The sequence below is a fragment of the Gobius niger genome (assembly GCF_951799975.1).
Source record: "Gobius niger genome assembly, chromosome: 7".
Taxonomy (NCBI): Eukaryota; Metazoa; Chordata; class Actinopteri; order Gobiiformes; family Gobiidae; genus Gobius; species Gobius niger.
In genome coordinates, this window is record NC_136858.1 from 4181758 (window position 1) to 4324720 (window position 142963).

Genomic DNA, 142963 nt, shown 5'->3' on the forward strand with positions numbered 1-142963 from the left:
TATTTTTACTCCAGTAGAAGTAGCGGCCAAGGAGTAGTGACCCCAAAAAAGTAGAGAGAGAGGCTGCGTCTGAAACCATCAAATTGTAGCCTCTAAGCACTAACACTAGCAACTAACTCCTTAACCTTTCATGGGGTCGACTGTTAGATCTCTATGCAGTTAGTGAACTAGAGCTTCAGCAGCATTTGCACAATCCGTCCATCCTTAAACAGGGGAAAGGGAAGTGACATCACCAACAGCTGTTTTTCTTCTTCTTTAAAGTTACTGGTGGAGTGCAGGCCAAACAAAAGTGCATGTCGCCCCCTACTGTACAGTGTCCAACAACAACATAGTGTCCAAACAAAGACATTTAAGGAGAAAAATAAATCCAAATGATCCAAACATTTCCCTTTAGTGTTATTTTATTTCAACGGCTGTTTCTTAAAGCTACAGCAGCAAATGATCCATGTGGCTTAAGTTTCTACTAAATGAAACAAAAGCATTTAATCTGTTTCCTGAGTTTACTCTTTAACACTGACTGAACATGTGACTGAGCTGTGGGGACGACAACATGGATTTATCACTTTTATAAAGTTTGGCTTGTGCAGAATCTTAATTTTTAATTTTTAATTATTATTTTTATTATTAAATGTGCTCCTGTCAATCAACAGTGGTTGCGCATGTATCACTGGAGGGTGGGCGCGAGGGGGGTTGGGGGTTTGGCGCAGTGGCTTGTGGGATGGCACATAGCTCCTAATCACCGGTTAGTTAGTATCAGAGGTCCCTATGCTAAAGTGGCTATGATAGTTAGCATCAAGGCTCCTTTTCCTAACTACTTCCTAACTGACTTACCAATTCGGAAGCAACTTGCCATGGCGGACGCTGACGCACATCCGGTTTTGCGTAAGAGCTCTTAGCAATCTGATGGTTTCGGAAGGAGCCAGAGTGAGAGACAGAGACAGAGAGAGAAGGGGGAGAGAGAAAGAAACAAGAGAAAGTAAAAAGTAGAAGAGAAAAAGAAGGGGAGAAAGAGAGAGAAAGGGGAAGAGAAAAAAGAAAGAGGAGGGAGGGAGAGAGAGAGAAAGAAAGAAAAAAAAAGAAAGAGGAGGGGGAGAGAGAGAGAGAGAGGCAGAGAAAAAGAGAAAGAGGGAGAGAGTGACAGAAAAAGACAGAAAGAGAGAGGTATGAGGAAAGGTAACATTTTATACTTTTGAGAACATTTGGTAAGACATACTGTATCTGTATTAACTATATCTGTGTCTTTAAAGTACAACCTAATCTCGATGAATACTTTTAAAATCTTACTGGATACTTTTGTACATCTTAGCTGCGTTTTCAGAGGTTCACTGGATTTTATTTAATTTGTTTACTGCAGAGAGTCCCATACTAGGGCGGTTCCGGGATGGGATATATAATATTTCTGTATACTCAGATTAAGTACTTGGAGAAATGCTGCTGTTCTGTGGGTAGTGACAAGAGAACAGACACTAACTGTGGCCATAAAACTATAACAAAAGCTTAAGGACAACTTTTACAAGGCGATTTATTGACAAAATCATAAACTTTATTGACCGGGATGTTTAAATATCACAGCAAATATCCTCCATCACCAACTCAAATGATCTCTTCAAAATAAAAGCATCAATGCACAGGGAATATGAGTATATGGCCAGAACAGCTCAGTGTCACTGTTTGACATTTCAAAATAGCTTCATCTTTATTGGGACGCGATTCAGAGATAATGGAGCAGGAATCTTAAAGCCACAAACTGCAATATTTGTGATGTTTTGGCAAAAAAAAAAAAAAAAAAAGAACTTGTGGGTTCTTTTACATCGTGTAACGAAAAGTCTTCGATTAATAGACTTGTTTTAAGGAGAGACACTGCGGGTTTAGATGTATCTTTCATATTGAAGACACTTTGCTTATTAGTTTTTGGGCCCCAAATCTGTTTATAAATGCCTTTTTTAATGTCTAAATACTTTATTTTTAAAGTGAGTCTGTAAGTTTGCAAAGTGAGGGGATATGGAAGGAAATTGGAAAGTAAACAATCAAATTCCCCTCCCCTCTTTAACCCCAAAGTCATTCTTAGTTTGCAAAAGGTGGAGAGAAGGAAACAAATCTTCAAAAGTAAACAATCAAGCCCCCCCCCCCCCCTCCATTTAAAGGGACTTTACAGTGTTTAAAAATGTTTAAAGCAAGTATTTTCCTCCCCCTACATGTTGCAGCCATGTCCTAATGTGTAGAATGAGCTCAGACCTGTTCAACTGTCTCTAAAATCCTGCACTGTCACTCAGAAAGTTGTTACTTCGGGTGCACAAGCTTAATATAGAAGCTGCAGTTACTCCTAAGACCTGAGGTGGCAGTAGTGAGCATAAAATGACCAACTTGCATCTAGTCTCTTTCTCTTTAATATAAATATAAGGCGTTTAATGCATTAAAAAATGGCCAAATGGATAGAGCCAGATTCAAATGTATAGTTTTACATCGTTGAGCAAATTTTTTTTCAGAGCGGGTTTTGAATATCTCGTTTAGTTTTTGAATGAGCTAGTGAAAAAATCTGTAAAAATTCACATTTCTCCTCGCATTTTTGGGGGGGGGGGGTTCACAGTTCAATAAATCAGGCTGGGAATTAGATATTAAAAAATCCCTTTAAAAAATTGTTAAAGGGATATTTCATGATTTTTGACATAGGGCCTCATTTCCTAGTTATCCAGAGTGTTGCTGATTTCTGGAGATATTTTTTGTGTGTAATTCATGCAGTTCTTATGTTTGAAGAGTTTTGTGGCGCTAGGCTAATGCATGTCTATGGTATCAGCTAGCCTGCATTAAAAACAGTCTGACCCGCTCCACAGAGCACCTGAGGCAAATCACTTATAACACCAGACTAACCATATAAATGTCTGTGTGGATAGAATCATGTTTGGAAAATAACTGACCTTGCATCACATGAATGATCGCATTTTGAGGGACTATTTTCTAGCAGATCACTCCGCCACTGCGTAGCTTATACAAACACGAAGCTGATGCTGCTCAAATATAAGTTATTTTAAATGCAAAATGGCTAAAATTACTCTATGGACACAAACATTTATATGGTTAGTCTGGTGTTATAAGTGATTTGCCTCCGGTGCACTGTGGAGCGGGTCAGACTGTTTTTAATGCAGGCTAGCTGATACCATAGAAATGCGCTAGCCTAGCACTAGCCTAGCGCCACGAATCTCTTCAAATATAAAAACTACATGAATTACCAAAAAAATATCTCCAGAAATCAGCAACACTCTGGGTAACTAGGAAATGAGGCCCTATGTCAAAAATCCTGAAATATCCCTTTAAGAAGTTAAATATGAAGATTTCCTGGTCAAAGCGTCTGCAGTGTCTCCCCTTTAACACGTTCCCACAACCTTGTTTCCAAAAAAAATAATCCACACAGACCACGCTCTAACATCGAATCACGCCGCACCCGATACATGTTTCCAGATTAATACTGTACGGAAAGTTGTTCAATGACTTTGTAGCAGCAAAAAAAAATCACAATAAAATCCTCAAAAAACCAACAAACAAGGCCAAAATAAAAAATATGTAAATGATTTTCGATATTACTGAAGTTTAACCAGCATTTTGAGTTTAGGAAATTCCCTTAGACATAATGTTGCAATGAAATGAGAAAATATGGGGCGATTTGAGTTTGAGTTAGAAGCAAAGACGGTGGAAGAAAAACGGCCCGAGAAGTCAAAGGTTGAATCTGATAAAACGGTGGTTCTCGACGTCCAGATTTGAATCATTTCTACAGATCTATGGACGGAAACAAAAGCCTAATTTACGACTTTACAAATCAGTTTCTTCATGGACCAAAGCAGAGACTTTACAGGCCAGAATGTTTAAGCATCACGGCACCTCCTTCATCACTTACGCAAACGATCCTTTCAAAATAAAAGCATGAATTACAATAAGATTAAAGGTTTTTGCCGCTTTTACTCCTTGGTATTCACGTCTTTGGCTTTGTTTTACCAGTTTAGTCCGGGATTAGATCTGGTGGAACGTGGAAGTCGGTATATCGTCTACAAGATCACGATCATATCGAAATCGCTGTTTGGAAGATATGAAAATTTACAATATCGAACGTGTCTCTGAGGTCATGTGGGAAAGCAGGGGGGAAAAGGGGAACGGTTTTAGAAACAGGGGGGACAAAATTGGGAAAAATGAGGGGAAAATAATGTGGAAATATTTGGGGGGAAAATGGGGGTAAAAGGGGGATGAATTTGAGGGAATAAGTGGAAAAAGTAGAGGAAAAAAAAAAAAAAAATGGGGAAAATAGGGAGACGATATTGAGAAAAAGTGAGGGAAAAATATGGGAATATGGTGGGAAAACTGAAATAAAAAAGTAGAACAAATTGTAGGAAAAGGGGGAAAAGAGGAACAATTTTGGAAACACAGGGGAAAATTGAGAAAAAAAAAATTAGAGGTAAAAGTGAAAAAAATGTGGAACAATTTGGGGGGGGAAATGGGAGGTAAAAGGTGGATACATTTGAGGGGGAAATGAAGGGAATAAGCGGGGAAAAATGAGGGGAAAAAATTTATAAGAAATTGGGAAAATGGGGAAAAACTGTAAAAAAAAAAAAAAAGTGGAACAATTTCGTGAAAAAATGGGGGGTAAAAGGTGGAAATATTTGAGGTGAAAAGTTAAATTTTAATTTTTTTAAATTTGAAAAAAAAAGAGAAAAGTGAAAAAAATGGTGAAAAAATGAAAAAAAAAAATGTGAAAAAATTAGAAATGGGGAAATTTTGAGGCGAAAAGTGGAAAAAAAAAAGTTGAGAAAAATGTGAAAAAATGAGGGGAAAAAACGAAAAGAAAAAAAAGTGAAACAAATTGGAGAACAGTGGAAAAAATTGTTTAAAAAAATGGGGATTAAAAAAGTGGGAAATATTGTAAAACAAATTGGGAGGATAATTATGGAAAGTGTTATCCTTTTGAGCAACAAAGTGGCACATATCTCATATCTCATATTCCTCATGGTTTGCAAAAATATCGCTTCATCGTTATCGAGACATTCCCCTGAAATATTGAGATCTTCATAATTGTCGATACTAGTCCTACCTGGAAGGTTTGTTTATTTTGTTGGCAGACGGTGTGAACAGTGAGAACCACAGGCCTTTAGAAGAAGTGCAGTCTTTGCTTCGATAACCCAACGCAAGTGAGAAAAGGGGAACGATGCAACTTTGCTTATTTCTTTGGTGTTATTTGTTGATTTGTGGGGCCTGTATTTTAAATCTTTATTTCTTTCTCACCAGTCCATTTCCATCGTAGCAAGTTAAATCGTTCCCCTTCTTTAAAAAAACAAAAAAAACAAAAAACAGGATAAGGAAGGAATGGCTACTCAACAAAGTCAAAAATGGTACAAGAAATTACAAAAATAAGCTTCTGTCTGTACATGTCCCCCTCGCTCTCCGGTCCCGGGTGTTAGGATACGAAGGCGGGCGTCTCTGTGAAATGTCCGTGTCCGTTGGAGCAGGCGTCCGCTCGGTGCGCGGGTCTGTGAGGGGCCGGTTCTGACGGAGGCGCTTCACAGGAAAAACCCAGGATGGAGCTCACGGAACGCGGCAATTCCTGCGGGAGAAGGAGAGGACGTTTAGAAACAGCTTTTAACTTCGTATGATGAGGTAAAGGGGGCGCGGCTTGTTTTGATATCTCAGGACATCAGGCAAAACATTAAACGGGTCAGACTCAGGCTCCGGAGGAACCGTTTGCAGATCTGATGGGGCTGGGTGGTTTTTAGAAGGGGGACCGCTTCAGCATCGTTTTTGGGGCTAGTGCTTTTTCAGTTAGACCAGGAACACTTTGGTGACACGGTTACGTTGCAAGAGACCATAGATATAATATACAAGAGAGAGACAGCTGGTTATCGATTCAGCCCCATTCATAGCAATGATCCCGTGTGGCGTTGTGAAACTAACATAGCTGCTCAATCTCCTCCTACGAAGCCAGTTCCTTAAAAGGGCAAAAAGGCGGGAACCTGGACTGGCTACGAGCCTCCACAGAGCTCTAGAGCCGATCAATCATCGATTTAGGCTTCAAATGTTTATTACTGCTACACAAACACCAGCGCAGTTCAAAAATGATAAACAGCCCAGCGTTGTCACATGGGTCACAGCAATTCTTAGAAAAAAATTAACTATTTGGAGCCAGGTTTTAAACACATTGAGTGCCAAGAGAGGAGAGGAGGAGAGGGGAGGAGAGAGGAGGAGAGGGGAGGAAAGGGGAGGAGAGAGGAGGAGAGGGGAGGAGAGAGGAGGAGAGAGGAGGAGGGGGAGGAAAGGGGAGGAGAGAGGAGGAGAGGAGAGGAAAGGGGAGGAGAGAGGAGGAGAGGAGAGGAGAGGGGAGGAGAGAGGAGGAGAGAGGAGGAGGGGGAGGAAAGGGGAGGAGAGAGGAGGAGAGGAGAGGGGAGGAGAGGGGAGGAGAGGGGAGGAGAGAGGAGGAGAGAGGAGGAGAGGAGAGGAGAGGGGAGGAGAGAGGAGGAGAGAGGAGGAGGGGGAGGAAAGGGGAGGAGAGAGGAGGAGAGGGGAGGAGAGGGGAGGAGAGAGGAGAGAGGAGGAGAGGGGAGGAGAGAGGAGGAGAGAGGAGGAGAGAGGAGGAGGGGGAGGAAAGGGGAGGAGAGAGGAGGAGAGAGGAGGAGAGGGGAGGAAAGGGGAGGAGAGAGGAGGAGAGGAGAGGGGAGGAGAGAGGAGGAGAGAGGAGGAGGGGGAGGAAAGGGGAGGAGAGAGGAGGAGAGGAGAGGGGAGGAGAGAGGAGGAGAGGAGGAGGGGGAGGAAAGGGGAGGAGAGAGGAGGAGAGGAGAGGGGAGGAGAGAGGAGGAGAGAGGAGGAGAGGAGAGGGGAGGAGAGCGGAGGAGAGGGGAGGAGAGGGGAGGGGAGGAGAGGGGAGGAGAGGAGAGGGGAGGAGAGCGGAGGAGAGGGGAGGAGAGGGGAGGAGAGAGGAGGAGAGGAGGAGGGGGAGGAAAGGGGAGGAGAGAGGAGGAGAGGAGAGGGGAGGAGAGAGGAGGAGAGAGGAGGAGAGGAGAGGGGAGGAGAGCGGAGGAGAGGGGAGGAGAGGGGAGGAGAGGGGAGGAGAGGAGAGGGGAGGAGAGCGGAGGAGAGGGGAGGAGAGGGGAGGAGAGGAGAGGGGAGGAGAGGAGAGGGGAGGAGAGCGGAGGAGAGGGGAGGAGAGGGGAGGGGAGGAGAGGGGAGGAGAGAGGAGGAGAGAGGAGGAGAGGAGAGGGGAGGAGAGGGGAGGAGAGAGGAAAGGAGAGTGTTTCATAAAACACTCATTACTCATAGAATTAAACTGTTTTCACCTACGGAGAGCTTAGATTCTCGTCTTTCAAACAAAGCATAGCATGTGTCCATAGCTATAACATAGAATACACTGTGGTGCTACAAATATCATGAAACATGGTCTGGATTCTTGACACTCGACAGCTAAATCCCCAAAACAGCACAGCCTCAATGCGTTAAGCAGTGCTCGGGAGATCCAAAGCTACATAAGAATAATATTTCCAAAGTGTCCACCAGGGGGTGGTATTACAGCAAAGTCAGCTCACCACCATGAGGACCAAAGAGAAGCGCTTTCCTTGCCGATCGAAAGGGACGTATGTACCGCAAGGACATGTGCATCACTGCATTTGACAACTATCTGTAAATATTTTTTAAAAGCACAATCCGACCATTAATTTCAAGCCAGACTCACCTTTCGTCTTTGATATGGAGCTGCTCTTCTTCATGCGTCATGAACAGAAGCGATAAGACTCCATGAATCCTTGTTTTTCTGTAAAGTCTGTTCATTGCACACTGTACTTCTGGCTCAATTATGATTTTTTCCGTAATGAAAGGTGCAATCTGGACGCCAACACTTGGACTAACCAGACGTAGCCGCCTCTGCTGCTTTTTGTTACTCCATTAAAGTTTCTTTTTATGTCCAGTTACACATGACCCCACCTTTAACTCGAACCTCTATCTTTACTGACCTTGCAGTTCTTTATCTGCAGACAGATTCCTTCAGCTTTCTGCAGAATCTCCTCGATGTCCAGCTTCATCGATAGTTCATTGATGTGCTGCAAAGAAACGAAAAGATCAGATCCACTATTTTACTGCACATGACTTTCCCCTAAATAACCGCGGTACCTTGAGGATTTCGTTGAAGCCGTAGTTTTCCTCCATGATCTTCTGTTTCTCTGAGTCTAAAATGGCACAGCACACGAGGAGGTGGAAGTTCTCACAGGGCAGCTCTGTCCACATGACCTGCAAACGACACGTTTCATTTCTTTTACTCTGCATAACTAGTCATGATCTAACCCTGATTTAAGAATGATTTGGTGAAGGGCTGTGCGCACTTTACTGACGTGTTATTGTTATGTCCTGTGTCAATATGTCTGTTACTCCTGTCTCTTCATCACATTAACGTCAACGTTAAGTTTTTCCAACATAAACATTGCAGAGATCAAAAGTATAGTGTCTAAACCAGTGACTCATCCGTGTTTACTGTACTACTGTAATGCTGCCAGGAGCCAGGAAGTATGACCATATTAGTCCAGTGCTCCTGTTTCTGCACTGGCTTCTTGTCGCACAATCGATTAATCTATCGATGTGAATGGTGTAGGAAAATTGTATTTTTTAATTTTTTTTAATCACATAGCTAAACCGGCACGGTAGCGCAGCCTTTCTGTGTGTGCATGTTCTCCCCGTGTCCGCGTAGGTTTCCTCCGGGTACTCCGATTTCCCCTACCACTAAAAACATGTACAATAGGCGAATCCTCCAGCCAGGTGTTTCTGACCACGCTGGCAGCTCCTACAGGTCGCCCCAGAGGCATTGAGGATGGGTCAAATGCAGAGAATGAATTTCCCTACAGGGATTAATGAAGTCTACCTTAACCTTAACCTTAAAACCTGCTTGAGGATGTGTTGATGGAGTAAACTTAAAGTAAATGTTTGTAGGAGGCTTTTAGCGCTAATTCTGCTTCTGATTGGATGAGACACAAACAGATATTCATGAAATTTACAATGTACACAACACTACAGACCCTAACAAAACCAATGCATCAAAAATACTACATTTTCATGTCATTTTTGCTCTATTGGAGTCTGTGTGAACCAGAAAACGATTAATCGATTACTAAAACAGTTAAACTATTTCAATAATCGATAAGCGTCGATTAATCGATTAGTTGTTTCAGCCCTACTTTAAAACAGCTCTGCTTGTTACAAGTCTTTTCATGGTTGAGCACCAAAGAACATCTCAGACATGTTAGAAACATATGAACCATCTCGGGCTGTGAGAACCTCAGGAAGTGGTCTTGTGCTGGTCCCAGAGTCAGGACTAAACAGGCTGTGTTTCAGTTTAACACAGATAAAATCTAGAACAGTCTTCAATGTTCAAATCCAGGCTAAAAACTGTTATTTTTAACTGTGACTCTGAAAAAGCAAGTAGTTTGGCAGGCCAGGCAATGTCATAGATATATAGTCTGGGAGCAGCGTGATCTCAACAATTTCCCGGTGGGCGTGATTGACAGACGGCATCAACCAATCAGAACAACGCTAGATACGTCGCAGCAACAAGCGTCAGGAAGTCTTTCAAAAAACATCATTATTTACGAGCAACGCTTCGAACGCTGTTTCTTGCTCCAGTTTTAGGGATTACATTTTTTTTTAAATTATTTAAAACAGAGAAAAGAGCAGAAGGAAACGTGGTATCACTCGCCACACACGCCATCTCTATCGTTTTGGTAGAGTGTGGTGACGGCTTCCGTCTTTTGGGTTAATGAAGTCCCATCTCTCGGTGCGTGATTGGACCGATGTGGGTAAAATCTTGAAATGATCGGCTGCGAGGAGCTGTCCAGGTTCTTCTTTTGAACAGAAAGGAGGAGTGTCTGGCAGGCCAGGCAAACTCTGTCACTGAAAGTATTTTATCTGCACTAGAGGTGCTAGACCTGTTACTTTCGCCTCAAGCTGATAAAATAAGGAGACATCCGCCTTTTCCTTCTGGCCTTCTCAGTCTTCATTTTTTTATTTCCCTCGGCCAAGACAAAATTTGTGCTTCTACCTTTTCTCTTCTTCAATTCAAAGAGCAGCTTTCCTGTTTGTAGCGGAGATCAGACGGTCATGTGACCCATCCAGAGGCCAGTAGGATTTTTGAAGAGAGCAGCCCGCACAGAACAGCGGGAATGATTACATGAACCTTCTTGTAATTTGATCCAACTGTGAAGCACCTGGAATTGCCTTGTGTATGTGTTGTGCTCTACAAATAAACTCGCCTTTCCTGTTAAATGAACAAGTAAATAGATAAATCACAGTTTTACAAACACAGTCACCTCCCAAAGCCTCAGCACGTCCTGAAAGCTCAGCTCTCGCTTGAACCGGATGAGCAGCCACCGGAAACAGAAGTACAAATAACCAGAGTCCTGGGATTCTGTCGGAGAAGGCAGAGTTTTAACAATCTTCACCTCTGAATCATGAAATGTTTATTTCTCTTATCCATTAGTGTGTTTCGTACCGAGGTAGTTCCAAAAGGCCAAGTCGAGCAGCCGCAGCAAAGAACTGAGCTGCACCAGCTGCGTCTTCATCCCCTGCATCTGCTCCTCGAAGTTATGATGCTGAGGGAATATTATGAAGTGATACATTTGTACGAAAAAGATTTTACACCAACAAGCAAAAATCAAGCTCATCATTTTCAATTTAAACCTAAATATTACTCACCATTTGTTCCATGTAATAAACAAAGCACCAGAAAGCATCCACTTCATTCTCCATCACATACAGGATCGGAGACAGGAGGTCACTCATGCCCTGCACGTAACCTGGAGGAAAAAAAACAACATTAACATCCTCTGGGAATCATAGAACTGTAGTTACACACAGAAACTCGGTTTTCTCACCGAGGTCGAAGTCGAACATGCAGTAGGTCATGAGGATGTCGTTGAGCAGAACTAAACCTGGGTTATCGATGCCTTCATAAAAGCGGTTTGTTCTGTCAGTGCGGTTCACGTCCTTCTCTGGAAAACACAAGAGCAAAGAAATGAAGAACGGTGGCCACGAACACCTATGGATCAGAACTGGTGATAAATAGTTACCGATGAGACTGCGATAATCCCGGAGCCGCGAGTTTCTTCTCTCCTGCTCCTCACTCACAGACTTCCACTGCAGCTTCATCCGGAAATACTCATCCCTGGGAAAACCAATGTGGACAATAATAAAAAAAACAAAATCCCGATTACGAAAGGCTTTTACTTGTGTGGTTCTTACGTTTTACTCCTCTGCAGAGCCTTCCTCTCCTCCGCTGTGCTGTCCCAGGGGAAATAACCCAACAAGAACTTCCAGGCCTCTTTCCTCACAGCGTGACACAGACCCTGGATAATAAAAACAACAGTTAACCCTTTAAAACGATCAGAATTATACAGTTACACTAAGTGTGTCTTGTGTGTAGTACCCCTTTGAAGATGGCCTTTTTGAGCTGCGGCACTCGGACCACCCGCCCCTCTGGGTCCTGGTGTTTGGTCCACTCCTCCACAGACACCGGGTCGCCCCTGGACACGGCCGGACGAGAGCCCATGTCAATCTTAAGAAGGAAAATATGATTAGGCTTGGATTTATAAATATGGTAAATAGCATATATAGCGCTTTTCTACCTTCATTAGGCCCAAAGCGCTTTACAGCAAGCAACCAGTCACCCATTCACTCTCTCATTCATACACCAATGTACGTAGACATGGAGCGTCTTGCCCAAGGACACAATGAGAGTGGGCACCCTCAGCAGCTGAGATTCGAACCCGACCTTCCGATCATGAGACGACCCGCCCAACCAACTGTTCCAAATATGTTGTTAATACACAGCTGTGTGTTAAAGCAGTACTAAGTAACTCATGCCCCTAGAGGCCATAAGTGCCTGCAGGTGTCGTAGCGTGTTCCAAATTACTTATTAATTGTCCATGAGTGTAAATACTACGCTGACAGAAAGGACAAAGGGACAAAGGGATATTGTACAGTACACAATGAAAATCATTTTTTTCACTCAAACTTAGCTGTAAATACTGTTTAAGTGACGCTAGCCCGCAGTTAGCGTTGCCTGTTAGCCTACTAGATTCTTCTTCGTGATTCCATTAGTGTGTATTGGTGACTCCGACCCGGTGGCAGTCAAGTTGCAATTGTGGTTTTCTGGCCAGAGACACCGGGGGAGATGAAAGACCCTCCAATCATCTCATTAACACTTGTATTACCCCCACAGGGACTATGGAACGGATTTACAAAAGGTAAACAAGCTTCTTAGTATTGCTTTAACCATCCGATATCTTTTTGTATCTTTATATTTTTATAGAATATATGTTATATTCTTTGTAAGAATAATTAATACATTGTAGTAATACATTGCTACTAACCTGGCAAGAGCCATTAGTTTCACCAGTTGGCGACTATTACAGGCCTTTCCATAAACATGCCAAAAATTTTGGATTTAGCTTTAAATTTAGGATTAAGATTTAGGACTGCAGATTGACGGCCGTCTTTTTGGGGATCGGACACGGATACTCTCAAAATACTTAAATCGGCTAACAATACCAATTGTGAATATCTGATCTGGACATTGCTAATTTGAAGTTCTAATCATTTAGCATTCATCATGTAGAGTAAAAAGTACAGTTTCAGACTGAGGGACGAATTTGGACTCCGGGCTGCATCTAACAATGACTTGTGACCGTCACCACCACATGAGGCTGAAGACCTGTCAAGTAAAACACACCATCCCAATTGGCCAGACATCGACGATTTGATTGAAATTCACTGGCTCCAGCTCCGACCCGTCACTCACGCGGCACATTCACACGGACGAGGTGGGTGAAGTGTCTTGCCCAAGGACACAACAACAGTATGAACTACGCTCTTCTCTCACCCTGGTGATGACCTCAAAGCCCGGCTCCTCCTGTTGGTTGATGTCCAGTCCTGGGATCACCTGTCGAGAAGAAAGTCCCGGTTAAATAAAGGTCAGGAAAAAAAATACTCAAAATTGATAATAATTAACCTAAAACAAAAAGATTTGTGAAGTCGAGTCTGAGTACATCAAATCAGTCACATCACCTCTCCGAGCAGATCAGCCATTTCCTCCGGGGGGCGCTGTGCCTGCTCCTCTGACCCGCGCAGTGCATCGAACAGGTAGTTAGTGACTTTGGAGAAACCACCCAGAGTCGTCACGTACGGGTCCTTCTTCAACTTCTGCAAAGCACACATTATTTCAGTGCTTTTTGTTTTGGCTCTTGCTTTTACTCTATGGATAATTGTTCCATATTGCTAACAAAATGGCAGATTTCGCTACATTTGCAAAGAATGTAAAACCGGCTCTTTAAATTTGAATGGCATCTCTATAATCTACTCTGGGCCCGTGCTGGGACAGTGGCTTCCTGTCCATGAATGTCTTTGACTCGTTGGCGTATGGGAGTTTTGCAGCTTACGTTGACAAGGCTGTAGTTGTTGTCGTCCAGCAGGTTTTCAAACGACTGGGACAGGGCTTTGTTGGGCGTGCTCACCAGCAAACAGGACTCATCATCAGCACATCTGAAACAACAGCATTGTAAAGGATGTGTTCGACATTCTAGAGGTTGAGGGGATAATCTCAGATGGCGCACCGACCCACACTGTGCCATTCCTTTTAAAACAAGACCTCATAGTGACAAGATATTCATTTTTGCAGAGGACATCAGTGTTGTTACATTAACCGCAAATTCCCCGTCATTTATGGGATATTTTTTTGCTTTGACAGAAAATTTTGAAAGCCGTCCATCATAAAGCGCAGCGACATCACTGTGAACTGCTGCGTGGTTTCGATTTGTATTATACACGGCAACGAAACAGCCTTTTAATGCCGGGATTGGCCAACGGGACGCACGCTCAGAGCTCAGAGCACAAAGACTTGGATAAATAGGCGAAGGATTCCACGTGGCCCCTAGAGGCCACATGGAAACTACGCTGACAGAAAAGACAAAGGGAGAGATGGATATTGTCCATCCAATTACACAATGGAGATAATTACAAATAAATACTGTAAACACTGTTTAAAGAGGGGGTATTATGCTTTTTTCAATCACATAGCACCAGTCTATAGCACACTACAATGATGACCAAACCTTCTGTTGGTCTGTAAATGCAGTAAATTAGAATAACTGCCTTGTATAAAATTGCTCTCTCAAAATGGCTGTAGTGAATGTCTTGAAATAGGCCTCTGTCTCTTTAAGAACCACTGACCCTTTACGACACGCCCCCTCCACACACTGTCTGTGGCATCAGTGGGGAGGGGGTTCTGCTGAGGAGCAGTGGTTGGTTACTCGGCTGGTGACGAAAGCTCGGAGGCGTCTCCAGGAGGTGGGGACGTTCCTAGGAGGACTCAGGCAAACCTATCCCTAAAATGGCTGCCATCAGAGTTTTTACAGATTACTCAAAAATACGTGAATGTGCCAAGGCAATACTTGGCAACCAAGGCATGTTTTTAATGAGGGAATGACATAATAACATGATGTAAAGCTTGAAAAAGTCGATTTTGCATAATACCCCCTCTTTAAAGGAATAGGCCACCGTTTTTACATACTGAGATATGCTCTTATGATACGAGGAGTAAAACGTCCGCGCAGTAACTCCTAAAGGTTATTGACGGAAGTGAGGGGGGGAAGTCTTTAGGAGTTACTGCGCGGACGTTTTACTCCTCGTATCATTACGCCTCACAATATAGTCCCCCTTTTTATTTGCTTATAAAATCGACATGCTACATTTCTGTGTAAATATACTTCGCATGAAAACACTTCACGTAACTTTATTTAAATAGGGTACACGTGGAAGAGCTTGGTAGCTTCTATCGTGAGCTTTTTTGGAGCTATGTGACATGTGGGAGAGGCTGCGTATGTGCTCCGTTTGCCTGGCAGAGCGCACGGACAAAGACCAGACGGGGATATATTAACACGACTAAAGTGAAGTAAGAGCATATCTCAGTATGTAAAAACGGTGGCCTATTCCTTTAAGTGTCGCTAGCCTGAAATTAGCTTTGCCCGTTACCCTGCTAGCTTCTTCTTCTTGATTCCATTAGTGTGTATTGGTGACACCGACCCAGAGGCAGTCAAGTTGCAATTGTAGTTTTCTGGCCAGAGACACCAGGGGGAGATGAAAGACCCTCCAATCATCTCATTAACACTTGTATTACCCCCAGAGGGACTTATTAAGGTAAACAAGTTACTTAGTTCTGCTTTAATTCCCCAAGGAAACGAGTTCCAAGATTCTGATCAGAAATCATGTCTAGTTTAGCTCCATTTATCCTGCAATAATAGGTATATATCTCATTAAACACCTAAAAAGATGCATATAATGGGATGAATTAATGACTGATGAAAATAGCTCATGACGGATTTTTTACGACCTTGTATCCCGAGTGAAATCACTGGTCTAAATACTTGCCAAACCCTCTCCTACTAGATATATAGCTCCATTCATTCATTCATTGTACAATTTTAATTACCCCCCCCCACTGTAAAATCTCACCATGACTCATCACCTGTTCCCTGGAAACCGCGGAAAAAAGATATCGATTCAACCCAACGGCCCATTCATCTTTTTATCTTCACACACGCAGCCGTGAGGTGTAATAATAAATAAACAGTGCTCGGAGCCTGGACCCACGGACACTTACGAATACGCTTCTATTATTGAAACGGGCCAGATAAGAACTTTAATAAGAGCTACCGGCAAAAATAAAACGCCCTCAGAAGCAGCGGTGGCGGCGGCGGCGAGGCGCGGCCCTCCTGCTTCCAATGCATGTAAATAAATCACATTAGCATATAAATCACTTCTGGAAACCTCTGAACAGTGAACATTTTAATCTATGAAGACAAATGGTGTCATTGTTTGAACTTTTGAAATATGCAGATTCTCTCTTAGCGCTTTGTGTGTCAGCGTTTTTGAGGGAGAAGAGCAAAGGTGTTGGTTTACATGCAAATTTATAACAAATGTCAGCGAGAAGGAAGTAAAAAACACTCGGACTGACACTTCATTTTGGTAATTTGTCGCTGAATGTAGAGGAAGAAGCGGTCAAGGAAATTTAGTGCAGAAAATTAAATGGTTCTAATGCCACAAATGCAATAATAGAAAAAAATTGGGCAAAACGGGAATCTTTCTATCAAAATATTGATTAAAACTGACAAAACACTTGCATAAAGTTTCAGAAAAACCTGCAACCAAATGTGCTTGGACCATCTTTTTTGTATTTTTGATAAACTGCTGGTGTAAAAAAGTCACCATTTCCAAATAAATATATATTTAAGGTCTTCATTTTTAGTACAGTTCATTTAATAACTGTCAAAGCTTCTAGCAGATGCTCCGGAGTTGGTGAATAAGTACAATATAAAATATGTCCATCCATCCAAATACACATAAACACTACAAACATCCACTTTCCATGTTCAACATTGTAACCATGTTTCAATGTTGTTCTCTCTTCAACAACAGACCTGGAGTTGTGTTTCAAGCCAGCAGCGAGGTGGCCGCTCCAAAGATTGAGAGGAAGGAAATGCTTTCCTTCCTCTCGATCTTTGGCTAAGCGTAAAGGAATAGGCCACCGTATTTATATACTAAGATATGTTCTTACCTAACCTTAGTCGAGTTAATATATCCCCGTCTGGTCTTTGTCCGTGCGCTCTGTCACGCAAACGGAGCACATACGCAGCCTCTCCCACATGTCATATAGCTCCAAAAAAGCTCACGATAGAAGCTACCAAGCTCTTCCACGTGCTCCCTATTTAAATAATGTTACGGATGGGGATCTTCAGCCCCGGTGCACTCCCGTTATTTCTGTTTAGAATTTCCGTTTTGTTTAATATATGCGAAACCGCTTGGCGAGGCCCGCCGTATGACTGGTCCGCACCTGTTCCGCCGGCTCGCCACGGATTGGACAACCGACACCACGGCGGACCAATCCACAGACCAGGCTCGTCAACCGGCTCGCCAATCAGAATCAGCACCTGGAAGGCCACTCCCGTTAAAGCAATGGACTTTCGCCTTGTTCGAGGCGGCTGGGAGTTGAGCAACCCAGTTCGCCTTAGCGTCGTTATGTTCTGTCACTATGGCTAGCCGAAATTTGTTAGTGACTTGTTTGTTTCTGTTCAGACGCTTCGTTTAGTATTAGTTCCTTAAGTTGTGTTGTTTGTTTTTAGGAACTAATTTGCATATTCGTTTGAATCTTTGTTTGGTAAATTTTCTAAGTAGTTCTTGTTTTGTTCGTTTTCATCTTTTGGTTTTTGTTAGTGTTATTTTTGTTTTACCCGTTGGGCCTCCTTTTGTTCACTTATTACTTATTTTTGTAAGAATAAAATGCGCAGTTTTAGTTTTAAATCTACCATGTTTCGTCCTTTGTTCCCTAGACCATAGAGGGCGTAACAATAAAGTTACGTGTGTTTTCATGCGAAGTATATTTACACAGAAATGTAAGTATATAGTGTAGTAATGTTTCACAGATTTCCAACTCACCCCGGACGACGACACAGGACTCAGGACCTCTACCACGAGGTAGAAATGCGAGAGCACTTTCCGAAAATACATTTTCTGCTAGTTGTAAAAGGCTCTCTACAAGTCACGCAGCTTCTATTGACGGAAGTGAGCGGGGGACGTCTTTAGGAGTTACTGCGCAGACGTTTTGCTCCTCGTATCATTATGCCTAACAATATAGTACCCCTTTTTATCTGCTTATAAAATCGACATGTTACATTTCTGTGTAAATATACTTCGCATGAAAACGCTTCACGTAACTTTATTTAAATAGGGAACACCTGGAAGAGCTTGGTAGCTTCTATCGTGAGCTTTTTTGGAGCTATATGACATGTGGGAGAGGCTGCGTATGTGCTCCGTTCGCGTGACAGAGCGCACGGACAAAGACCAGACGGGTATATATTAACTCGGCTAAGGCTAGGTAAGAACATATCTTAGTATGTAAAAACGGTGGCCTATTCCTTTAAAGAGACTAGATGCGAGTTAGTCATTTTATACTCTCTACTGCCACCTCAGGTCTTACGCGTACTGCAGCTTCTATAATAAAGGGATATTTCAGGATTTTTGACATAGGGCCTCATTTCCTAGTTATCCAGAGTGTTGCTGATACCTGGAGATAATTTTTTTGTAATTCATGCAGTTCTTATGTTTGAAGAGTTTCGTGGCGCTAGGCTAATGCAAGGCTAGCGCATTTCTATGGTATCAGCTAGCCTGCATTAAAAACAGTCGGACCCGCTCCACAGTGCACCTGAGGCAAATCACTTATAACACCAGACTAACCATATAAATGTCTGTGTTGATAGAATAATTTTTGGAATATAACTGACCTTGCATCACATGAATGATCGCATTTTGAGGGACTATTTTCTAGCAGATCACTCCGCCGCTGCGTAGCTTATACAACCACGAAGCTGATGCTGCTCAAATATAAGTTCTTTTAAATGCAAAATGGTTAAAATGTTTCTATGGACACAGACATTTATATGGTTAGTCTGGTGTTATAAGCGATTTGCCTCAGGTGCTCTGTGGAGCGGGTCAGACTGTTTATAATGCAGGCTAGCTGATACCATAAAAAATGCGCTAGCTTTGCATTAGCCTAGCACCACGAAACTCTTCAAATATAAGAACTGCATGAATTACAAACAAAATATCTCCAGGTATCAGCAACACTCTGGATAACTAGGAAATGAGGCCCGATGTCAAAAATCCTGAAATATCCCTTTAAGCTTGTGCATGACGGCACTTCAGACCCGAAGTAACAACTTTCTGAGTGACAGTGCAGAATTTTCGAGGTTTCGACGAACAGGTCTGAGCTTGTTCTACACATTAGGACATGGCTGGAACATGTAGGTTTAAAGGAATAGCCCCTTTATTTCCACTTACAAAATCCACATGTTTAATTTTGTGTAACTAGACCTGGATCGTGTAAAGGCTCAGTAACTGTATTTAAATCGGGAAAACGTGGATCAGCTTGGTAGCTTATAACTCACCCCAGTTTGGAACTATACCTTTGCTGGGAGAGGAAAAATGCTACCAACATTTGCGTGACATCAATTCGTATAAGCTACGGTAAGAACATATCGCAAAATATGTGCAAAAAACGGTGGCCTATTCCTTTAATGCCTTCAATGCGAGGTAAAAACTCTTGCCATAGCTACACAGCCACACGGGCCACTCGCTCTAGCTTTTTTCTTTCTCTAGAAACAGCTGTGCAGCAAAGGGGAGTCAGAGGAGGCAATCAGGAGGGGCTTATGGTGAGATCACGTGAAAATCAGAAGGTGGAACTACTGGATATTTTGTTTCAGCTGTTCTAGAGAAATATTCCATTTTCTAAACAACAAAGTGTGAGATAGTGATAAAGATGTGTATGAGATCATGAACAAAAAGCACAATACCCCCTCTTTAAATGCCACACAGAAACTCTACGACAGATAAGAGCGACTCCCACTGATTGTTGTATTGTGCCACATAATGACGTCAGATCCTGGTCGTACTCACTCGCTGAGTAGAGCGTATCTCCTGACCGCGTCCAGGAACTGTTGGCTGCCGCCTTGATGGAAGTGGAGCGGGGGGAGAGCGGAGGACGAGTCTTTTAGTTTGAAAACCAGGAAGCACCATCCTTCCTCCTTTATCGTGACGGAGCGCAGGTCTCTGAGGCTGAAGCTGAAGGCCCAGCGGCTGCGTTCGTGACTGTGGTTCAACGAGCCTGAGGACGGACAAAAGGATACATTTATGCTGTTTACATTTTCTAAACAGTCCTACAGTCCTGGGAACATCATGACTTTCTGTGGTTTGTGATTTGGCAGAAGACTTAGTAATGATAAACCTGGCAAGAACATAATACTTTAAGAACTTTCTATTGCCATTTGTAATATTTTGAAGCTGAAAACCGATTATAATTATCCATAAAATGTCAGACATTTAAAAAAACAACTAATAAAAAACACAATCTGGCTGAAAAGACCTAACTCTGAGTTTATCTCGTCTAAAGCGAAGAATGTTGTGGTCCGTTGTCGGTTAAGTGCAGGAAACAAGATGTTCTCGCTGTGAAAAACTAATTAAAACGCTTGAAGGGCAGCACAGCCACACCAACTGGAGGATTTTTCCCAACATGTAATTGGGGCAGACCTGACCAGCCGGGCTTGATCCTTTTTGAAAACATAAGTAACTTTAACCTGTTGAACTGAGCACATTTTCTCCAGTTCAGCTTCACCCAAATCGAAAAGCTTCTTGAAAAAAAAAAAAAAAAAGTCAAAATGGCGCCAAAAACGGGAAGGAAAAGAGGAAACCGCAACCAAAAAGCTTGAATAAGTGACCTGAAAAAGTGATGAAAGTGCAGCGAAAAGTTAGAAAAACTAAACAAAAAGTGGCAATAAAAGGAAAAAGATCAGTTTAGATCAATTTGTAGGTCTTAGCTTTCAAATGAAGCGTTAGCCTGGTCTGTAGGCAGCAAGCTCCAGTGCAGACGCTTTTAGATTTGGGTAAAGCCGAATTGGAGAAACTGTGTTTGGTTCAGGTTAAGAAGGAGTGATCAGTAATCAGATTATCTTTATAGAGTAATCCTACCGACACTGGTTACGGCACTGGTAATCAAGTTTTATTAAGATAATAAAGATAATTACATAAGTAAGTAAGTGCTTTATTGTCATTGTACAACAGAATAGTCTTCAGGTGTCAGTCCTGAGCCGCGCTGCCACTGTGGGTGAACTTGACCCACATGACCTTGGCGATCGGGAAAAATGTTGCATCCGGAAAAATAAGTTGTCTGTAAGTGTCTGGCTGCCCTCTGTCTCCTCTGATCCTCTGAAACAGTGCAGCGGCTCCTGGGTTTGTCCCTGTTTCAGAGCGTGGTGTCCTGCACTGATCAGCTTCCCCACATCCTCCTTCCTCTTCCTGCAGCTCCCTCCGCTCCACAACTGTCTTTCACCATCTCCTCGTTTGTCCCTTTTTTGCTTCCTGTAGCTCCTCTTGTGACGCCTCCTCTGTGCTGCAGGTGTGGGGGCTCTTGGTGCCTCCACACCTGCAGCACATTTCAAGAAGACATTTAGAGGTCTCAAATGGGTTTAGCTGATAAGCTAGCTTTTGTTTACCTTTAAAAAGCTGCTTTCTTCAGTACCATTTTGGACTCTCAAAGTAAACAAATCATTAACCATTGATTGATTGATTAATTGATTAATTCAAGACATCCCCAAGAAAGTGTCACCAAGGACTGCACTAGAGGAGCTGCTTCTTGACAGCAAGATTTTATTTCCACACTTCCAACAGTTTTGCTCTATAAATGGTTCAGTGTTAATTAGCTTGAATGCTTTTGTTGTCACAGTTTTGGCAGATTAAGAATAGTCTTATTTTAGAATCAGAGAAGTGGACTGTGCTTCTTGTGAACTGTTCTTCCTCATATTTTCACAGAACACTCAGGGTTGAACTATGGTAATAATGAAAGTCATGGTGAAATTAGTCACACAGATGTAAACATTTCGACTTGTCGTTGAGTGTTCACGTCTCCGTGTCTTGTGCCTATGACATCCAGAACTGCAGTGCTCACTTCCCAAACTCTTACCCTCTCCTCCATTGGAGCCGTTGGAGCAGGGCCTCTTCCTGAAGCTGACCGCGTTGATCATGTCCCACTCGGTCTCATAGCTCTGCTGAGTCTCCAACACTCTCTCTCCTGGACACTGGCCCCACTCCACCACCGAACTCGAATCCTGCAACAACACAGCCACAACATCAGCGCCTCTAGAGTTGAATTTGCCGACGAAGAAGAGACATTTGTTCTCTGTATTTAACCTATCAGGCATAAGTTCTAGCCTTTAGCACCCAAACAGGCTCTTACAATCTAGATCAGGAGTGTCAAACATATGGCCGGTGGGCCGGAGATGATTTATTCTGGCCCCTGCCCTGTAGAGCATAAATTCCAGAGTATGCAAAGAAAAAAAGTCTCCAGCCCATTCCTGTGCGGAGTTATGATTGTTTCTAAAGAATAACCAGAATGCTCAGTCTAGCCACTAGGGGGCATTACATTTAAAAAAAGGAAACCAGCCCTCTGCTGGTTCCACACGTGTCCAGCAGAGGGCACTGACATAACAAGAGCTCAGGATATGAACAACACATTATATAGCCACGTGGTAAATGGACAGTCTGCCGCAGGGCGGCTGTGGCTTCAATAACAGCTTACCACCACCGAGGGTGGGGTAAATGAATAATGACTACTATGTAGCACTTTAAGGAACTTGTGACATAGGCTTGTAAAGTGCAATACAAGTGTACGCCGTTGTTATTTATGAAGCTACAGTTAAGTTGGGGCTTTGACCAAATCACAGCTTATTTTTATTCATTTGTTGGGAACATTTTCTCTATTATATGCGGCCCGCGACCCACCGTGGGAGCTTAATTTCGGCCCACGACCCAAAATGAGTTTGACACCCCTGGTCTAGATTATGTTTATAGACTTTAGTGGACATTACTTTCATGTTTTTCCTCAGAGTTGGAATGCATTCAGTACCTTCTCTGGCCCCAAATTACTTTAACCAGAAGCTAGACAGAGTTTCACAATAAAACACAATTCTGAATCTTGTAAATATCATAAATTAGTACTGTGAAAAAAAAAAGTATTATAAATAAATATCACTCTCACTTTAAACATTGACATACCTTCCCAGCACAGAGCATGTTGGAGGGGTCGACTGTATCTTCCAGAGGTTTGTACTCCACAAGGATTTCACCGTCCTGGAAAAATACAAAAGTTATAAACATCAACAACGGCTTTGGCTGCGTCTTTAGATAGGTCCACAGTAAAACCTCTGCTCCCCCCTCTTCTCTCACACCAACTAACGGTAATCAGCGCCCCCGGCCCTGGCAGGACGATAGCCTTTTATGCAGCACTAATCACCGATCGTTAAAACAACCGTCTTTACCAAACCCGTTACTAAATCCGATCCGTCCCTTGGGGAAACACTGGAGCGGACTCTTTGGTGAACTCATTCCTCATCCTATCCATTCTCATCATCATCCTCACACAGTCATTTGGTGAATAACACCCCCCTGCAGCTTTACCTTGTCCACGAGTCGAAGTGTACCAGAAACAAGCAGGTCCTGGTCCAGAACGTCTTCATCGCTGCTGGTGTGTATGAAGACTCCTTCGTGCTCGAATATCACCTGGAAAACACATCGAGTTAGTTTGCTTATGTGGTTCTCAAACTGTGGTGCCTACCAGTGCTGAACGATATTGCAATTATAATAATATCGCAATAACGATATTATTGCGATATATCATGAAACACGATACATTCTAGTTAAACTCAAATAGTAAGTAACTTGTTTAAAAACTCTTCTAAAAACCACTGAGTTGTGACACTGTTTTTTACGTCATAGTGTCAAACAGGAAGAGCCCGACGTTTGTAATGTAATGCCTTACGGTCTGATTTTAATTTATAAAACAGCTTTTTCATTATTTCTGTTGTACGAAAAAAAAAAGGAAGTGCCCGAGGCGTCCACGCTGCCCCTGCGGAAAAAACACCACCCGAGAGTCTGAACAGATGTCATGTTGCACTGAATGTTGTAAAGAAGGAGCTCTTTCTAACCTACTCTGGAAACCTTTTTTCTTACCTAACGATAATGTCATGGAGAAATGCGCGTTTAGCTATGGAAGAACCGACTTTTTTCAACCTTCCTAAAGAAGAGGCCACTCACCAGAAGTTGGAATTTCTCTCCGGGATTCGGCGACTATCACCAAAATAGTGTTTTTCTGTGACTGTCTCTGATGGATGTTTGGTGAACCTTCACCAGAATCAAAGTGAATTAACTTTTATAACCGATTTTATAACACCCGATGAAATGGCCAGGACAGAGCGGTGAGTCAATCAAAACATGTGTTTTTGAAGCTGTGCTGCAGATGTCAACTCCTGACACTGCATTGTGAAGTAACTTTACTTTTTGCTGCGATATTTATATTTCTACTACTGCAAAAGTTGCATCGGCTGCATAAACTCGGAGAGAGGGGGCGGAGTTAACTGAATCAAAGCGTTGTGTCTTCCGGGTTTGCAAAATACCCCCAGAAAAAAACTTACATTTCTCACAAAAAAATAGTGCTCCATAGTGGTGGTAGAGGTGAAATATATCATATGAAGGCCTATTTTTGCCTTTGGGATGGCAAAAATAGCACGATACAGATCCTTTAATACAAGCTTAGGCCAATTTAAGTATGATTTAAGTGTTGGTATAACCTGGTGGTACGTAGGAAGATAAATACTTAATAAATTACTGCTTGATGTGAGTCCATTTAGAATGAACCAGTGGCTTACTACAATGAAATGTAAGCAGCATTTCATTCTTTATTGGACAAGTTAAATCTATACACATGATCCAAGTCTAAGATAAATATGCTGATACAATTCTAACTTGTTCATCCCAAAAACTAGTCCACCATTCCTCAAGAAAAAGTCTAACTTAGCAGCTAAAACGTTTGATATCTGAAGTTAGCTCAGTAAAAGGTAGGGTGAAATTTAAAGTGAAAACGCTTTTATGCCATTTGAGCAGATGACAAAGCAATATGCATTTACTGAAACGTGAAATAGTTTAAAGATGGAGCATTCAGGACATGAGGAAAGAGCACACGGAACTTAAATAAGTTAAATAAGACAGATAAGTTTCCCACATAGTCATGATTAGCATCTAGCAGGTTTCTTTCTCTTTTCTCACTTTTTATGATAATCGATGACAATAAATACACACATTTGTTCGTGAAGTGGCTCTAACATGGCCCTTTATTACAGCAAGCGAAATGCAGAAGTGGATTATGGGGAAATAACACGTTGACAGGTGCATTTATCAAACAAAAAACTTGGTCGATGTCAAGGAGCGAATCCACACGGTACAGCCATCCCACATCCACAACACAGAGCTTAGCTAGAAGTAGATTTGTGTATTTCACGAAGAAATTAGCGCTGCGATCAAAACTGCTATTAGTTCAGCATAAGGTCAATGATCAGGCCAGAAGGAAGGCGTGTTTTACTCTCGGGTGACACCGTTGTAAAGCAGGTGACAGCGGCTAAGCTAACCAGTGCTAAACCAGAAAAAGAAGCCTGTAAGTTCAGTACGCCGCGGTCACAGCTGACAAAACCTACTCGCTGAAGTTCGACACAACGCGATGAAGCCGGTTCGAGAAGAATAAACGGGTAAATAGATTCCGATGGGTTGTTTTTGATGTTTTTACCTGGTGGAGAGAGTCCGACGCCATGTTGGCACCTCGCTCTGATGACGACGCGGCTCACGTGACGATGCAAAACAACAGCTCGGTCTCACTGCGCAGGCGCGGGACACGGCCACGAAAACAGTCATATATTTATATATTTTTACTCTTTCTGTCCCCAATGCTTTAATTTCTGAAAAAGGGAAAATACGTTTTGCACATCACAGAAATTATAATAAGAATATTCGTTATTTATTCCAGAAAGAGCTTATATTCATCGTGTTGTATCATATTTGTAGGAAATATTTTATGGAAAAAGATGTGGACTCTTCCCAACAAACAAAGTGAAAGAGGTATCGTATAAAATCACCCATAAATATTATCCTGCAAATCATTTTATGACAATATGCAAATTGATGTGAAATGTTGTGTTTTGTTTCTTCAGAAAACAAAGGAATGAAGACATTGACTTGTTATTAATTTACTCATCCTTTTGTCAAAACGTTATCTTCATAAATACAAATACTCCAAGCAGAAACCCAATTTTACACATTATTATAGTGATCTTCTCTCTTAGAGAATGAAGATTTTGGAAGGCTCTGATAACAAAAAGGCTTTGGAAAACTGTCAATATTTGTTCAAAATACAATATATTTGAAATGCTGACATAGTTCTGTCAAGACCACTAAATTTCAGTTGAGAAATAAATACTACTTGTAGCAGCCAGCGGCCCTATACCACTGTCTGCTAGGCTGGCAAAGTAAAAAGGTGTTTAGCACGCGAGAAAGAGCCCAGTACTCCTGTGTTAAGTGAAGAATCCTTTTTTTATTTCCATATTTCAACAGCTTAACATCACGGTCAAAAACTGTATGCCTTCACTCCGCAGCAATGAGGCCACTCCTTTCAGCCCTTAAATAGGCTCACCTGGACACAAACAGGAAGTGCAGTGCCACCTAGTGGCTGGTAGAAGTTAGAACAAATACATAAAAAAGGCCTCAAAAATGGCTCTTACACTACTAATGATACTTTATGCAATTTTTTTCTTTATGCATATACATTATCTGCCAATCTACACATTTACTTAATTTACTGTATGATATGATATTAATTTATTGGGTAAATTGATAGATTGATACATGTAAAAATATACAAATATAAATATTCACAGAGGGTAACACATAATGTATAAATCAGTTATGTCCAATGTGGTCCTCGAAAAGTAGTTCTTCCAGAGTGCTGCTGCTCGAATCCTGACCAGAACCCGGAAGCACGACCATATTAGTCCAGTGCTCCGGTCTCTGCACTGGCTTCCTGTCGCTTAGAGAATAGAATCTAAAATCGTGTCAGAAGTCTTTTCATGGTTTAGCATCAAAGTGCACCTCGGGCCCTGAGAACTTCAGGGAGGGGGTCTCCTGGTGGTTGCTAGAGTCAGGACTAAACACGGTGATGCTGCGTTTCAGTTTTATATTGCTAAAATCTGTAACAGTCTTCATGAGGATGTGAGACAGGCCTCAACTCTGACAATGTTCAAATCCAGGCTGAAAACAGTTCTTTTTACCCGTGAATATGACACTGAAAGTTAATGTAATTAATTAAGTGTTATGTTAATGTTTTATGAATTGATTTAATCTTGTAATTTTATGCACTTTGAATTGCCTCCTGTGCTCTACAAATAAACATGCCTTGCCCAGTTCTTCCACCAGGTGGCACCACAGGAGTACCAGGAGTATCACTAATTTGCTATGCTAATTTCAGCCTTTCGATCTCCACAAGTCACCGACACATAGACCGACCTGATGAACGCTGCAACAAGTGCAATCAGACCTGAACCTCGCCTCGAAAATAATCACGAAATGATAAACAACAAATTATAAAAGAAAAAAATTATAATAAAAAAAATCCCCTCCAAGTCTGGTTGTTTCAGCGTTTCAGCAGACGTGTGTTATCTCGCGAGAGAATGAAACGGTACGAGATCAGGTCACCATCAGATGTTAGCTGAGCGCTGTTAGCATTCCGCCGCTAGTCGTGTCAGCGCCTCATGAATGTATTTTTTTTGGACCTCACCATGAATTTACGGGGAAATATTCCGTGATTTCGCGAACGCCAGCCCTGTAGACAGATTTAGTGTGTCGTTTGTGTCAAAAACATGGATTTGAAAGCGTCAAACACCCAGCCGCCGTCGTCCGAAGCTGGGGAGGAGGAAGGGGAGCTCGAAGACGGGGAGATCTGCGATGATGAAACCGAGGAGAGTCCGCCGCTCGGCCGGGGGGATGGGAACCGACCTCGGAGGGCCACATCGGGCAACATACCAGGCAACATACCGCCACTCATGAACCGAGGTAGGCGCCCGAGCCACAAGCTCCCGATTTGACACGAGACCGGGAACGTGTTACCCAATACCACCAGCTTTATTTGGCACAAGCAAGGCAGATCCTATTCGAAAAGATGCGTGTTTCTGTCTACATGTCCAGTTAATTGTATAGAGATGTGATTATCAATATACAGAATATACTGTATACTTAATCTAATTTGGGGCAAGGTCATTTTGACAGTCGCTCATCTTTACACGTCATATTTCCTCATAAGACACAATAAAATGGTTGACAAGATCATTTGAGTTGACATCTTCAGACAACAGACATCACGATTGGCACTGTGTCACAGCCATTAACCTCTTAACCCCCACCTGAACCGATTACATTTTCTCCAGTTTGGCATTGGCTAAAAAAAAGAACACAAATGAGACTTTACAACGTGAACAAAAGCGTGACAGAAAAGCAACAATAATACAACATAAGACTTAGAGCAACAATAATCTGACACAACGTCGCGAAAACAGACAAAAAAGCAGCACAAAAAAAAAACAACGATGAAAAAGCAACAAAAACAACAGTTTTGTCGGCCTTAGGTTTCGTTTCACATGAGGCATTATACAGTTGCTCTCCAGTCTGTTTATTTGTTTATTTATTTGGATCCCCATTAACTGTCTCCAAATGGACAGCTACACTTCCTGGGGCCCGGTTCATGCAATTACAAATTAGTTTACTTTAGTTTATTAGTTTAATTGAACAGCAAACAAGGTACAGACAGCAGATGTTTTCACAGGAAAAAGGAGTAGGTCGAAGATCACAGAACTTATGTAAAACCTACCCCTGACTTATCATACATGAAGCAGCAGTTTGTGACATTTTCACTTTCCAAAAGTTGTTTACAGTTTAACTTTTGATAGGTACTGTTAAACTCTTGATAGACACCAGGTACAAATAGATGGAGGCATCTACATTTTACCACCTATTTTATCGTTTATGGTCGTTCACATAAATTCACATAATACAGTTAAATTGAAAAAACACACTCCTCCTCAGTAACACATATATGCACACATACATATAAAGAAATCTAAATATACACACATATATATGGTATATACATATAGACAAACACACACGCAAACAAACGTAGGTTTCCATCAGAAAATGTGTTTTCAATAGTCTTTTGAAAGAGAACTTTGTTTCAGCCTGTACAACAGCTGTTTGTTCCATAAAGTCACAGCTCTGTATAAGTCCAGAAGCTTTTTGATTTGGGTAGTTCCAAACTAGAGAAAATGCACTCAGTAAGATGTTAACGTGTGGACATATCAGAACGGAGCAGAGATTTTGTCCACATAATTATTTCCATTCGCAGTGTCATAAAACGACGCCAAAAAGATTTATTTATGTACTCAAAAAGTTATGCTCTTGCAAAGTTTTTGGTAGTCACAGTATATAAGATACCTCTATTTACTATTTAATTGTTTTCACATTTCCTGTCTATTCTGCACATCCTGAGTGTGTCTGAGAGCTGAACGTAACAAGTGAATTCCTCCATTGTGAGATCAATAAAGGCTCATCTTATCTTATATCTGTTAAACCATTCTCCTCCAGATTTCTGCTCGATGATGTCGTTCCCTCCGCACAGAGGGCCCTTCCCTCTGGGGCACAGGCAGCAGCAGAGCGGGCCGAGTGGACCGGACCGGCCCAACCCTTCCACCCCCGGCTCCCTCACACTACCTCTACCTCTACCTCTGCCTTTGCCAACACCACAGACGCCAGGCCACGGTGAGACATGAAGACAATGTAAATGTGGAATGTGCTCCTTCCTCCTTGCCTTTTAAAGTGGACACATCATGCATATGGGGCTTAAAGACAGACTTACAAACATTAATTATTGCTAGTACTACTCGAAATTAGCACATGCAATTTTATAGTGTGTTGATTTAGCATTAGAAAATATTATTAGTGGCCAGATATGTAAGGCCCAGTCCCATTTCTCTCACTTGCTCTGAGAACGCACATTGCTGTTTATTAGCTGACCCAATCTATGCACATGCACGTTTAATAAGAGGGATCCCAAGATTGACCCCTGGAGGACTCCACAGGCCAAAACCTTTCTCCGAAACCGATAAAAAGGCCGATATAGAAAGTGACTTTTAAAGTATATCTTAAAAGTCCATAGCATATACATCGAACTAACACATTCCAACACTCTAGGGTTTGAATTGGGACAGGGCCTAAATGAGTTGCACTTGCTTTGTGCATGTGTGAATACTTGGTAAATGTGTGCCTTTAGATCGCAGAGCGGCTCCGAAGCGATATACTGTTGGATTATGGGCATTAAAAATGTGGAGGTCATGTGGGGTTTTTACAATTGTATCCAGGAAGTACAAAACGAAGCACTGAAACTGTAGAAGAAGAAACTGCTTTATTAAACTGGATTACCTGTGAATTTCTCTCAATGTTAATGTAGTGAAATGCTACTCCAGGTATGTCTTTGACAAGGGAAAATTGTATCATGGTAAAGCAGTTTTGTTAGTGGTTTAGATTGAAGAGTGTCCCGATTGTGTTGTTTTTAATTGTTTCCCTGTGTCTCGCAGGCCTGGCTCACGGGGACACGCCGCAGCGCTCCAACTTCTGGGAGCGGAGCCACGGAGCATTGGGCCGATTCAGACATGGCAGAGGAGGCCGAGGGGGGGACTGGAAGCGCGGAGGCAACAACAGCAACAGGGGTCCCGGCGGGCGCTACGGCCCCAACGAGGTTCACGGGAACAAGAAGGAGTCCCCCTTGAGAAAACGTATCCTTGGTTTGTGACTGTTTGAAGCACCGATGCCAAAGACCTCAGGGACAGTGTGATTGAATTAAACAGCCCTTAAAGGAATAGGCCACCGTTTTTACACACCGAGATATGTTCTTACCTCACTTTAGCCGAGTTAATATAAAAAATATAAAAAGGGGTACGTTTTGCTCCTCGTATCATTACGCCTCACAATATAGTACCCCTTTTTATTTGCTTATAAAATCGACATGCTACATTTCTGTGTAAGTATACTTCGCATGAAAACACTTCACATAACTTTATTTAAATAGGGAACACGTGGAAGAGCTTGGTAGCTTCTATCGTGAGCTTTTTTGGAGCTATATGACATGTGGGAGAGGCTGCGTATGTGCTCCGTTTGCGTGACAGAGCGCACGGACAAAGACCAGACGGGGATATATTAACTCGGCTAAAGTGAGGTAAGAACATATCTCAGTATGTAAAAACGGTGGCCTATTCCTTTAAAGGGATGGAATACTCATACAATGCTCATACATGTGTTGGGTGTTTCCATAATAACTAATACTCCGGAATGTGGAGAGGCAAGGATTCATGTATATCTAGAGAACAATATACTCTTGACTCCTGAGTGCTTTGCAGTGTTCTGAAAAGGTTTGGTAATGACTCCGTACCAGATTATATTTTCATACAAACAATGAAAGAAGGAGCACATGATTGTTAGCTGACATCCAAACTGACTTTCAACAAAGGATGAGTCACATTTCACAACAAATTTCATTATTTTTCTACTTTAAGCTGCATTATGCAACTTTTTATGTGGAAAAAAAAAGTTGATTTTTGTGCGTGTTTAACCTTGTAGTGGCCCAGCGGCTGTACGAGGGGTCAGCATGGCGCCTTAATTTCCTTCACAGTGGTCTCTTGGACGCTCCAGGATCAATTGTTTGGAAGGTTTTCACTGCTGACGGACCGTCTCACCAGAAAACCTACAAAGCAATTGCACCTGGAGTGTTGTAGAGACCACTGTGATCGAAAGTAAAGGCACCAGGCATCACTCATACACCTGGTGGGTCACTACAAGGTCAATTACACGCACACTTTTTTTCGTACTGAAAGTTGCATAATGCATCTTTAAGTTTATCAGAATACGGACAAATACGGAAAGAAGAGAAACTTGTATAGTTTCTCTAGTCATTATTCATTCACACCATACTCGGTGGTCGTAAGCTACTATTTTATTTGTTTACATGAATCCCTATGGACTATTATAGCCACAGCTGCCCTTTGGGGTAAACTGACAGAAGCGAGGCTACCAATCTGTGCCATCAGCCCCTTACCACCACCAGCCACTCACTCACTACATTCATTCTGGTCCATTGTACATGTTTTTAGTGGTTGGGGAAGCCAGAGTATACAGAGAAAACCTACACAGACACGGGGAAAACATTCAATAAAAAATATAATTCCCTTCATACTGATATACTTCCCTTTCGGAGGAGTTGACGGGAGCAATGACTAAGCATTTGTGTTATTTATAGAATGCTGCTGTGGCCAGTATAATTTCATAATCTCAAACCAGGCCTCCATAAACCACTGCTGAAGGAAATTGTGTATCTAAGATGGAAGGATATAGTTTTCCTGTGAATTATTTGGCGTTATTTGTTAATTTTCTTATTCAGGTCATTAAAACTTTACCGAAAAGTAGCATATTTACTTGCAGTGAGGAAAGTTGCTCCATTCAAATAGAGAAAACTTCAGAGTATCAAGTTATAGCCAAGCCGCACAGAAGCAGCTGTTGACTTGGTTTTGCATGTGAGCCAGGTCCAGGATTGTGTTTACTCAATGTGTTTGACTCAGGTGGCTGAAGTGAATGCTTTTCCCAAACCATGTGGTGCTTCTGAGCAAAAATAGACAAAGTTAGGAAAGTTTTTAAGGTTACTATCGGTCCTAAAGTCGATTTTCTTTCCCTTTTTTCATTATTTCAGTTCATTTTCAGACAGGTTTTACTTTTATGATCAGGGTTCGAACTGTGAGTGCACTGGGCTGTATACTGTCTCCCATTTCACTGCAGTGCATGTTTCCCTGGAATGGAAAGTGAAAGAAGTAGAGCCAAAGCCTCTGATCCGACTATATCTCTCCAACCTCAGTCATTACAAAACCAGCAGATTAACAATAGAAATTTCATAGGGACTTTGTTTAGTCTGTGTGTTCTGGTGTCTGATGTCAGGTTGCCAAACTCAAAGCTGTCTCTTCTGTTTCTGTGCTCCATAAATACGCATTGTTTACTTTATTGAAGCAAACATTGTCGAGATATTAGATTTCCTGTAGCTATTGTCTGTATTTATGGCTCCTGTTGTCTGCTAACAGTATGTTCTTGATATGGAGCAGAGAGATAGTGCGGAAATGAAGGTCATGAATGAGGAGTTGTCTGAAGGAAAGGATGATCAAAATGATCTTAATTTAATTATTTAATATTATACATTTCAGTGATGGTTTCTCTAGATTAGTTGACTTCTAGGCAAAGTATTTCTTCATTGTTAAAGTGCTATTGGTATCTGCATAGTTGTGGTAAGACGCATTATTGCTATTTATTAGCTAACCCAATCTAAGCATGTACAGTTTGAATAATAGGGGCCCCAAGATTGACCCCTGGGGGACTCCAAAGGCCGATATCTCCGAAACCGAATAAAAGGCCGATATAGAAAGTGATAGAGACTTTTAAAATCAGCCCTTCCACAACTTCCTAGTTCTCAGGGGAGCAGAGAATCATTGCAGTGAAATTGGTCACAAGTTCGTACACCTATTTTCTGTATTTTATATTGTAGACTTTTGCGTATAATTTTGGAAGCATAAGAGATAGACTCACCCTTTTTTGTTTTGGAATCTATTAATTTTTGTCTTTCAAGCTCCCTCTGAAGAATCGACAAAGCATGAATATACAGAAAACCACATCAGCCGACCTCTATTAGATATCTTTGTATATATTTCTATGATTGACACCTGTAATACCCGATAACACATGCTCGTACTCATTAAGGAGGTCCCGATTGCAGAAACTGATACCTGTACACGTGCAGCACTCCTACGCACCTCTCCGCTGAGGAGAGAAAATAGCAACAAACTGGAGAATTCTTTGGTGGAAATCCAATATTCCACATAGAGCTGACTTTATTACACGACGACGCTCCCTAAATCAGAGTCTGTGCTGGATTTAACCAGAGCTAAATGTTGTTCGTGCTGCAGCGTGGAGTCTGCAGTGTTTACAAGATACAGGCTAATGTTGCTAACTCGCGGCTAACAGTTCTTACACCGTTTTTTGCCCAGGGGCTTGTTCATCGGAAAAAAACTTACCCAGCGACTAAAAAATGGTCTGAAAATCCAAAATAAAGAGATACAGCATGTCCATATTGAGCGAAAAAGAGCTGCAGCAAAACAATCACAATGCTGTAGCTACTCGTTAAGTTGCTATCAACACTTGAAAAAATCTACACGGAGCTGAAGTAAAGGCAAAAAGAGACCATTTAGCCGCAGTAATAAGTATCATCTCAATACTATTGTTAAATAAAACTACATAAATTAATAAGGCATAGGCATTGGGGAGCTTTTGGACATGACACACAGTGCAATAAAAAGAAAAAAATATATTGAAAGAAAAAAATAAAATAGCATCTGTTCAATTCTGATATAACTCATCTTAAAAGTGTTGCCTACTTTACTCAAGGAAATGTAAATGAGTAAATTGACTAATTACAAACCAATCTGCTGTGAAAAAGTCAGTCTATAAACCGTCTATTCACCTCAAAAAGTATGTTGAAGAAAATGCCTTGTACTCGTATTGGTATTTGGTATCGGCAAGTACTTAAAATCAAAGTACTCGTATCTGTTTTAGAAAAAGTATCGGTGCATCCCTAACTTAAAATATCAGCCTAAGATCCATCTCAGTCGGGCCGTACCTTGAATAAGTTGAAAAGATGCCCAACTCTGCACTGCTTTAGGAAATGTTTGCTTTTGATGAGGGAATGATGCAATAATGTGGTTGAATCTTTAAAAAAGAGGCGATTTGGCATGCTTGTCTTCTATTTTATCTATTTAAACTGATAAAATCATTCTTTTCTCCAGTTTCCCCTTAACCGTTCTACCACAGAGAAACAAATGGGACGAAACCAGCCCCGAAAGCCTCTTTATACGACAGCCAAACCAGAGACCAGTGTTGAGGAGACGTTTGAGGACCTATTGTCCCGATACAAACAAATCCAGCTTGAACTAGAGTGTATTCGCAAAGAGGAGACTATGGCACTGGAGCCTAAAGTTTCCCCGGCAAGGGACGCACCGCCAGAGAAAAATGCTAGTAACAATAGCAATAACCCTAGTAAAAATGTCAGTATTGAGGAACCCATGCAATCGGAGCAGGCCAGTAATCAGCAGAGCGACGGCATCAAGGAGGAACCCGCCGATATAGAAAAGAAGGCCTTCCAAGCGTTTAACATCAAGCCACTCCGTCAAAAGGTCGCGGTGAATCTGGACGAAATTAAGAAGAAGTTGGCGGAAGATACGGAAACGACGGATACGGATAAGGACGGTGAGTGAAGAGGTTTGTTTGGTAATGTGAGACACGGCAGGTGAATAGGAAACAATATCACCAACCCAATGTCCGCATCCCCACGGTTTGATTTATGGTTTTATTTGGTTGGCATATTAGTCAAGGGGATTTTAGATTTTGTTTAGTAGTGAATGAGCTAGTTCTAGAAAGGTGGTTCCCAAAGTCGGGGTTGGCACCCAAGTAGGGGTTGCAAGATGATAATCTGATTTACCTGCCCATCATGTTACCTGCAATCTCACTCTTCAGGATTAGGGCTGGGCAATGAATCCAAATTTAATGATCAATCACAAACTTTACAGCCATTTCTTTGGAGGATTCTTTTGGAGGGTGCGACAGTGGAAGATTTTTGTGTGTTAAATGAATTTGGAGGAAAGATTTGTTTTTGCATGAGCTGAGGTTTGAATAAAGACGTGCCTTGTTAATTAATGTACATGACAGGGATCCCCGAGCCCCTGTTACAGATGCTAAGGGAGAAAACTAGCCAAAAGTCTCAAAAATGACTGCATGGAAAATATCTTTTCACCTGCCGTGTCTCGCCGTAATTTGGTTTGAAAATATTATAGGTATTAATCTGGTGTTACTTTATCGTTTGTCTGTAGTTGAAGAAATAAAAATCCAAGATGGCGGAGAGAGCGAACAGAAACCCACCAAGACCAAAGAGAAGACGTGCGTTTGCTGCTGCAGCGAGTCCGACAGTGAGAAGAAAGAAACCAACCAAGAAGCTAAACCCGCGGAGGACACGGGAGCTGCTAAAGTCGTCTGCGTGTGCTGCGGAGATGACAGCGATAAGGCCAAGACGCAAGAGAACAAATGCAAGAGGGAGTCTTCAGTGTCAAGTGTGGAGTCCAGCACCTCCACAGACAAGGTACAACACAGAAACCTCCCAATTATGAGGTCGGAATTGGTCAAATATTGCAATTGCGCTTAGGATTTGTGAACATTCGTAAGATAAATAATCTATGGCCCAATCTCAATTCTATTTTCTACCCCTGCCCCTTCCCCTATCCCTTTCCCTACACCCTGAAACCAAGGGCTAAGGGCGAGGGTTGAAAAGACCACCCTAAGAACTGGGACAGCGCTCCATTTAACTGCATTTACTATTAACACAGATGATTATGGTTATGTAAAAAAAAAAACAAGCCTACTTGTCTCTTTTGCATGTTTCTACTGAACCAGTTCATCACTTTGACTGATACGGTTTTGTAACACCTAAACAACAGGACTCGTCTCATCCTAAGCCCAACAGATTTTCATCTGTTTCTGCTTCATCCGGCACTACATTCTCCTTCCCCCGTCCGTGTGCTGCTGCTTCTACAGCGGGCCGCTGTGGCTGCAGCCAGAGCTGCGAGAGATCAGCTGATCCGCTCATGTAGCACACTCAGTGGGGATGGGAAGAGGTAGACCCGCTCACAGTGCGCACAGGGCGGAAACGGGCACCTGCAGCCTCAGCTCTGAGCCCGGGGCCTGAGCGGAGGCTGCCGAGGTGCGCTGGGACAGACAGCCTCGGACCCGGGCTCAGAGCACAGGCGCGGGGAGACAGCGGGTGCAGCGGCTAGGCACTGAACCCCGTGTGTCATGGCATAGCGACGTATCGAAAGTTTGGAAAGAAATGGCAAAAGTCAGTCAATACAACGCAAATAAACAGCAATTGCAGCAGCAAAGCGAAAACTTACAACTGGCACGTTAACGCAATGGACTGTTCTAATTGCTACACAAAGTGAATAAAGTCGTGAACGTTTATTTCCGTGTTTTGTCAAACTCCTCCTACCCCTTCGTCTGAAGTTTGCATCAGTAAAACCCTCGCTTGAAGGGCTATGTGGCACTCTCCCTCACCCCTACCCCTCACCGCAAAATAAAATTGGGACACCCCTTCGTCTCTTGTGAATGCGCCAAACGAATTGAAAGGGCTAAGTGGAGGGCTAAGGGGGAGAATTGAGATTGGGCCTAAATGTTGTGGAAAAAATTACATTGCTCAACATTTTTACTGAATACGCAAAGTCTGATACAGGCACTGATGTTTTGCATTTGTCATTATTCTTGAGTGAACGATGTGGCCTTTAGTGGTTTCATGGTGTCGGTGCAGCCACAGTAAAAGCAGGAGCAGCTCTGTAACCAATAGGAAATGTGTCGGATTTGAATAGTGTTGAAGAAAGCGCATTCAAATGTTGTGTGGCAAAAACGTCACACTCTTTGGTTGGATTTACAGCAGTAGAATGAGCCGCTGTCCTTTTGTCAGATGTGGAAAGAAATCACAATGTTGTTCTCGAAAGTCACATGGCTCATTTTCCTGCTGTATTTCCTGTTCCCAGCATCGAAGGTCCTGTGATCATTTCCCGAAGTGGGTGGGACCTTTCTTTGGAGAGTTTGCATGTTCTGGGACAGGTGTTTTATGAAAATGATTCTTGTGTTTTATGGGTTTGCATAATCATTGCAGTTTACCGAGTCTATGAACCTTAAAGTTATTGCTTTCGTATTGGTATTGCAAACTAGATATTGGGGTGGGTGACATGACAATAGAAAGTCTAATCGTGATCTCCCAGCTGCCGTCTCCCAGACAGCAGCAGAAGCCACGTTTTCCAGACATTTAATAATCCTCTATTTATTATTTAGGCCTGTCTGTTATTGCCAATAAACAGTTATTATATAGCCAATGTTATGGTCAATTAAAATAAGTTATTAAAAGTGTGCGGCGCATTTAAAAACTACAGGCTCAGGATAAAGTGACAAAATATAAAAAGGAATTAGTGGCAGCAACTTTTTATTTCTGTTTGTTTCTTCTCAGTGGATGAGAATGACGTGGCTGTGACGTTGCAGATTTGCAAATAAAGTGACAATTGTCAAGAAAGGTTATACATTTTTTATTGAATAAAGACAATTACAAGTGGAACAATGCTATAAAATCCTGATGTGAATAACATTGGCATTCAATATGAAAAAGTCCATATATATAATATGTAATAGCACCTTCATTTAAAGAAATAGTTCACTGTTTTTCCATACTGAGATATGTCCTTACCTGAGTTTAGACGAGTTGATGCGTACCTGTCTGGTCTTTGTGCCCTTGGAAGAGTGTGGTAGCTTCAAACTTCACCCCGTTTGGAGCTATAGGAATATACTGGAAAAGGCCAAATGCTAACAACATCTTTGGTCTTTTTGCATGACTGAGCACACGCACATAGACCAGACAGGCACGCATCAACTCGTCTAAGCTCAGGCAAGAACATATCTCAGTATGGAAAAACGGTGGCATGTTCCTTTTTAAAATTAACACTATTTTATTGGACAAGTGGATTTTGTTGTCGGGCAAGTAAAAAATGAAATGCTTAATGTCAAGCCTTGGAAATGTTGACAACTCATCTTGTATATGGTTAATGGTCCTGGTTTACACAGACTCACAAAGAGCAAAAATGACATGTTGTATTTTTGATGGAAAAACGACTTAATACATTTGTAGATTTCATAAATATGATCTGTCTGTGTCTCAGGACAATTATTCAATCAGAAAGCAGAATCTGCTCCACTCTCATTGCTGCCAGATCCTATTTACCTTATTCCTTAAGTTCCTGTGGGCACCGCCATGAATTATGCCCACCCCTTCACTCGTGTTAGCTTACACTGAACTACAGATGTCAAGAGAAAACTACTACTACTATTAAGCGCAGGGACTGAATTCTGGAGGTTGTTAGCTCAAATGAGGAATGCCCTGTTCACAGAAACTCGTTCATGTGCAACTTTGAGAATCCAAAAAAGGAGCAAGAGCCTCTTACAACTATTCACTTTGTACTCCATCAACATGTCCTCGAGCTGAGTCACTTTAGCTTAATGTGGGAAATTTTGAAAGTTTGAAAAAGAGTAATTGTTAGTTGCTGCCCTTGTCACCGCATGAGGTATAGGTATTATTTGGTCAAAGGTTTGCTGAAGTGAAGCCTGACAAAATAGCGAGCAGCCACACTATCGTCAAGTTCATTTAATTTTTCCAATAAACTGTTGTTCTGTTTCCAGCCCGTGCCGAAGGTGGAGGAGGAGGAGCTGTCGGAGCTGCAGCTGCGCCTCTTGGCTCTGCAGTCGGCGAGCAAAAAGTGGCACCAGAAGGAGCAGCAGGTGATGAAGAAGAGCAAAGACCGCATCAGCAACTCCGCCCAGAACAAGAGCGCCCCCTCCAGCTCAGGCCCCAGTCCCACAGGAGCCGCGAACAGACAGAGGGTCAACACGCGCTCCTCCTCGTCCGCCTCAATCAATCCGCCCGCCGAGCGCAGCCGCATGAGGAGGAGGAACAACTCTCAGGTAAAGGATGCCACCGGTTCAGGAAGTGAATTCCCCCAAATTTACTTTATACATGAATTTTGGCCTGTTGTTACTATTCATGCAGTTCTTATATTTGAAGAGTTACGTGGCGCTAGGCTAGTGCAAGGCTAGCAAATTTCTATGGTATCAGCTAGCCTGCATTAAAAACAGTCTGACACACTCCACAGAGCACCTGAGGCAAATCACTTATAACACCAGACTAACTGAAATCATAATTTTAACATTTCTATGTTCAAATTATATTATAAATCAATAAGTATGCCAGTGTGTTCAATTACGAGTGTGCCACGTGCATTCTTCTTCCTACACTATGTGGGAGGTATTGGTTAGTCTCGCCAACCAGACTCCGCTTCTTTACAGAAGAGGGTCTGGCAACACTCCATTGCGCGCTTTCAAAGGAAGTGACACAGCGATATGGAGCCTACCGACCAATCAGAGCAGCTCCCTGAACGGGCGTCACGTTGTTGCGCCTTTGTTTCGTAGTTTTTCAACACAAGCATCCACTTCACGTAATCCTCCAGTATGCTTGTATTCTTAAGTTTTTCTGACATAAACGACAGAAGTCATTTACTGAACTCCGTGTGGCAGGAGCGCCATTGTTAATGTCAAGTTGTAATACAACTTTCTTGTCGCTGTTTCTGTCGTCACATCTGCTATGTTCTCATTGGCTGCTATGCGCTTCGGTTGTCCCACATTAGTCCCGCCTCAAGCAGTAGCTTTTCTACGACAGGGTCGCCAGACTAGTCTCCTGTTTATTAATTAATAAACAGAGATTAGTCTGAATGCCAGGCTAGGTATTGGTAACCTATAGGCCAAGGAATGTGTTTTCTATCTAAAGACCTCACATATATGGTGATTGATACGGGGTCTCACAGACACACAGCTGGTCTCAATCAGCCTCACAACTTTTACTTAGAATTCGGACTCCAGCCCATCATTTTGAAGGATACGCCCTGTATGTACCTCATTTACATACCAAAAAAAAACATGTCTATCGTTGTTCGTTGTGAAAATGCTCTGTACTCTTCACCCAGTAAATATTCTCTACTCCACGTTACTGGTCTCGAGTCTTCCTTCACACCAATGATTTCACTAACCATATAAATGTCTGTGTCGATAGAATCATTTTTGGAATATAACTGACCTTGCATCACATGATCGCATTTTGAGGGACTATTTTCTAGCAGATCACTCCGCCGCTGCATGGCTTATACAACCACGAAGCTGATGCTGCTCAAATATAAGTTATTTTAAATGCAAAATGGTTAAAATTATTCTATCGACACAGACATTTATATGTCGATAGAATGGTGTTGTAAGTGATTTGCCTCAGGTGCTCTGTGGAGCGGGTCAGACTGTTTTTAATGCAGGCTAGCTGATACCATAGAAATGCACTAGCCTTGAACTAGCCTAACGCCACGAAACTCATCAAATATAAGAACTGCTTGAATTACAAAAGAAATATCTCCAGAAATCAGCAGCACTCTGGATAACTAGGAAATGAGGCCCTATGTCAAAAATCCTGAAACATCCCTTAAATGGCGGAGCCAGAGGGACTTGATAGTCTGTACTATCACGCCTCCAGAGGTGTGACGACTCTGAACATGCTTTATGAACAACCTTGACTTTCCTACTTTCAGGACCAGGACCGGGATCGAGACAGGCCTAAACCAGGGACCAGGTCCACAGAGCGAGATTACAACAGGATCAGCGTAGCAGAGCGAGACCGGGCCAAACCAAGTCCTAAACCATCTCCAAAACCCAGTCCCAAACCCAGTCCCAAACCCAGTCCTAAACCCAGTCCCAAACCCAGTCCTAAACCCAGTACAAAACCAAGTCCAAAGCCACTGCCCAAGACTCCAGCGGACAGAGGGAGGACCAACCAGGGAAAACCACACGGCTCCATGAAGAAAATCAGTCCAGGTGTGAGACGAATACCATAAGAAAGTCATCATTATTATCATATATTGTTTTACAAAAATGTTAAATGTAGTATTTCCCTGAGACCCTCCATTGTAAGTCTATTCAAATGTCCTCTCCTGTTCCTAGCGACCTCAAAGCAGGCGGCTCGGAGGCAGCAGCTGAGGAACTGGAAGCTGAAGCAGCAGCACGAGGCGGAGGAGCGTAGACGGCAGGAGGAAGAGGAGCGCAGGAAGCGAGAGGACGAGATCCGCAGGATACGAGACCTGTCCAACCAAGACGAGCAGTACAACCGCTTCATGAAGCTCGTGGGCGGAAAGACCCTCACTCCCAAGGTAATGAGGACTTAAAGTACGGGAAAGTATAGTCCCTGAGACCAGTAGAGGGCAGCTCATTCTTTCACAGGAGCTTTGCTCTAAATTCTGTGCCATTGTGTGATGTGATTTTAAATCAGTACTAAGTAACATGTTTACCTTAATAAATCCTTTTCGCAGTCCCTCTGGGGGTAATGCAAGTGTTTATGGGTTGATTGGAGGGTCTTTCATCTCCCCCTGGTGTCTCTGGCCAGAAAACCATGTTTGCAACTTGACTGCCACCGGACCAGAGCAACCAATACACACTAATGGAATCAGGAAGAAGAAGCTAACAGGCTAACGGGCAAAGCTAGCTGCGGGCTCACGTCACTTTAAACAGTATTTACAGCTAAGTTTGAGTGAAAACAATTATTTCCATTGTATAATTGGATGTACAATATCCCTCTGTCCCTTCGCCTTTTCTGTCAGCGTAGTATTTACTCTCCAAGACAATTAATAACTTAAAAAATCGTAACTTGCTACAGCACCTGCAGTTGCGCTTATGGCCTCTAGGGGCAAGAGATACTTAGTACTGCTTTAAACACTTACTAGGTGTTTTAAAAAAAACAGAAAGACCAAGTTTTGACGCCTGTTTGGTCCGGGGACAACAAAAAATGAAGTGTCTTGGTTGTTTCACCTCAAATAAACAAAACAAATTTAAAATAAATTACCTTTTATATTATATAACCGGGGTCTCCAACCAGTAGCTCGCCAAAGACTTTCTACATCTCTACACGCTTGATTACTCAAATTTTAGATGCATTTTCTGTTTGTTATGAATATGCTGAACACAATCTGCAAACAGTTTGGTCAATATTGTAAAGTATAAGGACTAAACTCAAGTCATTTTTCTTTTAAATACTAATTCTCCAGGGTGAACTCCACCTAAGTTGCGTTTTACACAAGTGTTTTTGAAGCTTAAGTAGCTCTCCGACGTTCTTGGTGTGTAAAAGTAGCTCACTAGGTGAAAAATGTTGGAGACCCCGGTATATAATGGTAATAAATAAACATTGTTCTGTTTTCTGTTTTTTTTTTGTATAGGTATAGAAAAAATATCTAGCCGTCTAAATGTCATCATATATGCTCGATTATGATCGTTTTTCACATGATGATCAGCTCGTAAACGCCTGTATTTATGTCCTCTTGTGTTTTCAGGCCAGAGATCGCGAGCACAGGAAGTCCACGGGTAAAGCTGGCCTGGACACTTCAGGGAACCTCTATCAGTACGACAACTACGATGAAGTGGCGATGGAAACGGACAGCGAGACCAGCTCTCCAGGTGAGCGGCGTGATTCAGAGGGATTTCATATGTTCTAGACGCACCTTTTCTGATCGTCTCTGTGCTCATTTCCTCAGTCCCGTCTCCGACACACAACCCTTTTGCTTTCTGCGACTACGGCGGCTTTGCCCAGTCCCTGTTTATGGCCGACTCCGCTCAGTTTGGAATGGTATGGACCTCTGTTATGTTCTATATAATATTTAACATGTTTAAAGTGTCAAAAGACAATGAGTGGCTTATTGGTCTTGCAGAAGGAGAATCTGTCTTGTAAACTTATGAAAATGTTTTGATTGTCTTTTTATTTCTAACCCTAAATGTCGCCTTTCTCTCTCAGGATTTCGCCCAGTCATTCGCGCCTCCTCCGCCGCCTCCCCCTCTCCCTCCTCCTGATGAACTGGAGCCTCCGCCCAAACCGCCCTTCGCTGACGAGGAAGAGGAGGAGGAGATGCTGCTCAGAGAGACCTGCCTCATGTCTATGGCCAACAAGAGAGTGGCCTCTGTTGGGGTGAGACTTCACTACTGCTGTGATGTCACTGACTTATAATAACCTTGGGGGGAAGTGTTTTGTAAAATAATTGTTCCGCAGGGAAGGTGGTCTTTGGTTTCTAAGGAAAAGAGGGACTAAGGCACTTTTTCTGCACAAAAAGAATCTCTATTTGTGTATTCATAACAAGGTCTTTATTTAAAGGATCTGTATCATGCTATTTTAGCCATCCCAAAGTAAAGTATAGGCATTTATATGATATATCTCTCTCTCTACCACTATGGAGTACTATTTTTTGTGAGAAATATAAAGTATTTTCTGGGGGTATTTTGCAAACCCGGAATACACAACACTTCGATTGAGTTAACTCTCTCCGAGCTAATCCGCCCATGCAAAATTAGCATTAAAAGAAATATAAATATCACAGCAATAAGTGAAGTTACTTCACGATGCAGTTATAAGGAGTTGACATATGCAACACAGCTTCATAAATGGCTAACGCACAAGCTAACGCACAAGCTAACGCACACGCTAACACACACGCTAACACACACGCTAACACACACGCTAACACACACGCTAACACACACGCTAACACACACGCTAACACACACGCTAACACACACGCTAACACACACGCTAACACACAAGCTAACACACAAGTTTGCCAGGACACTAATCAAGCCTCTGCAGAAATAGTTTTTTAAGGGAGAGATGGGTTTGTTTGCAGACATTGTTCTCTTTAGCCAAACTCTTTGTGTCTCTACAGGAGAAGACGTCCAGCGGCCCCTCGTCCCCTCAGCTCGCATCACTGCAGCCTCCGCTCAGAGGGAACCTGAGCACGGTCAACCTGAACACGGTGCCCCAGCCCCGGAGCAAGTTCAACAGAGGCCAACACCTCCACAGACCGCCCCTAGTGGTGAGGAGGGCACAGTTCACTCTCACAGAATCTCATCCAGAACATTTACTTTCTTATAAATTCAAAGGGAACATTCAGCCATACGTTTCTGAACAGTTAGTCATTGTCTTCATCGTGTGGATCCAGCGCTGTTCTGTAACGCAGTGTGTGATCTGTGTTTGCTGCAGCTGCCCAGGCACAAAGCGGTGGTGGTTTCACTGAACGACTCTGACGACAGCGACAGTGACCAGGACTCGAGCTCCACCCAGAGCGCGTTCGGGGGACTGGAGTTCATGATCAAAGAGGCCAGACGCACTGTGGAGGTGAGGACAGGCGCTTGTGCATTACTTTGTACTCTCTCTACTTTGTAGAGAGCAATTTCAGAAACTGTGTGGATGAGCTCAGTAATGACAGTTATTAAAACTAATTCTGCACAGATTTCTGACCGGTCTCTTTAGTTCTTAACCCCCACCTTAACTGATCACATTTTCCCCAGTTCAGCTTTTCCTAGGGCTTCGATTTTTTTGTTTAAAAGAAAAAAACAATAAATGTGGTCTTTCCTGGACGAGCATGTAAACAGATGCTGTGGCCAAACTGAAAACTCCAGCTAACTCGGCAGCAAAAACAAGCTCTACACTTCTAGCGTCATAGTACAGCATTCCCTCACAACAACACACAAACATCTGCAAAGGAGATGCATCTTCGTGTGTGCGTCCTGATACTCTGAGGCTCTTTGTGTGTTTCTGTTTTGCCCTTTAGACGAACTAGCGCAACTTTGTAGCAGATTTTACATGTAAAATCACCAGGTCCTCTTGTGTGGCTGCCGCATGTATCATCCATGCTTCCTGTTTGTTAAAAAAAATAATAATAATTTTGAGGATTGTATATCGTCTCAGAAAATATCGCAATAAACGATAATATTGAGTATAATGCAAATACCTTAGGCAATAAAAAGAAAGCTGTAAGCAGCTATTTTAATTGAATTTAACTTTTGGCATTTAATATTAACACCCTATACCAAACAAAGTGCAAACTCGAAGGGTCGAAATAGTCTCGGACACTGTATCCATCTGTGCTTCTCAACCTTTTCACATAACTTACACTCACCAGGTCCTGTGTTTAAACTAGGCCTGTCACAACATTTTTATTAAATAGTCAATATACAGTATCGTCTTTAAAAATATCCCAATAACAATAATATTCTTTTTTCCCCACGCAATGGGGACAGGTTGGATGGATTCTCTGCTCACTCAGCGCTGTGATAGCTTCATTCTTCCGTCTAAAAGCTTCTCGACTGGAGTTAACAGCTTATAGGCCAGTGTACAGCTTCATTTGAAAGCGAACTGATCTAAGATTTTTCGGCGCTTTGTCACATTTGTTGCCTGTTTTGTGGAATTTTGTCACTCTTTTTACGCTTTTTGTTGCCTATTTTGTACCTTTTTTTTGTCGCTCTTTCATCACTTTTTTGTCGCTCTTTAGCTGCTTTTTTTGCTGCGTTTTCATTCTTGTTTTTGTCACTATTTTGATGCTTTCTTCAAGAAGCTTTTAGATTTGGGTGAAGTCGGACTGGAGAAAACGTGCTCGGAAGGGGCGGGGTTAAAGAGGTCATGACCTATTGGTGGACATTTGTTGTAAGAAAGTGTCTCTGCTGTTTCCAGGCAGCGAAGCCCAAAGGAGCGTCTGAGAAGGAGAACAACCCCATGAGGACTCCGGAGGCTCTTCCTGAAGCCAAGAAAGCCGAGTACAGGCTGCTCAAAGAGGAGATCGCCAGGTACGGACTAAGCCTCTCCCTTTGTCAGGGTGTTGCTAACATTTTCTCAGTACAAATGCCTTTTGTTGTTGTTGTCGTTTTCAGTCGAGAAAAGCAGAAGATGTTGAATCCCTGGAGCTCGGCGTCTCTGGTTTACTCCGATTCGGTGATGGACACGTTAACGAAACCCTCGGCAGAGATTCAGCTCGCAGAGGCCGAGCAGAAACTCAACAAACACAGGTGGGTTTGTTTTGGGCAGAGGTGAAATAAATATAAGTAGAAATGTAGTTTAGAGAGGTCATGTGTGATGTCATAACATAGCAACAGCACGGCAACTGTATTCATTGATTTGCTGCTCAATTTGCAATGCTGAAGGTCTATTTTTATTTAGATCTAAAATATGCATAATGTGTCTATATCACTCGGGGCATTATTGGATTCTGCTAAAATCAAGACCTTGAATGTCATTAAAAAGCATTAAATCAGGCCGGTTTCCCGTTAAAATTTACTTTTGAAAATCCAAATTTCCCCTGATTCCCCTGTTGTTTACAAATCTTAAATCTTAATAAGCCAAGATTTTTTTTTAGCAATAACTAGGATTAAAGTGATGGTCTGTAATGTTGCAAAATGAGGCGGTAGTTGAATAAAATCCCTGAGCTGCAGCCTAAATGTGTCTCTCCTGCACATCCCTAACCGTGCATGCTTTCTGGGTTTTATTATTTTCAAATACTGCAGTTACAATGTAGGTCTGTGGCTGCAAAATAAAATAAAACTCTACCACAAGAACATTTACTGATTCCACCTGCTAGTTTTTTGTGGGGAGCCTGTTTAGTAGAATACTCGTGAAGGCCATCTATGAGTGGTGCCCCTCCTGGTGTTGTTTCTTACTGATTAAATAATCTGCGGGGGGTTTTGCAGAGGTTGCCTTGACCTCGATAAGAGCGACTATAGAGTGTGTGATGGAATGTATCTGTCTGGAAAAGGGAGGTCTGGTACTGTGTGTGCGTGATAAGAATAAGATCAATGTGACTGGGAAAAGCGAACCCTTCACTCGAGGCTCATTTGAAACTTGGTCTTTTAATACATAGAGTGCCATAAATGAAATAAGTGTGTGTTTTTTTTTTTTTTTTTTGTATTATGAAACTAGACATTCTTATACACCTTATATGTGTGTTTTTGGGGGCTCTGTGATGAACAGAACTGAAATAAGATGTCAAAAACTTGTGAAACGTCACGATCTGGAAATTTCCTCTGGGCATTTAATCACAACGTGGCCAAAATGACCACGCCCCTCCTTAGTTCAGCGTGTGTTTTCAATGCCCCGCCCATCGGTCCTGCAGCAGCACAGTGTCAGAGAGAGCGGAGGAAGTGATAGCAGTGGGGATCTCCTGCAGAACAACGATCTCCACACCTTTTGCTTTCGATCACTCTTTATTTTTCATCAGAAGACCAATGAGGTCAACAAGCCGACAGTTTTGTATGATCTGAAAATATACCACCACATCCTCTGCTTGCAAAGTATTTTTGACACAATATTTCAGCTCTATGTTGTCTTAGAGCAACGTGAAACTTACTTACTTGTTCTTTTCTGAAGCCCCTGTTTCCAATCACAGTCCAGTGAAAGTGAAATGAGGGAGACAGTTGTGCTTCATGAAACACGCGATATCGCGAAAAAACAAAAACAGTGATTTTGATCAAAACTAGCCTCTGATTAGCTTAGATTTCTCAGGAACCGTAGAATTAAACTGTCTTCACATACGGAGAGCTTAGAGTCTCAACTTTCAAACGAGCCACAGCATGTGTCCATAGCTATAACATAAAATACGCCGTGGTGCTACAAATATCATGAAAAATGGTCTGGATTGTCGGCTCTACAGCTAAATCCCCAAAAAAGCGCAGCACTCAAGGACTGGACTATTCTTGGTCTAGTTTGAGACTAAACTGGTCTAAAACCGGACAAAAAATAGGCTGAACGGAGAAACCCTGCCTACTGGAATTGGACACCAATGACTGGATGGTCTGCGATTTTGGCCCGTCTGCTGAGGGACTCCTCTGTCCGTCCATGGGAGTGGATCTCTCCTTCTGTGGGTCTCCCCAAGGTTTCTCGTTTTCCCTCTGGGTTTTTGTGTTTTTCCTTGCCGCTTATTTGGATGTTATGTTTGCCTGGATACTTCATTCTCCTGAACTTTACATTGTCTTATTTACCGCTCTGCTTAATGGCCTTAATGTTCAGTGCAGCCCTGTGAGGGAACTCCTGTTGTGATATTGGGCTATACAAAACCATTGATTGATCGTAAACCCAGACTAAATTACACCTTAGCTAGCTCTGATCTAAATAAGGAACCAATATGGCATTCGTGAAATAGATTAAACGGACGACCATACACTCTCCACCCTCTTAAGTCTGTTCTGATTCCTGTTGCAGAGAGTTGCTGCAGAAAGACGAGGCTGTGCTGAGACACCTGCTGCAACAGGAGCTGAAGAAGAAAGAGAGCCTGCGTGCGGCCGAGGGTAAAGTCTCCAAACTCCGAGAGCAACTTCAGGTGTCTGAGAAGATCGCCAACGCCAACAGGACGCTGCTCAAGAAAATACTGGAACAGGTGCAAATACAGTGACCTCTTCGATCCCAGTGGCTAAAAAAACTGAAATCCTCACTTTTCACTGCATTGCCTTTATCATGCAAGGACTATGATCTAAATCCAGAGATGAAAATACTTTTTATTTTATTGCAGGTGCATCGTGTGGAGCACAGAGTGTCGCTGAAGAAGACGATAGCCGTGAAGCTGGAGCAGGAGCTGGCGCAGGCTCAGGCCGCCGCCTCCAAAGGAAACAAACGCAAAAAGGAGTCGAGCCATACTCTGGTGAGGAGAGGGGACGTGTCTTGCAAAAATCGACTTTTTCGGAGCCAGCAGTCTGTTATGATGTTATCAAAAACATATGAGGAGTAGTGTTGTGTTGTGTCTGCTGCCAAAGCATTGTGATCAGCGTTTCCTGAGTTTTTTGGCGTAATATATTAAACATCAAAGTGTTAAAGCAGTACTAAGTAGCTTCTTAACCTTAATAGCCCCTGTTCTCTCCCTGATCCTCACCTTCCTCTCCCTCGTCCCCTCCTCTTATTGTTGTCCCTCGCCGCTGTCCTGGCTATATGCCCAGACATCTCACATCCTCCTCCCTCCGGCGTCACCTTCTTTTCGTGCCCCAAAAAGAGGCCCTGTGTTGGTCTTAGTGAAACGTTCACATAGCCCTTGCTACAGGCTCGAAAGTTTAGATTTTTTGTCTCCACACTGGCACACACTTTGTTGGGTTTAACCATCTGTCAGACGGGCCGAGGGGACACGGACTGCGCAGTTATTTCAGATCGGCCCATCGCGAATGACAGGCAGCAGCGCAGAGCCAAGACAGAGGAGAGACACGAGTTCACGATATGTGCTCAATCTATTCAACAGAATAGTTTTTTTTTTTCAGATTTTTTGGGTGTGCCAGCTCCCAGTTTGGTCGCACTGGCACACCCTGGCTCACCCGTGGCTACGCCAGTGGTAGTCACTGGACTCGTTCTGAGCACTGATGCACTTAAACTGTATTTATTACGGCTCTATCGATTTGTTACATGACATAAGACAAAAAATGGCTTGTATCTTGGTTGTCTTACATGTAATTTCTGCTGCTGCCACCCGATGGCGCTCTCAAGAGTGTACAAGATCCATAAATGTGCACTCGAGTGTACTTTCCGTGCACAAACAATGTGCAATGTGCATTATAAAACGTGAAATGGTAATACAAAACAACGACAAAACAAAATTGATTTCTATTCATACCAATGGGCGAGGAACCTATGGTCCTTATGGTAGGGAGCTGACGCTGTAATACCACCCCCTGGTGGCCAGGGGCGACTCCAAGAGACACTTGGGAGCATTGATTCTAATGGGACTTCAAACATCCCAAGAACGGCTTAAAAGCCTGGCTCCAAAGAGTTTTTCTTTTTCTAAAAATCGCTATGACCCATGTGACCACGCTGGGGAAGGTGACATTTTTTTTAACCACGCTGGTTTTTGTTTATCAACCTGAAATTTGGAAGGATTTCCAGTACATTGACTGGCTCAAGAGCCTGTCAATCCAGCTCTGGAGCTCTGTGGAGCCTCCGCCCGCCTTGTGAGTGCAGGGCTTCCCGCCTTTTTGCCCTTTTACGGAACAGGCTGCGTAGGAGGAGACAGAGCGGCCATTAAATTTCACACAGGATTTGGGAACCTTTTTCAATGAATGGGGCTGAAGGAGACCTTTATTATATTATATCTGTGATTCATACATTGCATTCAACATTCCACAGTGCACATCTGAAATCTTTCTATTACTATGTTAAGGGTTAGGGTTGAGCTGCTGTTCCATGTTACATCTAATTACGTCTTTGAGAGAATGCATTTTTACCAGATTTCTTTTCCTTTCAGTCCAATAAGGTTCAGCGTCTGGACGGAGCCGAGCGCCACTTTGCCGAACTCATCGCCCAAAAGCAGCGCCTTCAGCAGCTGGAATCTGAATACGCGCTCAAAATCCAGAAACTGAAGGAGGCGCAGGCTTTACGCAACAAAGGCCTGTCCTTAGAGGCTCCGTCCAACTCCCCGATCCGAAGTTCCTCACCGCGTGAACCGCAAAACCAGCCGCCGCCGCCACAACAACCACAGCAACAACAGCAACAACAACAGCCAGCGCCGCCGCAGCAGCAGGTGACAGCGACGCCAACCAGCCCCTTTCCCGTCTCGCAGCCATCCATACACGACCTCACGCAGGATAAACTAACGATAGACACGGACGACGAGGCGGAGGAATCTGAAGTGGCGCCTGCCGCTGCGACGAGGGGGGAAAGGAGGCTGTCGTTCCGCCAAACCACCTCCTTCACAAAGCCACATCTCGAGCAGCTGACGTCGACGCCGGCCAAAGACTCGGCGACGACAGCGACCGCTTCTGCCGCCGACGCCACAAGCACCGCTAAAACAGCCGGGAGCTCATCCGGTCCGAGCGAAAAGGCGGAGATGTTCGCGGGTTTAGACGTAGATTCTCTGAAAAAGAGGTACGAGCAGCAGCCACAGCTCGGGGAACTGCTGCAGACGGAGCTGGAGAAGACGGGGCAAGACCTACAGACGTCACCGGTGTCAAAGGTAAAAAAAAAAAATCTTTGTTTTCCCATATGGTGGTATTTATCCCCGGCCTGACACAATAACAACATTTTAGGTTTGATTTACTGAGGCAGGAAAATATCTTGATAAGCGATATTATTGAGAAACATTTTATGCCGTCAAAAGCAACTCTAAAGCTTAACAAAGAAAAACATTTATTAGTGAATGTACCTAACCACATTCTTTTCATTTTTTAAAATTTTTAAATCTCTCATTTTCATCACATTTTTGTCACTTTTTCATCACTTTTTTTTCACCATGAGCACCTACCATTAACTAATTTCAAATAATATCAGTAAAAATAAAACAAGCCAGACTCCGATAGAAATAAATAGATGTAAGGCTGTTTGTGGGGTGGTAAGATTTCCATTGTCCCTCGCATTGAGGGTACCCACATGTCCTCAAATTCTTTCAATTTGTTCTGTAACCTTGCAGTTACTTTTTCCATATTTAACATGTCTTTCATTCTGTCCCACCATTGCATATGAGAGAAATATGAGCAAACACTGCTAATAAATGTACAGTCAGTAAATATTGAGCCTATAAATGCATTTATCTTTATCAAATGATAAATCAATCTAGTAATTATCGTGACAGGGCTGATTTATCCTTTTCTCATTAGCAAACGGCTCCACTTTTGTCATGTGCTATTCGGTTTGCGCATGAGCAAGTGTTTGGTAAATGATTCCCCCAAGTGAATGAATCATGATCTAGACTCTGGAGACATTTGTGCAAAAGCAGATTGCTCACCCCTGCTTTGAGGGCCACCGTAGTCTCCTCTAGATTTTATTAAACTAATTAGGGCTGCACAATATATCGCAAGAAATATGGTGTCGCGATATTAGGTGATGCAATATCAGTATCGCAAGAAGCCACAATACAACATCACTGAATCCTGAGATCCACGCTTTTTTTTGCAAGCTCTGCCAAAAACAAACAATGCATTGAGCTTATTCCAAATTTAGTTCAATTTTGGTCCTGATGTAGGGTGTTTTTAAGTCTTGTTGAGTGAAATATTGCAATAATGCTGTTTGATACAATTTTGGGCTCAATGTGTATCTTTATTTTCACTTTTTCCCCATTCTTCTAAAGTAATGCGCACATCCACAAGCCAGTCTCATCTCATTAATGTCCTCCCTGTGTGTTTCAGGTGACGGCCTTTGAGCTGGATGCGTCTGCGGTTCAGTCGGGGGCGTCAGACCTGAAGCCCGTTCCTTATGGACCGTATCACAGCCCTCTGCTCGTCTTCAAATCCTACAGGTTTAACTCCTCATGTTTATAACACAGCCTCTGTCTTGTCGTTACCGTTTGTCCAACTCACTTTGTTCCATTCCAGGTTCAGTCCTTACTACCGGACGAAGGAGAAGCTGTCGTTGAGCTCAGTGACTTACAGCAACACCATCGACCCCAAAAAGCACTTCTGCCGCTTCGATCTGACGGGAACCTGCAACGACGACGGCTGCAGATGGTCAGGACTGAAAACCTTTGCTTTAAGTCACTTCAGATTTTCATTTTGGGGCTCCTAACAATCATGTTCTTCTTCCTGTGTCTGTTTTTAGGCAGCACATGAGGAACATCACTCTGAGCGGGAGCCAGTTGTTTCAGGACGTCCTCTCCTACGACCTGTCTCTCATCGGGTGTTCAGAGACTTCCTTAGATAAAGACGTCAGCACTGCCACAGGTACGAATTAACACATTAAACGGTTTCTGTGGATGTAAAGTTAAAGCAGTGGTTCACATTAAAGCAGACGACAGTGTCTATTTATCTCCTACTTTGTCTAAAATGAAGTTGAGCAATAACTAGGGTTAGGAAATCATATTTTTTTCTACTTTACAATTAAAAACAGTTTATTTAAGGGCTTAAATAATCAAAGCATTAAAGCTGTGTTCAGACCGCACGCTTCTCGGGCTTAAAAAACGTGACCAAAGCTGCTTGTAGGACCCTTGTGCTTATTGAAGTCAGAGTCAGCTCGGAGTGTGTTAAAATACCCTGTTTTGGGAGAAACTAGTCTCCCTCTTTGCTCCTGCCATGTCCTATGTATCTTTAACTATATCCCCATGGATCTCCCCAGTATTAAAGCCTATATTCAGCCCATATGCTTGAAGGGACATTATTGGAAGCCGGTGGCCAAGCTAGGTTAGCTCGGTTAGCTTGTTACAATCGCCTACAGCTCATTGTTGATTAAAAGTGTGGAATAAACCACAAAGCATCAAGCCCAGCTCAGTGTGTGACCATCATAAAGGCTGCTTTATGTAGTTACGGCTAGGGTTGGGCGATGTTCCCTTAATTGGCCGTTGACGATGTTTACAGTGAACCATCGTGATGGACGATGATATCGTCCATTTCTCATTATAAGCATTTTTTAAAGACATTTACATAGCCTTTATATATGCTGCATATTACTATTTATGTTAGGAAAATGTGAGATTGCAGGATAAATGGATCTAAACTAAACATGATTTGAACAGAGTCACGGAACACGCCTTTTGCAAAAGAAATGTGTTAAAACTCGTACGTAAAGTCTGAGAGGAGAACGGCTCATTCAGAGCGTCAACTCCAAGGCTCTTATCACACTAATAGGAAATGTAAATTGGAGCTTATTATTTGCATTTGCTCAGTTTTAACGTAATGTTTAAGAAACAGTGGATGAACGGGACAATATTTAGAAGTTTGCGTCGTAGCCTACATTTTTGAAGCCGCTCCACGCGCCGCCCGGTCCGTGTGCTCGTAACCTCGTATCTCCTGCACCGCGCCTTTCTCTCCTCTCTCTTTCCTCTCTCGGTCCTTCGTGAGAATAATCCGCGCGCTCAGCTAGCGCCAATGTGAGAGCCATCTCGTCATTTTAAAACTGTTTAAGTTTCCGTACGCAGCAAAGCAAAACAAAACCACGCGCTGTTAAACTCTGAGCTGCAGAGAGAGAGAGAGAGAGAGAGGGAGCCCCGCGCGTCAGAAACAGAGCAGCGCTGCGTCTTTACTTTAATAATTACGGCCAACGCAGCGTGGCTTCTGGCAGGCTACAGTAACTAGCGCGCATATTAGTTACATCCGTGATTTAATTTACAGTGCAATCCCTGCACAGTTTCTGGGTTTACAAGGAAGATCAGTGCGTGTTTCTGGGAGGGGGCGTGGCATCACGATGGTGGCTCTCCATCGTGATGTTGCTCATCCATCACGATGGACGATGATATCGATGATGATATGGACGATGATGACATAAATGCAATGAAAAACTGACGTAAACCTGACAATAAAGCAACGAAAAAAAGATAAGAAAGCAAAAAAAAGAAAAGAGACAAGAACACCTAAAAAAAAAGTGTATAAAAAAGCAGCGACAAAAAGACGATCAGTTATGCAGGTCTTAGCTTTCAAATGAAGCGTTACACAGGCCTATAGTCTGTAACCTCCAGTCCAGAAGCTTTGGGTAAAACTGAACTGGAGAAAATGCACTGGGGGGGTAAGAGGTTAAAATGGCATTAAAAACTATCGTCTCCTCTGGATTAACGAGAACTCCTTCGCTTTAATTCATCATTTCATTCTGCTGCATTCCTCATAATGATTTATTTGTTATAACCATGTCACAAATACAATCAATGCAACAACTTTCTTTTTCATTCTGATAGAAAAGTACATGAAGAAACTTTTCGGTCCCAATAATCGAATGGGCATCGATCAGAAAGCTGTTCTCCTCGTGAGCAAAGTCAACGAGAGTAAAAAACACGGTAAGTTTTTCTCCACCTTATTCAGCCGCGCCCACTTTTGTTCTTAAAGCATTTCCTCTTTTGTGTCAGCACTTCCTGTGAGGTGGGATTGAGCCTGGAGAATATAAAATGGAATGAGTTTGGCTTCATTTGTGTTTCTCAGCATTGATTGTTTGGCTGTGACTAAGGCTGGTAAAAAAAATGTTTTATTGAAAATGAAAGTATGGAAAGCTGGTTCCAAACGGTCCCATTTATCTCCACTTTTGCCCAATTTTGATTTATTTTTTCACCGTATTTTTTCTGTTTTTTTGTCCAATGTTTGCCCAATTTTTCCAGAATTTTTCCTCATTTTTTTCTTATTTTTGCCCCAATTTCTTCACCTTTTATTAGTAATATTTTCCCTATTTCCCCCAATTTTTCCCAATTTTCCTCAATTTATTCCCCATTTTTCTTTATTTTTGCCCCTATTTTCTCCCCATCATTTTTTGGCACAATCTCTCCCAGTTTTCACCAAATTTCCTCCCCCATTTTTCACAGATTTTTTGACCTTGGAGATGAACCTGATAATGTAAATTTGCAGCTCTTCCACACATTATTGTTCTGTTTTCTGGATGACAAATATTTTAGGAAAGGGATCAGAAAAAATATCGTTCAGGTATCGTTATCGAAGGAAAAAAGTAACGGCCTTGGACATTGAAGCTAGTTTGTTTGAGAAAAGAGGCTGCAGAGGAGAGGGTCAAAGGGAGAAGATGAAATGAATCCAGTTTATAATCATTGCCCAGTTCTCACGTGGTCGCTCTTGTTCTCAGCTCCTCCTTACACCACGTTCAAAGACTTGAGGAAGTGGAAGCCGAAGCCGACTCTCCCGTCCGCTGTGGACTCGGAGGAGAGCAGCGACGAGGAGCCGGAGTACGGATCAACCCTGAGGAGAAACGGTGAGAACAGACTTCAGATGACGCTGTATTTAAACAGTTCTGCTCTGGCTTCACGGCTCGGTCCTGTCCAGCAGGTGGCGCCGCTGACCTGAGCTTGTCGGACGTGTGCGTGACGTCGGACGACAGGCGATACTTCATCAGCGAAACGGACGACATCTCGAACCTGGAGGCCAGCGTTTCCGAAAGCCCCTGTGACACTCAGCTGTGGATCAAACTGGCCTTCAAGTACCTCAACCAGACCAACACGTAAGAGATGCCTCACTCTTCTCAACAAACACACTTTATAAAGGTCCAGGATTCTGCTAAACTGACTTTTTACACAGCAAGAGAAAACACTGATATATCCACATCTTATAGTGAAATGAACATTGTATTTTGAGCCATATAAACAAAACTAGACAGTGTTCAAGAACAAATACAGAGACAAGGGTGCATGTCATATCTGTCCAGCACACTTCCTTTGCCCCTATAATTAGCCAACAAAATAAAATAAATATAATTTTAGCTCGAAAAGGAGATGAAGACAAACTTATTTACTCCCACCCCCATTCAGATATTCTAAATAATTGAAATAATGTGGTTGCTAAACTAGCTTAGGTTAGCCCTTGGTAGCTTGTAATAATGAAACAATTAAACTAGTTACATGAGATGAACAATGCATTTTAAGTCAACATTCACAAAATGCTACACTTTATAACAAGTGTATAATTTTTCCTACTATAATTCCTACATCCAATATATCAGCATGTTAGTATTACTGTTATTATACCATGCTCTGGGTGAATACTCTATTCTGATTGGCTGGTGGGGGCTAACAAGTGTGCATTATTTTGGTATAACCGCACACGTAGTCCGGTTACTGGGATATCACTCCGCTGTGGGCATCGCCATAGCAACGCATGACACAGCTGAATCAGATAAACACGTAATTAGTGACTAACAGGAACGTATGAGATGGATTTTGGGTTAATTTCAACGTTTTTGGCCAAAACAAAACGTTTGATAACGAGCTCTCCATTTCTATTGCAAACGGTTAAGGCACTATTCATGATTTTCAGGCGTACATAAAAAGATCCAGCATTTAAGCATATTTGGCTGGATTAGTGAAGTCAAACATAAAAGTTTCAGTTCGTGGGGCCCAGGTGTAAGCAAAGTGAAATAACTCCTGCCCACGAGTGCTGCATATCGGTGCCGGGTTAGTCCTGTTGTGTTGTGATTCTGTGCTGATGTTGTGTTGTTGAGCCTGACTGAGATCCTCGTAGCTGCGGAGAATGACTCGCTCTGAGACGAGCCTTCAGTGACCGGCTAATAACCCACATAAAATAGTCCCGGTGGTCTGGCATATTTAGTGAGTTTAGTAAATGAAAAAAACATTTATTATGAATGTTATGTTTGTGTGACCATGGTATAAGCGGATTAAACAACTCGGAGCCGTGCATTAGACTGTTATAATCCACTGCGCGTTGTGGTGTTCTTGACTCCGCGTCGTGCATTATACAGTGGGGAAAAAAAGTATTTGGTCAGTTTCACATAGACATTCTATTGGATTTTGGCCAAATAATTTTTTTCCCCACTGTAACCGTCTAATGCACGGCTCCGAGTTGTTTAATCCTTACTTATAAAATCATCGTCACAACCCACACAGTATTTATATTGTATGGAAGTGTTATTTTGATATATAACATAGCCGATATCTATTCATGAGAAGTATAGTAATAACAGATTGATTCATTGATTGATTGATGCTCATGGTAACCAGATTTAAATTTAATGATGTATATTAAAAGGAGTTGAGGTACTTTTTTTTTGTTGAACTGACGCCAGAGGGTAGCAGCCCCCGAGCATCTGGCCCACCCTAATTATATCATTTCTTTATGTACTGAAATAAAAATGCATAGATTTTTGCATTCATAGCATTACAAATATTGTGTTTAGGCATTAAAATTCTGTTATAAAGCATTAAATTTGACTTGCTACCTGTATATAATCTACAGTAATCGTACTTTGTGTCCGCAGCCCTTATGCAGAGTGTCTGGAAGCCGCCCTGAACACGTTGTCCCGCGCTCTGGAGAATAACTGCGATAACCCGGAGGTGTGGAGCCACTACCTCTCCCTGTTCTCCAGGAGGGGGAGCCGCGCTGAGGTGCAGGAGATGTGTGAGATGGCAGTGGAGCACGCGCCCGACTACTGCGTCTGGTGGACTGTGAGTGTAGCTGTTTTCTGTTTGTCATGTCAGTAATTCATTGCTAAACCTACATCTCTTCTCCTGTCCCGCAGTACTTGTCTCTGGAGCGCTCGTTCGAGGGGAAGGACTCCGTGGCCGAGCGGCTGCTGCAGTATTTAATGACCGAGGCTTCGTCTGCGCCGCTTTTGGAGAAACTGTCCTTCCAGATCATGGAGGCGCTGCTCTACAGGGTCCAGCTCAGCCTCTTCAGCGGGAGGATGGAGCACGCTCTCGGCATCCTGCAGGTGACTGAACAGGAGACATTTATATACAAGAAGAAGAGACACCACAGGGAGATGTTTTATCAAAGTAATCTACAGGCTTTCCATGTGCGGTGTTCAAATATCAAAATCAAATGGAATCCAGCGGTAAACCACGTCTGAACCAAGTGTAAAGTTAGACTGACGATCTGTACAAAAACTAACAAGGGATTGCAAGTTAACAGGACAAAGAAGTGGGAACCTACGGGTACCTCATAATAACCTCACTACGATAATCGATGTTTTATGACCTCAGACCTGTTTCTACAAGGAATAGATCAACCACAAGTAAATACTATAAGTAATTCATCATTTGTGTGACAGTGTTGGGTCCAAGTGCATCATTCATCAGAGGAACTAGACCAGTTTCTTTTTTTCCAGTCCTTTAGTTTGTTGTAAACTCAGACATCTGTGGGGAAGTAATTATAAAGCAATTGTATCCATCCTGAAAAGACCCTGCAGACTGTGAAATGTGCCTATAAACCTGTGAAGAATTGGGCTACAAATATATTACGATAGTTAAAGGAACAGGCCACTGTTTTTCCATACTGAGATGTGTTCTTAGCTGAGCTTAGACGAGTTCATGTGTACCTGTCTGGTCTTCAGTCACGTAAACACAGCACAGACGGCGTTAGCTTTTAGCCTCTCCTCCTCTCCTCTATAGCTCCAATCCAGGTGAAGATGGAAGCTACCAAGCTCTTCCACGTTTTCACTATTTAAACATGATTACGTGAAGTGTTACACGATAGTTACACAAAATTAAACAATGTGGATTTTCTAAGCGGATAAAAAGGGGAACTATATTGCAAGGCGTAATAATACCAGGAGTACTTCAACATCCGTGCAGTAACATCTTCACTTATTGTGCCTGATGAAGAAAAGGCAGCAGTCTGGATGTCTTATACAGGAGAAGTTTATTTACCATCGGTGCAGGACCTGGAGTCTATGTTTCTACTGAAAAGGGATAAATACCCTCTCAGAGCGACAAACTGATACGCAGTTCAGTGGCTGAGAGTCTGAGCACCACAGTCAAGGCTATGACAGAGATAGTACGACTGTACAGCTTGACCCAGTATGATAAATAGTGATTTAATGTTATCCTGTAACCTTTAAAATGCATGTCATCAAAAAGTATAGATGGTCGCAAAATCTGTATGTGGTCACACCCCTTGTGAAGCACTTACTGACTCATTATGTGAAAATCACTTTACAAATAGTAGCCAAGGTCATATTTTAACACCAAGAAGGTAAATAAATAATAATTTCATATTCTATCTTCTCTGACCTGGGCGCATCACTTCTTAACCCCCACTTTTACCAAGCTCTAGTCTCCAGTTCGGGTTTACCCAAATCTAATATGCTTCTGGACTGGAGCTCACAGCCTGTAGGTCAGAGTAACGCCTCATTTGAAAGCTAAGACCTAGAAAATGGATCTAAGATTTTTCCTTATGTTGCAGCACGTCACTTTTGTCATATTTTTCATGCTTTTTTGCCGCTTTTGTCTCATTTTGTTTTGAGCTTGGTTCAGGTGGGGGTTAAGAGGTTCAATATTTACTTGTATAAAGCAGCTCATGATGTTGTAGGGGAAGGACTTTGAAATGGACCTTAGACTCCGGTCCTGATGACACTCACTGCCTAATCACACGTTGGTCGTTTCTTGTGTCCAGGGTTCTCTGAAGTCCGACCTGTGTGACCTGCTGACGTCGGGCGACCGCGCTCTGCTGTGGCTCTGTCTGATTCACGTGCTGGAGTTCGATCGTTTGCCTTCGTCTCTGTTCGACGCGGCCGAGTCGGGCCCGTCCCGCCTGGTCAGCCGCGAGAGCTTCCTCCTGCCCTGGAGAGCGGCTCAGGACATCAGGACGCCGCTGGACATGCTGCTCAACCTGTTCCAAGGTGAGTGGGCGGGGAGTCGGGGACGAAGCTGCTTCTCGAGTCTCCAGGTGTGAATGAACATGTGTTTCTGTTGCAGATGGGATCTCCCAGTGCTCTGAGGGCTCTCTGTCTCTGAGCGAGAGGACTGTGGCCTGTTTACCGCTGCACACCAACCTCCTCCACCTGCACCGAGTCCTCAACAGGTCACACACCTTTAGCACATTTAAGAAAAGAAATACACAAATATAGTTTATAGTTTGTCACACTGGTGCTTTAGCCTCAGTCGTTGTTATCTCCCCTTTAGTGCTCAGATAATCGTATATGTGGCCAAGTGAACAAGTTCTGGGACCAACACACACAGCTCCTAAAAATGTGGATTCTATTTCCCGACTGACCCGATGAATGAGACAGCTTTAATTTGGTTTGATTTGGCGTTTACTCTTTTGTGTCAGGCAAAAGGCAATATATTCTCTCAACAAAGTAATTATTTTTAAACAAGACAAGTTTGTCCATAGATAAGACAACAGTAGTGGACTCTTCTATAAACAAAATGCAGAGAAAACACTACTTAAAATACATTCAAGGAACATTACATTTCAATTGTTTTTAACAGCAAACTTGAACTCACTTTTACGACAGCCTGTCCAGCCCCGGACCTCTCAGAAACACACTGGACAGAACTATCTCCCCTCTGCACAAACCGAACAGCCCACAAAATTGGCAAAATACAACAAATACTAAAACAAAACAGTAATTGCTACATTAGTAACACTTCAAAGCGCTTTTGAACACTTACGCCTTCACGTAGTTTCCCTTTCCAACTACGTTGCCGAAACGATTTTCGTTTCTACAAAACCAAAAAAGGAAAAAGAGAACCAACAATCTTAATACACCAGGCTACTTAGAGCTTTGTCTAACAATATATAAGATTGTTTGTGCAATTTAAGAACATTAAAAGTATTTTTTCACTTATACATGTAAGTAAATCGTCTCTGACCGAGGGCTTCTCGCTGTCTTACGTGCGACTACATACGCAAAGTGAACGCTGCATTGTAAAGATACAACAGTGACATCTACTGGACATTACTGGTATGGGAATTAGGCGAGAATAGGGGGAAAATATAGATTTCTTTGTAGGAAGGGATATTTTATTACTTGACCCGGCTACATATATATATATTATAATATCTCAATAATCGTCCTGGTACTTCACAGTATAGTCGTCAGAAATATCTTTGGCAGAAGCAGCACCTGGTTTAGGAGTTTGGAGGAAAGCCTTTTAGTTCATAGAATATTGAGATTGATCAATGAGAAAAAAAATCATTATTCATTTTCTTGCCATATTGTCCAGCCCTGTATCCCCTTTGTTGCATATTTTGAATATACTGCATTTCTCCACTGCATATTGCGACCCATTTTGAGAGAGTCACTAGCTCACACTTCTCCCCAGTTATGACATTATGCTGAACTCCACTTCTTCATGTTGAGCTAACATTTTTTGGGGGGGCGGAGCTTTTACAAAAGGCCAATTGTTCAAACACATTGTTTCTATTTATCTATTCCCCGGAGTTTGCTCTGGGTACTCCGGTTTCCCCTACCACTAAATACAACAGGTTGTACCATAGGTTCCCTTCTGGGGCCAGGACTCCCCGAAAAAGAGATTCTTAATCTCAGTGGGACTTTCCTGTTAAAATAAAGTACAGCACTTTGTGGTTTTCGTCCTGGTCGTGGCCAGCTCTATACCCTTCAGCGGGTGCTCAAGTCCACATGTGTTTTGTGGATCTGGAGAAAGTGTTTGACCGTGTCCCTCGTGATGCCCTGTGGGGGGAGCAGCTGAGGTGGCTCGGGCATCTGTTTCGGATGTTTCCTGGTCACCTCCCTCGGGAGGTGTTTCAGGCTTGTCCTATTGGGACAAGGTCTCGTGGAAGACCCAGGACACGCTGGTGGGACTATGTCTCCGAGCTGGCTCTGTGTCGCCCTCTAGCTGTTCTAGAGGAGGTGTGCGTGGATCGGGAAGTCTGGGCGTCTCTGCTGAGACTGCTGCCCCCGCGACCCGGCCTGGATGGACAGCACTTTGTTTCTAAAGCGCTTTTCACAGAGAAAATCAAACTTTACTTGCTTACTTATTAACAAAATCTATTTTGTCTGGTCTCCACTGTTTCTGGATTTTAACCGGTTTACATGAAATGTGCTTAAAAAATCTTGTACATATCATTGAGCTTAAATTTTAACAAGAACTTGTTTCTAGATCATTCGCATCATTCATATTTTTGATAAGACCGAATAGCTCTGGATGAAAAGCTGGGAGAGACATTCAGCACCATGTAAAGATTTATTTTATTTTAGTAGCAACAAGCCGCCAGCTGTAAACTGTGCCAAAGAAGAAAAACATTGGCGTTTGTTATCAATGTGGCAGTGTCTTCTCTTCGCTCCTTCTACAGCGCCTCACTGTCCTGTTTGTATCTGTGTCCCTCAGGTTTGACGAGGGGATCCTGCTGTGCGAGGCTCTGCTCCGGTTCTGTCCGGAGTCGTGTGTTCTCCGTGACGCTCTGGCGGAGCTGCACATCGCTAAAGGAGACGCCGCCGCCGCCGTCAGCATGTGGCTGCACTCGCTCGCCGAGTGCCCCAACAACGCCGAGATCTTCTACCGCTCCTGCAAGTTCCTCATGGCACAGGTACACGAGGAACTACACAGTACTGCGTTTATGAAGTACTGGGTCAGCATGAAGTTTAACGAGTCACTAAAAATGTTTCTGTTGCTGCTTGTGTGACTTGGCAGGGTTTCATCGTGACATTAAAAAGCAAAAGTAACAATTAAACCAACAGGAAGGCCATAAAGGTTAAATATACTGGGTTTCTGCTGGTAATGAACACATTGAGGCTGCGCTGTTTTGGGGATTTAACTGTGGAGTGCCGACAATCCAGACCATTTTTCATGATATTTGTAGCACCACAGTGTGTTCTATGTTAGAGCTATGGACACATGCTGAGGCTCCTTTAAAAAGATGGGAATCTAAGCTCTCCATAGGTGAAATTCTATGTGCCTCGGTTCCTGAGAAATCTAAGCTATACAGAGGCTAAATTTGGATCAAAATTTTAAAAAATTCTAGAAACGGAAAAAACTGAGAAAACGGGGGTTCTATGCAGCTCTCTCCTTTCTGATTAACTCCTCTCTCCTCCTCTCTGGACGGACACTAACGTTATGTGAAGAGGCAAATGCCTAAATATCTGTTTCAAGTCAATTTTGAAGGACAGTATTGTTTTGAAACACCAACGCTTTTATGGCGTGTGCATTTAAACAGCCTGGTTCTCGGATTGAAGACTTTAACAGAATGTTTCTCAGTCATCCTTGGACCGATTTTAACCATTTAAAAACTCAGAGAAACGTTGAAATCTCAACTGTTTCAATCGAAGAAAAGCAATAATATATATATAAAATGTCCTGATCGTGACTTTTCACAAGTTCACACATAAGGTGTATTAGAGTGTCTAATGTCATAATTATGAAAAAACCCGCAAACAGGTTTTTGGCACTCAATGTGTTAAACGGCATTAAAAGTTATTAAAAAGCATTAAATTGGATTCAAACTGGCATTAAATCTAAAGTTCTTAGAAAATATAAGTTTTCCTTGAAGACAGAACCCGCAAAAAATGACATTGGGCGGCACGGTAGCGCAGCGGTTAGCACCTCCGCTTCACAGCTAGAAGGTCCCGGGTTCGATTTCCACCAGGACGGGGCCTTTCTGTGTGGAGTTTGCATGTTCTCCCCGTGTCTGCGTAGGTTTCCTCCGGGTACTCCGGTTTCCCCTACCACTAAAAACATGTGCAATAGGTGAATCCTCCAGCCAGGTGATTCTGACCATCAGTCTGGCTCCACATCAGGGGGATGGGTCCCCGGGCGCGGCACTGCCGTCGACCACTGCTCCTTACGGGTTGCCCCAGCGGCATCGAAGGATGGGTTAAATGCAGAGGACGAATTTCCCTACGGGGACAATAAAGTATACAAACAAACAAACAAACATTATTAAATTACTTTTTCTGTGCCCACTTCAAAAACACAAAAACTCTGGTCTAAAACAAACTCAGCTGCAGATTTGACTGAAATTTATCTCTTTTATTTGCTCAAACGTTTCCCGTTATGTCCAATCCTCTTTCCTCTGTTTGATGAAACATTTGTAAGTCCTAAGAAATTAAATATGTGGCGGGTTTTTTCTGTGTTTATTTATTATGGCATTAAATGTGACCCTTTCTTACCACAAGGGGGAGCTGACGCTGTTTATCGACCTCAGTCTCAGTCGTTTTCTGGTGTTTCTCTCCAGGACAAGTCCAACGCTCTGGCTCCTTTGTTTCGGGGCTTCATCCTGTCGCAGTGTGAGGACGAGGACAGCCAGAAGAAACCCGTAGATGTTTTACGGTAAAGCACAGTCAAACAGAAATCGCAATTTGTAATTCTTGTCCAAAAAACGATTGCTAAACGACACATTTCTCATCTTCAGACACATCCTGGGCTTCCCCTCTGAGGAGTTACTGAAGGGCCCCGTCCTAAAGAAGGATCTTCAGGAGCAGCTCACGTCACAGATGCCTTTTCTGCACCTGCTGCACTGGTCAGTACTGGAATAAACCACAGTATTTTGAGCTACAGGCCACAGTGTTCTATTCTTGGATCATGATTTTTATTCAATAAGCTTTGTGCCTCTGGATATAGCGATGAAAAAACATCACACTGACACTGAAACACCAATAAGGCCCATTTAATGATATTTCTTAATAATTGTTTGTAGTAGAACGTAACTTAAAGGGGAGGAGAGGAAGGCCACCAGAGATCACCAATTTTTAAAAACGGCAGCCAGAAAGTTTGAATCACTGCTTTAATGGTTTATTTGGTACTTTTTTATTTTAGAATATCAATTTTTTGACATCCACTTCTTAATACAGTCATTGAATGGCCTTTAATGTCAGTATAAAGCATTAAATTTGATTCCAACAGTCATCAGGGTTGCAAAGGAGCGGAAAATTCATGATAAATTTCCCCAAAATTACGTAAACTTTAATAGGAACTTATATTTTAGCATTTGGTGTTGAATAAACAATTGATGAACTATTTGCTACACAATAATTATGTTTTTGAACCATAAAACAAGCAATTTCCCACATAAATTCCCAGACAGGCATTAAAGGGACTATAAGGAGTTTAAAAATGTTAAAACTAAGTATTTTCCTCCCCCTACATGTTCCAGCCATCTCAACAACTAACCAATGAGACGAGCTTTTCCTGTGCACCAGTCAGGTCCAATCAGGAGGAGGGAAAATTCTGTTCAGGCTCTCCTTATTTTTCAAACTAAGAAGGGCTTTCTGGTTAAAGAAAGGAGGAATTACATTACTTTCATATTTGGTTTATTACTGTTGTTTTCCTGTTGTGTGTCCGCAGTCGTTGGCAGTGGCTGTACGGGTCGGTGGAGGACACGGTGGGGGCGTTCGAGCGAGCGCTGGGCTCCCCGCTGCAGCTGGAGGAGCTTCACCGGCTGTGGATGGAGTCAGTCCCTCTCTGCTCTCCGTTAAACCTCAGCTCGTCCTGCGTCCTGACCCCGTCTCTCTGTCCGCAGTTACCTGTCCTTCATGAGCTCCCACCAGACCCGCGGCTCTCCCAGGATCTTCTCGGACCTGGTGCAGAGGTGCCTGAGCTCGGTCCCGTCCCGCCTCGAGGTGCCCTTTAACCCGGCCGAGTTCTGGAGCTGCTACAAGTTCCACAACCAGGTGAGAAACGCCTTTGTGTGACCTCTCAGTCGTCCAGCCCTGTTCTTGTTCTTCTGCCATGACGGGTCAGAATTTTCAAACGGAAAAAACTGCCCAGATGCCGATTATTTCCCATGTGCCGATACCGATAACCTAGCCTGACTAATCTAAGTGATATTTAGTCCACCAATATATTGGCACTTTATTTTGTGACAAGAAATCAATGTGACAGTTCACAGTTCTGCCCAACATGTATAAACTACCAAAAAGTGTCTAAATAAATGAGTTTTACTTTTGAGGCTCCACCTGTTTCTAAAAGCTCAGGGTTTTTACAGTTCCATTGTCTGAGCAGGTCTGTCTCTGTTCATCTGTGTCACATCTTATAAAAAAATAATAATAATATTACTACTTCCTGCATTCTTAGTATTTTTCTTTTTGTTGACATCATAATAATGACTTCTTAGATATAATAGTGGAATATAGGCCGAGTATTTTACTGAGTCTAGAGAGAGAAGTGGCGCCAAATCCGTGCCTCAAGTTTAACTTAAAGGAATAGGCCACCGTTTTTACATACTGAGATATGTTTTTACCTTAGCTTTGACGAGTTCTTCAGGACCTGTCTGATCTTCCCCCGTGCCTTCAGTCACGTAAACACAGCGCAGACGGCGTTAGCATTTAGCCTCTCCCCTTCTCCTCTATAGCTCCAAAACAGGTCAAGATAGAAGCTACCAAGCTCTTCCACGTTTTCCCTATTTAAATATGGTTACGTGAAGTATAATTACACAAAATTAAACAATGTGGATTTTCTAAGCGGATAAAAGGGGGAACTATATTGTAAGGCGTAATAATACCAGGAGTAGTTCGAAATCCGCGCAGTAATCTCCACTTTACTGCGCAGTAATCTCCACTTTACTGCGCAGTAATCTCCACTTTACTGCGCAGTAATCTTCACTTTACTGTGCGGATGCCAAACTACTCCTGGTATTACTACGCCCTAACAAAATAGTCCCCCCTTTTATCCACTTAGAAAATCCACATTGTTTAATTTTGTGTAATTATACTTTGTAGTGGAACACTTCACGTAACCATATTTAAATAGAGAAAACGTGGAAGAGATTGGTAGCTTCTATCTTGACCTGTTTTGGAGCCATAGAGGAGAGAGGGAGAGGCTAAATGCTAACGCCGTCTGCGCTGTGTTTACGTGACTGAAGGCACGGGGGAAGACCAGACAGGTCCTAAAGAACTCGTCAAAGCTAAGGTAAGAACATATCTCAGTATGTAAAAACGGTGGCCTGTTCCTTTAAAGAGACTAGATGCAAGTTAGCCATTTTATACTCACTACTGCCACCTCAGGTCATACGTGTAACGGCAGCTTCTATATTAAGCTCGTGCATGATGGCACTTCTGACCCGAATTAACACCTTTTTGAGTGACAGTGCAGGATTTTAGAGGCAGTTGTGGTGAACAGGTCTGATCTCATTCTACACATTAGGACATTGTTGGAACATGTAGGTGGAGGAAAATACATAATTTTGACATTTTTAAATTCTGTATAGTCCCTTTAATAATACGATGCGACAGCGCCAAAGCATTGGAAAGCATCTCTCCTGCATTGGGCTCATTTTATATTTGTGTCTCGAGCTGCCAGGCTCATTTCATAAATGTAAAACTTCTCTTGTTCATAGCGGGTCCGTGGTTCGCATTTCCTCATTTCTTGCGGCGCTAATGTTAAAGTGACTTCGATGTAAAAAGAAAAAAAAAAACACTTCCTTCACGGAGAGCGCCTGCACAGCGTTGTTTCGCTGGATACTCTTCATATTTTACATCTTACACAGTGCAGAAGTCAGCTGGGGAGAGAATATCTGCTGCTATAAATCGGGATGGCGTCAAAAAGGCTGATAATTGCCGATATTATCGTGCATCCCTATTTTTTTAGACTTAGCTGTGATGTTGCTAAAACGAGGTGTGCTTGATCCAGTCTAATAAATACCATAATAAAAGTCTGTTCAATTTGAGTCTTTCTGTATCGATGTAACTCTTTCAGGACATTTTGGTGTCCTGGGGGGTATTTTCTGCAGTAAAATTTTGCTTAAAAGTGCAGTGTCTGTTTTAAAACCGTCTGTCTCCAGGTGGTGTCCTTGTATCTAGGCTGCCTGCCTCCTTCCCAGCATGCACTTGTTCTGGAGAGACTGCGATACTCGATGCCGAACAACACGGAGCTGGGCCTCAGGTAAAGCTTCAGACGGTTCCTTCACAGATGATTGGTTTGTTTGTTTGTTTGTTTGTGGGACGTGGTTTGACGGCTGTTAAGTGGTTGGTGTGAGTTGTCTGTTCGTGCTCAGGTTGTTGCATCAGGAGTGGCAGGAGGGAAACCTGCAGCACCTCAAGTTCCAGTCCCGAATGTTGAGCAGTCACGCGCCCAAGTGTCTGGCAAACTGGAAAATGTAAGTCTCTCCAACAAACGCTTTGGACGACCAGCCAAAACATTACGACCACTCACGCTGCAGTGTTGTGTGTTTTCCAGAGCGGTCGCTGCAGAGAAACAGCTGAACGAGAACTCCGAGGTGAGAAGAGATTTGTGTCATTAATGTCCACCGGATGGCGCTCTCTGTGTGTCTCTGCTGCCGGTGATTCCCGACCCGACCCGGGCCGCCCCCCTCTGTGTGTTGTGTGTTCTTTACCGCGCACCTGTCTGTGTCCTCTCTCCCTCAGGTCAGGCGTCTGTACCAGCAGGCCCTCAGCCACCTGCCCCTGTGCGCCGCTCTGTGGAAAGATGTAATTCACACTCGTGCATTCAGTTTATGCAGACACAACCACAACCAACCTTTTTATTCTCATGGGGAAAAGTTTAAAGCAGAACTAAGTAACGTGTTTACCTTAATAAATCCTTTCCGTAGTCCCTGTGCGACCCCCACTTTGGGAACCACTGCCTTAATCTAATCTAATCTTACTTTTGGCAAGGCGGTCGGCAATAATTGACATATTATTGTTTTCTTGGACCCATTCTGTCCACCTAATCAAAGTGTTCTAGATTATGGTGCATTTTTCTGATAGAAGCTTTTATTGTTCTTTGAGGTGATTCCTACACAAGTCTCAGGTTGACTTCCTCTATCCCTCCCTCCCTCCCTCCCTCCCCCCCCCTCTCCCTCTCTCTGCAGCGTCTGTTGTTCGAAGCCGCGGAGGGGGGTAAAACCGACCGCCTGCGGAAGCTCGTGGACAGGTGCCAGGAGCTGGGCGTTAGCCTGAGCGAGCAGCTCAGTCTCGCGCTGTCCCACAAACGAACCGGCGACAAATGATAAATCAACTATTACCACCCCCACCTCCCCTCTCTCCCGCCTCTCGCCCCCAAAAGACACGACTATAGCCAAAATACAAACATATCACTCGGTTAAACCACCCCACGTTGCACTACAGAGAGGTAAGAGCGGGGAAAACGACTCGGAAGAAAGCAAAGAAGGCCAAACTTCGAAACTCAAATGCCTCCGGTCGCATCATGTACGTAAGTATCGTCAATGCTGAGTGCTGCTGTTCTTTTTGTTTTATCAATTACCCACCCATTTATTTCATTTTACCCCTTCTTTCATTGCAATTTCTATTTAATTTAACTTGTATTTTAACCCCTAAAAGGAAAAGTATTCGGGATTCAAGCTGTGATGTTCATTTTTAAGGATATCTTTTGGCGATTATGTGTCCAAAAAGAAAAAAAAAAAAGTAATATCAAATTTGGACCTCTTTTTTGGCAGAGCACGGCTGTTGCCTGCTGTCAAAAATCCTGTTTTTCGGTGACACTTAAAAAGACTTGAAAACTGTGACTGACAATTTGAAGAAAAAGGCAAGAAAAAAAATTGACATAAATGTGCAATTTGTATTTTTTTATTTGTCGAAATCGATTAAAGAGTATTATATTAGTCAAAGGGAGCAGAGCGGAGGCTCGTGGTTCATCTTTTTGTATCTTTTCAATTTAAATGTGTTAATAAATTATTTTGTAAAAAGAGAAAGTGGCGTCTTGGTCGTTTTTACTCAGTTTTTGTGCTACATGGAATGCATTAGTCTTTTAGAGCACTTTTCCAGACGCTTTACAATGTTGTGCATTATTTATTTACTCCGTATCGGTGATGGGCAGCGAAGTAACCAGTCTGTGCACATCAGCCTCCACCAACAACCACTCACTACATTCACTCAGGCTTCCCAGTGTTTCCAAACGGTCTCCCATCCAAGTCCTGCCAGGCCTGACCCTGCTGAGCGTCCCAGGTCTGACGGGATCAGGCAGAGCAAAGGCGGTGTGGCCAGTAGGGCTGAAACAACTAATCGATTAATCGACAACTAATCGATTACTAAAATAGTTGTCAATTATTTCAGTAATCGATTAATGGTTTTCTAGTAAACACAGACTAAAATAGACATGACAATTATGTATTTTGGATGAAAACCTACTTTGTTTTTAAAGTTAGGGTCTGCAGTGTTTTGTACATTGTAAATTTCATAAATATCTGTCTTTGTCTCGTCCAATCAGAAGCAGAATTAGCACAAACGGCCTCCTACAAATGTTTACTTCAAGTTTACTCCATTAACATGTCCTGAAGCGGCGCCACTTTAGCTCTATGTGATAAAAAAAATTAAAAATACAATTTCCAGGCACCTTTCATAGCCAAGCGATTAATCGTAAAAATAATCAGTAGATTAATCGATAACCAAAATAATTGTTAGTTGCAGCCGTTATGATGGACTCATTACCTGCAAAGTTAGAGATGTCAAGCTTTTATTATGATTTTGATTATTATGGCTCAGCTTGTAAAATAATCCAAATTTAAAATCTCAGAAAATGTGAATATTTAAAAAATGGACTGTAAACCATAATCAAAATATAACAAACAAAGGCTTGACATTTGTCACTTTGCACATCATGAGTCTATATCATATAATAGTTTCACAGTTTAAGTTGAAAAACAGAAGTAAAAGCCCGTTTTCATGATGTTCTAATTATATGACCAGCACCTGTGTGTTGGTATTTTCAATATCGGCCGATATCTCCGGTATCGAAAGTGATTGAGACTGGACTGAAGAGCTCATAGAGCTTTAAAATGAGCCTCCTTTCAGGGGGACATCGAAAATAAATGACATCAAACTAAATTACTTTGAATATTGGCCATACAAACCCCTTCTCCACTCTTTATCGCTCTGAGCTTCACTGAATGATTTCTGCTGCTCGACATGTTTTAAACTTGAGCCTTGAACAGTTTTAAACCGGGTTTAGTCACTTCATACTTTTAAGACACTGTGATGGGGGGAGTTGAAAATGAGGAGCAACTTAGTCAAATGCACGTGTACAACAAGGAAATGCAAAAATAGATACAAGTAGGAGAAGTCAAATGTCTTGCTTGTTTGGCATTTTGAAAAAGCCATTTGTGAAAGAAAATATTAAAAGTCAGTAATTCAATAGAGTTTTTAAGGTTATTTTTTATTGAAATATTCGATAATGCTCCTTTGTAGCTGAGTTCACAGTGGGGAGTCATATTTTCTGGCGTTGACCTTGAATAAGAAGTTGATAGATAGTAGAGCCAGAGCTGTGAGGAAGACGATGGAGATGAAGAGCAGGAGGGAAAAGCTCCAGGAAGAGTCCGGGGTTTGGCCTGAACACGAACACGGGTCAGTGTCAAATGCAAAACATTTAAACATGAAGACACAGAACAGTTTAAGTCTTCATCATGTTAAAGTTTTTCTGAACTCACAAAAGTCCAGTTGATTTTTTTTGCTGTACTGAAATCGTGACGGGTTTTTCTGCGAGACGACGGGAAATCCACTGCAGGAATAAACAATGACCTCATCACATATTAGTTATGTATTTAAAAATAGGGCTGTGCAATTAATCGAAATTCGATTACGATTTCGATTACAACAGTAAACGATTACAAAATTAGCATAATCGCAAAAAATCGATTAGAATTTTTAATTTTTTTTCAATTTTTTTTTTGTCACTTTTTTGCTGGATTTTTGTCCTTTTTTTTATGGATTTTTGTTTTTTTTCTGCTGGATTTTTGTCTTTTTCTGCTGGATTTTTGTAATGTTTTTTGCTGGATTTTTGTCACTTTTTTGCTGGATTTTTGTCTTTTTTTTAATGGATTTTTGTTTTTTTTCTGCTGGATTTTTGTCACTTTTTTGCTGGATTTTTGTCATTTTTTTTAATGGATTTTTGTCTTTTTTTTAATGGATTTTTGTTTTTTTTCTGCTGGATTTTTGTCTTTTTCTGCTGGATTTTAGTAATTTTTTTTAATGGATTTTTGTCTTTTTCTGCTGGATTTTTGTCACTTTTTTGCTGGATTTTTGTCACTTTTTTGCTGGATTTTTGTCTTTTTCTGCTGGATATTTGTAATTTTTTTTGCTGGATTTTTATCACTTTTTTGCTGGATTTTTGTCACTTTTTTACTGGATTTTTGTCTTTTTTTGCTGGATTTTTGTCACTTTTTTGCTGGATTTTTGTCACTTTTTTACTGGATTTTTGTCTTTTTTTGCTGGATTTTTGTCACTTTTTTGCTGGATTTTTGTCACTTTTTTACTGGATTTTTGTCTTTTTTTGCTGGATTTTTGTCACTTTTTTGCTGGATTTTTGTCACTTTTTTACTGGATTTTTGTCTTTTTTTGCTGGATTTTTGTCACTTTTTTGCTGGATTTTTGTAATTTTTTTGCTGGATTTTTGTCTTTTTTTTATGGATTTTTGTCACTTTTTTGCTGGATTTTTTTAAAGGCAACAAATAATCGTTTGAATAATCGTGATTTCAATTATGACAAAAATAATCGTGATTATTATTTTTTCAATAATCGAGCAGCCCTATTTAAAAATATCAATAATATCATGAGTTACTTACAGGGTCGGCAGCTTTGACAGTTTAGTGAAGGACCCGATCACAAAAAGGGGATTGTTCAACACGTTTCTAAACAAAAACAGTGAAATGAACGTGATTCTCTGAAAATTAATCAAATCAAACTTACATTTCCTTCAGCGAGAGAAGATTTCCTCTCAGGGCGTTTTCAGGGACAAAAGAAATCCCATTATTCTGGAGGTTTCTTTAAAAAAAAAAAGAAATCCATAGGTTCAATTCATAAAGTACCATTTGATCCGGAAGATTGAATTTGAAAATGAAATGTGTGTAAATCTCACAGATCTTGGAGCGAGGGGAGAAGCTGGAACACGGCGGGAAACGTGTGGAGTCTGTTGAAACTCAAGTCTCTGGAAAAATAAAAAAAAGAGTTCATTTATTACGGAAAGGACGAGCCTTGTTCCACAATGAAGGCCTTAAATGTTAGTGACTCGATTCTAGCAAATAAGTAACGTTTTCTCGGCACAAGTAAATGTTTTTCCTTTGTTTTGAGGAAGTCGGTGAAATAAATCTGCAGCCACTGTGTTTGGACTTGAGTGAAGAAAAAAAATGTGATCATAAATCTTAATTTACTTTTATTTTAATTTTTTTTAGCCCCCACCTGAACCAAGTACATTTTCTGCAGTTTGGCTTTACCCAAATCTCAAACCTTTAAAAAACAAACAACACTTTCGATCGTACATCTGTAAAAATTGATGAGTGTCTCTTTTAACCATCCATATTTCTTGAAACACCGACATCGCCGATTTTCGGACATAACTTTGTGTGAAGGAGACTTGCGGTCTCTTGTGTTGGAAACTAAAGATTTTAAGCTTTCAAACAAGCCCTATTTGGGCACGGGGAGTCGTGTAAGATTGCGTTGAAAATTTGTTACAATAAAATGGCCCCAACCCCACGTTAGGGCGCCATATTGGCTCGGCCCTGCTTGAGTATTCCCTGGCCGTGTGCTCTTCTGTTCGGATTGTTCTGTAGATCCGGTTCAATCTGTTCACCTCAAAAGAGCCGATTCGGTCGTGAACGTCACGTCACAAAAAATGATGGGCCAAAATGAGCTCCAGTCGAGAAACTTTTAGATTTGGGTAAAGACAATGCACTCGGTTAAAGCGGGTGGGAGGGGGTTAAGGAGCTTTTTCAAGCTTCAATCGACAAAAACGTGCAATCTTTTCTCTTATTTATACTTTTATGTCGTATTGTGTCGGTTACAGTCCATTCTGTTCACACGGAGAAGAAAATAGTTTTGATAAACTGCAACCACCACTGCCCAAACCACTTCCACCCCCCAGGCCCTCGAACTCAAGAACCCCAGCACAAACAGGAAACAGAGACAAAACAAGCAGAAAAAGAAAAAGGAAGACACAACAACATGTCACCAAGTAATTACATTAAAAAAAAGTGTGAAGCTCTTTGAATGGCCTCTTGTGTATGAATTGCCTTCGCAGGAGAGTGTATCCACTGAGTTGGCTGGGCTAAAACAAGGAAGCCTTGAAATACAGGTAGGATATTTGTATAATAAAATTATAATTGACATTAATTGCACTTTTACTGGAACTCACTCCCTTCACAGATACAAACAGCTGATGATATCGATCATTACAAATCAGCTCTGAAAACAAGATACAAACTGAGGCACTCAAAGAAAAAGTATTGTTAAAGGCCTTTATTGCAGCATGGCCATTAGATTAAAACCTACACGTTTCAGCCGTATAGGCCTTCTTCGTCAGGGCAGTACTCGAGTGATGTGTAAGCATGCAGCTTTTAAACTGTATTAAGTGGTCACATGACCCATAGGGGCTGGAACTCAGTCAGCTGATGCAGTACATCCTATGAGCAGATTTCAGAATACAAGAAACACAAAAATACATATCAGGATAATATACAAATATCTATAATTTATTTACAGTCATATATACAAACATCTTCTATAGATAAGTCCAGTTCCCCATTGAGACCTGGACACTCTGTTGCTTTAAGAGTGTAGATCCAGAAGGACTCTCTCTGCAGGAGACTTTTAAGTCTGTCGCCTCCGCTTAACCTCTTAACTCCCGCCTGAACCGAGAGGATCTTTTTCCTCACGTCATCAGATTTTTTTTCCATAATTTTTTTGTTAGGTATTCAACTCATTTTTGTAACTTTTTTGTCATGTTTTTAGCACATTTTTGTCACATTTTTTGGTCATTTTCTTCGTCAATTTTTTATCAATTTTTTTTCATTTTTTGTCACATTTTTTCATTTTTTGTCCCATTTTTATCACATTTTTGTAATTTTTTTTGTCCCATTTTTTTTGTCATTTTTTGTCACATGTTTGTTATTTTTTCGTAAATTTTTTATCTAATTTTTGTCAATTTTTTTGTCAATTTTTTGTCAATTTCTTGCGACATTTTTGTGACATTTTTGCCACTTTTTCATCAATTTTTCATCACTTTTTTGCCAATGTTTTCTCCCTTTTTTGTCACATTTCCATCACTGTTTTCGTCTCAGTTTTGTTGCTATTTTCACCGCTTTTTTCCAGAAGCTTTTGCACTGGGGTAAAGCCAAACTGGAGAAAATGTGCTCGGTTCAGGTGGGAGTTAAGGGGTTAAGGACTCGGGGATGTGATCTATACCAAACACTTTTAAGGTTTTAATCTAATGGCCATGCTGCAATAAAGGCCTTTTACCAATACTTTTTCTGCCTCAGTTTTGTATCTTTTTAAAGTCAAATGCTGATCCCTGCACTGAAGAGCACCAAAGTTAGATTTTTGGGAATGACAACAGGGAAACAGCAGGACCAAAAGGGAATTACAATAGACTAAAATATGCCTGCCCCTACGCAAGTCAAACGCGTGATAAACATGTAAATAATTTCGAGCTTCATAATTAGAAACAACACCAGATTACTATTGGAACCTATATCAGAAAGAACTACAGTGTATACCTGTGATTAATCTCGAATTAAGTAAGATTAATGACCTAGTCATTCTTTTTAGACATACTTCGTCCTACCAAGTGTTTATTTTGGTTCATTCTACAAACATCTGTAACAAATGTACAAAGCTGCTGTGTTATGTATTTAAAAACTCTTCATGGCAAATGTTGTGTGAAGCTTAAAACTGACCATTGTATCGTTAAAAATCTGTATCTGTTTAGCTCAGGAAGGACTTGCATCAAAAGTCAATGTGATCTAGACCCAATAATTGATTCTGTTATCTAAATGTACATTGAATTTTGAGCATCCACACTGAATGCAGGGGCGGTCTGGCCATGTGTCCATTCTGGAAGAGCACAGAAGGGCCACTGGCTCTAGGGCCACCGGTCTGGCCTCTCACTTTACCTTACCCTTACCCCCGGGCGAAACCGAGCTTTACCCAAATCTAAAAGCTTAAAAGAAAAGCATCCAAAAACAAAAATGTGCTGGAAAAGCAACAAAAAAGTGACAAAATGTGACGAAAACGTGACAACAAAGCAATGAAAGATGCGATGAAAAAACAATAACATGAAAAAAAAAACGAAACGCAAGAGACGAAAACACAACGAAAAAGTGACAAAAAAAGTGACGAAAAAGTGACGAAAACGCGCCAAAAAGCCACAAAAAAGTCATGAAAAAGCAACAAAAACATGACAAAAATGCAGCGACAACGTGACAAAAAGTTACCATCACTTTTCTAGATTTTAGCTTTTCAAACAGTGTTGCTCTCCAGTCAAGAAGCTTTTAGATTTGGGTAAAGCCGAACTGGAGAAAATGCTCTTGGTTATGGCGGGGGGTAAGAGGTTAACATATGTATTTGTGTCACATTTACGCTAATTTGGGCCAGGCTGAACCAGAGTCCAGGGCTGTTTTTCAGTCCCAGTCCGCCCCTGACTGCATGAATTTTGGAAGATAAGATGAATGTAAAATTGCTCAAATAAATGTGTGCACTTCTGAAACTAAATACCTGAACACAGAACTTTAAATCTGACCTTGTTTAGCCCAAGTGTTAAAGTTTCGTTAGCCTTGGTGATCTCGGCAGAATAGTTTGGAGACGCTCCTCCAGGTACAGAAGGTAGAGAAGGTGCAATCATCATCAATATGAGATTTATTCAACTAAATTTACATGAAAGAATCCTCTGCCTCCCTGTATGTGGATGAGAATGTCGCTTAAGCCCTGGTTTTCCCCATGAGCTGCTCTCCCTGTGTGGCCCCGCGGAGGCACATCGCGCTCAGACACATTACTCCAATTACCAGCGCTTAGACCTCTCTGTAAAATCGGGTTTTTGTGGATTCGAGGCGTTTATCTGCATCGGTCCGTTACCCCAGATCCGTCTGCGGTCGCTTTCTTCTCGCTCGCCTGAAGCTGTCGCCCAAATGCTTCTGCTGCAGTTAAACGGTAAAGCGTGGCCTCAATGCACCGCCTACGACTCACACAGAATCCACCACGGAGCCACTGGAGTTCACCTGTTTTCAATCCCCGCTTTTCATTTACTTTCTAGGAGTCGGCAAAGATCTGGAGACTTCAGGCATCGTTTTAGCCTCGACTTTTGAATTCATTTTTGCCGCATTTTAGCACAAAAAGATCATTTGGTTAAAGTGGCAAAAAGCAATGAAAAAAGCAACAAAAAAGGAGAAAAAACAGACAAAAATGCTTAAAAAAAGTGACAATACACTGCATTCCAAATTATTATGCAAATGACATTTTTTCAAGATTTTCTAAATTGTCAACTCAAATGAGAGTCAGCATAATTTGTAAGTCTTTAACTGGTAGAGGATCATTTAAATGTGGTGGAAAAAATTTCCTAGTTGTTGGGACATTGGGGCCATTCACCAACCATTCACTACTCCTTTGATCTGACCATCCAGGGTTACACGGCCTCATCAGTGAACAAGACTGTTTGAAAATGAGTCTTCATGTATTTCTGAGCCACTGCAGCCGTTTCTGCTTCAGCTTCAATTAACCGTTTAGGGGAGGCCCGGATAGAAGGTTTATGCACAACTGCAGCCTCTGGAGGGTCCTAAACCTTGATGTTTGGGAGACTCCAGAGGCACCAGCAGCTTCAAATACCTGTATGCTGCTTTGTGGCATCTGTTCTCTTAATCTGATGTGTTTGTCTGGCAGAAACCGTCCATATTGTGGCTTTATCGGCACAAAACGGAGTGTGCTCTGAATCATCCACAAATCTCTTATCAGTACGATGATTACACTTAATCTTTCATGAAATATCGAAGGTTTTCATACCTAGACCAAGGCATTCAACTATTTCACGCTTTTCATCAGCAGAAAGTCCCTTTTTCTTTACCATATTGCTTGAAAATGATGATCTGCATAATAAAGTGGAACACCCTTTTTCAGTAGTTTTTCCCTTAACTGGGCTTAACCCGACAACTAATCATCCCAGGTCTCTGAGATTAATGTCAGTGATTTTATAGAGCCCCAAGACACGATACCATCCATGAGTTTCATTATTATTGTTTTGTTTTTTACCTTTTTGACACAAAAATCCAATTTGCATAATAATTTGGAACGCAGTGTAAAAGCTTTCAAATGAGGCATTACTCTGGCCTGTAGGCTGTAAACTCCAGTCGAGCCCGTTTACATTTGGGTAAAACTGAACTTGAGAAAATGCACTTGGTTAAGGCGGGGGGGTAAGAGGTTAAATATGATTATAATACATATTGTAAATTGGACTAAATTTTTTAGTTTTAGTCGACTAAAACTAGACTAAAATTGAGGAGAAATGTTTGACTAAATCTTGACTGAAATTAAACTACATATTTGTTAAAAGACTAATACAACTATATATGTTGTTGAAATTAACAGTACTACACAAAAACACAATATTAAGCCTCAAAACCAGTTGTCACTCAGTAAAATCTGATTTTTGAGCTCAGCCAGGAAAGCCCTTTGATTCCAGGATCCCTGTTTTGGGGAAAGCTCTGCTGTATATCACCGTCTTAGTGCTTTATTGTTTTGATATAACCTGTTTCACTCACAGCGTTTGGAGCCTGTGGAGTCCGGAGAAGCACGTGGGGCTGAGCGAGTGGATCTGGTTGTGATGGAGGAGTCTGGAAAACAGAATGAGGTGATCTTGTTGTGTTGTGCTCAGTTTACTCCCTCACCCTTCTTCACTCACAGCACTTGCAGCTGGTGGAGCGCGTGGAAGCCCCGCGGCGGCAGGTGCGTGAGGCGGTTCATGCCCAGCGTCAGAGCCTGCAGCTGGGGCACGTGTGACAGAGCGCCCCCTGGAGTCTCCCGCAGCTGGTTGTCTTCCAGCCACAGGAAGCGTAAAGAGGACAGACCCCTGAAGGAGCGCGAGGGCAGGACGGAGAGGCGGTTCGCATCCAGACGACTGCAATAAAGTCAACGACACACTTCATTACTGGGCGCTTAATGGTAGATACCAAAAGAAATGCTGTTGGTCCAGGGACTGCATTAAAGTGATAGTCTGTAACTTTAAGTATTTCACAAATTTAATAGATTGTGTATAATTGACCGTCTGGGTCTGAAGTTTAAGGTAATGTAAGTATTATTAAAAAACAATGTTCGTTCTAAAGTCCCGCCCTTTGATTTCAGCAACTAATCAGAATCTACTGGATACCACTTTGACCAATGAGACGAGCTTTTCCTGTGAACCGGCCTGTCAGGTCCAATCAGGAGAGAAGGGGGAGGAGCTTGATTGTTTACTTTTGAAAATTCTGTTCCTGGCTACTCATTTTGCAAACTAGGAAGGCCTTTACAAATTTCTCTCTATCTCTCCTTACTTTGCAGACTTACAGACTATCACTTTAACCCCTTAACTCCCACCTGAACTGAGCACATTTTCTCTAGTTTGGCTTTACCCCAGTCCAAAAGCTTCTGGAAAAAAGGTAAGAAAATTGCGACAGAACTGAGACGAAAACAATTGATGGAGATGTGACAAAAAAGTGAGAAAACTTAGACAAAAAATTGACAAAAATTTGACAAAAAAATAATGAAAAAGTGACAAAAATGTGACAAAAAATTGACCAAAAAAAGGACAAAAAAGGACAAAAAAATGACAGAAAGTGACAAAAAATTTACGAAAAAAGACGAAAAACTCATGAAAAAGTGGCAAAAAAATTCACAAAAAAATGACAAAAAATGTACGAAAAAATGATGAAAAAATGATGAAAAAGTGGCCAAAAAAATCACAAAAAATCACAAAAAAAAAATACAAAAAATCACAAAAACATGATGAAAAAATGATAAACATGTGACAAAAAGTGACAAAAAATTTGATCCATTTAGATGAGTTTTGTAGATCTTAGCTTTCAAATGAGGCGTTACACTGGCCTACTGGATTTGGGTAAAGCTGAACTGGAGAAAATGCTCTCGGTTTAAGGCGGGAGTTAAGAGGTTAAAGGAAGTAACTAACTAAATGATTTTTCCTCTCAATTTTCACAATTTCTTTTTAGGCAAGGCAAATTTATTCATACAGCACATTTCATGCACAAGGCAACTCAAAGTGCCTCACATTTGTTTCTTGTTTTTGCTAAATTTTTTTCACATTTTTTAAACTAATATTTTCCCTATATTCTCCCTTTTTTTTTTTTTTTTTACAATTTTTTTTTTTAATTTTGCCACATTTTCTCCCAATTTTTCCCAAATTATTCCCAATATTTCACTCATTTTTTTTCTGAATGATCGCCCACTGTTTCCTACATTTTTATTATATTTTCTCCCCATTTTTCCTCAATCCAGAATTTTCCCCCCATTTTTCCCCCAATTATTCCCCCATTTCTTGACATTGGAGATGAACAGATCTTCCACACATTCTGTTTTCTGGTTCTAGACGACAAATATTTTAGTATCAGTATCGAAAAAAAATCGCTCAAGCATCGGTATCGAAAACCAAATAATGTTAAAGTACCGGTATCAAACTAAATGTAACGATACCCGGCTTTAGTCGTGAACAAAATAAGAGTTATTTACTGAATCTGTATTTAAAAAAGCTCATGTCTGATGTGTCTCTGTCGGACTCACAGCGACTGCAGGTCCCGGAGTTTGTCCAGAGCTTCAGATGGAACAGTTCTCAGGTCAGTGTCGTGCAACGTACTGAAAAAAGAAAAACTGAATTAATTATTGATAAATGATAAAAGTCAGGATGTTTGTAATGGAAACAACTGGGTCCTGACAGCTCGGTGAGTTTGTGGAGTCCGTGAAAGGCGTCTGAGTGGATCTGCTGCAGACGGTTTCCTGCCAAACGCCTGGAGACACAGAACACGGCAGACATTTAATCCAAACTATTTTAACATGAACTGTCTTTAAAACCCGTGACATTAACAGCACTGAATTTGATTCTACTGGCGTTAAATCTACATTTCTTTGAAAATAATGGCACAGTTTGACTTCCTTTACAGTGGAAATATAAAATGTATGGGCCAATTTAATTACATTTTCTGTCTGTTTTTTTAGACATTTTTGCTGAAAATCTGCCCGTTGTGTCCAGTTTATTCACATCCAAATCGGTTATGGATATTTAGGAGAAAGAAAAAAAAAGCACAAATCTTTTGCAAAGTGAAGATATTACTGCGTGGACGTCCAAGTGTTATTACGCCTTGCCATATAGTTCCTCTTTTTATCTGCTTAGAAAATCGACATGTTTAATTTTGTGTAACTACACTTGGATCCTGTAACTAATCACGTTACTGTATTTAAACATCGGAAATATGGAAGAGCTTGGTCGCTTCTAACTTCACCCCCGTTTTGGCCCCATAGAGGAGAGGAGGAGAGGCTAAACAACATCTTTGGTCTTTGTGCATGACTGAGCGCACTCACAAAGACCAGACAGGTACACATCAACTCGTCTAAGCTCAGGTAAGAACATATCTCAGTATGGGAAAACCGTGGCCTGTTCTTTTAAGGCAGTGGTTCCCCCCCCTGCCCGTGCTGTAGTCGGGCTGCGCCCCCCCCCAGCTCAAAACTGTGGCCCCCACAAATGTATAAAATAATTGCTAATAAACTGAAATTGGAGTGTTTAATGCACCTGCAGTCCTTACTCAGTCACATTTGATTATTTTATACCATTTATTTTGCTCAAATAATATAACTTATGACCTGACCCTCTGACCAGGCAAAGCTCTGCCCCCCCCGCAACCTCAGGCGCCCCCCAGTTTGGGAACCACTACTTTAAGGCATTGATTTTGGCACAATTAATTTAATGACTTTGAATGTCCTGTGGAAATCCTATTATTCGATTGCTGAAATTTCAGGGTGGTTTATGAAGTAGCAAGTGATTTTATTGCTTTCTAACACCAAATGAATTACTACAATGCAAAAAATGTCATAGTTAAATTTTTTTAAGATTCACAAACATTTCATGGTGACGTGAAAACAGGCGACAACCGCCCTCTCCCTCGGTACAGAGAGAGGGCTGCATTTTTCTTTTGCCTTTTTCTGCGAACTGCATTTGTGGTTTCTGTGTTCCCCATTGTTTTACTGGGTACTTTTGTACGTCTTGTTTTTCTGGAGGTTCGGTGGATTTTTTTTTTACTTTGTGAGTTCAAAATGTTCCTGAAGAAGCAGCTTTCTAAAAGTAAACAAACACCCATTTGAGAGCAACACATTTCTTCTTCTGAGACACTGAAGAGGCATCAAGAGCGCCACTACAGGAAACTAAAAAGGGACAAACGAGGAGGTATCCGGGCCAGACTCACACCTAAGCCACACATGCTTTCTATTGTTCTGGCTAATGGACGTTCACTGGAGAATAAAACAGATTAACTGCTGAACTCTTCTCAGAAGATGGTGAAAGACTGTTGTGGAGCGGAGGAGGAAGTGTCCTGCACTGGAGCTAACAGGACAAACCCAGGAGGTGCTGCCCCGTTTCAGAGGATCAGAGGAGGTGCAACGGTTTCCTCTACCTCCAAAAACACACTGGTCAGGTCGGCCACACTGGTCAGGTCGGCCCACACTGGTCAGGACGGCCTACAGTGGCAGCGGCTCAGGACTTGTGCTTAAAGGAACAGGTCACCGTGTTTCCATACTGAGATATGTTCTTACCTGAGCTTAGACCAGTGTTTCTCAACCCGGGGGTCGGGACCCCCAAGGGGGTCGCGAGACAAATTTTGGGGGGTCGCCAGATCATTTAAATAAAATATACATATTTTCATTAGCATATAGTCTAATGTTTTATTGTAGCATGTGCTATTTTACCAGTGCTCAGAATGGAAAAATGGTGGCCTGTTCCTTTAACACAACGGGCAACTTTTTTAGCAAAACCTTAAGTACAATTTCAGCCAAAACTTCTATTCAATGTGCCTTAGGGCCATATATATATATATATATATATATACATATATATATTTTTTTTTTTCCATCATGAATGAAATTTGGCTGATCCTGCTCTAAACCACGTCTAAACCAGAAAAACTGCTAACTTAAGAGCATTATTGAAGCATAAATGAACCACTGCCCTTTTTCAAACAGCATCTTCACTGCAACTTTAAACAGCGCATTTTTATGAATCTTCCAGTCAATGTTCAGATCTTTAAACCACACATTCTACCCTCAGAAAAGCCGCTTTGTTGCTGGTTTTTGCTCACAGTTGTCGGAGCGAGGCGAGGCCAGTGAATCCGCGCGCCGGCAGCTCGGTGACCCGGTTCATGCTCAAGTCTCTGCAACAGAAAGTAAACAATATAAAAGCAACAATTAAAGATGCAATTAAGAAGACCTTAAAGTCGAGAGCCACAGCAAAGAGAGCAGCTGCGCACCTCAGACACAAAAGCATTTTAATCTTTCCATTGCAACGGAACACGTGGGAACGATTTGGACAAAACGCTTCCATTCACTGTAAAACGGGAGATTCAGACGACAACAAGTGCAGCTACCACCGAAAAATATGACACAGAACTCATTCAGTTTCAGGTTTGGATGAAAATGTGTGTGGATTTTCCGTCAGTTTCAGCTCAAAAGTCACATTTGCTTTGAAATGTCCAAGTATTCTGTGTCCTGGCTTGGATGCAACAGCTGGCATTAGAAATATTTTGTTTAGACGTTACATTGCTATTAAATTTAACTTCCCACTGGCTGTATTTTTCGCATTTTCTACAACAACGGCAAGTGTTTTGGGAAATACAGGGCTTTTTTTTAAAGAAATCTCCAAAGGGAAAATGCAAAAATGTGATCCTGATCATTATTTGTCACTTATTGGATCCCCCTCATTTTCAGGTTTTGGGCCAGTGTTCTCGTAACTCTAGAACTATTGGTGTTTTTCACCCGAGTAAATACATGTATGTGATTTTCATTATGATGGTTTATCTGAGCATCCTGGGTCTCTGGGCTTCAGCTTTGTCTTTGACATCTTTGATGGCCTGGGGATTTTCCTCCAAAACACACTTTTTCCTACAGGCACATGTTTGGGTGATTTTCACCCAGTGATAGTGATAGAATGTAGGGTAGGCTTAGTGTATTTATGTGTCCTTAAAGGTAGATAAAACCATGTTGAAAATGTTTTACAGTGCTTCTGTGATACTTTCTGTATCATCTGTTAGTTTGGGGCCATGACTGAGGCGCAAAAGAACTCTCTTAGGAAAATATGTACAGTCGCAAGCAAAATCCTAGGTGTTCCTATGAGGGGTCTGCAGGACATTTATTTTGCTCAAGCTCTAGATAAAGCAGACATAATATTATCGGACTCAAAACATCCTCTGTTTAGAGAGTTTGAGCTGCTCCCCTCAGGTCGAAGGTAACAGGACCAGGCAGTCATTTGTGCCACAAGCCATTTCACAATTAAACAAACCAACAATATGAAGTAACCAACAGTGATTTTTCTATTCTGTACAGCTGGTCTGTCAGAGAAGGTTTTAGTGACAGGCCGTGGTTTGTTCTTTGTTTGTTGTCAATGTTTGGATCTGTCTGCTGTGGTCATTGTTGTCTTTGTGTATTTCCACTCACTGCAAATTAATTTCCCCCACGGGGACAATACATTTCTACTACTACTTAATCAGGTTCTTGCCCCTTTCAAGGTTGACATTCAGGGCTGCTACATTGACTTTTCCTACTTCAGCTACAGCTTTGCTCCTGTCTCAGAGTTCGGTGTCTCCGGCCTCACAGTAAGTGAATAACACATAGTTATTTTAGTCAGCAGGTGATTTACACCCATTCAAAATCTGACATATTTCGTTTCTCTCTCCTGTGGCTGTTTGTGTTTGAAGGACACTGAGGGAAGTCTCACATATCCCAGAACCAAGTTTCCATCTTCATTATTTTATTTTTTAGGAATTTTTTGTTCCCAGGTTCCTAATTTTCCAGTTATTTTGGAGCATTTTTATCAGGTCCTCTTATGATGCTTTTCTTTAATTTTATTAAACATGACACAGTTTAAAATAAAAGAACTCGACTCACATGTGTCATGTATTGTCATGTTTTGATAGATTTTGATGAAGTACTTTTTATGGGGTGTTTTATCTCGGGTAAAAATCACCCGGCGTTAGTGATGGTGTTTTGAATTTGAGCGACAGAGTTCTAGGGTTAATAAAGCTATAAACTTTCACTTGGAACAAACACATTACCAGGTTTTAACAATACGGCGTTTCATTGTTACACTGAGTCCCTGTTTCTCCATAGATTTATTTGGGAAATTGTCACTTCAAGAGCCATTTTCTCACAACACAATAACTCCACATAAGTTACATCAAAAGACTCTTTATTACTTATTTCTTATATGCTTATACTTCCTAAATTTTGTACTTAGCAATATTTAGAAGTTTTTTCCTAAGGGATTTATCAGTGTTTTATTCTTGCCTGATTTATTGAGATTTGAACTTAACCCTCGCCTGCACCAAACACATTTTCTCCAGTTTGGTATTACCTAAATCTAAAAGCTTAAAAAAAGCATCAAAATAGCAACAAAAAGGAGGATGAAAACGAAAAAACAAAGAACAAAAAAGCAACAGACGGCAACAAAAACGTGCCGGAGAAGCACTCAAAAATATGACAAAGAAGCCACGACTACAAAGTGACAAAAACGCGGTGAACGTGACTGAAAAAGTTACGATCACGTTTGTAGGTCTTAGCCTTCAAATGAGGCATTAAGCTGTTGATCTCCAGTCGAGAAGCTTTTAGATTTGGGTAATGCTGACCTGGAGAAAATGCGCTCGGTTAATAGGTAACAGATATTTACGTTGATCTTTATTTATCTTAACAGCAAAACACATAAACCATCATTTTAAACCAGGATTTTGTTGTAGAAAATATAGATACATTTGGCTATGTATTTGGATGTAAATATATATAGGGCTTATTTTTATATGAAACATAAAATATTAGAAAACTTGCATTTTTCCTCTTATCAGTAATCTATAGCAAAAGTCTAATTTATTATTTTTTCACCTGCTCACCTGAATTGCCTTTATTGCCAATTATTTGGTGTTTGTTCATTTGTGCTGACAGAGGAGACATTGATCTTTATGCCAGTTTAGGTTTGGGTTTCATGCGGATAAAGATTAAAATAAATCAATAAAACACCCACAGCCAGTCTAAATATTTCTCCACAGACACATGAAATTAAGCAAATGAATATTATATCCTACAGTGGAATAGCATTTCAAGAGTAAATCTCCTATGTCTCATTTCCTGAAGTATATGTGGAGAAAAACATATTCTGTAATAAATCCATAGAATTAAATAAAAAATCGAGATCAATGTTCAGTAAATAAAATATATTTTCTTTTCTTTTTTTCTTGGTCACATTTCATTGCGCTTAAGAATGTGATAAATGGTGTCTCGAGTCCGTAACGAGCGCCATTTTTCTGCCGCCGCCTTTATGTTGCAGGGTAATTATTGCCTTTTTAAAATTGTCTTATTGTGATCTTTTAGGATAAGATTATGGTACATTCTTATTTGGGAAAGACATTGTTTTATTCAATGCAACTACAATATTCACAACTTGAGCTTTATTCAGTTTTTACTCAGTTTTTTCCCTGTGAGCTGCTGTTACTTAAAGACCCTATACCTGATTATTTTTAATTTTCCACTGTTTTCTTTGATTGTCTGTAAATGTTTCTGTTAGTTGTGTCCAAACTTATCCCAAATTTTACAAACACATTCCTATAATCAGAATTCGTCAATAGGATGATACAGTATGTTTTTGAACAGGTTTTTCAACTTTCAGGGTTACTTTTTGACTTCGCCTGCAAGTTCTTTATAATAAAAAGCTTTATAAATAGAAGCACAGTGTTGTTTTATACTTAAAGAGAACAAAAACAATTTAATTCCATGACCAGGAAAGATATGAGGTGCAGGGCCTTTAACAAAACTTGACAAAAAGCTGCGTACGGTTTAATGACACACTAACGACGTGACAGGTGGAGTTAGATGTTTCAACATGATTAAGGAAAATAACTTGAGCTTCCTCTTTGTACTTTACCGTATTTACTGAAACATGTACAGATTGTTTTCAGCATGGATTAAACAGGATATAAGCAAACAGATTAAAAATATGACTTTGTAGCAATGTAGGAAGCCTTGGGGAGTTTCTCGAAAAGGGCTGGAGAGACTGGACACCCCTGACCGGCACACACATTCAGCAGCATTATTCTGGTACTTTATTTGTTTTTGTTCTGGTTTAGCCCTGTCCCTGATTAATTTGCACTGATAACAGGCTGAGGGATAATGTGGAGGTAAATTATACGCAGTAGGATCAAAATCAGGGCTTATCAAGGGCGCCATCTGCTGGAGGAGGATTGCGCTTTAAGCTGTGAAAACCCATTTACAACATCGCCGACTTTTGGACATGACTTGGGGTGTTTTGTGTCGGTCAATACACTAATCCTACTACACCTCCTTTGGAAATATATATTAGAAGTGAAAACTCTCCCCAATATAACCGTTTAATAATTGCACATGTTCCGATTTGAAAAAATAAAAGAATAGAGAGTTAACACAGCTTATACAGACAGAAGCAAATTTAATGCTTTTTAATGTGAAATACTATGTTTTAATGCCACAAATGCAGAAAAAATCAGACCATATTTCATTTTTAAGATTTTATCAAACAGAGGAAAGACAATTGGACAAAGCCAAATTTCAGCCAAAACTTTATATGTTTTAGACCATAATTTGGGTATTTTCAATGAACTTATACAGTGAAAATTGTTGAGCAATGTCATTATTTTACAGAGAAAAATTACATTTAATGCCAGTTTGAATCCAATTGAATGCTTTTTAATGACATTTAAGGCCTCAATTAATTTGACAAAAATAGTATTTCAGATTGTTAAAGTAATATTGATAATCATAATAAAATAAAAATAGGGTTTGCCAAGTGCGTCCAAATTTAGTGGTGTAGCAAAAAAAACGGAGCAAAAAAACATGCAGCATTTGTATTATGAAATTTCAGAATAGATCTGTTTTTATAATGTTCAAAATGAATACATACAAAAATAAAACAAACTGACCCTTGAGTTGATGTAGTAAATGTTAATTTCTCAATTTTAGTCCTGGTTAAGCCCTAATTTAGGCCTTTGATTTGTCCCGGTGTCAGTGCTTGATTTGTAAATTAGTATTTTCAGGAACACTTTTGGTCTGATGTGATGGATTGGGGGAACAGGCCAAAATATTTGCCGGAACACTCTCATTAGACACTATTATATCAGATACATTTTTTGCCGGTTCCTCCAAAATATTTCCCGGATCCTTTACCCTGAAAAAAAATGAATTGGGGGAATGCGTTCCCCCAAACGGGGGATCAAATTAAGCACTGCCCGGTGTCATCCCCACGGCCTAAAAAGTCATCCAAAAAGCACTCAGTTTAATTCTATCCGGCATTAAATCTAAACCTCTTTAAAAATACTGACATTTTTACATAAATAATTTAATAAAAAATGCAAGAATTATGGCCTGAAACACATTTAATTCCAATTTTGGCTGCACTTGTACCCAATTTTTTGCTCAAAAGTTGACTGTTGTATCCAATTTACTTTTAATTATCAAAATCCTCCATCCTTCTAATCTTTATAAATAACATACTCACATATTTTTGGCCTTTGTATCATAAAAAAATAGTCTCTGGTTATTAAAATGTTATTGACAAACATAAAATTTTGCTTTCCGCTCCCGGTATGAACGCTGCTTTCGTACTCACAGTATAGAGGTGACGTCGCTCACGTTCTCCGGCACGGCTCTCAGTCCTCGGTCCACGCAGTCCACTTTCAGGACCGTCCCGGCGCCGTCTTCATATCCACACCTGCACACGTCGGGACAGGAGCCGATCCAGGGGGCGCTAGAGACGCAGCTGGTCCGAAGAGGCCCTGAAACCAGGACCGAAGCCAGGGCTAGAAAGACGGCGTGAGGGTCCATACCTGCAGGAGCACCCTGTCAGAGTGAGGGGCGGGGGACGCAGAGAGAGGGATATGCGGGGTAAAGGGGGAGAGGGAGGGACTAAAGCAGGAGCAAACCGGGACAAAAGCGGGACTACATCAATTAAACTATTAAACTCAACTGCTCAACTATCACCAACTCACTTCACCATGTGTGGACTTTCAGGCAGGCTTACTTTTACATTTACATTTGTACGAAAGCAGGGTTCATACAGGGAGCGGAAAGCAAATTTTAATGCTTGTCAATTACATTTTAATAGATACTATTTATTAATGCGACAATGGCGAAAGATCTGTGCATAGAGTGTGATCAGGGACTGCGGGTGGAAATTCTAAATATCACAGCGTTCTAAAGGCCTATAATATTTAATGAGGTGGGGGGGGCAGATACAATCATTTTGTTTTTGAGGAGATGTGTTGTACAGAGAAATCAGGGACCCAGTTAGATACTACTCGTGAAAGTGTACGGCGCCAGAATATATACAATATGTATTAAAGGGATATTTCAGGATTTTTGACATAGGGCCTCATTTCCTAGTTCTCCAGAGTGTTGCTGATTTCTGAAGATTTTTGATTTTTTTGTAATTCATGCAGTTCTTATAATTGAAGAGTTTCGTGGCGCTAGGCTAGTGCAAGGCTAGCGCATGTCTATGGTATCAGCTAGCCTGCATTAAAAACAGTCTGACCCGCTCCACAGTGCACCTGAGGCAAATCACTTATAACACCAGACTAACCATATAAATGTCTGTGTCGATAGAATAATTTTTGGAATATAACTGACCTTACATCACATGAATGATCACATTTTGAGGGACTATTTTCTAGCAGATCACTCCGCCGCTGCGTAGCTTATACAACCACGAAGCTGATGCTGCTCAAATATAAGTAAGGATTAAACAACGAGGAGCCGTGCATTCGACGGTTATAATGCACGACGCGGAGTCAAGAACACCACGACGCGCAGCGGAGTGGTGTTACTCCGCGAAGTGCATTATAACCGTCGAATGCACGGCTCCGAGTTGTTTAATCCGCTTATACCATGGTCCCACAAACGTAACATTTATAATAAGTATTTGTTTCATTTACTAAAGTCACTAAATATGCCAGACCACCGGGACTATTTTATGTGGGATATTAGCCGGTCACTGAAGGCTTGTCTCAGAGCGAGTCATTCTCCGCAGCTATTACGAGGATCTCAGTCAGGCTCAACGACACAACATCAGCACAGAATCACAACACAACAGGACTAACCCGGCACTTTTCTGTGGAAGTAAACACCGATATGCGGCACTCGTGGGCAGGAGTTATTTCACTTTTACGCTGTTTAACCTGAAGCTAGCTAGCTAGCTCAACCAGCTCAACCGTTTATGGAAACAGCTGCGGTGGAGTCCGCTTACACCTGGGCCCCACGAACTGAAACTTTTATGTTTGACTTTACTAATCCAGACAAATATGCTTAAATGCAGGATCATTTTATGTACGCCTGAAAATGATGAACCGTTAACCGATGACCTTAACCGTTTTCAATAGAAATGGAAAGCTCATATTTTATTAACAGTAGCTAACCTAGCTGCTCACTCTCCTCTACTTCCCATTTATCAAACATTTTGTTTTGGCCAAAAACGTTGAAATTAAACAAAGTCCATCTCATACTTTCCTGTCTGTCACTAATTAAGCATGTATCTGATTCAGCTGTGTCATGCGTTGCTATGGCGATGCCCACAGCGGAGTGATATCCCAGTGATTTAATTACCGGACTAAGTGTGCGGTTATACGAAAATAATGCACGCTTGTTAGCACCCACCAGCCAATCAGAATCGAGTATTCACCCAGACCATGGTATAAGTCATTTTAAATGCAAAATGGTTAAAATTATCCTACTGACACAAAAAATATCTCCAGAAATCAACAACACTCTGGATAACTAGGAAATGAGGCCCTATGTCGATAATCTTGAAACATCCCTTTAATAAAGTTGTCTTGCCTAATCCAGTATTTTGAAGAAACCTCCAAACAGAAAATACATTCATTCCAAAAATGCTTACAAGAATAGCATCTAATTGAACAATGAGGCACTTCTGACTTATTGGAAGACTTTAAGTAAGTAAGTACTTGGGTTAGTCCTGAGCCGCTGTGGGCCAACCTGACCAGCATGTTTTTAGAGATCGGGTAAACCGGACTACTGCCTTCAGTGATCCTCTGAAACGGTGCACCGCCTCCTGGGTTTGTCTCTCTCTGCTCCACAAAAGTCTCTCACCATCTTCTGGGAAGTGCGAAGCAGACGCATATAATCCATCTTGTTCTCCAGTGAACAAACATTAGTCAGAACAATAATACGGATAGATGCTGTTATGCCCTTAAACAAAAAAGACATTATTGAATGTCTTTGCCATTTGCACTTTTCAAAATGTTTTACTCCATGTCAAACAGATTTATATAATGTATAACTTTTGGAAACACTTGTGCCCCTCCTGGAACCGCCACCTTAACGTGGTGGAGGGGGTTGAGCGCCCGAATGATCCTGGGAGCTCTGTTGACGGGGGCTTTGTGCCCCTGGTAGGGTCTCCCATGGCAAACAGGTCCTATAAGTGACGGGTCAGACAAAGAGCGGTTTAGAAGCCCCTTATGAGAGACCAACAGGCCCGGGTAGAACCATGAGGCCGTCCTTTCGTGGACCCACCACCTGCAGGGGGCGCCATAAGGGCTGGGGAAATGTGATTCAGCAACAGACAGGTGGAAGATGATGGATGGATGGAAACACTTGTGCTGTTTATGAAATTAATTGTAATGACAAATTTAACCTGAATAGATTGTACTGTAATAAGTATCGTGTCAGGCCCTTTGTAACGTGATACATATCGCCCCAGGCTTAGTATTTATACATTCAAAACATTTGTATTCAATGTATATTATTCACAATATTACTCACACGTATTACTCCTCACAAGGACAATGATTAAAGGGATATTTCAGGATTTTTGACATAGGGCCTCATTTCCTAGTTATCCAGAGTGTTGTTTATTTCTGGAGATATATAGATTTTTAATTCGTGCAGTCCTTATAATTGAAGAGTTTAGTGGTGCTAGGCTAGTGCTAGGCTAGTGCGGGTTTATGGTAACTAGTAGCCTGCAGTAAAAACAGTCTGACCCCAAGCACAGTGCACCTGAGGCAAATCACTTACACCAGACTACCAAAATAAATGTCTTTGTTGACTGAATGTTGTTTGTTTTTTTAAATATAACCATTTTGCATTTAAAATAACTTATATTTAAGCAGCATCAGCTTCCTGGTTGTAGCTACGCAGCGGCGGAGTGATCTGCTCGGTTACCGGATTTACAGTAGTTTGTTTACCTGTGGCCGCATCACTACACGTGGAATTCACAAAGGAGCTTTCTACAAATCAGATATGGCAACGTTTGGAGGATAACCCCATGATTTTTGAAGAGGTTTTTAATGCAGGCTACTAGTTACCATAGACATGCACTAGCCTAGCACTAGCCTAGCGCCACTAAACTCTTCAAATGTAAGGACTGCATGAATTAAAAACAAAAAAAATCTCCAGAAATCAACAACACTCTGGACAACCAGGAAATGAGGCCCCCTGTCAAAAATCCTGAAATATCCCTTTAACTGTACTGAGGAAGGACTTCGAATAAGTCAGAAGTGCCTCAGATCTGATCTGTTTTCAAGGATTGAATATGAATCTTTGAAGTGCACCTGGACTTCTCCTTCAACATGTTTGTAGAGTTGTTAACTTCATAAGTTAAACGGTTTGCAAAGTTTATTGGGGATGCAGCGCAAAACTTCAAGCATTTGTGAAGATTTTTCCTGCCTCGACTGCATTAATCTTATACACAAAGACCCAGGAAATGCTTTTCTGTTTATTTCCCTGCAGATTCCACCACGTGGCCTTGATAATCGAAATCTCCGTGAGCCGCTACTTGCACCTATGGCCCTTTGACTAATCAGCTGTCATGAAGAAAATAAATCAGCCAAGCGGAGATGATCCCAACAGCCAAAAACATCATGGGACGAGTTGAGAAAAAGTCCTTGATCATTTGCCAGGCGTTGACGGGCAAATCGTCCAACTCATCGTACGGGTTGTGGCGCCGCTGTCTGTCACGGCGGCTTCGAACTCGGGGTCTCGGTTCGTCCGCGGGATTTGAAAACCAATTGCGATTTATCACAGAAGCGGTGCGATTCTCCCTCGCCTCCAGCCGCTGTCGTCGTGATTGGCTTTCGTGAACCTGCAGTCGAAGGATGGCCACCTCGGCGGCCAGTCTTCTGTTCTCTATAGTGAGCGCCGCGTCCGTGTCCGGCGTTTGAGTCGATCGGTCCACTCGTTTTGGTGAAGGCGGGAGTTCTGAGTTCGAGTCCGGATGGAGACTGGACGTTTCAGGAGTCGTATTTAAATGTTCTTGTCCCTCGTCTGATTCTTCTTGGTCCATTTCCGGAGTGGTTGGTCGCTCACTGGCCTCCATTTTAGTGTCCATTTAAATTACACTCATTTTGGCAGTCAGTGAAGTTCCAGTTTCCGAGCAGTTGTGGTCACATGACTCTGTGGGAAAACAATGAATTTCAGTTCATTATTTATCAAACAGCCAATAGTGTTTTTTTATGATTTCACTTTGTGTGTGAATATTTGTCATTGGACTTTTTTGTTACATAATTGAATAAAATTAAAATCATGCAAATCATTTTTCTGCAAAGAACCTAAACTCCTGTGGGAAACCGAAATTTGCGCCATTTCAAGTAGGGTACTTTATGGATATTAAAGTGCAGACAGGTTTTAAAGGGATATTTCAGGATTTTTGACATAGGGCCTCATTTCCTAGTTATCCAGAGTGTTGTTGATTTCTGGAGATATTTTTTTTTTGTAATTCATGCAGTTCTTATATTTGAAGAGTCTAGTGGCACTAGGCTAGTGCTAGGCTAGTGCATTTCTATGGTATCAGCTAGCCTGCATTAAAAACAGTCTGACCCGCTCCGCAGTGCACCTAAGGCAAATCACTTGTAACACCAGACTAACCATATAAATGTCTGTGTCGATAGAATAATATTAACCATTTTGCATTTAAAATATCTTATGTTTGAGCAGCATCAGCTTCGTATTCCATATTCCAAAAAATATTCTATCAACACAGACATTTATATCGTGAAATGTTAATGTAAATGTAAATTAGTAAATTACAAACCAATCTGCTGTGAAAAAGTAAGTATGTTGAAGAAAATGCCTTGTACTCGTATCGGTACTATTCGGTATCGGCAAGTACTCGTAGGCGTATCGGTTTTAGAAAAATTAAAAAAGTGCATCACTAGTTTCCCATGTGCCTACCATGTGCTACGTATGTAATAAATTGTGAAATACCAACGTCATGGTACCCAGGAAGGACAACATTCGTGATAAAAGCTATTCCAACCTTCAACAGTGTCATTAAAAAACGGAAACATCAACTACTTACCTGACACCGGAACAGCCGGAACTACAAACATGGTTGCCACGTACTACAAATCACTGCAAACTGCCCTGTAACTGAACAGCAAGAACATTTTCTTCAGTTTAGTTGTCAACCAGAACAACTAAGAGTTTAGGAAAGCTTTACAAGTCAATAAACGTTTTAACTGAACATTAGGTTTGTCGCACGCGTGTTCGGCTAAGTTTAGCTAGTGTTGCGATGGAATGTTTGGACGGCGTTACGCCTAATTTTGCACCCCCTTCCAAAATATGACAACTGCACTTTGACGATTTATTTCTTAGCTTAAAACGAGACTGTGAGGTAATAACAGGGCACTAAACGCGCATGATCTGCCATTACTTTAATTTTAATGTATTTATTTTGTCATGACATTAAAGAAAGTAAATGATTTCTCCCATATGCTGTATAATTCCGTATATATTAATGGAATACAAATGGTGTTAAAGCAATAACAGTCTATGTTGAGTGCTGTTTTTTGTTTGACTATTATTTGGATTGTCGAGCAAAAACTGCATTTATATTCCGTAGTTTTTGAGATTCGCCAGCGAAAGGTTCCACATCTCAACTGGGGGCAGACTTGGTCATTACACCTCGCCTGACAGATGGACAGCCAGCCTGCGCCTGCTTCAGGAGCGTGTTTTTTCCATTTCCTCTTCAGCAAATGGGGACTTCTCCGCTCTCGATCATATGATGTGAGCATCGGGAACAGGAAACACGCCTCTCTGTGGAAAACCGCTGGATTTTTGCCGCATAAATTTGGTTAAAATGAGGAACCACGAGTCGAGTGAAAGTTAGTGGACCGTGCGCTTTGATGAGGTCTGAAACTACAAGCGAAGATGACGAGTTCTGCTTTTTACTGTACTCTACTCTAGCTTAATATTATGCAACTTTGCTAATATTAAGTCATGTGTTTGTATAGTATTCGCGTTTTATAGGATTTTGCCTCTTTCCGAGGTGCGTTTTACTGCTCCAATGTGGGTCCGATCTTTTGCTGTGCGACCCTAAATGCCTCGCCGTGAAGTTTTTTCTTTCTTTTTTTTTCTCTTTAAAACAGAAAACGCAATAATACCATGGCTGACAGGGACAGAGAGGAGTTGGAGGAAAAGTTAAATAAACTTTTGGTGAGACTCAAGACCCCGAAAGAAGAGGAGCAGCTCCCCACGCTGATCCAAATTCTGGAAGACCTGAATTTCCTCGCGCACACGGAATATGGTAAGAGAAATTGTTTTGTTTTTTGGGTGATGAACGCTTCCCATGCAGTTAATCACACGTGCTTTGTCTGCATGTCATAGTTGTAATAAGAAGCTTATTACATAATTTACATCACATTGTTTACTGACTGCTCAGCTGATGGCCCAGGTGACAATGCACTGAACTTGACTGTTCAGAAATATGCTGGAACCTTTTGGTCTTCCAAGTTAATAAAGCCAGTGTGCCAAACCACATGACAGCCCACCGGCCTAATGTGTTGTGATAGATTTGAAGACATTATTGGAAACGTCATGAAAAAGGCAGTGAATAGTTTATACTTAAAATGACAATTATTTTTGACTCAGCGGAAGTCTGTTTGTGCCAGTCTCACATGTGTATAAAGTGAGAGTTTTGCATCTGAATTCTACAGGTTTACATAAAAATGCATTAAATGGATTATACCAAAATTAAGGCCTTAAAAGTCATTAAAAACTATTAAATCAGATCAAACTTTTCCTGAGAGACAGAACCCACGACCTGAACCCACACTGCTAAACTATATCAGTCTTTCAAGAAGCACCTGAAGACATTTTTAATTAAAATGTTTTATGTTGCAAAGTCGATTATTTGCTTTGTATTATTTTACAACTCTGTAGTAATTTGAGATTTTGTTTGAAAGGCACAGTTTGTTGTATATAAAATGGATTGTTATTGTTTTTACTGCATCCGTTTGAAATTCAGCTGCAGTTCCGTCTGAAATTTGACACAATATTTTGCTGAATAATTGCCCTTTGTGTCCAATTTAGTTTTTAATATCAACATTTCCCCTCATTCCCTGTTTGATTGAATGTCTTCAAATTCCATACAATGATATATACAAGGATATTATGCATTTTTGGCATTAAAATAGTGTATCTTGGCAATAAAATGGCATTACAAATCATTATTTGACTTGCTGCCACCTGAATGATCCAGTTCACTCAGGGAGTGAGATGATTTACGACCAAAATTGTAAAAGCCTAAACCAGTCAAATTGAAGTGTGAACCACCAGTAATAACTACATAGTCACTAAATTACTATTTGCTCTCTGTTATTGTAGTTTTCAGACCATGTTCTTCAGGCGCTGCAGCTGCTGCCCACTGTGTCTCTATAACTCACATGTGAATGTAACATGTCATTGAGGAAACAGAGTTTGAACTGCACTCTTAATTAATGAACTGCATTCTTACATTCAATTCTATACATGCCTCTCAGTCATGTGACCTTTGTTGTTATGGCGGCCATTTTGAATACCCAAGTAGAATTATGCAGTACTACAACATGTAACAATATCTCTACTCAGGATGAAAATGAAAGACAACTGATTGGCCTTTTAATCATTGCTCCAGAAGAAAGCAGTAAAAACACGGCCCCAGAGACGCACGTTTATGTGAAGAAACCAGTGAGTCAGTGTTTGAGCCCTTAAGACGTTAGCATGCTACCAGTTAGCATTTAGCTTCAACATCTCAGCTCTGACCTCAAGAGAAAGCCCTGAACCACAAACATCCAGCCTTGGATACAACATGTGACAGAGGTCAGAGCTGAGCTGTTGAAGCTGACAGTTGCTAACCGGTAGCATGCTAACGTCTTGAGCAGCTTTAACACTGACTCAGACTGAGACTCGGTTGACATGACAAACTGTAAGTATTACAGAGAAAGGTTTTCTGTTTCCTCTTTGATGTGTTAAGTTAGTCTTCAGAGTGAAACAGATCTCTAGTAAATCCTGCTGTAGCTCCACAGACAGAGCTGCTACGTCTGTGCCACATTTGCTGTTTTTTTCACATAAAAGAAAACACGGCCCCAGAGTTTTTACTGTTATCTTCTTGAGCAATGATTACGGGCACATAAAAATGCCACTGTCAACCAGTTGTCTTTCATTTTCATCCTGAGTAGAGATATTGTTACATGTTGTAATACTGCATAATTCTACTTCGGTGTTCAAAATGGCCGCCGGAACTATATGTGATGTCATTGGAATGTATACACTGACCACAAATATACGATAGCTTTGTGACGTGGACTAGGACGAGGATGTTTGGACTTTCTCATTTACAAAACCAAAGCCATTTCTTTTGCAAACCATCAGAAATGTGCTACAAAGGTGTCGCTCGCAAAGAGAATCACTTTGTACTCACTTTACTACGACAACAGTTTTGATAGCTCGCATGTGTAGCCCACCTCTGTGATGTGTTTACTTCCAAATGTGCGCTTAAAGAACAAAAGGGACTGTATTACGCGGCTGTTGTACCGCGTTTGTACTCAGTGACCTCCCAAACTGAGCTGTAAAAACAAAACTACAACACATGACAATGATTCAGCCCAGTGTAATGTTTTCATTCACTCTGCGCAGTCAGCAGCTGTAACCACTTCTGAAGCCACAGCTACCTGAGGCTAAAACATCCTTGAGTATGACTACACTCAGGTGGATAGAACAGCCATAATACTTTGAAAGAATTTACTCTTGTATACAAAAAAGTTACCTTGTAAAAGAGTCTCAGGTTAGAGACCATTATCAAAGGCCAGAAATAAATGTTATAACCAGAATTGTGTGTTGTGCATATACAGACGGCATCTCTGGAATCTCCCATATATGGTCATGTTTGAAAACAATTAAGGGGGAAAACAATTCGGGGAAAAATCTAAACTTTCTTTAATTATTCAAAAACTACTTTAACAAACGCTGAAATATGATATACTTTTCTACTAAATAAAGATACAAAGACATGGGGAGGAGCAAATGGTTCAACAGCCCATAAATACATAAATAACGGAGAATGCTAACTTGACGCTTCATGTTAGCATCGGGCTAATGCTAAAGGTTGTTTATTTTATTTTTTATTAACAATTTCAAAATCTTGCCGAGGTACAAAATACGAGTAAAATGAAGGGTGAACATTTTTAGGGACTGTACAGAGATGTAAGGCACAAAAATAAAAAACACTGGAGCATTTCAATTTTAAAATAAGAGGTATTTGGATATGTTGGATATTATTTTCTTAGTGGAACTGTACTTGATAAGTCATAATGAGGAAAAATACAGTTTGAAATCATTCATAAAGTGATTGAAACGGGGTGAGTGTCTCTCCATTTACAACAATGTATGTGGTATTTTGCAAGGAGGTAATGCTAACGGTTAGCTAGCGCTAGCTACGACTGCTGTTTTTTCACTTCTACTGAACAATCTGCTGTGAGAAAATATCCATATAGACCTGATTTACACTTGACTTTAGTTATGTGTGATAAATACGTTCATATTCCACCAGAAAATGGCTATAAAGAGTGGAAAATTGTGTTTCTCTAAATATTCTATTTTCCCCCTTGGCGAAGCCACGCCCCCTTCTATGATGAGATGCCATCTGTATCTAAAGGAACAAAGAAGAAAAGTTGATATCTGAACTTTATCAGGGATTGGTATCCAATAGAAAAACTCAAATTTATGACAAAAGTGTGTTTTATTTCAGTTTTATTTGTTAATAAGTTGTTGTTTTGCATTTGTAGCGGCTGAGCTGTTTGCTGACAAAGAAGTCCACACTCCTCTGATGGTCGTGGTTTCCTCAAACATCCAGAGTAAAGCCGTGCAGCAGGTAACATCCTCCTCCTGTCTACTTTACGTTACTTTGTTCCAATCCATTTATAGCACAGTACATTTGTTTTGCCTCTATAGATCTGTGTTGTAAACGCAGCATTAGTGAAAGCAAAGCAGGTGCTTGTGCTGTTGTGTGTCTAAATATAGCGCATTTGTAACTACGATGAATGCGGGAGAACAAGTATGATTTTGTGCATTGTTTTCTTCTCGCTGCTCGCTCCTCATTACCGTCTCAGGCTGAGCTTTATTTAACACAAGTGAATAATGGAAATGTGCTGGAGGGTCTGTGAGGGCTGCAAATGAATGAATTAATGGTTTATTTTGGTTGACTGATGCATTTAAATCAATACAACCAGTAACAACAACAACAACAACAATATTAAACCAATAAAGGAATAGGCTGAAGCAATGCTTATTTATGCCTACCCTATCCAAATTAGATTTTACTGAACTACCTGTGACTTTCACCTTTTGAAAGTGGGATAATTCAGGTAGTGCAGCTTTAAAGATTCAGAATGGACAAATAATTATGTACTGTTTTGTTCAGAGAGTTTGGTGTTTTGGGCCTCCATGAATAAAAACACTTTATAAGAATGGGGAAAAAGTGAAAATAAAGATAAACATTGAGCCCAAAATTGTATCAAACAGTAAGTATACTTATTCCTCCCCACTACCTTCTCCCTTTCTCTCTCTCCTTCCCTCTCCTCCCTTTCTATCTCTCCTTTTCCCTTTCTCATTCTCCTTCTCGTTCTCCTTCTCTCTCCACCCTCTCTCTCCCTCTCTCCTCCCTTTCTGTCTCTCCCTCCCTCTCTGTTCCCCTACCCTCCCTCCCTCCCTCCTTCTCCCTTTTTCTCTCTCCTTCTCCCCTTCCCTCTCTCCTTCTTTCTCCCATTCTCTCTCTCCTCCCTCCCTCTCTCCTCCTCCCTTTCTCTCTTTCCTTCTCCCCCTCCCTCTCTTTCTCTCCCTCCTTCTTCCTTTCTCTCTCTCCTTCTCTCTTCCTCTCCCTTCTTCTCCCTCCATCTCTCCTTCTCCCTTTCTGTCCCTCCTTCTTCTCTGTCTCCTTCCCTCTCCCCTTCTCCCTTTCTCTCCCCCTCCCTCTCTCCTCCCTTTCTGTCTCTCCCTCCCTCTATGTTCCCTTTCACTCTCTCCTCCCTCCCTCCCTCCCTCCTTCTCCCTTTCTTCTCTCCTTCTCCCATTCTCTCTCTCCTTCTCCCTCCCTTTCTCTCCCTCCTTCTCCCTTTCTCTCCCTTCTTCTCCCTCCATCTCTCCTTCTCCCTTCCGGTCCCTCCTGCCTTTCTCTCTCTCCTTCCCTCTCTCCTTGACCCTCTCTCTTTCCCTCTCTCCTCTTTTTCTCTGACTCCTTCTCGCTTTCTCTCTCCCCTTCTCCCTTTCTCTCTCTCCTTCCCTCCTCTCCTTCATCCTCTCTCTCCTTCCCTCTCTTCTTCTCCCTTTCTTTGTCTCCTTCCCTCTCCCCTTCTCCCTTTCTCTCTCTCCTTGCTTTCTCTCTCCCCCCCTCTCTGCATGAAATTTCACATGTTTGCTCATGTTTGCTCATGTTTACTGCGTCTCGTGACTGAATCTTATCAGAGCTGAGGCTGCGTGACTCCACAGAAAGTCATTCGCTCAGCACTTACCTTTTTATTGCATTTTTACAATAATTTACAGAAATTCCTTGTGGCAGTATTGTTTCCTGTAGTTTTCTGCAGTATTTAAATCGCTGTTGTGTGTCGTTACAGTTCGGCTGGTCCCTTCTCTGTCGTCTGATTGAAATATGTCCCAAAACGTTGGAGCTCCTCACGGCTCCTCTTCAGGCCGCCGGGGACTGGGAGGTGCTGGGCGTGCACCAGTGAGTACACAAAATCAAGAACAGAGACTCTGGCTTTGTCCGAATGTCCACCAACGTCCCCAACTCCTCATTTACTACATAGGGCCACACGAGATCGTACACTATGCAGTCAGTCACTTACACTGCATGCACTATTACGCATTTTTTCTTCACTTTCTCAAACTCCAAACTGAGTAAAACTGAAAGGCTGTTGGATTGAAGCATGACAAAATGAGAAGGAAAAAACATCAGAATTCAAACGTGATTAAAAGCTGGTTAGAGGAATGCACCCCTCATGAAATTAAATAAGGGACGGAACCACAGAACCATCAAACGTTTTGTAGCCAAAAGGGTCGTAAGAAGTGAGATGACAAGGAAAGATGTAAATCGAACAATCAAGTAAAATTTATTTGTATAGCACAGGAAGACCAAAGTGTTTCACAGAAAGACAAAAACACAAAATTATTACACCCTATAAGTATTAAAAGCCGGTCTGAAAAGGTGAGTCTTTAATCTGGATTTAAAAAGTGAGTGATTGAGTGGCAGCTGTTCCACAGTTTAGGCGCTGCAACCAGAAAGTAACGATCACCCCACTGTTTGTACCGGAACCTGGGCTCGTCCAGAACCATTTGATCGGCGGACCGGAGAGCTCTGCTGGGGCGATGTGTGCTCAAGTATATAGAAGAGTGAAACCTTGAAGGGTTTTGAAAACGAACATTAACAATTTAAAATCAATCCGAAAATGGACCGGGAGCCAGTGCAGAGCAGAGAGGGTGGGACTGAAGGATGAACCGGTGCTGCATTCTGAACTAAGTATAAATGGTGGAGTGATGACCATAGAACTCTGGCCTCTCTACCTCCGTTGCAATAGTCCAAACATGAACTGGTAAATGCGAGAGTCGCCTTCTCGAGATCTTGGTGCGAGTGAAAGGGCTTATCCTTGGTCAAAAGGCACAGCTGGAAAAAGCTGGCTTTGACCACAGCACTTAAAGGGACTATACAGAGTTTAAAATTGTTAAAATTATGTATATTCCCCCCCTACATCAGGGGTAGGCAACGTCCAGACCGGGGGCCAAATTCGGCCCTTCAACATAAAACCTTTCGCCCCCAAGAGAATTTTGAAGATACATTTATTCATGAATCAGAGACTAAATACGTGAGAAGGACTCTAAAATGTGGAAAATGCCGTCAATATTTTCACATTTCCCAGTAAAACACCCTATTAGGTCATATAATATGTGCAAAACTTATATTTGTAGAAAAAAGGTACTTTACTTTGGGCTACAATTGTGAGTTTCGGTCCTCTGTGTTTTGGCAATGAAGAAAATCGGCCCTCCATGACACAAACTTGCCTACCCCTGACCTACATGTTCCAGCCATGTCCTAATGTGTAGAATGAGCTCAGACCTGTTCACCACAACTGCCTCTAAAATCCTGCACTGTCACTCAAAACGGTGTTACTTCGGGTCCAAGGTGCCATCATGCACGAGCTTAATATAGAAGGTGCAGTTACGTGTAAGAAATTTTGAGTGCACTATTTTTTCTTCTCCGGACACTCACACAGGACAAAATGGAGGCACTAAAGGGAATAGTGTGGACAATCAGACACGACCGTTTTGTTGATTTACTTGTAATTATTCCTATTATCTGTTCTTTCAGACACATTTTGAAGGTCCTGACCCAGTACAGCGCAGACGCCAAGGTGACGATGGTGGGACTGAGGGCTCTGGCTCTGCTGCTCACATCAGGTAAGTTCTTTGTGTTACGTCCCAGCAAGGTTTCCACGGATTCTTTCTTTTGGTGAACTTTCTTTATAAATGATATTCAGGGTCTCTGCGGGGCATTAGAAAACATTAGAAAGCAATAAATCATCAGATTCAAACTGGCATTAAATCTAAATGTCTTAGAAAATATGTTTTTTCCTAAGAGACAGAGACTATTTCACTGCATATATTTGTCAAAAACTCTGGTCTAAACCAAATTCAGCTGCAATGTTGACTGAAATTTGACACAATCTTTTGCTTAAAAGTTTCCCCTATAGCCTCATTTCGACAGGAACAGACTGGAACAGACCAGAGCGGTTTGAAGGTGTTTCCACAGCCAAAAGTGAACTGCTCCGCTCCCAAAGGGGGGTCCAAACCGCTCCAGCCCCAGACCCAGACCACTTCAGCCATGGGGTCTGGAGCGGTTTGCAAACTAGACCGGTTTGGGGGGAAAGGGGAGGGGGGCTTGTCACCACTGTGATTGGTCAGGCCAATAGTTAGCTTGCATATTCAAAGTTTCTTTCTCTTCACAAGCCTCTATCATGACTGGTTCACAAAAAATATAAGCATTTTTTGCCATCTCTGCTCACAGCCTATGTCTGATTTTGATGTGAAAACATTCAATTAAATTATAGATTTTCCCTCACATTTATGTCAGTATCTACTGCTCAAGTTTTAAAGGAATAGGCCACCGTTTTTACATACTAAGATATGTTCTTACCTCACTTTAGACGTGTTAATATATCCCCGTCTGGTCTTTGTCCGTGCGCACTGTCACGCAAACGGAGCACATACGCAGCTTCTCCCACATGTCACATAGCTCCGAAAAAGCTCACGATAGAAGCTACCAAGCTCTTCCACGTGTTCCCTATTTAAATAAAGTTACGTGAAGTGTTTTCATGCGAAGTATATTTACACAGAAATGTAGCATGTCGATTTTATAAGCAAATAAAAAGGGGGACTATATTGTGAGGCGTAATGATACGAGGAGCAAAACGTCCGCGCAGTAACTCCTAAAGACTTCCCCCGCTCACTTCCGTCAATAAGCTTTAGGAGTTACTGCGCGGACGTTTTACTCCTCGTATCATTACGCCTTACAATATAGTCCCCCTTTTTATCTGCTTATAAAATCGACACGTTACATTTCTGTGTAAATATACTTCGCATGAAAAAACTTCAAGTAACTTTATTTAATTAGGGAACACGTGGAAGAGCTTGGTAGCTTCTATCGTGAGCTTTTTTGGAGCTATATGACATGTGGGAGAGGCTGCGTATGTGCTCCGTTTGCGTGACAGAGCGCACGGACAAAGACCAGACGGGGATATATTAACTCGACTAAAGTGAGGTAAGAACATATTTTAGTATGTAAAAACGGTGGCCTATTCCTTTAAAGCTTAATTTGCACAGTTTCCCCATACAGTGTTTCTTATTGCCCAAATGAGAGGAGCGAGGCCTCGTATCTCCCTCTTTTATTTTAGAATTCACTGTCGAACTAAAAATAATAGGTTTACTCGTTTTGGGCATTTTGGGGATTTTTCTTTTTTCTCAATGACTGTTCCTGTGGAGCTTGAAAACTGTTCAAACACTAAAGCCTCTGCCCCTCCTAATGGCCACATGTAGCAGATACAAAGGTGTTTTGATGCAGGACTAAAGCTCAGGGATATCAGGCTGTGGTGGTTGCCAGATGCATATGAATGTCCTCGGCCCCTCCCATAACCACCCAGACCACTTTACACTAAAGACACTTGAAACACAACACCCTCCCTAAATGAACCGGTCTGAAGTGAACTGAACTGGTCTAGTGCTGTCAAAATGGGGCTTTTGTGTCCAGTTCAATTTGAATATCAAAATCTCCCTCATTCCCCTGTTTGATTGAATGTTCACAAATCTTGCAAAAAGAAATGTGACCCTATTTTTTGCTTTTGTGGTGTTAGTATTTAGGCAATAAAATGGCATTCAAATGCATTGAGAACCATTTATGCTGATAAAACTGTAACTCTAAAGCATACAAATGACATTAAGCCTTTCTTCGAAAGGACCACATCGTACGATGAGAAGAGACGATAAATATTGAGCTTGTTATGATAAATATCAGTGTAGGATTTGATTTTGCTTCAGCCTCAGACAAAATAGAAATTCATTTTGTCTGAGGCTGAATACATATTTTATAAAGATGTTTTGCTAACTCTACAAAGCCACACAGTGCACTTGATTTATAAAAAGTCAAACAACAAATACAAAATGTTATACAAGTGCTCCAAAATCAACCGACCGCATCGGCTGCATGTTCAGGGTCTTTCCCATGATGCTTTTTATGAAGTTCTGAGAATCCTGGACCAGATGAAGACTGTGTTTGTGTGTGTGACGTTTCTCTGAGCCTTTGTTAATGTGATTAGAGACATTACAGTGAAACGGAGGTCAGTGCGCGTTTATATTCCAGTCCTGAACATCACAGTCAGACACAGACGCCGCCAACAATTTAGTGTCAATCCTGCAACATTTACCACAAACCAATCAACCTCTCAATTTGAGTGGCTGCAAATGAAATCACTGCATCCGAAAGTCTATGTGTCTGTGTAAAGTCCAATGAGGAGGCTTACAGCTCCTCTTGGATTTTAAGATTTTGTTGAGAAACATTGTTACACAGACGGAGATCAAATACTTGTTTAAGTACTCTAAACATGCTGAAAAGACTCTACATTCATTTAAAACGTTCTGGCTAAACACCTTATTAGGTCTAGAGATGCAACGATCCAGCTTTTTTGATTCCGATACCGGAGGTTTGAGTATCTGCCAATATCCACTATTAACCAATACCAAGAGACTTTCTTAAAAGTGCAATGAGTCCGTCCTCTTTTCTCATTTGTCAGATCAATAACGTGTTATATTTTTACATGTCCATGATTAATGATGTCTACTATTAATAAACTAATGGAAAAACATTGCACAAGGATCACTGGACTTTCCTACTAATTATCCTTGGGGATATGACAGGCTTTTATAGGTCACATTAAGGCAAGGCAAGTTTATTTGTAGAGCACAATTCATACACAAGGCAATTCAAAGTCAACTTCACAGTTGCATAAATACAAGAAAACAAGTAAAATCAATAAAACATAATAATTGATTGACATTCAATTACAGTAAAAGGCAAGAGTGCAGACAAAATACTTTCAGTCATATTCACGGGTAAAAAGAACTGTTTTCAGCCTGGATTTCAACATTGTCAGAGTTGAGGCCTGTCTCACATCCTCATGAAGACTGTTCCAGATTTCAGCTTTAGCCTCAGTGTGTTTAGTCCTGACTCTGGGAACCACCAGGAGACTCCTCCCAGAAGTTCTCAGGGCCCGAGATGGTTCATACGGCTCTAACACGTCAGAGAAAAGACTTGTAACAAGCAGAGCTGTTTTAAATCCTATTCTAGGAGCGACAGGAAGCCAGTGCAGAGATCGGAGCACTGGACTAATATGGTCATATTTCCTGGTTCTTGTCAGGACTCGAGCAGCAGCGTTCTGGATGTTCTGTAACAGTGAGCAGCCGTTACTGTCGTCTAACTCGCATAAAGTGATTAGATCATTGTAACTTGTGCATTACAAATAGCCTATAATATCAGTTTTAACAGCATTTCATGAACTAAAATAAAAACGCCTATCCAGCAGTGGCTATTTTAGTTCATTAGTTTTAGTCCAATCATGGTTTCTGTCCCAGCCTTGATTCATTGCTGCTAGCATTAGCTTGCTGGTATGATCAATGATAAAACGATGCACTGTTTTCGTAACATTTTCATCTGTTATGTTGTTCTTTGTTGCAGACGTGGTGCCTCTGCTGGTGCTCGATGAGGAGGAGGACGCGTTCGACCTCGTGGTGAACTCCATGAAGACGTTTCCGGACAGCGAGGAGGTTCAGATCCAGGGCTGCTCCGCTCTGACGTCTCTGCTGAGCACGGGTACGAAACGTCACGACTCACCCGGGGTCGCCTTTAGCTGCATGGGCATCGGCAGTGTTTCCCAACTAGGGGTGCGGGGACCCCTGGGGGTACTTGAGCACTTGGCAGGGGGTGCTTAGAATTACCTCCGATTTAAAAAAGTGAAACTATTATTTTAAAAGAAAAGTTAGTTAAAATGATGTTTTTCAGTGAAAGGCTTGACTTCATTATGAACATAACTCCACTACATTCTGAATAATCTGTTTAATTACTCAATTAGGGGCTACTCGGCGTGTAAATTAATGCCCCCCTTTGATTGGGGGAAGGGGCTGGGATTTCTTTTTGCAAACTGTTTTTTGCCACAGGATGTAGCAACTTAAAGCTAGCACATCCTGGAAAAGGTTTTTGTGGCTGTGGATAAATCAACATTGCAGTTATCAGCTAAATCAATATTTTATTTAAACATGCCTTGCCTCATATCAGGGATATTTTATTCAGCGTTAAAAAAAGAATTTAAATAATAAACCAGGAACCTGGAAAAAGATGAGTCTGAGGTAAAGCTCTCGATTTACCGGATTTAACCTCCATGACTCGGCCTCTGATAAAACAGAAGAAAATGGATGGATGGATAATAAACAAAGATCCTACACAAATACTGTACCTTTCAGCCTTTATTTGCAAGATCAAAACAAGGCAAGGCAAAAACTGTTGAGGGAATTAGAAACATTATAACAAAGACAAGTTTATATTCACTTAAAGGGACTATACGGTGTTTAAAAATATTAAAATTTTGTATTTTCCTCCCCCTACATGTTCCAGCCAAGTCCTAAGATGCAAAAATCCTGCACTGTCACTCAAAAACCCGTTGCTTCGGGTCCGAAGTGCCGTCATGCACGAGCTTAATATAGAAGGTGCAGTTACACATATGACCCAAGGTGGCAGTAGTGAGTATAAAAATGACAACTTGCATCTAGCCCCTTTAAATGACCACATTTTTTGTTTGTTTTCGGCTCTGAAATCACTAATAGTGGACCTCAAAGTTATTACCATATTTTTGACTTCTTGTGTTGTGGATATCGTACTTTTTGCCGTCACATTGTGCAGCCCGATAGTCGTCTGCCACATTTATATTCTGTTTGTCCACAGAGAGGGACGACCTGTTGTTGGAGTTTGTGGAGAGACAGGATCACGTCACGGTCCTGGCGTCTCTTCAGAAGTTTCACGACAGTCCAGAGCTGCTGCTGCAAGGCCTCAAAGTGCTCCTCCTGCTGGCCGATCTCAGTAAGTGCTTCACCGTGTCAGTGTCTCAGTGTTAGAAACAGAAATAGTTTGAAGAAGTCGATAAAACCTTGAGGCTGCTATTATCAAAAGTATGAATGAATGCCTTGTTGGGAGATGCTTCCTTCCTGCCTCCAACAAAAGACAGGAAGTTGGTGCAAGGCTTTTCTGTGGCTCTGACCTAATTAAATTATCCCCAAAAGACACGCTGCATCGACTTTCAGGGAAAAAGTGAAGGACGGTTGTTTGAAAAGAAGGGATTTCCCACATGATTATTGTTTATTTGTTCTTTGAAATAGTAAAAGTCCCATTACAAAACCTCTACAATAGTGAACTCTAAAGTAAAAAGCAAATCATAAATCTAAACCTCCTCGAAAATAATGTATTTGCTCGATCTTTATGCCATAAATCCATCAAAAATACTAAAAATATATATTACATTCTGCAATATAATGCAGAATGTATTCAACTGCACCTTTTACTGAAATTTCCTGTACATTTTTTATCCACTCTGAAGAAATATTTCTCAAAAGTTGCCCAAATGCTTGATCTAATGCTTGATGTAGAATTTGTTGTGTTTGAGGCATTAAAAATATTCTATTACATATTCTACATATTCTATTCTGAGATATATTTATTATAGGTCTCTTTGTGGCTTCAGTGGGTGACATAAAAGCTGCAGTAAAGTTGTTTAGATCAGAAACATTACAGTAACAATGTATTGAATCATTTTGGAGCCTGAATAAACAGTATACTTGCTTATAAACATTTCCAGAATACTGGGAAATAACCGGGAAATGACTAATAACTGGAATATATGTAAACTTACTCTCTTGTTACACAGAAAGCAGTTCATTCAGACGCTGGAACCTCCCATTAAAGTCTGTTATGTTCTGTATAAAACGCTGTGAAATATGTCTGTCTCGGTGCTCTCCTCATGCGCTCCGGTCTCTACACTTAAGTTAATCTAATCACTGTGTTTCTAAGCGCCGTCCGCTTTACATTTTACTGGAGAAAGTGGGTCAACAGTCCACAGCAATGTCCAGCCTGTTTGACCTCATGCTACTTATAAGGCACCAGTGTTGGGGAAGTTACTTTTAAAAAGTTACTTTATCGTTACTCGTTACTTCTTTTAAAAAGTAACCTGTTACTTTACTTAGTTACTCTCTAAATCCACACGGGGCCTGACAGTACCTACGCATCCCATGGCTGTTCAACGAAGAGTGAACTTGTTTACAGTCAAAACAGTTCCACTGTGCAGTCGTGCAGGGCAGAAGTGACCGCTTTAAGCTTTCTTTTGTCCCTACATCGGTGAGTCTTTTGAACAAGTCGGGCATCACTGCCATTAATGTCTTTTATACTAAATAGTTTTTAAGCTGTCTCCACATCTCCATAATGTTGTCTATTTCAGCAGCTGTGAGCCCAACACAAATTTCCCGCAAGGGACAATAAAGTTTAATCTAATAATGACTTCAATTCAGGCTCTGCCCCTCAGTGTGAGAACCACTAACCACTAAGCCACTGTCAGACTGGGGTTTAGGACGACTATTAGTCTATTTCCCCCACTTTTTAAAAATGGTTAATGGTCACATTCTCTCACCTCTGGTCCCTGACCCACAGTTTGGGAACCGCTGATTTAAAACTAACTGAAATCTGCACCTGACGGTTATTTCTATCTTACCACTGAGAATAAGCCTGACAGTGACTCGTTGTAGACTGTGCACATTCAGAGAACCAGAGTTACTGAAAGTAACTATGCCCATGAGAACCGTGTGGATTCAACTTCTCTTTGAGACAAAAAGGCCACAAACAACGGCTTTACTCTCGTCTATTCACCAAACTACTGTCCTGATTCTCCACTAGAGACAATAAGAAGAGAGTTTAAATGAGAGCGTGGCCGATGCCTCGAGTCCGAGCAGAGAAAACATGAGAGCAGCGCCCGGGACACGAGTAACATGTGTGCCTATACTCAAATATTTAAGGTTAAAGGTTGCTGCTGACAGACTCTCACCAGAAACACATAAAACGTTGTATAATGCAGCTTTAAGGTTAAGGTTATGGTGTACTTTATTGTCCCAGTGGGGAAATTTGTCATCTAGAACCATAAAACAGAAGAATAATGTTTATTAATTCCATACAAGACTATTGCTTTAAAACAACCAAGTCACTTCCTTTAATCCTGTCCCTGGACCAACAGCATCAAATCTAATCCTACGTGCTTTTTGTGCCTGTTTCGTGTTTCCAGGCAGTAACGTGGAGATCTTGATGTCCGGCGGAGTGAGATGCTACGCTTTGGTCATGGCTTCGATGGACGAGTTTCCGGAAGTGGAGGAGATCCAGGAAGTGGCCTGCTGCCTCCTCAACAAGTTCACCACAGGTCTGACTGAAAGAGCTTGTATTTGTATTTAAATTTAAATTTAAAGTCTTTTTAGCATTAGTCCTTGATTTGTTTATCTGTGGAGTCTTTGAACTCGGACTTTGGGAATAGTTAGTCGTCCATACCAGAGGAGGTTTGAGGATGTTGTGAGAGCAGAGGGTCAGAGTGTTGACTGGATGTGTCGCTGTGACAGAGAGTTACTACAGTATCCTGGTGGTGAACGGCGTGCAGCGAGTGGCCATTCGAGCCTGCGAGACGTTCCCGGACAACGCAGATCTGCTGACGGCTGCTCTGACCTGCCTCGCCAACCTCAGTGAGTCACACACTCAATGAACTCCATGAGGCTTTGTTTAAAGTTTTTTGTGCCTAAAAAGTATAGCTAATTTGCTATAGATATTATTTTATCTATCAGTGGTTCTCAAGCTTTTACTTTTAGTGACCCATAGACACCAACCACCCTTCTTTGACTGGGCAAACAACTGTATTTTAAGAATTCCTGAGTCATTTATGTTTAACCAAATAGGGATGTCCAATACAATAATATATAATGTAATATATAATACCTTAAAATACCTTCGCTATATTTTTTCCGTCATCCTAGTCTGATCCTCTATTTGCAGAAGTTCAGTCACCCACTATTTTCTGTACGTATATAAAGATTGTGGCCATATCGCCATTAACAGCAAAAGAAGGGCCTGGTTGGGACTTAGATGGGAGACCGTTTGGAAACACCAGGAAGCCTGGGTGAATGTAGAGGTTGGTGTTGGTTGGTGGGGACGATGGCACAGATTGGCAGCCTTGCTTCCATCAGTCTACCCCAGAGCAGCTGTGGCTACAACAGTAGCTTACCTCCTTCAATGAAAAATGCAATGTAAAGCGTCTTTGAGTGTCAGTAAAATGCTACTGTTTATTACAGTTTTAATATTCATTCAAATATTCATTAATTCATTAATCACACTTTAATCGTTTTCCTGCAGACGTTGCTTACGGACGAAAAACTATTTTACTGTCAAAACTGTATTCACAGTTAAGCCTTAACATAAACTTATTAAAAAAGATCATTCTCCAAAATAAACTCTGTCTTTGAAGTGTTTGAAATGATCACACAGGCCTCACAGCTCCACTTAAAATAAGTTAAAATGTAGGAAAATATAAAGAGGCATCTATAATATATGTCTAAAAACTAAATTCCATTCCATTCCTCAATAAATTATGCTTAAATTCGATTAATTACGATTCATTAATTACAAAGGCCATAATAAACTCAGTTATTCAATATAATTGGACTAAAATTATAACAAGTGGAAGTACATTACATTACATTTAAAACAGTACATACATTCACATTCACAATAAACACAGACATGAACAGTATGAACAGAATCCAATGAATTAAGCAATGAACAAAGGAGGGAACATTCAGCTTCTCTGCACAATTAGATTAGTTCAGTTCTACTACAGACTCTTAAATCATCTCATGTTCGAAGCGTGAAATGTTTTAGGCTCTGTGACCTAAAATCGGACAGAAATCAGAAAAAGAACAGTTGTAGAATAAGATCACGAGTTTGTACTACTGGACCATTGTAATGAAATCTACGGTCAAGAGCGGGATTTCCACAGTCATTACATGAACTGTGCCAAGAATAAGGCCTTCAATGTCATTAAAATAAGTTCCTATTGGCATCAAACCTACATTCATTGGAAAAATAGTGACATTGCTCAACTATTTTACACCATACGTTTATCAAAAATGCTAAAAAGTTCACATTTTCTGTTCAAACGCTGACCACTGTGTCATTGAAAAGCACAGATTTTGACTTCCACTACGTATGAACCCCCAAAGTGGGCATATCAGGCATAATCATTAATTAAGAGAATCCTCCTCAGGCACAAGTTTCAGCCAGTGCTCAGACTGTTTTTCTCAGTCCATTACGTATCATGGAAACAACCCAGATCTGCTGTTTATAAATACTCATCTGCATCAGGAGGTCAACGCTGTGAATAACTGTGACCCATTTGTCTAAAAGCTACAAATAGAAACAGAGAAAAAGCCTCTAAGAACAGATCAGTCCGATGATAGTCAAGCGGTTATGGTCAAATACAAAAGCATTGTGGAATAAGTCGTTTATTTACATGTCACTGTGCATTATGAGCTCATTTCATAAACTGAGGGATGTCTTAGATTTGAGTCCCACATGTTTGCCTTATTCTCGCTTAAATAACTACATTGGGGTTAGGATTTGAGTCTTACTTATTAGGATTTGAGTCTTACTTGAACAACAGGAGGAGTACCCCAGGGCTGCATTTTGGGCCCTGTGCATTTTTCACAGGGCTCATTGCCAGGCACAATTTAGCATTTCACTGTTCCACCGATGATTTGCAGCACATTGGTGTGTATGCAAGAGTGTGCAAATTAATGCTTTGGAATGAATGAAGTATCTGTTGATTTTAATGCTGTTTTGGGGGAAATGTATTATTCTGTATTAATATTTTTATGACTTTGTCTGTTGACATCAGTCTGTCCAGGGACTACAGGTGGAAATTAGCACAAGTGCTACAACCTGGTACAATGCATCTCTCCCTTTTGAGGTTAATGTATATTGTGCACTGTCCCTGTTCAAATAAATAAAATAAAATAAAATAAACATTGAACATTGACTACACATTGAAGTACATTTTATTTGGTGACAAGGTTCTTGCAACTTCTGATTCTTTGTCCTCTGAGCTAAAGCTGGCTGTGAAGAACTTTTTTGAGAGTAGTTCTAAATTTAAAGAGACTAGATGCGAGTTGGTCATTTTATACTCACTACTGCCATCTCAGGTCTTACGTGTAACTGCAGCTTCGATATTAAGCTCATGCATGACGGCACTTCGGACCAAAGTAACGCTGAGTGACAGTGCAGGATTTTAGAAGCAGTTGTGGTGAACAGGTCTGAGCTCATTCTACACATTAGGACATGGCTGGAACATGTAGGGGGAGGAAAATGCTACAACTTAGTTGTAGCATTTTTTATAACTCTATATACTCCCTTTAAGCATCAGATACGTTTTAAACCAAAATAAAGCCGATTTAAAATCGCACCAAACTGAAAAGGATTCTTCATCAGGTCGGCCTCATCAGCTCACGAACAGACTATTATAGTGTGTTGGACATTTATCAGGTTCCAATTGGTGCAAAATGCCACAGCCCATTTGATGAGGGCCTATTGGACCGGCTTGGAGACTAGTTCATGACCTGATGGCGACTTGAATCACTGGTCACGACATCAAGGCGAGTCTCCAGGGAGTCGTGGTGAAAACAAATTTGATTCTTTATGCATGCCCCAAAAGCCTTATAGTTAAAAGTTTTATAGCATATTTTTATCTAAACTCTGCGTTATATGTTTTTTTGTGTAATATTGAACGTCTCCACTGAGAAAAAAATCCTAGTTTGTGAACCTGTTTACAAACAATGGCAATAAAACCGATTCTGATTCTGATGCTGATTCTCAGGGAGTCATGGTGAAAACAAATCTGAGGTCTCTGCAACTGCTCCTCCAGTGAGATACGTCCTTTAGCGAACACTAACGTCAGCATATCAGACCAGTCCTGTTTTCCCTCCACTGGCTTCTAGTTTCATTTCAGGATTGGTTTTGCTTTTTGTTTTTAAAGCCTCTGCTTTGTCAGACCTTCTGTCTGTCTAAGGTCCACAAACCAGCTCCTGCTCGAAGTCCCTAGACCAGGGACAGGCAAGTTTGTGTCATGGAGGCCAACTTTCATCATTGCTAAAACACCAAGGGCCGAACCTCACCATTGTAGCCTAAAGTTAAGAACCATTTTCTACAAATGCCAATGTTTTACATCAGTGGTTCTAAAGTGGTCCGGCTCCGAGACCCGCCATTACCTTAATGACAAGCTGCGACCCAAATAAACTGTAATTTGTCATATATCGTATACAATATTGTATTTACCACATGTTATTATTGAACAAGCCGTAGATTTGCTTTTAAGACTGAAATTATGATCAAAACAACCCAATAATATTTATTTTAACAGACTCCAGTGTGTTTCTGTGTAGTTTCAGATATTGAAAAAAAGTTCCCTACAGGCTCGCGACCCACTTTTGAGTCCCGACCCACCAGTTGAGAATCACTGTTTTACATTATATATGACCAAGTGGGTTGTTCTGCAAGGACATTTAAAAATACACTATAAAAAGATGCTAGACTGGTCTCTGACTTAAAATATTCAAAACTGGCTTTAAATACCAGCTTTTAATAGTAGGTGACATTCTACTAGATTTTATTTTCTTTATTGGGGCTTCATCGGGGCTTTATTTAAACATTGACTGATTTGACCAAAATGAGCCTAGTTCTGGGAGAAGTTGAGCTGCTTCACTCTTTACGCAGCTACATATGTGACATGAAAAGAATGTACTACGATCCAATTATTTTACGATCTTTGTGAAACAGTTGCCGTCTGTTCCTGCTCACCACATTCATACAGTTGATAGAATTACTCCAGCAGCGATTGACGTCACTGACACTTTCTTCTACAGCGACTTCAGAATTTCCCATTCATGATTTCTCAAATCAAATTAGATACTTGTTTTATGAGATCATTTGCCCACTGTACATAAGAGCAGATAAGACCTTTGTTTGCAATAGCCCAATGCTTTTATCTACATTTTCAAGCACATTATCTAAATCCAGGATAGAGCCAAAGATGGTAGAGAGAGTCGTCTCGTGATCGGAAGGTCGGGGGTTCGAATCCTGGCTCCCGCTGGTGCACCCTGTCATTGTGTCCTTCACCCTCCTTGCCTCCAGTGTCTTCATACATTGGTGTATGAATGACTGTGAATGGGTGAGGGGTTCCTTGCTGAGTGCTTGATGTAGGTGGGAAAGTGCTATATCATTTAAGACCATTTTATTCCATGGTTTTGTTATATTTATATCAGGAGGAAATCTTCAGCTTCACTCTGGCATTAGAAGCATGTAGCCTGGCACAAGACAGACTGATCCTCCATGTTCAGAGACACATGGGGATACAGTCTGGAGTTGTGCATTTGAATCTTGCTGACTCCGGCAAAACCAAGACGAGCCAATCAGAGCACGGGAGGCGGGAGTTAATGGTGCGCCATCTTCCGTGCTAGGATTTCCCACCGACCAGTGCTCCTCTGGGCCGTAACCAAAACAGTGAAGATGGCAGCCGCGAAACAACAAGCTTTTACCAGTGCCTTTTCTTCTGTTTTAAATGAGCTGGACCTGTCCTTAAAGCCACAGCAAGAAGCTCCTCTGACGGCTTTCACCGGAGCATTTACTCGACTGCACGTGTGGACTACAAACAATCATGGCGGAGGACGTGAACGCAAAGCCAAGATCGCTTTGTGTTTGATTGGTTCACTCTCGTTCAAACCGCGATCGTTAGCCCTGCCCGTCTTGATTTGGAAATTGCGTCCTATTACCACAATCCCAGACTGTCTTCATATGTATTTATAAATACATAAATAAAATCAGTCTGGCTTTATGCCAGGCTAGGAACTAAGATTTAAAAAATCTTAACATGGAATGGAAAGGAAGTTTATTTGTATAGCGCTTTTCACACGACACAAGTCGCCCAAACCACTTCACACAGTGACAGACACTTGACTCTCTCCACACACAGTGGTGGTAAGATACGTGTGGAGCTTCAGTTTCCCTGGCGTAGGCTGACAGAAGTGCTGTCACGACAACAGTCCCTCTGACCACCATTCATTCACACACATTGTTCATCCCTTTTGTACATGTTTTAGTGATAGGGGAAACCGGAGTACCTGGTGGAAACCTACACACACATGGGGAGAACATGAAAACTCCACACAGAAAGGCCGCGCCCCCTGCACCTCCGTGTCTTATGCATTTCAAAGCACAGTTGATTGGGTTTGAATCATTTGTCATCATCGTTCATCATGTGTTGCAGCGGCGACGATCGTGCAGAACCAGGCTGTAGCGGCTCAGGGTCTGGAGGAGGGGGAGGAGCTGGAGCAGCGCAGCCCACAGGAGGTGCACCATCTGGGGCTGAGCTGGATGGAGATCTGCTGCAGCGCGCTGGAGCTCCACGCGGAGATTCCGTCTGTGCAGGTCAGAGGTCTCGGCTTTAAGCAGAACATACAATATTTTAACTTTTGTTTATCACATGTTTTAGCAAAGATAGATGTAAGAGTCGCTGATCAGGAAGAGTAATATCAACAAGTCTTACGGTATTTGGCCAAGCCTGTAAATAACATTCTCTTTTCAGAGCATTAATCTCAACACAACTCAGCATTTGGATTTGGAGTTGGCACTACTATTTTGTGTTTTGGGTAAACCCAGGTCTGGTCTTAGATCTAGAAAAACTGATCCAAGGCCGAGCACAGATTTTCTAGGTGTTAGTATTTTAAAATGAGACGTCACACAGGCCTATGTGTGAGCTCCAGTCAAGAAAACGTCAAGAGGTTAACATCCTACTTTCTCACCATATATTAGTTTATTCGCAACTTTCAGGCAACAAAACTCTCACAACTACAGTAGCTTCTCGTTCATGATAAAAAAATAAAAAATAAATAAAAGCTTTTTAACTAGATGCACATTTATTTTTTATTCAATAAATGTCAGCTTTCACAATATACAGGTTCATGGTTAATGTAAATGTTTATTGATCAAATCTTATTACACACCGAGATGAAACTGGCTCTTATCCAAACATCCAGTTAACGCAATGCACAATGGACTTTTTTTTTGCTTTGTGTGACGTTATCATAATACACTCGTGGTTTCTCTGTTGCACAACTCCTTCTCTGTGGCCTGACGTCACCAGGTTAAAAAGTGAATTCCTCTGGGGTTTCCAGGAAGCGGCGAGCTGGGCGGTGCACAGCCTGTTACTGCACGGGGCCGGGATGGACCAGTCCGACGAGGATCACAACCAGAGGTGCCGTACCAGACATTTCTCACATTACATAATATCAACAAAGCATTACGATCACTAGCTCTGCCGGCGATGGGTCAGTGCGCCCAGAGTGCTCTCAGGATCAAAGATAAAACAGATCTGTCTCTGTGTCACAAGAGCCAGGCAACTGTCCTCAAACTAAAAACAAACAGATTGGTTGATCCAAATAAGGCAAGTTTATTTGTAGAGCAGAATTCATACACAAGGCAATTCAAAGTGCTTCACAGTTGCATAAAATCACAAGAAAACAGATCAAATCAATAAAACATCAACATAAAATGAATCAATTACAGTAAAAGGCAAGAGTGCAGATAGAACACTTTCAGTGTCAAATTTACGGGTAAAAAGAACTGTTTTCAGCCTGGATTTGAACATTGTCAGAGTTGAGACCTGTCTCACATCCTCCGGATTTTAGCTGCATGAAACTGAAAGCCTCACCGTGTTTAGTCCTGACTCTGGAGCCACCAGGAGACCCCTCCCTGAAGTTCTCAGGGCCCAAGATGGTTCATACGGCTGTAACATGTCAGAGATGGACTTTGGTGCTAAACCATGAAAAGACTTAATAAAAAAAAATTCTATTCTTTGAGCGACAGGAAGCCAGTACAAAGACCGGAGCACTGGACTAATATGGTCGTATTTCCTGGTTCTGGATGTTCTGCAGCAGTGAGCAGCCGTTACAGTATCTAACCTGCTGGAGACAACTGCATGGATAAGTCTCTCTAAGTCTGGTTTTGACACTATTCCTCTGATCTTAGCCATGTTTTTCAGATGGTAAAAAGCTGCTGATGTTATTGCTTTGATGTGGCTGTTTAAGTTCAGGTCTGAGTCCATGATTACTCCTAGATTTCGAACCTGATTTATTTGGTTTTAGAGAGAGACTCAAGGTGACTGATAACACTTGGTCTTTGTGTCTGTGGGCTCTTCCCAGAGACCTTGTAATGTTAATGTTCATATATCAGTCCTTGTCAAGTCCTTTCACCTGCGGCTTGGTCTTGTGGGGGATGTTGACATTGCACAGGAGAGATAACTGCCCCACTCCTAAATATTCAATTATTCAGTTTTTTTTACTTTAAAATCAATATGCTTTTCCCTGGTCTTCTACATTATTCAGACATCTGCAGCAGGTTGTGGCCTTCTCAGTCCATAGTTCTGCATAGCCTTGAAATCTGTTCCAGGACCTCCCGGGACATCTCCCCCGACCTTGCCAAGATCCATCTTCCGTAGTCCTTCCTCGTACCGAGAAGAAAGGTCTTTGAACAGTTATCATACCTGCTGAAGGAGGTATGATAGGAAGCATACAGGCTCCTTTTCCTACCTCCTTCCTTACTGACAGCACGACTCGGATGCTTCTTGTCATGGTGCACTTCCGGTTTTGCCGTAAACGTTTCAGATGGAGCAAAAAACTCCAAAACTAGGTTCAGTTTCTGCCAAAGAACTGGCTCTAAACGTGATAATTAAAAAGTGCCATGACGATTATTGAGATTGATCAATGTAGAGATTGCGATTTTGATTGGGCCAGCGAGGTCTGATCCGACCTAGAGGGCGTGGCCGGCCACGTCAGCGACTCCGTCCTCTGTGGGCGCTCGTGTGTTTTTTGAGATGCTTATTTTTTTGCCTTTGTGTGTCGTTGTTCTATGATTTTTCAAAACGCATCTTGAAGCAAATGATTTCGTACAGATTGGACACTCGTAAGTTTTTTCTCCAGTGTGGTTCCTTACATGTTCATTTAGACTGTATTTTTTTACAAATCTTTTATCACAGAATGGGCAGCTGAATGGCTTTTCACCTGTGTGTGTTCCGTTGTGATCTTTTAAACTATATTTACTTGAAAAAGATTTCTTACAGACTGAACAGTTGAAAGGTTTTTCGCCTGTGTGTAATTTTTTATGTTGAGCTAATTTATATTTGTAGATAAATGTTTTGTCACAGATTGAGCACCTGAATGGTCTTTCACCTGTGTGTATTTTTCTATGTAGTGTTAAAGCATACTTTTCGGTAAATGATTTCATACAGACTGTGCAGTTGTAAGGTCTCTCGCCTGTGTGTGTTCTATTATGTCGAACTAGATTTGATTTCATGGAAAATGATTTATCACAGATTGAACAGCTGTAAGGTTTCTCTTTCGTGTGACTTCTGATGTGTACTTGTAATAGGAAGTTTGTGAGAAATCTCTTGTTACAAACATGACACAGGTGCCTCTTCCTCTCTGCTCTTTCGTTAGCTCCTGACATGTGACTGAGGACAGTGTTCTCTGGTGCAGACGTGTTTTGGGGGAACAGTTCAGCGCTTCTGTCACTGATCTGGACTTGGTTGTAGTGGCCTCTGTCAGAATCTGTCTCCAGCTGTGCAGCCGAGCAGCCGAATGGAGGATCCCAGTCGTCATCATTGACTGTGTCAGTCGAGTGCTCAGTGTGTCCCTCAGTCTCTGAGTGGAAATATGGCTCTGAGCTGATGTTTCCTCTCTGCGTTTCCTCTTGGTGCTCGGTTTGTCTTTGTGGAAGCTCTGAGGACTCTTTAGTCTTCACACATACAGCACTGGACTCTGGAACAAACCTGAAAAATAATAATGCAATTTAGATATATTTGAAAATCTAGTGTAAATACTGGTCCTGTGACATGTTGAAAGTGGTGGGGCCTACACTGGCAGCTGCTCTTCCTCCTGTTTGACGCTCTGTTCCTCTTTAATCTGTGGAGTCTCTGTGATTTCCTGGTTCAGACCGGGGCCGGGACCGGGACTTGTTGATGGGATCTGGAAATTCACTCTGACCAGTTCGACTCTCGGGCTCAGAACCTCTTCCAGGAACTGTTGTTTCCTCCGGTTCTCCTCAATGGAGCGACACAGTTCCTCCTCATACTCCACTATTGTTCTTTCAAACAACGCAAAAATGTCTTCAGCCGCCGCAGACAGACGCTCAGCCACCAAAGCTCTCAGAATTTGGCCTTTAGACATTTTTAAAATCTCACAAACAGGTGGTGATGCCTCAGCTGTAAACAGAGACAACAATGAGATTCAACGCTAAACAACATCAGGTCTAGCCTGGTTTTACCAGACCCTCGTACTCATTGCGTTTCATACAAGGGTCTGGATCTTCACAATTGAGCTCCGTTATCAGGTGGGAGGAGTGAACTACTTTGAACCCATTGGATCTGATTTTCGCTAACGCTTGGTCGTGACATATGTAATGCGCCTGAGTGAGTGAAGCAGCCATTATAACTCTGTCATAGCTCTGTCAGAACTCTATCAGAACTCTATCAGAACTCTATCAGAACTCTTGGGAGCATTCCAAGGCTTCAATTTTAATTTTTGGATATTTGGGAGCCGAGCCAGAACAGATTGAAGAGCTTCCATTACTTTCGTATCTGCCGATATCATATAATAAAGGCTAGATGTCTCGTACGCACTGCTGGCCAATAGAGGGCAATGCCGATTTCCACAGGGAGCTCGCTCACTCGTAACATTGTGTTTTATGGTGCATGTACTTTTTAAATAACTTGAAAATGTTCTACTGATTTCCAAACGGTTTGGTTTGTTATAAACGTCAGAGATGTTGGTATGACACAGCATACATATGAACATAATCAACATGTTCCAGCGTTCCAAACAATTATAGCCATGTTTATAACGTGTGTAAGAAACCAAACAGTTTGGAAATCCGTCAAGATTTCAGCGAGATAAGAGAATTTGTGTTTGTGCTGGTCACTCACTTACTTGAGCTCGCCAGAAAGCTTATCCCTGTGGCAAGATGGCCGCCAGTTATGACGTTATGAAGGGACTCCGCCTTAAGACATCTAGCCTTTATTATATGATATCTATGAGATTGTATCCCAAATGATCCCAAACTGTTAACATGACAGAGTGTGACACAGATATTGAATATATTAAGCGTTGAAAATCGTTGTTTTAAAAGAATTCTGTAAGAAACGGGCACACAGTGTCACTGGGAAGAGATAAAGAACTCGTGGCCCTTATTACTAAACCAATAAATAAATACACAACAGTTGTTATATTAACTAAATAGACATATTGGTTAAAGATAGCATTAGTTAGCCAGATGTCAAACTTACTAATTTAATCCATTCGCGTCACGACGTTCTGGATCTTTTCTTTCAGTAGGATTTGTGATCCTTTATTGAGCAAAACTCTTCATAGACTGATTAAACCCACGTGGACAGTCGCGCTGCAATGGAGAATAAATGCAAACCTGGTATATCGCCGTAAAACAACTTTAAGCGACGTAATAGTCACTAAATAGCCGGTTGTTCTACTATGATAGTCTGATTTTAATGGACTTTGGCGACACCGTGGGTAGGGGTGAACTTTGACCGGAACGTTACCACGCATGCGCACTGACAATGCTGATTTCGCTTATTAAAAAAAGGAAAATAAAATCAGATATAGAGCCTCTTCTTCAATGATCAGACAGGGCTTGACGGTTGTGGAATAGTTCGCTTAAACACATTCACTCTTGCACAATAATGCCAAATGAATAAAATCAAAGACCCAATGTTTAAGAAACCATATAATAGATCTACCTCCTTTAGTCGTCCCGTTTTCAACTTAGATATTAAATCTTTCTGTTTTAGTAAATTTGTCCAGGCGTTTGAAACACCAAACTGCTGATGTTGCTTTGGCAGAAACTTGTAGTAAAGCCGGTGCTGCTGTTGTTATGCTAAATGCTAATGCTAAACTCTTGGACTTCCGGAATGCGTCTTCTTCGTCTGTTTAACTACCCAACGTAAGGAGCACGTCGCCTCCTACTGTATCAAATGTGCTATTACATCATTTGAACAATATACGTTCTGGAAAACGGTTCAGATTGACTTTAACCCCTTAACCCCCACCTTAACCGAGCACATTTTCTCGAGTTCAGCTGAAAAGCTCAAATCAAAGCAAGAAAGGAGCAACAAAAATGTGACAATAAAGTGATGATAATGTGATAAACTCAACAAAACAAACAATGGAAAGTGATAAAAAATATTTTAAAAAAGTGGATTTTTTTTTATTTAAAAAATGGCAAAAACGCCCCCCCCCCCCCAAAAAAAAAAAAAAAGTGAGGAGCACAGAAAAAGATCAGTTTAGATAAATTGTGTAGGTCTTCACTGGCTATAAGCTCCAGTTGAGAAACTTTTAGATTTGGTTAAAGCTGGAGAACTGTAGAAAAGGTGGGGGATTAAGAGGTTAAAAAAAGATTATTTTTTTTGTATTTAAGAAATACCTGCACTGCAAGTTAATCGCACATCTTAAAAGTACAACTGCGGTTGAGTTTGATAACTTATTAAACCACAAAGATTTTCATGTATTTTAGTCATTATTTTTTCATTTTGTTATTGGTTTACGCTCCCTTTTTATTTATTAATTTATTTTATTTTATTTATTGAACATACATACAAATTTCCATCTGTCGTCCCCATGCGGACTCTCAAACACACTCTCATTCATTGTACATGTTTTTAGTGGTAGGGGAAACCGTTGTACCAGGAGGAAACCTACACACACACGGGGAGAACATGCAAACTCCACACAGAAAAGCCCCGTCCAGGTGGGAATAGGTAGCGTTCACGATTTAGAATGTGATGATGTCATAATGTCAGATGGAGGGCAGGGCCAAAGCAACTCTATGGGAGAAATGCAGTTTTTGTAAGAAATCTCCAAAACGAAAATTGACAAATGTTTTTCCTCTTCAGTATTTGATCGTGATTGGATTCACAAACCTGTGATATTATTTTTTTGTCTGAAAGTCCTTTCTTTTGGACAACATCATGGTCATGTTTTCGCATATTGTCACCACTTTTTGACATTTTTTAGAGATAATAATTGGACATTAGTTCATATGTGCCGACAGAGGAGATAATGAACTTTGTGACAGTTTTTGTTTCATGTGGATTCCTCCAGTAATGACTGAGATATGAGCCAAAAAACAAAGACATAAAAATATGCATTGTGTCAGTTACCCCAGTTACCATAGTTACCGTCAGTTGACCTCCACCTCAATGTTAAACTATAGGCTCTTTAGAATGTTGTGATGTCACGTGAACGCTACCTATTGAACCTGGGACCCGCTAGCTGTGAAGCACGAGCGCTAACCACTGTGCTACCTTGTTATTCCTCTTGATAAAAAGTTGTGGTGGAGTTCAATGGGAGCTTTGTTGTTTCCTCTAACGACTTCTGGCTACGTAAAGCTGCCCTCCATGGTTCTTCTTCTCTAATTATAGGTTTTCTTATTGAGTTTTATCATCTCCAAACAAAGCGCTCCCCGACACTCCCTCATTCCCTGACCTGTGCACACCCCGCCGTCGTCCATCTGATTTTGGCCTCGTGTGTTTTGCAGGACTCCGGTTCACAGGCAGCTGATGGCCACCATGTTACTCCACTCCTCGTCCACCAAAGTGTTCCAGGCAGCGACCAGCGCCATCACCGCTCTCCTCACGCACAAGAGTGAGCGCTCCCGCCACGCAAAGCACTCTGAAATGCAATACTTAGGCGTGTGTTTATTGTCTATTCTATTCCAGGAAAAATGCGCATGCTGCTCCTCTCCAACGGGCTCCACGTGAACTTAGTGGAAATGATGAAGAAGCATCTGAACTCCACAGAAGTGTCCGTCAGCGCCTGCAAACTGCTCAGCCTGCTGTTCCAGGGACGGTAAGGAGCCCTCGCTTGTTCCGCTTTAGTCCTTCAGAGCAGGTTTTGGCCGACTCTGGTGTGACCCGTGTGTCGTGTGCTGCAGGAGCGTGAGTCTGGATGAGCTGAACATGGCGATGGGGCAGGTCCTCCTCACGATGAAGGCTCATAACTTTGAGCCTGATGTTCAGGAGGAGGCTCTCAAGGCCAGTCTGGTCTTCCTCTGCCCAGGTAATCACACCTAAGGTCCTTCTTCTTTCGTTCTCTGGCTTTAACAGCGTATCAGTCCTGTGTTCTTGTAATGCAAACATCTCAAAATCACTGGTTCCGAGATGATTTTTTACTTACTGTATATTCTTTAACTGATCCACTGATAAAATGCATAAAAACCAATAGATTAAGTATCTTTGCGTCACATTCATCATCTCTGCATTTTCCCGACCCTGCGCTGGACGTGTGTGAACCTTCCTGTGAATGTTTCCAGACCGGAGTTTGAGGGAAAGCAGCGGCTCGGTGTCTGACCCCGACATGGCCGACGTGTCTCTGAAGGTGCTGAAGAACCAGTGTGTGGTGGAGGGCGCGCACACGCTCTTCCTCGAGGCGCTCAACCGGGTACGTCTTCAACATAAACACATCCTCTACATCGTTCTACTTTGCACTAAAGTAGTCAGCAATACTACTTTATTGGTATTGCTGGTGGTTTTCAGTGTGCCGATTTAGAGTTTAGGATGTGTCCCTGTCCTACATCTGGGATAAAGTCAAATATGGCAAAAGAAAAAAAATGTCATGTTCAGTCTGATGGTTCTGACAGATCCATCAGGTCATGTCAGAAGAAGTTTTCCTTTCAGCTCAGCTCCTTCCCCACAACAGTCCGGTACAGCATCACTGCAGACACTGATCCGATCCACCGGTAAATCTCACATATCAACAAAATCAGAAATACTTGAACTCCTCCACCTGAGGCAGAAACCGAGCTGGAGCGGAACAGCATTTTTTTTTTTTCGAGAACCACAGCCTCGGATTTGGAGGCAGCACCTTCAGAGAAAACCCTTAAACGATCTCACAAATTGACTCAAGTTGTATTAATGCTTAACTCTAATGCATCAAATCAGATTCTCTTCACTTCAGATACAGACGTTGTTTTGCTTCCTTATCTTCTCGACCGCATTATTAAATAAACCTTATCTGCAGCCCAGACTATACACGATCCTACTGTATCACCACATTTACTTTAGACTCTCATACATCACTGTTTAGTTACTGTACATTCTTCAAATTCTTCTCTGTTCCTAAAAGCACACTTCTCTTTTGTGTTTGACCATCTGTAACAAAGGAAGATTTGATAAAGCAAGTGTTTAATTGTTGCCTGAGAAAACAAGCAGCAGTTCCCAGACCCGACACACTCCTCCCCATTCACTGCAGTAATAAGATAAACGATACATGGAGCGCCCGCAGAAGCTCAAAACATGAACATTGTATCGAGGATTAAACCTGAAGGCGCTTGTTTGAGTTCGATAAGTCATGAACGGAGCTGAACAATGGCGGATATCGAAGCAGGAAACGGTTCTGGGAATAAATGAAGTTAAAGAATGTGGCTCAACCTGTTCAGAAAGTTCAGACGCCGCATGACTGCTCAAATACGAAGGTGGAAGTTTTACAAAATGTCCCACAACATGGGACAAGAGCATCACCTGGGCAAGAGCATCATCAGATCACAAGAAGAAGAAGAAGAAGAAGAAGAAGAAGAAGAAGAAGAAGAAGAAGAAATATAATAATAAAAATAATTGTTCACTGTTTTTCTCCCATATAATTTTATTTGTAAATTAAATACTTTTTGGATACATGTTATTGATCATGAGAAAGGAGTAACTTTTTTGGGGGTTCATTTTGAGCCTGATAATGTTCTAAATCTGCTGTTTTATTGTGTGTAAGAGTCCTAAACTCTGCATAAGAGAAGGCCACCAAATGTGTACATAAGAACTTATCATGAATGAGGCTTTGACAAAGTTTTGTAAATATTTTTTTCTTGTGTTTTGTTCCCAGTTCATCAGCAGCCCGTCCATTCAAAAAGTGGGGCTGAAGGTTCTGTCTGCTCTGGCCGACTGCTCCGGTGCAGTGGACCTCCTCTGCCAGCAGGGGGCGATCGACACCGTCCTTCACACGCTGCAGATGTTCCGCCAGGACAGAGGTACAAGACCATTTAGCTTTTTTTAACTGTGAATCTGTGACTGCGTATCCATTGTATGTTTTCCCGCTGTGATGTTTTTTTCTTGTTTTCGCCTTCAGAGATCCACTTCTGGGGCCTGACGCTGCTGAACCACCTGGTCGTGAAGAAGAAGCTGTCGCGGCAGATTTTGCCCGTTTTGGCGTCTGTGGCGGTCGACTCCTTGGTCCAGTACAAAGACGACAGCGAGATGGTGCTCAAGGTTTGTGTTTCAGCTCCGTCACTGTAACATTCTCTGCTCTTCATGGCCCACTTTGATCCTCTCTGTGCCTCATCACTAACATCAGCGCTCGTGCCTGTGCAGTGTTTCCAGGTGTCTCTGCGGATGATGGAGGCGTGTTCAGGCGCGGCGGCTCAGCTCCAGAAACACCACTTCGATCAACACGTTTTCCGGCAGCTCCGAGAGGGCAGCGCGGAGCAGAGCAGCGGTCCGGTAACTGAGAGATTTAACCCTATCCCATCAGAAGTGTCCTTGTAAACTCTCTCTCAGCTGATTCCCAGTGTCCTCTGTCCCGTCAGCTGCGCAGGACGGTCTGCCTGGCTCTGTCGAAGCTGTGGAGCGACTCCGAGCTGCACTACTCCATGCTGGAAAAGGCCTGTGTGGAAGGAGACACAGCGATGGCAGAGTGTCTGATAGAACTGGGAGCGGACATCAACACCAAGACCAAAACCGAGTCCCTCATCTTCCAGGTCAGAACAACACGCACTTCCATCACTTCTATCACAGGACTATAAGGCACATCTTGGTGTTTGAGTAGGGAAACAAAAGGACATGTGACTGTGTTTGGGGAGACTCCTTTTTCACTGTCGCAGGAATATTTTTCAGACGTGTTTACAATAGACTTAAAGCAGTACTAAGTAACTTGTTTACCTCAATAACTCCTGTTCGTAGTCCCTCTGGGGGTAATACAAGTGTTAATGGGATGATTGGGGGGTCTTTCATCTCCCCCGGTGTCTCTGGCCAGAAAACCACGATTGCAACTTTGCTGCCTACGGGTCGGAGGCCCCAATACACTAATGGAATCACGAAGAAGAAGCTAGCAGGCTAACGGGCAAAGCTAGCTGCGGGCTAGCGCCACTTAAACAGTATTTACAGCCAAGTTTAAGTGAAAAAAATGATCTCCATTGTGTAATTGGATGTACAATATCCCTCTGTCCCTTTGTCTTTTCTGTCAGCGTAGTATTTACTCTTACGGACAATTAATAAGTAAAAAAACGCAACATGCTACAACACCTGCAGCGGCGGTTGTGGCCTCTAGGGGCACGAGTTACTTAGTACTGCTTTAAAAACATAATTTAATGGTAACAATGAAATACAGGTCTAAAGCTCTGGGGCTCCTCCTGCTGGCAGCTATAGGAATAACTTATTTAAAAAGTAATTTTGATTTATGACGTTTATGCAGATACAATACACATTTGTATCCAGGAAGAGCAGAACAAAGCGCTGACACTGTCGAAGAATAAACAGCGAAATTTAGAAGTTTTGCCTGAGGATTACTGTAAACTGCATGAGATTATACTATGTCTGCGTAGGTTCTCTGAGGGTATTCCAGTTTCTGATACCACTAAAAATACGTACAATAGGTTCCGCTCTGGGGCCAGGCCTCCCCTTGAAATTATAGTCCCAGGCCTCCCCTTGAAATTATAGTCCTAATCTCAGACGGTCTTTCCTGTTTAAATAAATAAAAGTCAAAGGAAATAAGCAATTCTTTGACAAGGGAACAACATTAGCATAACATGGTTTGAGAAGCAAATTTTGCATGAATTGTCCACTTTAACATAAAGTTTCTTTAATTGGCAGGGACAGCACAAGAAAACATTATAAGGTGTTTAGCCAAAGGTGAATTTGCAGCCCCTGTCCCTGGTTAGGCTGGTTAAAAACAGCTTGCATCCTTAGTCCACCAAGTTAAACTAACTAACCAGCAACAAAACATGAAAAGAAGGTTACACTTTGAGTCAAATTATACAGTACATGCACAGTGCGCCCTCTGCTGGGTAAATGCTGTTTTATCCAGCTGTTTTATCTATCATCATTTGCTTGCACACTTTGATGGAAATGCATGTTAATTTACTTTTGTTGGAATTAAATTAAATGTATAGAGGTTTTCACCTGACACACAGCTCTATGTTATGAGCCTTTATTGTGCACATTTCAGAAAGATGCCCACTGTCTTTGATGGAAGCAGCATTAGTGAGCAGGTTGTGGGTTGTATCCCTGACTCTCTGCCTCCTCTCCTCCAGGTGTGTGACCGGGGCGGCCCTCTGGATCTGGTGGAGCTGCTGTTGAGTCGCGGGGCGCAGGAGCAGCACCTGCGTCGTGCCCTGACGGTGAGCGTGAAGCGCGGGGACGGGCCCACGGTGGTGCAGCTGCTGGGGAGGCTCGGGCTGGACCTCCACAGCTCCTCCCTGTGTCTGGGCGGCTTCAGGCTGGGCCGGCTCGACGCGGCCTGGCTCAGCGCTCTGCTGGCCGAAAAAGGACGCGCCAACAGCTTCACGTCGCGCTTCAACAGTAAGGACACATTTTGTATTTACTAGACTGAGCTAGAGTTTCTGTTTTATCCAGTTCCAGTGTTTTATTTCATGTAAAGACCTCAACCTGTTACTTGCAGTGTCCCCCCTGATCAGTGGGTTAGGGTTGGGTTTAGGGTTAGGGTTTCACGCACACAGATCTTACACATATTTTTAGAAACTAGAAGGTCTTGTCTTTCAAATGAGGCATCACACTGGCATATAGGCTGTAAGCTCCTTAAGATTTGGACCTGCAAAGTTGCATATAATGTCATAACTCGAACCCTAACCCTAAGCTGGCAGATAACAGGTTGAATTGATTATGCCCAAACCTTGAGGAGCTGTTACTTCTCCTTGAGCAGGTTCTTGACCCTTTCAGCTCTAAAATCCTCTTCATTACGCAGCTTGCCAACCTGTTTTTCCAGCAGCTATTGATGAAGAAGTCCTTGTGCTCTTTACTGCCCACACTTCCCCACAGGTTGAATTGATTATGCCAAATGTTAAAGCAGTACCAAGTAACTTTTTTACCTTAAACCCTCTGGGGGTAATACAAGTGTTAATGGGATGATTGGAGTGTCTTTCATCTCCTTCTGGTGTCTCTGGCCAGAATACACCAATACACACTAATTAAATCACGAAGAAGAAGCTAACAGGCTAACGGGCAAAGCTAACTGCGGGTTTGAGTGAAAGAAATGATCTCCATTGTGTAATTGGATGTACAATATCCCTCTCTCTCTTTGTCTTTTCTGTCATCGTAGGATTTACTCTCACGGACAATTAATGAGTAAAAAAACATGCTATGACACCTGCAGTGGCGCTTATGGCCTCTAGGGACATGAGTTACTTAGTTCTGCTTTAAAAAGCATTACATTTGCCTTTCTGTCACCTGTAGAAACCCTGAGAACAGATCACCATATACAGTAACCATCTGCCCCCTTATGGAAATATTACATTAGTTAAAGCCAAACCCGGTTTTCCACTTCCATTCCATTCAAGAAAGTTTTTGCAAATTTTGTCTGACCGAGACTTTGACCTCCCTCTGCTCTCCCTCAGGTAAAGGCGTGAGCTTGGCGCGGTACATCCAGTCTCTGCAGCGTCTGAAGAGCGCCTCGGGGCCCCTGCGCTCGCACACCGACCCCTGTCTGACCTCTGGATACATCTCAGACGAGAGCGACGACTCCTGCTTCAGCGTCATGTCCACGGACGACGGGCTGTTCCTCAACGACGACCTGGAGAGCGACGGTGGGGGGCAAACCTTTAAACACATCCAAGAGCTTTATCATTTGAACTGAAAACGCTTGTCCGTACCTGGAGGAGCTGCTTCTTCTCCTTGAGCAGGCTCTTCACCCTTTCAGCAGCTATTGAAGAAGAAGTCGTTCTGATCTTTAACGTCCACACATGTGCATTTGTATCAGAGTTCTGTTTTGTGAAAATCCGCTCTTCTCTTGTCGTGTTTACAGGCAGTGACTCAGTGACTGGAGCGTTGTCTCCCAAACCTCACAGTAACTCTTCAGAGGAGCTGAGAGGGGGCCGGAAGCAGAGCCGACGCAGACACGCCAGCGCAGAGGTCGGACACCTCCATCTGATCATTTCAGCACTCAAATGGCCGTTACTGGCTGAATTACTTTCCTTAAAATTCATTATACTTCCTGTTTGCTGTCGAGTTTGTAGCGAAACAAAGTCCTATCAGTCCCTATAATAGGCACTGTACCTGATTTTATTTCTATAAATGGAATGGAATGTGTCCTCTTTTAGCGTATTGTAAACTCAAACATTTGTGGGGAAAACACTAAAACATTTGCATCAATTTCATGAACTTTGAGGCTTTTTTCTTCAATTTTTGCGAAAGTGACCCTGAAAGTGACCCTTAAGTTGTGAAATGTGCTTATAAACTTGTCCCTGTGACGAATTTGGACGCTACAAATACTGTATGTTTGTATTTTTTATATTTTAATTTAGTGGGGTCCTCTTTCATTGTTCAAAAACAACAAAAATCAGGTATAGTGCCTTTAAATCCACAACTTCCCAGCAACTAAAGTGATTTTCTGATCAGTAAAATCCGTTTAAGTAATGTTCAGCACCTTCGCGGCCCGGGGTTGAATCATTCCCGCCATCTGCAAAAAGTAATCTTGAAATAAGGGGGCAAGATATTTACGCTTAAATATCTCAAAACTGCATGAAAAAATCTTTTTGTTGTTTTATTCTAATTTCATTGTAAATATCTTGCCCCATGGACAGATTTTTACCGATCAGGTATAGTGCCTTTAAGGAATATTTGTGGGAAAGTTGCAGGCTCTTGAAAAAGTTACAATGCTGCACTGATTTCGTGTTCATTTTTAATCTTTTATGAGGCACTGTCTTTGTTGCGTTAACTTCGATGAGTGTTGAACTGAAGCTTGATGAATGAAATAAACCAAATGTTTCTTATTCCCCATAGCCTAGGCATAAAACATATGCAGAATGTTAAAAACTGTGTGATTTTACTGTAAAAAATATCTTCATCGAAACTATCTTCATCAATCTGCAATGATCACAAAAAATTCCTGTAAAATACTTTTATTTTGTTATTTGACTGATTGTTGCAGCTTGTGCCTTGTTTTTTCAGAGTGGGGCCACAGAGACGGATCATCCTGAACCAACACCGAGGAAATACGGTCGCGCTGGATCAATGCAAAAAGGTTTCAACAATTTCTAACTCCTCTCTCTACTTTCCTGCTTTTGTTTTGAGATGGGGGGAAAAGTGATTGAGTTAGTTATTTAAACCCTCTCTCTCTCTCTCTCTCTCCAGTTTTCAGCGAGGCCTCGTCCCCCAGAGAGCGGGACCGGATCCGGCTCTTGGACCTGTCAGGGAACGAGCTGGACTCTCTCAGCTGCTTGATGGACGTCGGCTCGGTTCAGCAGCAGCTCGAGCACCTGCAGAGGCTGGACCTGAGCCACAACAGCCTGCTGGAGTTCCCCTCGCAGCTCTGCCAGGTACAAGCGCTTAGACTCCAGTTATTCGATATTTAATCCCTGGCCAACTTTGTAAACCCACACCACGTCCCTAATTCAGGTTTAGTTTAGTGATTGACTGACATTTACCTAATTTTATTACTGTCTTTCCCAGAGTCTGAGGTGCCTGACTCGTCTGGACCTCCAGGGAAACCAGCTGGACAGTTTCCCCGCGGAGCTGCTGACTCTGCCCTCGCTGAACACCCTCAACGTGTCCCGCAACTGCATCCAAACGCCGCTGAGCTTCGGCCACTCGTCCCACTGCCCGAGCCTCAAGCACCTCAACCTGTCCTTCAACAAGATCCAGGAGTTTCCTCAGCGGCTGGAGCGGGCCATGGGGCAACTGGAGGAGCTGCTCGTGGAAGGGTAGGAGGTGTTGGGGATTATAAAACGAGGCTAGGTGTTGTTGATATTAGCGATATGTTTAGTGACATGTTTGTTTCTCTGTGTGCAGGAACAGCATCAGTGACCTGTCCGCTCCTCTGTCTCTGCCTGAGATCAAACTCCTGGACGTCAGTAAAAACAACGTGGAGGAAATGTCCCGGGACTTCCTGAGCGACTGCCCCAAACTGGAGGTCTTCAGCGCCTCCACCAACAAACTCTGTGAGCGCAAACACACGATTTCTAATTATAATTCTTCAAGAGCTAGAAGGTCCCGGGTTCGATTCCCACCTGGTCGGAGCCTTTCTGTGTGGAGTTTGCATGTTTTCCCCATGTCTGTGTAGGTTTCCTCCGGGTACTCCGGTTTCCCCTACCACTAAAAACATGTACAATAGGTTAATCCTCCCGCCAGGTGTTTCTGACCATGAGCCTGGCTCCACATCTAGAGATGGGTCCCCGAGCGCCGGTCCACACTGGCAGCTCACTGCTCCTACAGGTTTTCCGAGTGGCTCAGAGGATGGGTCAAATGCAGAGGATTAATGAAGTATAATTTAACCTTAAAGGGACACTGCGTAACATTTTAGACTATACTGTTGCCCTCAGTACAAAACATGCTCCTAATGACCAGCTCGACACAGAAAATGCTGTAACTGCAGTGGGTAATCAAAGAATGAATCACATCATACTTAAGTCACATCTCCATGGAGACGAGCTGGAGACGTACACACTCCTGGTAAAGTTAAAGGCATATTTCAGGATTTTTGACATAGGGCCTCATTTCCTAGTTATCCAGAGTGTTGCTGATTTCTGGAGATGATTTTTTTTGTAATTCAAGCAGTTCTTATAATTGAATAGTTTCTAGCTAGCGCATTTCTATGGTATCAGCTAGCCTGCATTAAAAACACTCTGACCCGCTCCACAGTGCACCTGAGGCAAATCACTTATAACACCAGACTAACCATATAAATGTCTGTGTCCATAGAATAATTTTAACTATTTTGCATTTAAAATAACTTATATTTGAGCAGAATCAGCTTCGTGGTTGTATAAGCTATGATACGAGCAGGTCAGACTGTTTTTAATGCAGGCTAGCTGATACCATAGAAATGCGCTAGCCTAGCACTAGCCTAGTGCCATGAAACTCTTCAAATATAAGAACTACATAAATTACAAAAAAAATATCTCCAGAAATCAGCAACACTCTGGATAACTAGGAGATGAGGCCCAATGTCAAAAATCCTGAAATATCCCTTTAAAGTCATGTCTTAGGAGAGCTGAGCCGCTCACAGCAAAAGCTTATGTTTTTTTGTACATTCATGAGTTTATTTTCAACTATGATTATATCTGTCATTAAATAAATGCTTATATTTCAATTTTAGTCGTTGAGTAAAATTCGACGCGGTGTGGCTTTAAGATAAACAATAAACATTTTTGGCACCTTGATCAAAACATGGCAAATGGTAAATTGGCTCAAGCGCTTTTCTACCTTTATCAGGCCCAAAGTGCTTTACATCAAGGAACCAGTCACCCATACATACACCAAGGAGGGTGGCAAGGAGGGTGAAGTGTCTTGCCCAAGGACACAACCACATCATGTGACATATTTTCTCAAAGGAGGAGCAGCTTTATTGTTTCTGCAGAGCACTGATTTGGTTCCATTTGATTTGGATTTCAAAACTCAAAAGTATATATTTGATGAGTAGGGCTGGGTACTGTAAAAAAAATCTATTTGATACCAGTACTGTTTTTTCCGACACCTATACTAAAATATTTGTCATCTTGAGCCAGAAAACAGAACAATAATGGTAATTTATTTAATAAAGACTATTTGTATCATTTAATTGAGCTGAAACAACCAAGTGACACCTTCCATTCTGTCCCTGGACCCAACAGGCATTAAAACTTGGTCTTTGAATATACATATTTTGTGTGATCTCCTTTTCATACTTTTATTTTTTCAATACCATACCGATATCGTATAGCCCTATTGGCGAGGAATTTTAGGAGACTTCTAGGGCTCTTCTATAAATGATTCAAGCCGTTTTACTAATTACACGCAATACTAAAGATGTGGGACAATCTTACTGGATGGAGAAGTATTTGAGGCTTTTGTTGTTTATGAATATGACTTTTAAAACAAATATTGTTCTCTTGTCTCTCAGCTGAAATCCTGCACCTGCCTCCGAAGATCATGACCCTGAAATTAGCGAACAACAACTTCAGCCACGTTCCAGAGTCTCTCCTCCAGCTCCCGAAGTAAGACTTACAGTAGACCACAGACTCAAACGGACAAAAGTGTAAAAACACAACTTATAATTCTACATCCCTCTCCGTCTCTGTCTTCAGCCTGCGCTCCGTTGACTTGAGGAACAACAGTATCTCCTCTCTGCCCGGGCCGGTCTCCTGGTCCTCGCTGAACCTCCGCGAGCTGATGTTCAGTAAAAACTCCATCGAGGCCCTGGACCTGAGGGCGGACGTGTTCAGGTGGAGCCGGCTGGAGAAACTGCACCTCAGCGACAACAGACTCACACAGGTACGAGGCCAAGGAGGTCTGACCTCAGGGACAACCATTCATAAGCAAATTCATAGTCCTTAGAACATAGATAATCAGAGTTAAATTGAATTAAAAGTGAAAAGTATGGCCTGGGTTTGAACAAGGTCAGAGCTGTGGCTTGTCTCATGTCTGTTCTAGATTTTAGCAGTGTAAAACTGAAATTCAGCCTCCTGTCTCTGGGACCAGCAGGAGAAAGTATATCAGTAGTTAATATTCACTTAAGTAAGAGTGACATTATTTTAAAGTAATTTTACAAGTTGAAGTTAAAAAAAAGTTGTGAGTTACCCAAATTTTGAATCAAATAAAAGTTTAAAGCAGAACTAAGTAACTTTTTTACCTTTATAACTTCACTTCACTTTATTTCAAGTCCCCGATGGGGCAATTAGTTTTGCAGCACAAGATACATTAAAATAGATACATAAAAACAGACAAGAAAAATAAAGATGCATTCATTCACCAGTTCAACAAGATGCCGAAGTGCAAACCTTACAAAAAGTCATTGGCAGCACAAGAGAATACAACAACTTTTTCCCTCACACTGAAATTGGTGCCTGTATACTCCTTTATACTCCGCGTTTAGAGTAGAGTATCTGTATCTGTTTTTCCCCACCAATGGAGCCTTAAGTCTCGAACCAGAAGGCAAGTAACAGAATTCACCATGCAGAGGATGAGCATCATTAGCCAGAATTCACCTGTCCAGAATACAGGTCAGAAAGTGTCTGAGGAGCTCCCAGAATCTTAGCACTCAAATTTACAATTTTGCTGAGTGAGTTTTTCGCTTTGATGTTGAGATTTCCAAGCTAACACATCATAGAAAATGTTAGCACTGACTCAACACAAGATTTATTCAACAGTCTCATTATGGTCCTGTCCACATGAAAGTAAGCCAGTTTCCGGAGGCAAAACAGGTGATGCTGCCCTTTCTTACACAGCTTATCTGTGTTGTCATTAAAGTTGAGCCTGTTGTCAACCTGTAATAAATCCTTTTTGTAGTCCCTCTGAGGGTAATATAAGTGTTAATGGGATGATTGGGGGGGTCTTTGATCTTCCCCTGGTATCTCTGGCCAGAAAACTACAATCCCTGCCTCCGACCCTAGGGGCAAAAGTTAGTTAGTTCTGCTTTAAAAAGGACTTGTTGAGTGAGTGATTTATATTTCACTCATAATGTTTAGTAAATGAGATACAAAACATTAAAGAAAGTAAAAATGTTAGTGTTCTTTTGTCGCTACAGTGGTCCAGATTGTAGGTGCACTCTGTTATAGTGTCTGCCTTTCCTCCAGTGTCTGTGCACATACTGTAAATGAATGAAAGTGTGAATCGGTGAGTGGTTCCTTGATGATCTAAAGTGCCTATAATGTATGTGCCATGTAAATTGAGACCATTTTGCCATTTTTCCATGTCATCTCAAATAATGCCCATAGAGTTTAAGTAGTAGTAGCAGTAGCTATTTAACAAATTGCACTTTTTTACCAATAATCATCGCTAAGTGCTTCACAAATATCCATTGCAGTAAAATTCAAAGCAGCTTTCCTACTGTCCTTCTTGACCTGATTCTGTATTTGCAGATCCCGGCTGAGATCGGGCTCCTCGAAGGCCTCACCTCTCTGGACGTGAGCAGGAACCCGGGTCTGCAGGCGTTTCCGGATGAAATGGGGAAACTGGTGCGACTGTGGGACCTGCCCCTGGACGGACTCAAACTGCAGCTCGACCTGAAGCTCATCGGCTCCAAGACCAAAGACATCATCAGGTACGAAACAGCCAGGTTCAGCCGGGGGCAAAATGTAAACATCTCAGTGAAAACATACCAAACACTAGATTTTTTCACCCCTATTCACCTGCAGTGTCTCGCCTTGAACTTAAATCAATCACTCTGTCAATCTCTGATGTTTATTTCCTGTTAACCCATAAATCCCAGGTTCCTGCAGCAGCGTCTGAAAAAGGCCATGCCGTATTTCCGGATGAAGCTGATCGTCGTGGGGAACTCGGGCAGCGGCAAAACCAGCCTGATCCAGCAGCTCATGAAGCTCAAACGGCCGCAGGCCTGTCCCAGACGTGGCGCCAGCATCGAGGTCTGTGATTGGACGATCCCCGAACGAGACCGGAAGAAGATGGTGCTCAACGTCTGGGACGTTTCAGGTGGGAACAGTTGCCATGTAATTCTTTGTCTGTTCACAGTGTTATTGTATCATTAAAAACAAAGTAAATCAAAGTAAATGTGTGTCCAGGAGGAGAGGAGTTCAGCGGCTCTCACCCTCACCTCATGACCTGCCGAGCTCTGTACCTCGTGGTTTACGACCTCAGCAAAGGCCCCGATCAGGTGGACGCGCTCAAACCCTGGCTCTTCAACATCAAGGTACACACGGGACAAAAGGATTACTTAACTCAGATAAAAGGTGCTTGTATAACAAACATTATGCTGATTTGGAGCAGGTTTAGACTATCTTGAAATAAATTACCAATTCCTCTGGCAATCTCATCTTAAAGCAGCACTAAGTAACTTGTTTACCTTAATAAATCCTTGTCGTAGTCCCTGTGGGGGCAATACAAGTGTTAATGGGATGATTGGGGGGTCTTTCATCTCCCCCTGCCAGAAAACCACACTTGCAGCTTTCCCTGCTCCGACCCAGAGCACCAATACACGCTAATGGAATCACAATCAAGAAGAAGCTAACAGGCTAACGGGCAAAGCTAACTGTGGGCTAGCGTCACTTAAACAGTATTTACAGCCAAGTTTGAGTGAACAAAATTATCTCCATTGTGTAATTGGATGTACAATATCCCTCTGTCCCTTTGTGTTTTTTGTCAGTGTAGTATTTACTCTCACGGACAATTAATGAGTAAAAAAACACAACATGCTACGACACCTGCAGTGACCAAATAACCAAATATCTTAATTCCAGCACCTTTTATGCCCTTTCAAACCTTTTGTCTAAGTCTGCTCTTCTTTTTGCTAATGTTGCATTTACATCGGCAAAGTACAGTATGTTTTAAAAATCTAAATTCAATTTGTTGTGCAAATTTTAAACACGTACAGGAGCGAAGAGCATAGATATAATATACGGAACTTAGACAGAAGCTTAATGGTCCCGTTGTTTGTGAAAATAACGCGCACCTTGCTCCTCCTACGGAGCATGTTCCTAAAAAGGGCAAAATGACTGGAAGCCCCGCCCTACAAGCCTCCACACTGCTCCAGAGCATCAGGCTTAAACTTTTTAATTCTAAAATCTTTGGAGCCAGGCTTTTGTGCCGTGTTTGGGAGGTGCAAAGTGTCCATTGTTTACAAAGTTTCTTTTGGAGTCGCCTCTGGCCACCAGGGGGTGGTATTGCAGCAATGTCAGCTCCCTGTCATGAGGACCAAAGAGAAACGCTTTCCTCACCTATAGACTTTCGTCAATTTTTGGATCCGTTCGTTGTGGTCATTTTTGTCTTGTGTCTTTTTTACTCACTGCAAATGAATTTACTTACAGGGACAATACATTTTCTATTACTAAACTAATCTCACATACACTCACATGCATTTATAAAATATCGGGAGTGGATTTTATATAATAGGCCTTGAATGTCATTAAAATGGATTCCAGCTGGCATTAAAGGGGCTAGATGCAAGTTAGCCATTTCATACTCAATACTGCCACCTCAGGTCATACGTGTAACTGCAGCTTCTATATTAAGCTTGTGCATGACGGCACTTCGGACCCGAAGTAACAACTTTCTGAGTGACTCCATATAGTCCATTTAAATCTACATTTCATGGAATATAATGGCTTTTCTCAACTATCCCTATTTGTGCAGCTAAACTGTATTTCCTTCCGGATTGATAAAGTATATCGCATCTTTATTGCATAAGTTTGTTAAAAACATATTGTCGAACACAGCTGCAGTTTTGGCTGTAATTGTATTAAAATCTTTGGCTCAAAAATTGCTTGTTTGTGTCCAATTTAAAATATTTTCCTCATTATTTTGTTGATAGCATGTTTCCAAATTATATGACTGAAATGTGCACAGATTTCTTTGTGTTTGTTGCCGTATAAATGACACTGTAATGACTCACGGCGTCCCTCCGCTGTCCGTCCCCAGGCCGTGGCCCCTCTCTCGCCCGTGGTCCTGGTCGGGACTCACGCAGACCTGAGCTCTGAAGACCAGGTCCAGTCCAGTCTGGCCAGAATCCGCGAGGAGCTTCTGAACCACCAGGCCTTCCCCTCCATCAGGGACTACCACATGGTGTCGGCCTGCGACGACTCGGACGCTCTCGGGAAACTGCGCAAAGCCATCGTCCGAGAGGCCACCAACTTCAAGGTCAGACTCAGATCCTCCAAGACTCTGAAGCGATTTGATCTTTTCTTCTTTGGACTATAATTTGGGTGTTAAATGTTTCAGATCCAGGGCCAGCCGGTGATGGGGCAGCTGGTCCCCGACTGTTACGTGGAGCTGGAGCGCTGGGTGTTTTTGCAGAGGACCAGAGTCCGGCCCGAGTTCCCCGTCCTGAGGCGCCAAGACCTGCTTCAGTTCATCCAAGAGGCACAACTTCAGCTGGAGGAGAGCGAGCTGCCACACGCCGTTCACTTCCTCACAGAAGCAGGTCAGAGATTTACTATAAAGTGCACAAATGACTCTGCTGATCCAACTTTGTACGTACGATCCATTTTGCACATGAGCAAAAGTTTGGTGAATTACTCCCAAAGACATTAACCCCTTAACCCCCACCTGAATCGAGCACCTTTTCTCCAGTTTTCGCATTTTTGTGACATTTTTCTCTCATTTTCGTTTTTTTCTTCTTGTTTGGTCCATATTTTGTTTTTGTAATCAAACCATAAAATCGTGTCATAGAAGCAACAAAGACGTAGTGAAAACACAACCAAAAAGGACAAAAATGTGACAATCATAACCTGGAAGAAGTTTTAAAGAGTTTTGTAGGTCTTAGCTTTCAAATACACCTGGCCTATAGGCTGAAAGCTCCAGTCAAGATTTTAGATTAGATTTGGGTAGTGCTGAACTGGAGAAAATGCACTTGGTTAATGCGGGTGGTAAGAAAAAATGATATGAGCACTACAATAAAGCTTGGATAAAATCTCAAAACTCAGTCTGTGTTGCCCCTTGAGGCCATAAGCGCAACTTATTAATTGTATTGGAGCGTAAATACTACACTGACAGAAAAAGCGAAGGTACAGAGGGATATTGTACATCCAATTATACAATGGATTTTTTTTTTTCACTCAAACTTGGCTGTTAATACTGTTTAAAGTGACGCTAGCCCGCAGTTAGCTTTGCCCGTTAGCCCGTTAGCTTCTTCTTCGTGATTCTATTTGTGTGTATTGGTGACTCCGGCCCGGTGTCAGGAAAGTTGCAAGCATGGTTTTCTGGCCAGAGACACCAGGGGGAGATGGAAGACCCTCCAATCATCCCATAAACACTTGTATTACCCCCACAGGGACTACGGAAAGGATTTATTAAGGTAAACACTACTTAAAGGGACTATAGGGAGTTAAAATTATGTATTTTCCTCCCCCTACATGTTCTAGCCATGTCCTAATGTGTAGAATGAGCTCAGACCTGTTCACCACAACTGCCTCTAAAATCCTGTACGGTCACTCAAAAATGTGTCACTTCGGCCCGAATTGCCGTCATGCACGAGCTTAATATAGAAGGTGCAGTTACACATATGGCCTGAGGTGGCAGTAGTGAGTATAAAATGGCGAACTTGCTTCCAGCCCCTTTAAGTCTGCTTTAAAGGCCAAAAGGAATAGTGGGTTTTGAGCAGAGATTTAAAAGCAGGCACAGAAGGGGCAGGTCTAATGTACAGACTGCAGAGGCAGCTCATTCCATAATTTTGGTGCAGCCACCGCAAACGCTCGGTCCTCTGAGTTTTCGATTGATATTTGGGACGCTGAGGAGGAGCTGGTCAGACTTGAGAGACCGAAGTCGGGATCTAGGTGCTCAACAAGATTACCACATTAAGACAAATCATTGCAATCATTTGCGAAGACTCTTTAACTTTATTACGGATAATAATTAGTTATTTCCGCAATAACTATTCTTCCTGGGGTCCATGGACAATTAGCTTTTGTTATATGATTTGTGCATTGTGGCTCAAGTCTTTCAAAGAAGAATTGCTGTCACCTTTAGAGACAGGCTATGGAGTTTATCTATTCTAATCTCTTATATTGCTATATACTCCTGCAGGGGTTTTGCTGCACTTTGACGACCCCGCTCTGCAGCTCCAGGACCTGTACTTCATTGACCCTCAGTGGATCTGCAACATCATCTCACAGGTCAGAGACGTCTGTGAGGCTTTAGATCAATCGTTATCATGAAATAGAGATCAGAGCTACACAATACAAGAAACATATGATAACTGCTTTGAATATCAGGCTGACAGTGTTATTGCAATATTTGACTAGACCTTTGAGTCACAGTCAGTTCCATAATATCAATACAAAAACAAAAAAATGTAGATTAGGGTCACATGTTTTTGTTTCAGGCTCTGTAAGAAAAAAATCAATCTTACATCTCTGCGATAACAAAAGTTCTAGTAGAGACACGGCTCGTATTTGTATTTAATTTCACAGAAGTTGACGGTGAAGAGCAGCAGCTCGCGGGATCACCCTAAAGGAGTCGTGCAGCGTTCCACGGTGGAGAAGTTTCTGCTCGACACTCAGTGTTTCCCAAAGTCTTACGCGCCGCAGTTTTTCAAGCTCCTGGAGAAGTTTCAGATCGCTCTGCCCTTCGGAGACGACCAGCTCCTGGTGCCCAGCAGGTGACGTCATTTTACATAATAATCCATCCAAATCGGACAAAAATATAACAAGACAAGCTTCTAAAATGATCATAGACATAGAAAATCCTACTTTACTGATCAAATAGGAAACATAGGAACCACATCAGCACCGTCTTCTGTCTGAAATCAACCAACATCCTCTTCGTGTCTGTCCTCAGTTTGTCGAAGTACCGTCCCGCGATCGACCTGCCTCACAGCGAGAACTCGGAGGTGATCATGCGTCTGTATGAGATGCCTTATTTCCCCATGGATTTCTGGTCCAGGCAGATCACCCGCCTCCTGGAAGTGTCCTCTCTGCTGCTCAGTGGACGAGGTACCAACCTGTCCACTTCGTACATTCATTATGTTGTATTTTAGGCATAACCCTGGTATCGTCTTGTTCAGAGAAAGTGTCCCGTCCAAACCGCATCTACTGGAGGAGGGGGGTCTACCTGAGCTGGTCTCCTGAGGCCTACTGTCTGGTGGAGGCGGCGAGTCTGGACCAAAGCTCCTCCAGCTTCGTCAAGATCACCGTCCCGTCCTCACAGAAAGGTAAGAAATCAGCAGCTCTGTTTAAGGCGGGACAGGGCAGCCCATTCACCTGCAGTGTCTCAATGTCACAGTTTATAAACATGTGAAGATGTCCAAGAGTCATTTAAAACGGCAGAATCATGACCTTTGTATGTTAAAGCTAGTGAGACCCCTCTCTCTGCTGCCCCTTTCAGGCCGTGTGTTGCTGGGGCAGGTGGTGGACCACGTGGACTCGCTGTTAGAGGAGTGGTTTCCCGGGTTGTTGAACACGGACATGCACGGCAGCGGAGAGGCGCTGCTCAAGAGGTGGGCGCTCTACAGCTTCGAAGACGGTCAGGAGCTGCAGAAGATCCTGCTGGAAGATCTGTTCACCTACTTCGACAGTGGTACGTCTTGAATATTAAATGCATTTATTAAAAGCTCAAATGTTTGTTTAAATATCAAGCCCTTTCTCTTTTTCAGATTTCTTGTTGGTGAACCCTGAAGACCCGCGCTGCACTCTCCCCCTCTCTCAGATCGCTCCGGACCTGGTTTTGAGCGACCAATCAGCATCAACGATTCTGGACAGTGAGGAGCTGGAGGTGGACCTGTCCGTGGAGAACCGTCTGGGTAAAAACAAAGTCCAGCTCTGTCTCCATCGCTTCATCCTCTGCTCCGTCTGACCTCCTCCTCTGCATCCGTCTTTCTCTTTCAGGAGACGGAGGCTTTGGCACCGTTTACAGAGGGATGTACAAGAACGAAGAGGTCGCTGTGAAGATTTTTAACAAACACGCGTCAGAGCTGTACATCTACAGACTTCTCAGACAGGTCAGGCATCAAAAAATTAACATTTAGGTAATAAAATGTCATTAAAAGCAGTGAATGTGATTTGCTGCTCCCTGGATAAACCCTGCATCAGGTCATGGCTTGAGGACGTTCAATTCTCTAATTGAAGCAGAAAACTGTGTATCTAATGTGTTGCGTTTCCTGCCGTGTCCAGGAGTTGGCGGTGTTGGGGCGCCTCCATCACCCCAGTCTGGTAGGGCTGCTGGCGGCCGGCTGCTACCCTCAGGTCCTGGTGATGGAGCTGGC

At 41.9% G+C, this 142963-nt stretch overlaps 5 protein-coding genes across 7 annotated transcripts in view; 2 read left to right on the top strand and 3 right to left on the bottom strand.

Annotated features, from left to right (window-relative positions):
- Positions 1–5095: 5095 nt before the first annotated feature.
- tbc1d15 (TBC1 domain family, member 15) lies at positions 5096–25265 on the bottom strand. Its single transcript, XM_079560408.1, has 18 exons — positions 25220–25265; positions 23062–23163; positions 22660–22734; positions 21569–21713; positions 19510–19717; positions 13443–13545; positions 13072–13206; positions 12887–12946; positions 11432–11560; positions 11248–11351; positions 11076–11170; positions 10881–10997; positions 10702–10802; positions 10499–10598; positions 10317–10414; positions 8134–8250; positions 7977–8063; positions 5096–5584 (listed from the first exon to the last, which is right to left on the bottom strand). Exons 1-18 carry the CDS (start codon positions 25241–25243, stop codon positions 5438–5440), a joined length of 1947 nt encoding a protein of 648 aa, XP_079416534.1. The 5' UTR covers positions 25244–25265; the 3' UTR covers positions 5096–5437.
- A 1911-nt stretch (positions 25266–27176) lies between these two features.
- zfc3h1 (zinc finger C3H1-type containing) lies at positions 27177–69762 on the top strand. Of its 3 annotated transcripts, XM_079560401.1 has the most exons (39): positions 27177–27534; positions 29119–29292; positions 30108–30305; positions 34429–34863; positions 35484–35749; positions 38887–39168; positions 40830–40946; positions 40983–41112; positions 41239–41444; positions 42618–42741; positions 42819–42910; positions 43076–43246; positions 43995–44144; positions 44312–44446; positions 45782–45894; positions 45979–46113; positions 48299–48473; positions 48606–48734; positions 50316–51023; positions 52192–52301; positions 52378–52509; positions 52601–52722; positions 54663–54761; positions 55550–55675; positions 55747–55921; positions 57692–57878; positions 57953–58144; positions 59827–60052; positions 60129–60234; positions 62508–62706; positions 64351–64445; positions 64528–64635; positions 65460–65564; positions 65635–65785; positions 67894–67994; positions 68107–68208; positions 68289–68328; positions 68477–68539; positions 68923–69762. In XM_079560401.1, the coding sequence occupies exons 1-39, from the start codon at positions 27342–27344 to the stop codon at positions 69058–69060; spliced, it is 6510 nt and encodes a 2169-aa protein (XP_079416527.1). In that variant the 5' UTR covers positions 27177–27341; the 3' UTR covers positions 69061–69762. The 3 variants fall into 3 exon arrangements, with proteins under 3 accessions (XP_079416527.1, XP_079416525.1, XP_079416526.1); XM_079560399.1 differs by having other exon boundaries at positions 40830–41112; XM_079560400.1 differs by having other exon boundaries at positions 40830–41112; positions 55750–55921.
- Positions 69763–71260: 1498 nt separating this feature from the next.
- LOC306965114 (uncharacterized protein) lies at positions 71261–93407 on the bottom strand (the record flags this gene model as incomplete). The annotated part of the gene is made up of 12 exons (XM_079559357.1): positions 71261–71394; positions 71494–71564; positions 72628–72693; positions 72752–72826; positions 72921–72989; positions 78583–78654; positions 78723–78938; positions 80591–80662; positions 80743–80814; positions 83152–83223; positions 88692–88921; positions 92940–93407. 12 exons carry the CDS (start codon positions 93405–93407, stop codon positions 71261–71263), a joined length of 1617 nt encoding a protein of 538 aa, XP_079415483.1.
- Positions 93408–95008: 1601 nt separating this feature from the next.
- The window catches only part of lrrk2 (leucine-rich repeat kinase 2), a 59235-nt gene continuing 11280 nt past the window's right edge, over positions 95009–142963 (top strand). The window contains exons 1-41 of the mRNA XM_079560396.1: positions 95009–95095; positions 95458–95615; positions 99133–99218; positions 100957–101066; positions 102705–102793; positions 106620–106754; positions 107880–108014; positions 110257–110388; positions 110582–110701; positions 116326–116486; positions 117233–117312; positions 123660–123766; positions 123841–123970; positions 124056–124180; positions 124434–124561; positions 125993–126137; positions 126236–126375; positions 126478–126606; positions 126693–126863; positions 128415–128682; positions 129735–129923; positions 130142–130248; positions 131287–131359; positions 131470–131654; positions 131788–132038; positions 132127–132275; positions 134216–134309; positions 134400–134586; positions 136173–136354; positions 136523–136743; positions 136833–136960; positions 138685–138903; positions 138985–139186; positions 140788–140876; positions 141174–141361; positions 141541–141695; positions 141767–141913; positions 142087–142278; positions 142355–142501; positions 142587–142699; positions 142872–142963. The exon at positions 142872–142963 is cut by the window's right edge and continues 96 nt beyond it. Coding sequence (XP_079416522.1) covers positions 95091–95095; positions 95458–95615; positions 99133–99218; positions 100957–101066; positions 102705–102793; positions 106620–106754; positions 107880–108014; positions 110257–110388; positions 110582–110701; positions 116326–116486; positions 117233–117312; positions 123660–123766; positions 123841–123970; positions 124056–124180; positions 124434–124561; positions 125993–126137; positions 126236–126375; positions 126478–126606; positions 126693–126863; positions 128415–128682; positions 129735–129923; positions 130142–130248; positions 131287–131359; positions 131470–131654; positions 131788–132038; positions 132127–132275; positions 134216–134309; positions 134400–134586; positions 136173–136354; positions 136523–136743; positions 136833–136960; positions 138685–138903; positions 138985–139186; positions 140788–140876; positions 141174–141361; positions 141541–141695; positions 141767–141913; positions 142087–142278; positions 142355–142501; positions 142587–142699; positions 142872–142963 — 5864 coding nt within the window. The 5' untranslated portion in view covers positions 95009–95090. The remainder of the gene's footprint in view (positions 95096–95457; positions 95616–99132; positions 99219–100956; positions 101067–102704; positions 102794–106619; positions 106755–107879; positions 108015–110256; positions 110389–110581; positions 110702–116325; positions 116487–117232; positions 117313–123659; positions 123767–123840; positions 123971–124055; positions 124181–124433; positions 124562–125992; positions 126138–126235; positions 126376–126477; positions 126607–126692; positions 126864–128414; positions 128683–129734; positions 129924–130141; positions 130249–131286; positions 131360–131469; positions 131655–131787; positions 132039–132126; positions 132276–134215; positions 134310–134399; positions 134587–136172; positions 136355–136522; positions 136744–136832; positions 136961–138684; positions 138904–138984; positions 139187–140787; positions 140877–141173; positions 141362–141540; positions 141696–141766; positions 141914–142086; positions 142279–142354; positions 142502–142586; positions 142700–142871) is intronic.
- Positions 118866–122005, bottom strand: LOC306965081 (uncharacterized protein; the record flags this gene model as incomplete). The annotated part of the gene is made up of 3 exons (XM_079559325.1): positions 121864–122005; positions 119970–120315; positions 118866–119883 (listed from the first exon to the last, which is right to left on the bottom strand). The coding sequence occupies exons 2-3, from the start codon at positions 120278–120280 to the stop codon at positions 118866–118868; spliced, it is 1329 nt and encodes a 442-aa protein (XP_079415451.1). The 5' UTR covers positions 120281–120315; positions 121864–122005.

Excerpts from the sequence above, each read along its gene's own strand:
- tbc1d15 (XM_079560408.1), bottom strand. The coding sequence starts at position 25,243 with ATGGCGTCGGACTCTCTCCACCAG. Across the intron at positions 11,561-12,886 it reads GCTTTGAGGTCATCACCAGG|ATTGACATGGGCTCTCGTCC; the intron begins GTGAGAGAAGAG and ends TTCCTTCTTAAG. Across the intron at positions 5,585-7,976 it reads TGCAGATAAAGAACTGCAAG|GAATTGCCGCGTTCCGTGAG; the intron begins GTCAGTAAAGAT and ends CTTCTCCCGCAG.
- zfc3h1 (XM_079560399.1), top strand. The coding sequence starts at position 27,342 with ATGGATTTGAAAGCGTCAAACACCCAGCCGCCGTCGTCCGAAGCTGGG. Across the intron at positions 52,302-52,377 it reads CTCGTCTTCAAATCCTACAG|GTTCAGTCCTTACTACCGGA; the intron begins GTTTAACTCCTC and ends GTTCCATTCCAG. Across the intron at positions 65,786-67,893 it reads GCTACAAGTTCCACAACCAG|GTGGTGTCCTTGTATCTAGG; the intron begins GTGAGAAACGCC and ends GTCTGTCTCCAG.